The following is a 121,896-nucleotide window of genomic DNA, read 5'->3' on the forward strand; positions in this document are numbered from 1 at the left end:
GCCGGGCCGGCGCCGCGGGCCAAACACACACACACACACACACACACACCGCCACTACAGCACGGCACGGCCCGACCATCGATCCCGGCCCGTCCGCTGACGTCACCGCATGAATGGCGACGCGGCGTTTATGGACGCGGCGGCGGCGCGCTGACGTCACGCCACCGTCTGTGACGTCAGTGTGACGTCACGGCCGCCGCCCCCATGGCCGCGCGGTCGGAGGACGGGGTGGGCTCAGGGCGGGCCAGCCGCCCGGCGCGGACGGAAATGCCGCTCCTTTAGCAGCTGCGTCTTGGCAGCAGCGCCGACGGGCCGACGGGCGTCATCACATGATGCGCACCGCTCGCCAGGACAGTTGGCGGAGCGCACCGCCGACGGCCTGGGCTGGTCCGCCGCCGCGCCGGCCGGCCCAAGTCTGGCGCGGAAATAGGCCGCTTGAGACGGGCACGCGGCGCGGCCGTGAGTCAGGCACCGAGAGCTGCTTACACCGGCACCCAGAAATAGCCAGCCGAAACCGTGACGCCAGCGATACAAATAGTTACCGGGTGACTAACGCTCCGGGAAGCGTCAGCTACCGCCAGACGGCACCATACGGGACTGAAACCAAACAACTGCAGCAGAAAAACACTGCAACCACCGCGCCGAAATCGCCAAACGGCGGCAGGCCAGAAATTATAAACCTGGACCTGGACCTGCAATCACCGCTGTATGAGGCATGAAAATGTTCATTCATCACAGCCTCATTAATTCAATCGCAGATTCACTGACGAATGCTTAGTTCTGGCCTTAGCGCTCACTCCCGTGCTTACCTCCCAGCGATGCATGTTATCCATTTGGCCATTTGAGGCCTGCCCTCGGCGCCGCCTGCCCGGTGCCGGGCGACGGCTCCTGTCCTTACGTCCTCGCAGCAGCACAGTGGAAAGGCAGGTCAACCTTTTCTCGTGACATGAAACCCCTAACCATTCGCCAGCCAAAACCCTTATGCAATGCACATCAAACAGCACTGAGTTCAAAAATCTGCCGTACTTTTCCAAACCGAGAGAAGCCCACGCCTCGCCAATCGTCCCACTTAGTAATGCTTCATTTATTGATTATGTACTCCACTACGCAGTTCAGCAGTGCTCCCTTCGCAGTAGTCGACAGTCGTCCCGTAACCATGATTCGACCACCGGCGGATCTCGCATTCCAAGCAGCAGCTCTACGAGAAACCATAAATCCAATGTAAAACACGTGGCGCTCGTCGCTGACGCATCCGCCGTCCAGTAAATACCCCGCTCCTTTCTCGGCTCTGCGCGGGCCTGGTGAGCCCGGCGGTAACCGGTCTCCGCTGGGAGAGTCAGTGAGAGAGAGCGGGCCCTCCCCGGGACGTCCGGCGCCGCCACCCACCACCCCACCCATCACCGGCATTATCCAGCCGCCGCCGCCACGACGCACGCGTCGCCGTCGTCTGCGACGCTGGCGGCGTGACGTCAGCCAACGACCTCGGCATGTGGGTCAATACGTCTGAACGGGGCGCCGCCGAGTACGGCGGTCGATGCAGCGCGGCGGCGGCCGCGCGACCCATGGGCCAGACATGGGCGGCGGCGGCGGCGGCGGCACCGCCAGCCCTCGAGCCGACCCGAGAGCCGCGCGGGGACGCGTCCCAGCCGCAGTGCCGGACGGGAATGGAGGTCGGCGGCGCCCCTCCGTCAGGAGCAGCTAGCACCGCTCACGCCTCCTGTGCCACCTGACCGCCGTCAACGACATCGACACCGCCCAGTTCGGGAGTACACACACAAACACACCGGCGGGAGTCCCCGGGCGGTGCAGCGCCGCGGCCGGGCAGTTCCCCGCGGCCGGAGTTCCCCGAGCAGCAGGTGTCGGCGCTATCCCGCGGCGTGTCGTGTGTGTGTACCCCGCGGCGGCCGGTCCACGAGCGCTACCCCGCGGCGTGTGTACCCCGCGGCGGCCGGTCCACGAGCGCTACCCCGCGGCGTGTGTACCCCGCGGCGGCCGGTCCACGAGCGGTACTCCGCGGCGGCCGGTCCACGAGCCGCCCAGGCAGCCGCGCGGACCCTCAGCCGAAAGGTGCGGACTGCGGGCCGTGCTAATCGACTGAGCGGGGAATTTTCACAGCCAGTCACCGCGGCAGCTTCCAGCACGTCCCTTGCCGTCGGCTCGATAGGCGAGTACGAGCAGCCCACAAAACAGGGAGGCCGACGGGCGGGACTCCCCTGAAGCCGAGTGGATTAGACGCTGCAGGGTCCGGAACTGGTCGCTCCCCGCGACTCCAAACAACAGCCGAGTCGCAGGCGCTGACGCAGGCACTGGGAAGAACTACTAGAGCGCTGTTTCAGCTCGTGATTATTATGACCATTATTCACTTTTATCACATATTTCACGTTGTGCCAAATTAATAAATTGTGAAGAAAGCCAATTAGATCAGCCTTTCAGGTAGCTGTAACAATTGATAAAGTCAACCATGGGTGAGAGAAACCGAAAGAAACAAGTGACTTCAGAGATTAAAAACGTCTTTTGACGCCACAACTGAACACACTTCTTTGCTTCGCAAACACGCTTCGCCTGTTTGCTGCGGAGTGCACAGATGTGCAAACGCTGAAACGAGCCAAGGCCGGACTCAGATGGCATCACCCACGTCGCATTTGACGGGGCCCACGCCAAGTGTCGACTTCCGGCGGCGCCCGTCCCCGGCGACCCCACGGCTCGCCGCCGGCGCGGCGCGGCGCATGTGGCGCACAGCTGCGGCGTTTCCGGCGCGGCGCGTCTGCTCGTGTGACGGCGGCGCGGGGGTGGACGGACGGGCGGGTGGCGTGCTCCCATCTGTGCGGCGCAGGGACGCGCGCACCTGAGAGGGCGGTCGCCCGGCTGCAGGTATAGGCTGACTGAGCTGAGGGAGGGGAGCGCCGACCGCCTAGGCATCACGTCGCTGAGATTATGCAGCTTCATCACACGTACCGAAACGGGGTGGATGAAAAACAGCTGAAACTGGCAGTAGGTTGCAAGTTGCAATCACAGGGCTCGATTGTGTGCCTGTGTTTTCATCCGGAGCACTCTCCCTGTGTCTAGCGGCCCTCCTGGCTCCTATGCTCTCGCATCTGTCCCGTTCCGACGCAGTGTCACCCGTTTCCCTCTCGCTCTCCGGCGTTGCTGCAGTGTTCAGTGGCTGCTCCACTCCCAGCCTCCCGGTCCGCGCCCCGCCGGCCGTGGCGGCTCTGCTCTGCGGAACCTCATGACGCCGCCCCAGCCCATGCATTATTACGGCCGTCCGGGAGCCGCGTCTGGCTGCCCCCTCCCCCCCCCCCCCCCGCCGCGGTCGATGCCGGAATTAATGTCGGCGGCGGCGACCCGGCCACGCCTGGGTCCGAGCCGACCCCAGCGGCCCACAGCGGCGCTCGGCGCTGAGCAGGACTCAGACAAGCGGCGGTCAGATCAGAAACGGCAGCAGGAGACTCATATCTGTCGGCAGACTACAACTCGCATTCGAGATAGCTTACTTGTAAATGTAGTGCAAAGGCCATCGCGCAGCCTGTGCATGGCATGCATGCAAATAAGGCCAGACAACCGTTACGCAATCGGAGAGGAATCCGTCCAGCTCATTACAGTGATGAGCGTCCACTCGGCGGGGCCGGTTAAAGGCGCTCGGCTCAGTTGAACAAGTCTCAGCCGGCAGTGAGCGCCTCACTCCGTCCGGGGGGCACGGCAGGCCTCCCGGGCGGCAATCTGCACGCTGCCAGCGCTGCCGGCGGTGGACGTAATGTCTGAGACTGACCGCCGTCTCGCGACACACTGCTCGTGCTCGGGAGACACGGGCAGCACGCTGACAGCACGCCGTCAGGTGCTGCGGGGCGCGGACCTTCCCAGCGCGCCAGCAGCACTGTCCGCCCAGTTCGGACCACAGCCACCCGGCCGTGGTAAGACGGCCCCGACGATACAAGGTCTGAGCTACGAGCATGCCACGTTTTTGAGTCGTGACAGCAGTATATTCCGATCTATTGAAGCCTGAACCGTTCGGCCAGCTGACGCTCTCAGGCACCACCGCCCCTCGCGGTTTATGACTACACCAGCGGTATATTTCTCCGCGGATTGTTTTACTACAGTCGGGAACGAGCCTCTCCCCCGTGGTTTGAGTCAATCAGCGGTCCCTAAGCGACTCCATCTGCGCGTCGGCAGCCTGGTCTCCGGCGGCCGGGAGGTAATCACTCAGCTGCCGCGCGGCGCCGTCTGGCCACTCGGCGGGCGACAGGTGGCCCGGCGCGTGGCTCGTGTCACCGACAGCCCCTCCAGCCGGCCCGGCCCGCTGGCCCAGTTCTCTCCGGCCCGGCTCGGCGACTGTTTACCGGCGCGCGCCGCCGCCGCCCCCACTATCGCCGACCCATCTCCGCGACCCGGCCCGGCCGGCCGTCTCAGCTCAGCGGCGCCGCGGTCCCAGCAGCTCGGCTGCCCGACCGTCTGCGGTGGTGGAGCGGCGGCACCAGCTGGCGTCCACCGCCCACGTGCCGCCGCCGTGCTCTATCCATGGTCCCCCTGGGCGCCGCTGCCCACCATTAGCCCGCCCCGCCGACGGCCGGCCGGCCGTGCCGTCGGTGCCGACATTTGTCGCGCCCGCCGGCCGTCTCACGGCGCGCGCCGGCGGCAGCTGGTGAGAGCGGCTGGACGGCGGCGGCGGCGGGGGCGGCAGGTGGCCGCCGGACGGCGTGCACCACCAGCTCGCGCCTGATTGGCCGTGAAATGGCGACGTATCGCTCTTCATGGCAGCTGGTGCCCTGCACCGTTCGGCGAACAGCAAAATCGACCGATGCAAAAGTTCCTGATGGGCCGGCCACGACTGGCACATCGCAGGTTGACAGCTGCGCCGCGGCGGCAATCAGCCGCCGCTGGCACTATCTGCGGAATCTATCGGCGCCTTTGAGTGGCCGCCACATTGGTGAGCCGACCTCATTTGGTGGCCCAGGCCAGGCAAAGTGCGCGGCGCGGCGGGCCGGGCAGTGGCGCCTTGGCACGCGCCCTGAACAAATTCGTCTGCCACGGCTCGGCCGGCCGGCTGCCAGGCAGATAGATGGGGGCGGGTGTCGGCGGCGACCGCGCCGCGGCCGACTATTTCAGGAGCCGGCGGAGCTCGGCGCACTCTGACACGGCTGCCGGCGCGTCCAGTCCAGTGCCCCCGGACGGCCCAGTCCAGTGCCCCCGGCGCGTCCAGTCCAGTGCCCCCGGACGGCCGGTCACTGAGGGCACAGTGCCCCCGCACGGCCGGTCACTGAGGGCGTTGCACGGCACCGCCGGGAGGGGAGCGCCCCTGCTCCCCTCCCCTCCCTGCCGAGGGGAACAGTTCCTGCAGAGGGGCGCCCGCCGGCCGCCCTCGTGCGAGCGAGTTCCGGCTGAACTTTAACTGTCATGGATATAACGATCGCGGACATTCCAAAGTGAATTACCATGACTGCAGCCTTATACTCCCACCCTATTCCGTCGAAGTCTGAGGGAAAATGTCACGCCTTTCAGTTCCGACTCGCGGCTGCATTGCAGGGCCGCCTAAGGCCACCAGACGCTCGGTCTGCAGGTTCTCTGATCCGGTCGAAGCTCGGGGGCCGTTTCCGACTGGCGGCGGCCGGTCGAAGGCGTCTGATGGCGGCCGGGCGCGCTCACTCGAGCCGTCCTCCGCTTCCTGCCGCTCCAATCTGCGGGCCGTCGATGGCCGGTCGATGGCCCAGTTGGGCCGCCCCGCTCTGCAGCCCGCGCAGGCCGCCGCGGCTCGATGGCCCAATCCGTGTCGCCAGCCGCCCTGGGCCGGCCAGGGGAGGGGTCTGCTCGGCGCTCGGCGCCGCGGGAGCGCGGTCGTTGGACACGGCGCGGCCGGGTGCGCTGGGTGCGCCCGGTGCGTGGGGTCCGCGGCCCGGCGCCGCCACAAACTCAGCACACCGCGGCACCGTGCAGACGCGGCGGAAACGGCCGGCCGCCGGGTTCGCCAGGCGTTTACGAGGCGGTCCAAGTGGCCGTCGAACCCGGCGACCTGTTGAGGGTGCCGCGGCCCGGCCGGCGCCACCCTGTGACCCCTCTGCGCGGCGCGGCGGGGCACCGGGGACGGCAACGCAGTGGTGCTGCTACCGCGCAACGCCGTCTAATCCAAATCGTAATGATGCTCATAAATTGAAATAATGGATTGGACATTCGTAAACAAAATTACCTACTTAAAAATGAACCTATAGAAAAGAGGCACGGTTAAACGCCACCGCATAGCGAGTTTACGGCGGGCCGCGTTGGAAGCAACAGTTACACAATGGGCAGGCGTCGTTATATAATCACGGACCGAGAGCGTAGCGCGCCGTGACCGGCCCGGTCACCGCCGCCCGGACCCCGAGTGACCGGTGGCTGGCAGAGCCTGACCCCCATCGGACCTCCAGTCGGGCTCATGTAACCACCTGGCGCCGTCGCCCGCCCGGCCGGCCCTCACGACGGCAGTGTCGAAAGGGAACACCAACCATTCAGTAGGCGCATCGAACCCCGTCCAATTGTCACTGACCACTACACCTAGGTTTGCAATTGACAACATACCTTTGAAGTAAGCTATAAAATAAAAAGGCCATCGTGCCCAGACATCGGTGAGAAACAGCTGCCTTCAGCCCGCCCGCGTGCCGGCGCCGGCCGCCGTCTGTTCCGGATAGCCCAGCGGACGCGTGGGTGGGCTGGAGCGGCGCGCGCCGCGGCGGACACAGGCCAACAGTCACGCACCTGTGCAGTGTGTGCGCTCCTGACGGAGCGGGGCAGCAGGGGAGTACACGCACTAGCAGCGTGCGTGGGTCGGCGCCGCCGCCCCGCCTCCCATGACAGGCAGCCGAGACGCCCGTCAGCGGGGCCGCGGCCCTGACCCGACCCGCGCGGCCCACCTGGCTGCACTCCGGTCCGCTGACAGTAGGACATGACGCCCGACCACCACTCCCAGCCGCGAGGGGCGCTCGGAGGGCGGCGGCACCCGTCGGCAGCCGGCCGCTGCACAGTTCCCTATCGTGACTGTCCCCCGCTGCGGTCCAACCAACGGTATCGGGGATTATCAACTGCGCCGCAAAACAAACAAAACGCTACGGACACCGTGAATGACATTTCCTAGTGTTATCACGAGGACACGACTTCCTTGTTTTCGGTTTTGTGGGGGAAATGAATTGGACAGTAAGTGAAATGTCAAGGCTGATGGACAAAGCCTCCCCCGCTAAGCCATCACGACTTGTGCAGCAGCGGTAATGTCACTGCCAACGGCTACGGACTGCAGCAGTCACCGGTCCAGGTCCAGCCAGCCCGGCAGAGGCCCGAACCGGCACAGCACGACCGGCACCCCAGCCGGCTCCTGCAGCCGGTCCGAGCCCCGCCCGCCTGGGCCGGCGCTGCATTCCGGACATTCCTGGCCGGCTGCAGAGGGCCGGCGGCACTGGCGGCGGCGTGCCGTGCTCGAGGGGCGTGGCGCCGCGCCGCCGGCCGCCGCCGCCGCCGCGGAGACACCGAACGGCGCCGGCGGCCGGGAAACGCCGCCGCCGCCGCCACGCGCGCTCGTTTCACGTGAGTACGCAACACAGCGGCTGGGCGCGCCAGACGGACGCTTTCGCGAACGGCGGCGGCGGCGGCGGCGGCGGCGGCGGCGAACAGCAATCACCACCGGTGCTCGGAAACCACCGGTCCGCCATTGCCGCCGGCGCCTCCGGCGGCCGGCACGGGCGGCGGCGCCATGGGCCCGCGGGGGCGGCGAATAGAGCGCTCCTCCCACGCGTCTGCTGCAGCCTGACGTCACCGGCCAAAAGCCGGGCTAACTTTGGCCGCCGACGAGCGTGGCGGGGCGCGGCCGGCGTCTGGGGACAGACAGCCCGTGGCGGCTGCACCGGTCAGCTCCGTTGACGACGGCGGCTCAGCGGACGAGTTGAGTAGCGTGCCATGTTCAGGAGACGGAGCGGCGACTAACTTTAGCGCTGGTTCGTGAGGGGGGCGGGGGGGGGGGGGGTCGAGCTGCCGGCCGGCGGAGGGAGGTGTCGGCCGGTGTGGTTGGATTCTGAGCACGCGGTGAGCTCGGCCTCGGGGAAGTCCGCCGCTCGGCTGAACAGGGACACCGGCTGCCGATCGGCGACACGGCCAGTCCTTCTGCGAAGCCGGGCTCTCTGAGAACTGGCCGGCGCTCAGCCCTGCAGTCACACTGCTGGGCTCCGGCGCAGTGGAGAGCCCCAACATCGGTGTCAGTCGGTACTTCTACAATGCATAAATACATTCGGCATCTTCTTTTCTGAGAGCCCATGTCACATAAGCAATACGTGTAAATGATACGAAGCATGGAACAAATCAGGGCGATCTTACGAATTTCAAAAGCATCGTACATAGGCGACGGAACGGGTGGGGGGGGGGGCAACGGGGCACCGTGCCCCCCCCTTGATTTTGCCTTTTTAACATTAGCCCTATGGGCGTTGCATGGAAAGAATGGGACCAAAAGTCGCAGCCCCCCCCCCCCACCCCACCTTAATTGAAGGTGTTCCGCCGCTACTGGCATCGTATGGTTTCTGCTTTACCGTTTGCGCCATTTAAATTCCCATCATAAAGCTCTATCTACATTATTTATGTGTTCACTATTCACTTCACAATTTTACTTTGGTTCCTTTTAAATGGAAGCACAAAATCAAATAGTAGTAATAGAAAATGTTCCACGTAAACACGTTCACCTTTTCTATTACTGCATTATGCAGTTCGCAAGGCATTGTTGAAACGACGCAATGCCAAAGTTTGCGCACCCATACGGCACATGCACTATGCACTAAATATGTAGTACGGAGCCGCAGGCAGGCGGCTCGGAGCGGCCGGGGTCGCCCGAGGAATCGGGGCGGCGTGGGCGGCGTGGGCGGCGTGGGCGGCTGTTTGTGATGGATCGATCAGCGCCGTGACGGCCGGCACGCCGCGCTGTGCTGTGCTGTGCTGTGTGCTGCGTGCTGTGTGTCCGGACACAATGCAACTGCCGAGGGCGGCGGCCGGTGGCGCGGTACTTACAAACAGGCTGCTGACGCGGCCGGGGCGGCGGGCGCGGCGCCGTGTCAGCCGTCAGCCGCCCCCTGCCGACTGCGTGACCCGGGCGCCGGGACTGCCGGCCCGCGGGTCAGCGGGTCCCCCCGCCGCACCCACTCACCGGCCGAGCTGCTGACGGCGGCTCGGCGAGCGGGCTGTGTGTGCTGCCCGACCCGGGCCGCAGGAGGGGGAGGAGAGACGGCCGACCACCCGACACGGAGCCAGCCACGGCCTCCACACACACTGACCAGCTGAAACATCCGCGCAGCGCGCAGAGCGTGGTCAGGTAGTGTAGGAGTGGGGTGGAAAGAGAGGAGAGGGACAAAATGGGGGAGAGTTGAGGACAGAAAGCATTGCAAAAAAATGGCATGAATACAAATGTTCCATAAAAAAGATGAAGTGAAGAGCGCCAAAATTGTGTTCTCATAAATGACAGCCTTGTTTTAGGGCGACGTTGTGAAAGTAGGTGCTTCCGAATTCCAGAGTTTCGTTCGTGGTAGTGCCTTTCTTCCGAACAGAGAGTGGACAGCGATCGTTTCGTCTGATATAGCGAGCCGGCGGCGGCGTCCGTTCCCAGTGGTATGTAGTCAGCCGTCTGTGATGTGCGCGGCTCAGCTCTGACCCCGATAGCGTGCCACCTCTGACCCCGATACCACTCCACATAACACTGGCCACTCCATAGAACACACAGCGGACGCACCCGGGCCGCGGCGGCGACACCAGTCAACAGAGACGCGCGCCATATCGTATCATATCAACAGAGACTCGCGCCGGACGCCGGGTCCGTGGCCGTGTTTTAGAGCCCGGCGGCGGGGGGGGGGGGGACTGTGTTTGGGTCGCCGCTGCGGGCCGGTTCAGGTCACCGAGCACCGGACCGGCTGCTGACGGCAGGGTGCCGCTGTCCCCTGACGGGCCGCAGAGTCGGAGAGCCCGGCTACCGAGCCGGACAGACGCCACGGCCCCACGGCCCCAAATACCACGCCCAATCAGTGGTCTTTGGTGACGCCACCCACTGCTACAGAATGGTGAGGTGATAGGCCCCTCACCGTCATAGCTATATCACTTCAGCCAGCTCACAGTTCGCGGAGCCTGTGCAATAAAGTGACGTCACCCCGCCGCGCCGTCGCCGCCCTCTCGTCCTGCGCGATACGCGGAGCCTCCTCTGGCGCCGCGGCGTCCCGCGAAGCCGTCAGTCGGTCGGGCCCGGCTGGTTGACCGGGGACACCGCCAGGTCACCGGATCAGCCGTCTCGCCAACAGGGCGCAACGCCATGTAAACCAGGCTCCCGGAACAGACACGAGCGTGCCGCTCAGTGAAATGCCGGCGGGTGCGCACCCAAAACAACGTGATCCGTGACCTCGATGTGAATGAAATCAGCATCTACTCTGCAAGCCTATTTCATGCAGTCGGATAGCATGCAATAAGATAAACCGGGACAGAGTGGAACTATCTCCGAGAAGAGAAAGAAACAATGGCGCTCTCGGTTTGAGCGGCAGCGGCAGATGTTCCACTGCTGCCCTCGCCGAACATCTGCACATCTGCAGTCCCAGACGGCTCGTTATTGGCCAGGTGCAACCTATGTAAATCCGCGGCAAGGTGCGCGTGCCTGCAACACTGCAGCAGCTGCATGGCGAGCCGGCCGGCCGGGACCGGCGGCAGCTGGGCCGTGCGTCTGGCGCGGGAGCGTAGGACAGCCCCCCCCCCCCTCCCCGGCGGGGTTCCGGACAAAAAGTCAAATGATAAAAGGTAAAAGGATGATTAGTCAACAGACATTACGTCAAAAGCACGAAGTCAAAAATCTTCAAAGTCAACAGGTAAAAGGTCAACAAAGAGGAAAGTCAAAAGTCAAAAAGTCAAAAAGGATAAAACGTCAAAAGATAAAAAGTGAAATTGCCAAAAAGTCAATGAACAAAAAGCCAACTAGCATAGAAGTCAAAAGACAAAAAGTCAAATGGACATAAGGTCAAAAGACAAAAAGTAAAAACGGCAAAAAGTCAAATTGCCAAAAAGTAAAAAGAACAAAAGTCGAAAGACAAAAAGTGAACAGGACATAAAGTCAAAATCCAAAAAACCAAAAGGACAGAAAGTCAAAAGGACAAAAAGTCAAAAAACAACAAGTCAACCGGGCATGAAGTCAAAATAAAAAGTCAAAAGTTCAAAAAGTCAAAAAGACATAGTCAAAGTCCAAAAAGTCAAAAGGACAAAAAATCAAAGGGACAAAAAGTCAAAAGGACAAAAAGTGAAGAGGACAAAGGTCAAAAGACGAAAAGTCAACAGAACATAAAGTCAAATTACGAAAAAAATCCAAAGGACAAAAAGCCAAAATCCAAAAACTCAAAAGGACAAGTCAAAGAGACAAAGTCAATGACACCTGGATCATCAGTCATTACATACATGAGATAACATTTACAAACAGCTGTACACAATTAAGCAGGGTGCTGCACAATATAACCTGCATCATTGGACATTGAAGCGAGACTGCCTCCATTGCACGACTGATGGGGATTCCCATGGCCCGCAACCGCGACTCAGCTGGTCACACGGGCATGCTTGGCTGAAATCTGACACACATCCGTTGACACGTGCTAGGTGGGAGCTCGCTCGCATCGTAAGGTTGTCATGAGGCAGCGTTACATGATCCTTCGAGACAACTGGCTGTCCCAGGCGCAGTTTACTGGAATTATTTCAACAAATATAGTAGCCCGGAATGTTATCGATACGAAAAGTTTCGCTTGTTCAAATTTCCTATATTGTGTAGGGAGACGTTTCTCATCAATTGATTCCGTCACGGGTTCTATTAGCGATTTCACACTTTTATTATAGTTCAAGCGTATTGTATGGTACAATTGGTACAATAGTAAAGCGCGTCGTTTCTTTTAACCCTATTAGTGGCAGGCTCCTGGTATACCCCTATTAGTGGCAGGGGGGGGGGGTTGTTTACGACCCCCCCTTGATATCTCGAGATCTAACGGGCCGATTTTCAAAATTCAAACGGCATTCGATTTCGCTCAACGTGATCTACATTTCTAAAAAATAAAAATTAAAAAATGTCAACAGGGGGGGTAGAGGGGGGTAAAAACGGGCAAATTGCAGATACATTTTAGACTGTTTATCACGGCCAGGTTTCTGAACCAATCCTAACGCAACTTTTGCCGATCGATAGAGAATGAACCAGGAATTCACATGGATCCTAAAAATATGCATTTTCAAAAATCATAGGCGGATACAGATCATTGAGATTGGGGGTACACAAAAAGTATAGTAAATAAGGTTTTTGTTGGGACTGTTTCTAAAAAGGGTGGTAATGGTCTTGTTATGTTACAATTTTCTTATGAGAGAACGACTACAATTGTATTGGTCATGCATAGGCGGTGTCAGGGCACCTATGTTGGGAGGTAAAACATAACCCCCCTTTTTGGACGCCTGGATCCGCCTATTATAGCAAAAACGTGTCAAAAGAGGATGCACAATAACTGTATATGTTATCACATGATACCTTACATTCACTGTTCGTAAAACTGGTGCAGCATCGTGATCTTCGCCCAAATGACTCGCTTCACGAATATGACCCCCAATTCCCAGTGCTCTGGAGCCGCCCCTGGTAAAGTTATGAACTTGAAATTTTCAGGGAATAAGCCCAATTTAGTTTTAGGAAAAGTCAGAAAATTTCAGCATCGTAGCTTCAGCGGTTTCGGAGATATTCCCGAAAAACCTGAGGGGTGGATAAAAACAACCCCCCCTGCCACTAATAGGGTTAAATCACCGTTCCATGCTTCTATCCTCAGGATACGGAAATCCTTCTCCTCCACGCCGCAACCCCCTCCGGGCTGGACAGGCAACTTTATCTCATGCGGGCTGCTGGAGCGGCACCGCTGCTCCCGAGGGAGCGCACCCCGTAGCCGGGTGCAGTGAGTACCTTGGGGCTGATCGGCCTGTCCTTCGGGATGGGCTCAGCCCCGGTGACTCACTAGGATGCCTGCCCAGACCAATGTCTCCCCCTAATTCCTATCATCCTTCCGGCTCTGAAATGGTCTAATTGGACCGAAAGGGCCTAACCCAACAAAACAAAACAAATTTCTTTTAAATAGGTGGAAGTTGGAACGAGAGGCAATGGTGTGATTGTCGGATTGTCCTGCCTTGAAAGGAACGCTCATATCAGCATCAACAGACAACAACCTGTTAATATTCACGGACTGCATACAATTAAGGTGACCAATTTTCATCGAAAGGTACGGACTGCATACAATTAAGGTGACCAATTTTCATCGAAATGTATAGGTCAATTAAGTTATCGAGATGCGATTGCTAAAAACACAATTTTTTAGGACCTCGGAGCTGTGACGTCCAAAGAGAGGTGACAAGTATAGCGCATTGTGGCCACCAGTTACTATCCCTCTCCTTCATCTTCGCCTCCGCCCTACGTCTCCTTATCGGAACTGCCCCCCCCCCCGCCACCAGCAGGCACAGTACGCCAACTTTATATAGATAATTTCACATTCCCAATATACTTTTTAACCCTATTAGTGGCAGGGGGGGGTTGTTTTTATCCACCCCTCAGGTTTTTCGGGAATATCTCCGAAACCGCTGAAGCTACGATGCTGAAATTTTCTGACTTTTCCTAAAACTAAATTGGGCACATTCCCTGAAAATTTCAAGTTCATAACTTTACCAGGGGCGGCTCCAGAGCACTGGGAATTGGGGGTCCTATTCGTGAAGCGAGTCATTTGGGCGAAGATCACGATGCTGCACCAGTTTTACGAACAGTGAATGAAAGGTATCATGTGATAACATATACAAAGTTATTGTGCATCCTCTTTTGACACGTTTTTGCTATAATAGGCGGATCCAGGCGCCCAAAAAGGGGGGTTATCTTTTACCTCCCAACATAGGTGCCCTGACACCGCCTATGCATGACCAATACAATTTTAGTCGTTCTCTCATAAGAAAATTGTAACATAACAAGACCATTGCCACCCTTTTTAGAAACAGTACCAACAAAAACCTTATTTACTATACTTTTTGTGTACCCCCAATCTCAATGATCTGTATCCGCCTATGATTTTTGAAAATGCATATTTTTAGGATCCATGTGAATTCCTGGTTCATTCTCTATCGATCGGCAAAAGTTACGTTAAGATTGGTTCAGAAACCTGGCCGTGATAAACAGTCTAAAATGTATCTGCAATTTGCCCGTTTTTACCCCCCTCTACCCCCTATTGACATTTTTTAATTTTATTTTTTTAGAAATGTAGATCTCGTTGAGCCAAATCGAATGCCGTTTGAATTTTGAAAATCGGCCGGTTAGATCTCGAGATATCAAGGGGGGGTCGTAAACAGCCCCCCCTGCCACTAATATGGGGTAGCCAGGAGCCTGCCACTAATAGGGTTAAAGCAAAGTAAAAATAGGTAGGAGCGTTCTTATCGGTAGTGTCGGGGCACGCACGGGGACGCGCCGAGACTCTCTATGCGGTGCAGCCGGCGCCCAGCGGGCAGCGGCCGGGGATCAGGTGGCCCGGCGCGGGTCAGTCGCCGACCGGAGACGCGGGCTGCGGCGTACTTGTATACCGACTTAGTTAACGACTGCTGTTGAAGACTACTTTTTGCTGTTGACTACATTTTGCGCATCAACTTTTCGCGCACCTATAAACTATTTGCTTGTTGACTTTTTGTGTGTTGACTTTTAGCGTGTTGACTTTTAAGCATGTTGACTTTTAGCGTGTTGACTTTTAGCATGCTGACCTTTCGCGTGTTGACTTTTAGCGTGTTGACTTTTAGCGTGTTGACTTTTAGGCGTGTTGACTTTTAGCGTCTTGACTTTTTGCGTGTTGACTTTATGCGTGTTGACTTTATGCGTGTTGACTTTTAGCGTGTTGACTTTTAGCGCGTTGACTTTTTGACATGTCGGCTTTTTGTCTCTTTGACATTATGTCTTTTGACTTCTTGCGTGTTGACTTTTAGCTTGTTGACTTCTGGCGTGTTGACTTTTTGGCAGGTTGACTTTTTGTTCATTTGACATTTTGTCCTTTGACTTCTTGCGATGTTGACTTTCTGTCTGTTGACTTAATGTCCTTTGACTTTTTATCCGTTTACTTTTAACGTTTTGACTTTTCATCCGGGAATCTCCCCGGCGTCTGAGGTGCCGGGGGTGTCCGTTTTCACCCCCCCCCCCCCCCGCCCGGTGGAGCGTTTGAGATGCGGCGGCGGTCCGCCCACTCCGGGCCGGCAGCCAACTGCAGGAGCACCCGCTGCGCGCCGACCGAAACTCGGCCAAACCATGCCCCGCCAGACATAACACAGCCCGCTCTCTGTATTTGTGGAGACTTCCGATGGCCGAGTTTTCATAGTCGGTGGGCGGAGTTGTCCGCGATGTTGTGGCCCGGTGGCGGGCGCTGGGTGGCCGTCCGGCCCGGCCCGGTGGCTATCTGCCGGCGGCTGTGCGGGCGCCGGCGCGGGTGGCCGCCCGGCCCAGCCCGGCGGCTGTGCGGGCGCCGGGTGGCCGCCCGGCCCCGCCCGGCGGCTGTGCGGGCGCCGCCGCCTGATAGCCGGATTGCAGAGCCCGTTCGCGGAATGGGGCGCCGTCTGAAGAGGTTCCGGCGGGGCGGGGGCTGTGACGCACTCGGTGCTGTCCTCCCCGGTCCCCCAGAGAGTGCAGGGTCAGAGCGGCCGCCGGCCAGAGGTCAGGCGCACCCGGGCCCGGCGCGCAGTCATGGGACGGCGATAAGGGCACAGACGGACCGGCTGCCTCCCCCCCCCACCCCCTGCCCCTGTGAACAATGACCCGATCATGTTGCGACATCAGCCCACATCAGAACAGCGCAGAAAACTCGGGACCACGTCAGACCACAGATATCACAGCGGACTGCCGCGCTATCAAATTAGGTGATTCTAACATAAATGTCAACGCAAGGGAAATCGTCAATAGGCCGGATAGGAGGGTAAGCTGTTGTAATATACCTTTCACAAGATTACTGATTACCTACCCCTCAATATGTAAAATGCTTCCAATCAATGTGCCCAAAGTCTACAGTATGCCTACCTACACTACGCATAAAGATCGGGAGCCAAAAAACACTAAATGAGCGATGTGTGCCCGTAACACAGTCACAAATAACTACATCGTTCAGTCAGACGTGCCTACATAGCACAGAAAACTCAGGGCAGCCACTGGCTGTTGCAGACGGTCCGGTTTGGTTGGGAAGTACCTACAGCCTTATCTACGGTATGTATTTGTTCAGAACATATGTACACCGATATCTAGTTCTCGGATACCGTTCGGCTCGCTAAGTCACCACTCGAGCCTGCAGTGCGCGCCCAAACGCCTCCTCCGGCAGAGCACCTCATTCGTACCGATTCCCACGCAAATGGAGCGAAGTCGCTCGGAGGTTGGTCCTCTTCTGATCTCACAGGCCATCGGTTCGTGACCTGGCCTGATCTGACCCGTCAATGCAAAGAGAAGTATGTTCCAGGAATGCTGAGAGTTTCAACTAGGTACGAATTACGGGTCAGCATCTGTTATGAACTGTTCTCAACTGGCCCTCCGGTCAAGAGTTACCTAAGTTGGTTCCTGAAACGATTGTGGTCCTGACATTATTAGGTAATGCAGCATTGACATAGCCGATAGAAGCGATATTCACGCTCCGTTCGGCCGGCCAAAGTTCAGGGCTCGCTGACAGGCGCGGGGGCCGTCCCACCGAGCCGAGCTCGGCACCGGGCAGCACTCCCCTCTCCGCGCCGCGCCGCGCCGCATCAATGGGACGGACACGGCCGCGGCAAAGGGCAGTTCACGCGAACATGTCGAAACGACGTCCGGCTGCAGGTCACGGCTGTCAGTCGCCGCGCGGCCACTCCGGGAGCCAGCCGCCCGGCCGCCCCGGTACCCGCGGCCGGTAACATATACCAGCTACTGCCAGCCGACCGGCCGCCCCGGTACCCGCGGAGGGTAACATATACCAGCTACTGCCAGCCGACCGGCCGCCCCGGCACCCGCGGCTGGTAACATATACCAGCTACTGACCACATCTACCAGCCGCCCGGCCGCCCCGGTACCCGCGGAGGGTAACATATACCAGCTACTGACCACATCTACCAGCCGCCCGGCCGCCCCGGTACCCGCGGAGGGTAACATATACCAGCTACTGACCACATCTACCAGCCGCCCGGCCGCCCCGGTACCCGCGGCTGGTAACATATACCAGCTACTGATCACATCTACCCGTCCCAGCGCACATTACAGGAGCGAAGGCTATCTGGCATCTGCGATGGATTCGTCATGCCGGAGAGGCTCAACGTGCAATGTGCCAAGCGAGAAACTCTATGTTCATGGCGAGAAGCCAGGCCAACGTCACTCGATGGGGCTAAGTTGGTGGTGCAGGACCGAATACGGTCGGCGAGTTCCGGCCCGAGGACAGAGTTGGTGGACGATGTGGACGGGGCATACTGCGGCCCGGGTGAAGGTGGGCTGGTCCCTCGACAGTGGACGGGGCGGACTGCGGGTGGAGGTGGGCTGGTCCCTCGACAGTGGACGAGGCGCACTGCGGGTGGAGGTGGGCTGGTCACTCGACAGTGGACGGGGCGGACTGCGGGTGGAGGTGGGCTGGTCCCTGGACAGTGGACGGGGCGGACTGCAGGTGGAGGTGGGCTGGTCCCTCGACAGTGGACGGGGCGGACTGCGGGTGGAGGTGGGCTGGTCCCTGGACAGTGGACGAGGCGGACGAACTGCGCTGGATGTGGAGGCGGTTGGCGGCTGGCTGGAAGCTGCGCGTCTCTGCACGGGTGGCTGGCTGGAGGCGGGGGCAGCTCGTGGCTGGAGGCGGAGGCAGTTCGTGGAGGCGATCGCCGGCCGAGGAGCCGCCCTCCCAAACCGGCCCGCCCGATCCGAGCGGGAGGGTGGAGCGCGGCGCGGCGCCGTGGGACAGTGCTTGCGGGTGGACCGCGGGTATGTAGGGGTGTGGGCGGACCAACTGCGTTCTCGGCCCGCTCTGCGCGCGGGTGGAGCTGTTGGCTGGCCGTGACGCGTAGTCAGAGGGCGGGGCGGCGCGGGCCAGCGGGGCTGCCGCCATGGTGCCAAGTCCTTGGCACGGCCCACGAGCGCTGGCACGGCGCTGGCCGGGCCGGAAGGGCCGCCCATCCATCTGTCTGGGAATCCGCCGGCCGTCTGACACCGGGCGGCGGCGGGCCCACTGCCAGCGGCGGCAACTGGCCCGACCTGCCAGCGGCCAGCTGCCCCCGGCGGCGACCGCTGCCAGCGCCGCCGCCCACTCCGTCAACTCGGCGCCGCCGACTCCAGTCTGGAGCCGTCAGCCATCTGGATAATCTTCCGATAGCGCAACAACCCACGTCAATTTCACAGTTCGCTGAAGAAGACGCTTTGAAGACATTTGCTAGCACCAGTGGACATGAGATCACGAGCATCGAATGGCGTCAGCGATCACAGCCAGTACACTAAAACAGCTAGTAGGTCAGCTGCTGCTCAAAGTAAACATTGGCCGTTCCGAGACGCTGCGGCTGTGCCTAAATATTTGGCGGCTGCCGGAGATCCCCGGGCCGGGCCGGCGGACGGCCAGTCCATCTGGGACGCGGGCCGGCCGGAGAGGCCGCCAGTGACGGCGGATCAGTCGACCAGGTACCGCTGTCATGCCATGCCGCCGTCTGTTCCGGGAGCGCCCGGTGAAGGGCTTGAGCCGCCGCGAAGGTCTCGCCAAGTCACCGAGTTCATCAGATGAGCGTCGGCAGACCGCGCCGCTCACATCTGTGACGCCACAGCTGTAAGACGCCGTGACGTCACACGTGCTGGCGCTGACGTCACAGGCTCAGCTGCAGCCCGTTAGGCGCTTTTTCCTGCGGCCAATAAGCCCTTCGGGATATGACGGAAGAGTCTGGCGTCGGTGCCGCCAGGTGAACAGGGCAGGGAGGCGAATCTGACCTGCTGGCCACCCGGAGCTCCGGCAGACGCCGCCAGCCGTCCTGCTGACCATCTGACCTCTGTCCGGCCGTCCTGCTGACCATTCTGACCTCTGTCCGGCCGTCCTGCTGACCATTCTGACCTCTGTCCGGCCGTCCTGCTGACCATTCTGACCTCTGTCCGGCCGTCCTGCTGACCATTCTGACCTCTGTCCGGCCGTCCTGCTGACCATTCTGACCTCTGTCCGGCCGTCCTGCTGACCATTCTGACCTCTGTCCGGCCATCCTGCTGACCATGCTGACCTCTGTCCGGCCGTCCTGCTGACCATTCTGACCTCTGTCCGGCCGTCCTGCTGACCATGCTGACCTCTGTCCGGCCGTCCTGCTGACCATGCTGACCTCTGTCCGGCCGTCCTGCTGACCATGCTGACCTCTGTCCGGCCGTCCTGCTGACCATGCTGACCTCTGTCCGGCCGTCCTGCTGACCATGCTGACCTCTGTCCGGCCGTCCTGCTGGCCATGCTGACCTCTGTCCGGCCGTCCTGGCCGCGGCCAAAGGTCGCCGGTCTCCGCGCCGGCCCAGCCCAGTCAAGGCCCGTCGCGCGGAGCAGCCTTGTCCGGCGGCCGCGGCAGCGCCAAGCACGAGCGACAGCCCGCCGGCGACGGAGGTCGGCCGGGGGCCAGCGCGAGGTCGGCCGGGGGCCCGCCGCACGGCGACGAGGCCAGGCCGGCTGCGGACCTTGCGCTGCGGCCCGGCCCCAAACTTCTGGTCACTGGGGGTCTCCCCGGGAGAGAGCTGTGACCTGGCCGGGCCAGTCGGCGACCGCGGGTCTTCCCGCCAACCAGCTCCTGATCCAGCTCAGACATGACAGGTGGAACTGATCTCTCTTTGCACTGGCACGTCAGGCGCAGCCAGCTATTTCGACGTACATACGTTGGTGTGCTGACGTCTGACATGGTAATTCCCAATGACATTTCCAGTCCGCAGCCGGTTGCGCGATTGCTGTTATACAGAGGCAAAGCTGAGCCTGGAAAATTCCGCCGCGCAAGGTGGAACAAGAATTCCAATGGACTAACTACTCTCGAGGTCGCTGCTTGCCTCATGCGCCTCCTAGCCGTCAACGTCTTTCGTAACGTCCGAAGCGAAGCCACCGCACGTTCGAGAAGGATCTGGCGCCGACAGTGTGACATTTGGTTGTGGTGTCCGCGGCCTATAGCTTGGGTTGTTTGTTTAGGCATGCATCGTATACATGTGCCTCAAATGGCCTTTCACCCAAAGGTCAGTGTTGTTATTGAGGAAAATGTCGTATATAAAGTTGACAAATGACGCGCTTATGAAAATGACGAAGGTGCAACTAAACCACGTCCCTAGAAAATCAGACTTGATTATCTAGTTAGTTCGGATGGAACTAAAAAAAGCTATATAGCTCCAAATCGATGAAGTTTAGCTTGTTTGCAACTTCTTCAGCCATGTCGTTTTTTAGTGAGTTCGCTAAACACAGCGAGCGCAGAATGGCGCAGTAAGAAGAGTTCCTCCAATCACTCTATTCTCAGTTATAGGCTGGATGAAGGCTGTCTTTGTTTGGTCAGTTAGCCGGTCCTTGCGCGGTATTGTTTACGGGAAGAAACCTTGGCTGATTTTCCTCGCCAGTTACCGTCCGCTAACTGTACTCTGCCGGATGCAGCAGTCATCCAGCTCGGTGAGTTTCCTGTGAGCAGCTATACGGCGTACTGCAGATGCGCGTCGGCCGGCGCTCGCAGTATACTGCGCTGCGGCGCAGGTCGCGTTTACAGAACGGCCAGCCTTTTTGTCCTCACTGGATAGTGATCGCGCGCCTCAGTAACGAACCGGATCCAACGACGAACAAAGACGGACAATGCGTCCAGCAGCGCGCTGATTATTGGCTCAATCCAGTTCGATGCCGCGTCCTTGGTGTTTTTGTCCCGGAGGCGAATGGTGTCATATTGAGCACGTTCACGTTCACCGACACCTGTGCATACATACGTACGTAACTCGGATAAAAAACACCGTTTGATCAGCTCTCATTGTGAAAGAATACCTCATGCCAAAGAAACTGCAAATCAAACATCACTTCTTATGTGCATTAGTTCATACTTTCGCGTGATCTTATTGTGTTGAAGTCCAGCCACCTGCACATGGTCATTTGTCAAGTTAATAGCCAGGGGCTAGTAAAAAGATTCGGCCAGCCGCCATTTGCACTCACTCCCTCCGAACCGACCTCGGCCATCTCGCTGAGCCTGTCGCTGTCGGTATATAGGGCCTGGTCGCTGAGCCTCCCCCCATGGCGCTGATCGGGCCGTCACAGACGGAGACGCCACTCCTCCAGTCTGCGGACGGCGCGCCGGGCGCGGAAATAACCGCGCCACGGCCGCCGCGCAGCCACGGCGCCAAAACAGGAAAGCCGGCGCGCGAGTGGCGCTCGGGGATGCGCCGGTCGCTCGGCTCGGCACACCAGCGGGGAAAGTGCGGCGGCGACGGGCCCGTACCGAGAACGGGCGCGCCGCTCGCCAGCGCTGCCCAGCGGACACACGTGGCCGCCTCCCGCGCCGCAGCTCGGGGAAAACGGCGCAGCGCGCCAGCGGCCTTGGCGCCGGGGCGAGGAGCGCGCTCCGCCGCCACGTGCTGTCGGAAGGACACATGGCTCCCCAACCATGCTATTCCTGCATGTTTCCATCAATGTTCTGGTAACTCAGCTTTTAAATTGTAAACCGAAACAGAATTGCACAGAAATGTCCAATGGCATACAAGCATGCTACAGATAAGTCTGAGAGCTATTTCGATTATCTGATACTGATAATGTTTTCCGGGTGAACCCGATCATTTCCGCCAAAAGAAAAAGGGACAGTCCGGTATATTGAGCTTAAAAATTATCCGCATGCCTAGCATACCACTGAGCGTTGTTATCTAAATTGCAAAATACGCTATCGGGTAACACACTATCGGTATGCAAGCAGGGCGGCAGCGCTTATACCGCGATTAAATAATCGCGGTATAAGCGATAGAATGATAGAAGCCCAGCACAAAGGTCAAAGGGTAATTAGTGCACATTACAGCCTACAGGGATTATCGTAGACCTGCTTGCATCATGCGTGAGCCATCGCTTGCGTCATCTTTAAGCGAAACATGCGGGTGAAAAGTGCGACTGGCGGGAGCGGGCGGGGGTCGAGGATATCTCCCTTTTAGGACACAAGTTTCAGCGTAACACCTATACCTGCTTAGACAGTGACTAAATAGCTAGTACCACCTAAATGACCTAGACAGTGCATGGAATAATGGAATTATTCTCCCCCAGCTCAGCTCAGCTCCCAGCTCCCGTCCCGGCTTAGTCTGCCAGTGCGTAGAAAGGCATGCAATATGCATACCTGCACCGCCCATAACACGTCATTGTGCTGGTGTCAGGGAGTGGTGTGGTGAACCAGGCTTAGTCACGTGCCTGTCATAGGAGAGCCGTGTCATGAGATCATGACGCCGCACTGCGGAATGCCGGCGCGGAAAACGGCCCGGGCCCGGATAGCATTCCAGGCGGGCGTCACACTTCCCAGAAACGCACTCAGCAATCAGGCTGTAAGAATGACTCACCAGGCACCGCAGAATTATACTCAGGACTTGTTCCCAGACGCAGCTGTGCAAAAAGGGGAAAGCGACGCATAGCAGCCATCACTTTGAACGGTAGAGAGGATAGAGCTCCGGCTGCCAGCCTAGCCCTGTCGGTCTGCCATGGTCGCGCTGTTTGGAAATGTCCCCGAGCAGGCTGCATCATGGTGATGAGTGGCCTCCCTTCCCGGCCGTGTGTTTTTACCGCATCACCGCTGCCGTCAGCCGCCGCGGAATGCCGGAGTTTCCACGGCAGGTCTGGTAAGCATTGCACAACGGTGCGGGGTAGTGGTGTCAATCGGAACTTGAATCTTCGGAATTCCGATTTTGTCCAATGTCCAATTCGGAATTCGGTTGGACAATGGCAGCAGGCTTTGGACAACTTTGGACAATCGCTTACTACACCTCAACATTTTTTTTAAAGTAATCGTGTTTAAGATTGATTGGCTATTAGAAAGCCCAGCTTTCAATATGATTAACACTTTTGAGCTGGTAACGGTACATGAAAAGCAAATTAAATGACAGTGTTGAGTGTAAACTATTGCGTAGGTGTCGGACATCTTTGGACAAATGGCTGACTTGGACATTTTTTGACGGACAGTCGACGTAAGCATTGGACATTGGACGGACTTTGGACATACGTTTTCTGAAATTGACACCACTAGTGCGGGGACGCCGCGTCTCATGGCGGTGGCGCCGACCGCCGTGTTTGTCTGTATCGTGTATGGGATCCGTGTGTGACGACTCACCGCAGTCAGCGTTGATGGGAGGCACGGCGGCCTACCCCATCGTGGCGGCGGACCATCCGGACCGACAGACAAGAGTACAACGGACCATCACGGACAATCTGGGACAGACAGAGCACAACGGACCATCCGGACCCGACAGACGGAGCACAACGGACCATCCCGGACAATCCGGGACAGACAGACGGAGCACAACGGACCAGCGCCGACAGACAGACGGAGCACGGCGAACCATCCCGGACCCGACAGACGGAGCACGGCGGACCAACGCGGACAGACAGACGGAGCACGGCTGACCGACGCAGATAGACGGAGCACGGCGGACCATCCCGGACCAGACAGCCACCGCGCGACGGAGCACGGCGCTGCCGGGAAAACCGGGCGCGAGCCGCCGCACCCCGCGCGGGGAGCCTGTCGGCGGCAGCGCTGTCCACTGTCCAGCCATCCGCCACGCACCGGCCGTCCACGGTGTGTCGCCGCCGATCCCAGTGAGCGGCGACCCGCGCCGTGCCGGGCCGGGCTGCAGGCGGGGCGCGGACGGCGCGGCACGTGTCGCCCCGGCCCTGCAGCCTGCAGCCGCCCTCCGCCCGGCCCCGGGATCGACCCGACGTACCCCGCGCTCGGCTTTAATTGCCGCCGCCGCCGACACGGCCCTACATCAATCGCTCGGCGGAGGCCACCGATCCGTCTCCACTGGACGCATGTCGCTCGGCCGTGTCCAGCGCGGCGCGATGCAGAGTGAGCTGCAGGGCCGGCGGCGGACGCTGCGCAGCGGAGCGGCCGTCACGTGGGGGGCGTGTGGTCCGCAGCAGGTCGGCCGGCGCCGCGCCGACGGGGCCGACCGTTATGGGGGGACGGCGCCGGTCGGAATGTGACTGCACGCCCGCCGCTCAGGGACGTGCCGCCGACACTGGCCGCACCGGGGAGCAGATATGTATTCACCGTCAGCGGCTCATGCATTCGGCCATCAGAAACGCCGTGTCACCGAGCGTGGTCTGACATTGAACTGTGCCCACGATACGGTATTGGCAGTGCCGCGCGGCGCAGCAGTCGGTGCTATACGATACGCCACACGGGCCTACCTTCCTGGCACGCCGTCCACTGCACCATTCATAACCAGAAATCCCACTAAAACCACAGCCAATGCATTCGTGCTACTTTCGGGCCGATATATGGGCTGAGAAGTGTACTTTGCGTTTCGGGTAACGTGTAGCGGTTAGCGTTTCTTCCACATTTACCGGCTGAACGTTGGTTTACGGGAACGCCCAAGCTGCTGAGGTTCGTAGCAGCCAGGTGCGTGACAGCAGTCACTTTGTCACCAGTGCAGCTTTCGCTGGAAAGGCGTCTTTAATCGGCTCGACCACGCTGGTAAGGGGCGGCAAAACCACAGACTGGCGGTGCGGCGCCTCCCGCTTCAGGAACGGGCCGCGGATTATCAGCCGGATTAGCGGCTAGATTAGCGGCCGCCTCCGCTCGCCAGAACACGCCGCTCCATGTGCGACGCGCGGTGTTCGGCGGGCGCGTCCGAAAAGTGTTGTGCGCGGCGCCGATGGCGGCCGATACGGCGGCGGACAGATGCAATCGCCGTGGGAGAGCGGCGCGGCGGGCCGGCGGAGCCTCCAGTACAGCGGTGAGTCAGAGGCCGGCTAACGGGGCCGGCCGGCCGGGCCCGGCGCCGGACACGTCTGTCGCCAACTGCGGCCCGTCTCCCGGGACCGCGGCACCGGCGGGCAGCAGGAAGGAGCGCCGGTGCGGGCAGCAGGAAGGAGCGCCGGTGCACCGTTACCGACGTCCGTGTACGGCGTGTTCCGGCCGCCGCCGCCGCCGACAGCTCTCTGTCGCTGTGGGGAAAACTGGCAGAGCACGCAACGGTGCCAGTACTATCCTACAGTCTTTCCCTCCAGAGTAACAATAATAATATATCAAAATCATAACAAACGTCGCCATATACAACAGGATGTCCAAGTAGTCAAAAATACGTTTACCTCCAACTGCACTGTAAGTAGAATGTAACCAAACAATTGTGACCTTTCTGTCACGGAAACTAGCCAATAGTTGTATGATCACCCGCCTATAAAATGATGAATGGACGGATGAATGAATGTAAGACTCAATGAGTCTACTCTCCCCGACCACTGCTGCCATAGAGTCGGCTCGCCGCTGCCGTCAACACATGGTATTACGTCTCGCCGAGTACGACCGGCGTCATTGGCGTAGAAACCCGCTCATCCGGCAGCGGCCGTACACGCGCGTCTCCCGGCAGCGCGGCCACTGACATGGCGGCTGGCGCGCTCCGACTGCAGGTCTGCAGCGACGGACCGGGCCGACCCGCCGTCACAGGGCACCAATGGTGCCCTGTTGTTCTCAACCATAGCCCTCCCGTTCAGGGAGCGGCGCCGGTCACGTGGTTCCGCGCGCGTCGGCCCGGCCCGGTCACGTGTCAGGCCGCTCACCACCTCCGCCGGAAGTGCCGCCGAGAGCAGCCTGTCGGCGGATGGGCCGCGCTGCAAGTCACATGCACCAGTGCGACGCGGGCACAATGCGCACATTGAACAGGCGGGTCACGAGTCCGGCTACATCCGAGGCGCTCTGATCCGGTGCACACGCCCCCTGTCCGCGCCTGTCCCAGTGGAGTAGGTACGTACACGCCTCGTCTGGGTGCCGCCTGAATACCCGATACACCCCCTCCCCATGTTGACACGCGCTCTTCGCGTCAGCCCGGCTCATCCCGTCAATGGAGCCGTCAGGGGTCGGTCGGTGTGGCGGCTGGCGGCTGACGCGCGGCGGCCCCATTCCGGCGCCGCCCAGACGCCGCCACGCACACCGCGCATTGCTGACCTGAATCCGGCGGCCGAGCCACAGGCGCGTGCGGCGCGGCCGGCCAGGAGCGGGCACCGCCTGGCTGCCCGGCGGCCGCGCCGACAGCAGCCGCTGGGGAAAACACGAGCCACCGCCGCGAGCTGAAGGACAGTGTGGTGCGCGTCAGGATTGTTTTGATCGGAGAGAGGGAAATTCCGATGGCGAAGCACCAGCCGTGGAAAATAACCTCTGTCAGCGTCGGAAGGCCGGCGGTATTGTGCGTCAGCCGCTGCGTCGCAGATCCCGAGCTGCAGCCCGCTCGAATTCCCCGGTTTGTCGGTATGTTGGGGCCTGGCGAGCCGAGATGTGCGTCACTCTGTAATACCGCGGGACACACCAGTGTATCGGCCTGAAAGTCCGGGCCGCTGCCACGTACTCGGTACTCGGTAGGACGGAGAAGTGCCGCCATAAACACCGGCAGCGCGCTCGCCAGAAAATGGTTTTACCCGCGGCCTGTTTATCAGTGCCGTGAGGAGCTGCGGGATTAGAGCACGCGGTGACGGCTCGCCGCTGATGGAATGGTTTCGCTGCGGCCGAGTCTGGAGAGCGGCGGCGGCGACTGGCGCTCCGCCATGCTGCCGCCGTTGGGTCAGAAGCGGAGGAGCGGCCCGTCCTCTGCAGCGCCGGTTCTCCTGATCAGGCTGTGGACGGCGGTATGCCGGCCGGCCGGTATACAGGGGTAGGGTACCGGCCCGTATACAGGGGTGGCTCCGGTACCGGCCGGGGTACAGGAGTGGGTCCGGTACCGGTCGGTATACAGGGGTGGGTCCGGTACCGGCCGGGGTACAGGAGTGGGTCCGGTACCGGTCGGTATACAGGGGTGGATCCGGTACCGGCCGGTATACAGGGGTAGGTCCGGTACCGGGCTGCGCTGTCAGACAGCTGCCCGGCCGGCTGCAGCTGCTCTGCCAGCTGGCAGAGCCGGCCGGTCCGACAGCCAGACGACGGCTGCAGCGGCCTGTCAGCGTACCCTCCTCCCGCGCGGGCCTCTGACCGACATCGGCGGCTGGCCGGTCCGGGCCTGGCAACCGGCGGCGCCGCGCACCGCGCGCTGAACTCGATACCATCGCACCGCGGCGCCGCAGAGAGGCAACAGACCGGCCCGTGTCCATTGGCAGACCTCAGACCGGCCAGTATCCACCTGCAGACGCGCAGACCGGCCACCGGGAGACGCGCAGACCGGCCCAGGCCGTCCACCAGCAAACGCACTGTGCGCTGACCGGCCACCGGCAGACGCGCTGACCTCGATTCAGCCATTAAGTCACAAGATTGTATTTTTTGTCATTTTGCGTCTACTCTACGAACTGCGACTGCGTTTTGACATATCTGCAACTGCATCGAAATGTAGGTAAATCAGATCGCCGAGCAGTGTTGTGTTTGTGATTTTGTGACGGGTTTGTTCGCAGTGGCACTGCCATTCAGCAACGCCAGCCCTGGGCGTGCGCTGCCGCCGCGGTGCCCGGCCCGGTGCTGGGTGCCGCAGGGCTCGGTGCGCGGCCCTGCTGCCGACCCAGACACTCAGACGGCCGCCGGCGCGCGACTCCATTCATCCGGGCCGGCGCAGGCAACTAATGGCCGTCCGTGCACGTCCGACCGGCCGGTGCAGACGCCATCTCCGCCGGGAAGGACGCAGCCGCGCCGGGGCGTTGTCCAGACCCACACCGCCCACAGGCAGGTGCGGCTTTTACGACCAGCCATGCGAAAACCACCAGCCCATGCACCTCGTCGGAATTATACGTCGGCATAATTAATTAGTCACCTCCACGTAACGACGCCGTGGCATGTGCGGGGCGGCGGCCGGCGCTCTTCTGGGAGAAGGGCGGCGTCTGCGGCCGGTGCGACCAGCTCGGCGCCGGCGGCACCTTTAGTCGGTCCGCGCTGCAGCCACCCTCGGCCGTGCCCTGTTCATGGTACCGCCGCCGCCGAGGGCGAGTACGCCGAGCAGCCGGGCCGGCCCCCGGCCGACAGCGCGGCGGTGAGAGGAGCGGCCCACAGACGGTCGGCCGAAGCAGCGTTTTTCTGGCGCTCCTTCCGCGTTGCAGGGCCGACCGGCGTGTCGAAACGGTGCGGCCATTCTACATAGCTGAGAGCGCCTACTGCGCAGCGCGGCCGGCCGCAAGAACGGCGGCCTCGTGCCGCGAGCCGGGCGTTCAATACCAGCGCCGGGTTTTTGTGGCGGCGCCAGGTGCGGCTCCGTGCGCCGCCTCTCGCTGTCGGTGCACAGCCACGCTGCCAGCCCTGCCTCGGATACCGCGGAGGTCTGTGCCCAGCGGCTGTGGAGAGCCATACGCCGCGCCAATTAGCGTTAGGATGCCGCCGCTCCTGTTGGCCATGTCTGGTGCCTGCCTGTGAGGTCGGTCCGTTGTCCGGTGAGCTCGGTCCGCTGCGTCCGGTGAGGTCGGCCCGCCCCGTCCGCCGCCCGGCGCCGTGGGTGGCGGCGGTGAGGCGGCGCCGCCGGACACTCCCTGGGAAGGTGCCCGTGTGACGCCCCGGCATATGGCGGCGTTCCCGAGCTCTGTCTGTCGGAGGTGACGACACGTGACCGGCGACCGGCTGAGCCGATACGGTGGCCGCCGTCGACCGTAATGGCAGCCGCTCGCCGTCGGGCGCTCCCCCGCTCCGGAGCGCGCCGCCGGCCGCACCAGCACCGATCACTCTATTCCTGGCTATTTTCACAAGAAACCCATGGAGGCCGAAACCTCGCCACGTCCGGCAGGGCTCATTACATGCTGTCGTGTCGCCCAGAGCTGCCGGCGCGGTCCAGCCCGTCCAGAGCCGGCTGGCGTGACCCTCCCCCACTGCAGCGCTCCATGGCGTAGCGGCGCGCCCGCCCGCGCTCGGTGGGCGGCACGGGCGTGGTGCGCGCAGTCGACCTCTGACCTTCTCGTCCTCAAGAAACGCCTGCTTCCGGGGCGGCGCCGGCGCCGTGGCCGTCTGGTTAGGCCGCCCCCGCCCCCGCCCAGCCGGGCGACACGCAGACGGAGAGAGTGCGCCCGAGCAGCCCCCACCAGCCGGCCACCGCTCCGGTAACGAGACGCACGGCGACCGACGGACAGGCTTACTTTCCACAGCGGAGAGTGCGTCTGCGGCGACGAAAGCTCCTCTCCTTGTCTGCGGGCAGGGCAGCGCGGCTGAGCAGATCTCGGAGAAGCGCCGCGGAGAAAGGCGCGGAGGCACGCTGTCCAGAATTCGGCGCTAACGATCGCCGGGTCGGCTCCGGTCGACCGGACCTGGCGACTAATGACGGCCGGCCGTGACTAATTCCCTGAATGACAGCCGCTGTCCGACCGGCGACCTTTCGGCGCGGCGACATTCACCGAGCAGCCCCAGCTCTTTGACCAGAAAACCTCAAACCGCTGAGCCGATAAGCTGAGCCGCTCACGTTTCTGGTCAAAAGTCTCCCCTCTACCCGATCAAGCCATGACTGATGGTGTGCCGGCCGGATGCTTAGCTTACATACCGGGGTTAATTACGCAGGCCGGGGACGGGTGCGATCCCCGGCCGCCTGATGAGGTCGCAGTGGGTGTGGGATTAGCACCGGCCGTCCGGGTCCGCCAGCGAGGCTCTAATCGCTGCGCCCGGTCACCCGAGAGGGTCCCGACGCGCCCGGCCAGCGGGGGTCCGGCATCCCCAGCGCAGGCCCTGGGCAGTGCGCAAATTGACCGGGCGGCGACACCGCGCGCGCCGCCGCGCCTCCGGCCGACTGCCAGCCGATCCCCTCCGATATTGGGACACGGAAACTGGCTGAGACGGAGACAGTGTCTGCGGCGGCCCGCGGCCACGACTCGCCACGGACGGGCCGCCGCCACCGCGTGAAAGGCGGCGGCGGTACGCCCGTTACTCCGCCGCCGCCGGGAACTAGGTCAGACGGCCCGAACTGTGTCGAATGCAGCCTTATCAATCGGCCGTGCCTCTCGTCGACGGTGAAAGTACGCCGGCCGCGCTGCGCCATGAGCGCCGGCGCCGGCGACTGGCGAGGACACCGGGCCCTCGGCGAGTGCTCAGGAGTACCAGGGAGGACCGCGGAATCCGGCCACTTCCTGGGTCCTCCCCGGCCCGGCAGCGAGCCGCACCGGTAGACGTGTACGAGGAAGCCGCACGCGCCCAGGTCGGGCAGAGCGCGCGATCGAGCCGAGACGGCCTATCTCGGCCAAGGCCGGCGACTGGCCGCGGCACCAGCAGGCCGGCCGGCCGGCCCGCCTCAGCATCCTTCCCGTGCCGGCGGGGTCACGGTCACCATCGCAACACCTCTGGACACCGCCCAACACCACCGACCACCTCTGGACACTGTCCGACACCACCGACTACCTCTGGACACCGCCCGGCACCACCTCTGGGCACTGTCCGACACCACCGACCACCTCTGGACACTGTCCAACACCACCGACCACCTCTGGACACCGTCCGACACCACCTCTGGGCACTGTCCGACACCACCGACCACCTCTGGACACTGTCAGACACCACGGACCACCTCTGGACACTGTCCGACACCACGGACCACCTCTGGACACTGTCCGACACCATCGACCACCTCTGGGCACTGTCCGACACCACCGACCACCTCTGGACACCGTCCGACACCACCGACCACCTCTGGACACTGTCCGACACCATCGACCACCTCTGGGCACTGTCCGACACCACCGACCACCTCTGGACACCGTCCGACACCACCGACCACCTCTGGGCACTGTCCGACACCACCGACCACCTCTGGACACCGTCCGACACCACCGACCACCTCTGGACACCGTCCAACACCACCGACCACCTCTGGACACCGTCCGACACCACCGACCACCTCTGGACACCGTCCAACACCACCGACCACCTCTGGACACCGTCCGACACCACCGACCACCTCTGGACACTGTCCGACACCATCGACCACCTCTGGACACCGTCCAACACCACCGGCACCGACCACCTCTGGACACTGCCCGACACCACCTCTGGACACTGTCCGACACCACGGACCACCTCTGGACACTGTCCGACACCATCGACCACCTCTGGGCACTGTCCGACACCACCGACCACCTCTGGACACTGTCCGACACCATCGACCACCTCTGGGCACTGTCCGACACCACCGACCACCTCTGGACACCGTCCAACACCACCGACCACCTCTGGACACTGTCCGACACCATCGACCACCTCTGGGCACTGTCCGACACCACCGACCACCTCTGGACACCGTCCGACACCACCGACCACCTCTGGGCACTGTCCGACACCACCGACCACCTCTGGACACCGTCCGACACCACCGACCACCTCTGGACACTGTCCGACACCATCGACCACCTCTGGGCACTGACCGACACCACCGACCACCTCTGGACACCGTCCGACACCACCGACCACCTCTGGACACTGTCCGACACCATCGACCACCTCTGGACACTGTCCGACACCATCGACCACCTCTGGGCACTGTCCGACACCACCGACCACCTCTGGACACTGTCCGACACCACCGACCACATCTGGACACTGCCCGACCCACCGACCACCTCTGGACACTGTCCGACACCACCGACCACCTCTGGACACTGTCCGACACCACCGACCACATCTGGACACTGCCCGACCCACCGACCACCTCTGGACACTGCCCGACCCACCGACCACCTCTGGACACCACCGACCACCTCTGGACACTGCCCGACAGCTACGGCAGCATCACCACACCAGCGGAGCACCAGCGGAGGGATGCCACCACCCAAACCAGCCGAGGGCCCCACCACACAAACCAGCGGAGGGCCCCACCACCCAAACCAGCCGAGGGCCCCACACCCCCACCACCCAAACCAGCCGAGGCCCCGCCAGCGGAGCACCAGCGGAGGGCCCCACCACCTAAACTAGCGGAGGGACAACACCAGTGCAGCCACACCAGGACAGGGGTCGGTGCCATCGCACGTCGGCACGGTGGCAACTTTTCCTGAGATAATGCTACCCAAAGTTATGCGCAGAACATCACTCCCCAAGAGTTTCTGAGTTGGATTTCTGCCTGCTCGACTACCGGCCGACTGCGACCCGCTCTGATCGCGGCCGGTCAGCCAAAGAGGCCCCGCTTGGGGACTTCCCGAGAGCGACACGGCTCACGGCTCACAGGCACCCCATGTTAGTCCAAAATCCTTCAACAAAGTAGCCAGCCGACAATAAAAAGCAAATAAAGCTCCACCACTTTGATCGCTTATCCATCAGTGGGGAGGATGTTTGGATCGCTGGCATCATCAAACGAGAAGAAAACAGAATTTAATACGAAGGAAGATATTATGAACCGAAGCAAGTAACAGCACCTGGCGCTCAAACGCCGCTAAACACAATGGTTTTTCTAACTTATTCACAATGCTTCTTCAGGAGAGCTTTTCCAGATATTGCGTGCTTTCAGTGCAAAGAAAAAAATGCAGTAAGATGAAATAAGTTAGGGTAGGAAATAAGACCAGACGCGTTGCATGCACATCTCAGACGACGCAAGGTTAGAGAATGTGGTTTAATGAGCGCCAGCAGTCGCCCTGCCAAGCCGAGAGGCCAGCAGGACGTCCCTGGGCAACCGGCACAGGCTCCGAGGCCGCCGGACCGGCCGGTGCAGACGGTTCGCCGGACCGCCGACGCGCCCATCACTTGCAGGAACACATTCCGATCGCCGGCTGGCGCGCGGCTGCCAGGAACGGCTCGCGGCGCGCGCGGCCGCCCGGTACGGCCATCCATTATGGAGGGCTCCAGGAACGCCGGCTGCCGGCGCAGTGGGGACTGACCGGTGACGCCGCGCCGCCGCGGCCAATATCCCGACTCCAGTGATCGCCCCTGTCGAGCGGCGATTACCGGCGACTGCCCCGAACCTGTCCGGTCCGCGGCGGCCGCGCACGGCGGCGTCCACGTGCTGAGACGGCGAGCGGTGCCCTTCCAAGGACGGGGCTGGAACTCCCGGCTGGGCCGTGTTCCACATAGCCGACGCTTTATGTGCTCCGCGTAAAAGGAAGCGTCATTATGAGCGGGCTGCAGCCGGGAAACTTCATTTCACTTTGCAGGAATTCAGCAATAATAAGGCTATCGAGCTTCAAGGGAAGCACTACCGCTGAATAACCATCGGCGCTGAAAACTTGGAAACAGAGCGCTATACCGAGGTGCCGGCGGGTGGAGTTCGGGTTCGCGGACCACCCTTTACATGGCAACTTACATAGATGGTGGGCTCTTGTCCTCACCCAAAATATGGACAGAGAGCCATGTTCAAACGGAGAGCTTCAATAGCTCAATCGTCCGATTGTTTTATGTTTATTGGCAAAAAAAAACGCCCATTTTCATTAAGCACTTAGGTAATTGCACTCTTTTATAATCATTCCTGCATATTCATTTACATAAGTCACAGAACCTAAAGCCAGTCCTGGAGCAGCCACCACCTAGGCTTTTGGGTTCCTTTAGAACTGCACCATGATAAACACACCCGTTCACATTGGCATTGGATGAGGAGGGCACACGGCCATCGGAAACAGAACCACCGGCGCCAAAGGTCATGTAGGACCCATTTGCTGCGTCAGTCCGATAAACACACATATTTCCCAGCATCTTGGATTATTATCATTGGAAAAACACGCGCGTCACCACCACCGCCCACCCGGGCAGCCGATAGTCGCGGTGCGTTCGGTGAGAGGGCGTTTGTGCGCCTCATCAATGGACACCACGCGGGGGGCCGGCGGCCGATAGGGCCGGGGCGGGCCGACCGACCCGACCGACCCCCGGCCGGAGCGGACCCGCGGTGCCGGCGACATGAGAAGGAGTGCCGCCGGCCGAGTCCGCCACGTGCGGCCGTCACACGCCAGCGGCCACTCGAACAAACAGCACAGTCAACATGGACGGTCAGGGCGCCACGGAAATACCGCCGCGCCGCGTCACAGCAGCAAATCAGCGAGAGTGTGAGGGAGAGACAGAGGGGGAGAGGGAGGGATTGCGGCCACTGCCGGTTCCGCTGTCGGAAGTGTTTCGTTTCCTGCGGGAACATCCCGCTCCCGTCAGTGGCGACACGACACACAGATTGCATGTTCCGGTCGCATTGCGTAACGGACCATGGCGTCGAAAGCCGCTCTCTTTGTATTCAACCTTTCGTTCAGAACGCCATTTCATCAATGCACCAGATGACCTTATGAGGTGATGAAAACTTTAAATCAACCACTCCGTAGGCTAGACTTCAGCGTCCGACATTATTTACGTCCAATGGACGCCACAACATGCGCCCCCTGACCTGACGCGCTCCGGCGATCCCACTACTCCGCAGTACTTCAATTACTTCCCCGTTGGAAAATGATGTCTACGAGTGCAACTGGATCTCGCAATGTGATTGCCCCCATTTCTGAACCAGCATACCTACGGCCTACGTGTAGTTCGATAGAAGTGCATACGTATCGCACTGCGCACTGCATTTTCGCAAGGCGTAATCTACTCCGCAGTAGCTACGTAGGGACTACAACATTGCAATTTCGTAGCGTGAATTCTATTAGGCAGCTGTGCATCGTATACTGAAAACTTGCGTGCAGAAATCGTGCAATATTTGTGTATAGTGCAGTGTCGCAACATGATGTACTGCAGTGTCGCAGTGTGGTGTACTGCAGTGTCGCAGTGTGGTAGTGTCGCCGCGGAGGGGGCGGCGGCTGGGGGTGACTGGCGCGGTGCCTGGGGCGTCTGAGCTCCCGCTCCAGGGACCCAGCGACCCAGGCGGCCCGCGCCCGTCGGCCCCCTCTCCGAGCGGCCGTGAGGTCACGGCGCTCGGGGAGTCGGAGCTCGGCGGCGCAGATGGGACGGCGGCGGCGGGACCGGCCGGTGACTGTCCAGCGCGAGTCACCGGGAGACGCGTCAGTGGGCTGTGCCGGCCGGCCCGCCGCCCACCGGCAGACAGTGTTTATCAGCCGAGGTCGGCGGGCCCGGCCGCCCCCGCGCCACGTCCACCGGACATGCCAGTGGCCGCACGCGCCGCCCGCCTGCACCGTAAACACAGCGGCGCCATTCATTGGCGCACACCGCACAAACACGCCGCATCGGGGCAAAAACGGCGCACGGCGCGCGGCGCACCCGAGCGACCTTTGGCCGATGCGGTGCGCAGCGGGCCGGCCGGCGCCGCTCCCTGTTTGGGGCGGCCCCGGTCGCTGGCACGGGCGACGGTCCTTGTCTGGCCCGGCCGTCCGACCTCTGCGCAGTCGCCGGTGACCGCCGTGATCCCGGTACCCTCGCGGGGGCTTCGTTTTGCGACGCCAGAGCGGCGCCAAAAGAAACCGCCACAAAGCCGACAGCGACACCCAGTTCCGGCAAGAACGACGGCGTGGAGCTTCGCGTTAGCGGCGTCTGGTTCTGTCTGGACCCGTCTGGATTCGTCTGAGTTTGGCCGGGGGCCGTGAGGGTCTGACCGGGACGTGAGGGTCTGGCCGGGACAGTGAGGGTCTGACCGGGGGCCATGAGGGTCTGACCGGGGGTCGTGAGGGTCTGACCGGGGGTCGTGAGGGTCTGACCGGAGGTCGTGAGGGTCTGACCGGGACAGTGAGGGTCCGATCGCGGCGTGGCGCGCGGGTCCCGTGGCGCGCGGGGTCGTGGCCGCCGGCGGGTCGAGGCTGCTCCGAGGTCGCCCGAGTAGGTGCAGCATTACACCACTGACCCGGTCTGGCGCCGCGCCGCGCCGGCGGGGGCGGCGCCGCGCCGATTGCGTTGCAGCGGCACGTGGCGCCGCCGCATTCCGTCGGGTGGGCCGGCACGGACTGGCACCGCGCGGCAGAGCCGCTCCAGGAGCCGCCGCCGCGCCGATCCAGCATTGATCGCCGTTGGCACGCACAAAAAGGTGGGCCGCGCACCGCAGCTCGGCCGGTTCATCCGCCGGTCCACAGAGCTTTTTATCGGCAAAAAGCGCCTCGGGCGTGCCGGGATCCAGGTCAGCCGGCCGCTCACAGACGGCCCCGCGCGCGGCCCCTGTTCGCAGATCATATCGACCGAGACGGCGATGCCACAGGACCACACCCAGCGCCGGCGACCAAACGGGGCCACTGCGCAGGTCAGCGCGCAGGCCGCTGGTCGCCGCAGCCCGCAGCAAGGCAGCGCTGAGCGCGACCAGGCCTTGGTCAGCGGCTGATGTTATTCCAACGTCAGCTCCCAACAATGCAGCGCAAAAGCCGCCCTTTGGAGGCAGATTGCTATGGCGCAGTAGGTACATTTTCAGCTGGGTCAAGGGTCCGTCGTTTGCGGCACTGTCTGACTCCTGAGACTGGTCCTATATGTACTGGAGTGCATGATATACCTAGTCGTGAATCTTAGGACCACCGACGCTACTGCATTGACGTGGCTCATAGAAGAAAACAGTTGTCTTATGTAACACGGGAAAGTCAGCATGAAGCGCCCGGATCGACTGTAGTCGTTCGCGTGATGCGTGTGGAACAAAAGGTAAACAGCCGGCGACACGCTTCGAATCAAACAAATAGGACATTTCGAGACAGTTCTACACCGCACTGGGTCCACTGAACATGGACGGCTGTGGACGGACTTTGCGCAGGATTCGTCTATCAGTCACCCGCAGGTCGTGTCTGGGGTCTGGCGTCTGTCCGTCACACGCAGGTCTGTGTGTGGGTCTGAGTAAGGCGGCTGGCTCATCTGCCAGGAACAGCGCCGCCAGTTGCTCTCGTCGCCCTTCCGTTCTGAGAGATGTGTCGCATTGCCGGTCCGGAGTCCGTGGCGCGTCACTGCGCGTCCGTCGGCCGGCGCCGGACGCGGCAGGTGCAGCGTGCAGGCGGCGCCCCGCCGAGTGCCGCCGCCACCGCCCGGCCCGTTCCTCGGGCAGGAGAAAGGGAGCCGCCGGGCGGAGATGGCCGGGCTCCGACGGCCGTGTGCTGCACGGCGATTTAACCCAGCAGGTGGACACGTCTATCGCCCCGATCCGAGGCGGGGCCGCTGCGCTATCGGCGTCCGTGCCGCCGGCCCGTGATCGTACCGCCGCAAAGGAGCGCGCCGATCCGAGATTGGCCGCGGCCCGGGGACGCGCCGTGCCGCGCCGCGGCCTGATACAGCGCTGCCCCGTCTCGGTCAGGCCCGGTCAGAACGTGCGCGGGCCTCGCGCGGCGGACCTTGAGACGTGCCGAGCGGCGCCCACGCAACAACAGTGTGGTGACGTCACCGCCGCGTCGGCAAGGTCGCTGACGTCGCGCGTCATCAGCTGGAATACCGCGGCGTCACGCCGAGTCGGCCCGATGACGTCACGGGGACGCCGCCGCACGCTAATGGCCCGGACCGGTTCGCCGTACGCTGACGGAGCTCCGATGACGCCGTGACGGTCGATGGCGGGCTGATGGCGACATCCTGGCACTGCCGTCCGCGCGCTGCGTCATCGGACCGGGGGCGGCGTGTCCTACAGGACCGGCGCCGCTGGAACTGACTAACGGCGTGACTCAGAGGCGTCACCCAGTGCGGCAAAAACACGCCACAGAAAGACCCGGCGCCGGCCTGGCGGCGGGGGACGGTCCAACTGCGCAGTCCAGCCGGTCTCTGCCGGAGGTCCAATGTCCGCCGGCAGCGGGAGGGACAGAGCCGTCTGTCGGCGATTGAGTCGATCCTGAGTCGTCCCAGAGTCGGACAGAGTCGCTTATCAGCAGTGATGGATTTGTCATTGACGCTCTTGGTCCTGGAGAGCAAAATTGGATCAAACAACTGGCTTTTAAAACAACCAACCATCATGCATGATAAGTAGAAATCTTACTTTTTCATCACACAACTCATGATTCATGAGCCGTCCCCGGACCCAGAGTTGCTCCTCGTGACAGGGTGAGATGGCGACGGTTCCGCAATGGAAGCGCGCCCCTGCGTCCGACTGCCGCGTCCCGTCCCGGTGTCTGATTTTCACAGCGAGCGCCGGTCCGGTCCGCGTGGGTTTGCGGCTCTCCCACCCGTCCGGCGTCTGGCGAGTTTTGGGCCGTTTCCCGGCTGTTTGTGGCCGCTGACCAGTGCGGCGCTATATCAGCCGGAGCGGGCAGAACTGATGCCCCACCACTGCGGCCCACTGCAGCGGGCAGGGCCGCCGCGCACCGCACTCGAGATCAATCGCTGCCTCACAGGCCCACAACACAGCGACAAAATAAGGCACCAGAGCGCTTCTGATTGCGATTTCCAGCTACTCCGCGGACGACTGCAATCTTTAGGCCGCATTGCAGGCTGCTGCGCTGCACTTTGCCACTGCCTCGGCGTCGATGAGGCTCACAGCTTATTAGAAATCCCGAATGTGTTTGTTAATGTTAGGTGAATGCAGACGAGCCTGAAACCCTCGCCGCACGCGTCATTGGAGTAAACCGGCCACTGGCCAGCCCGTGCCAGTTGCATGGCATTGATGCGCAGCGCGCGGCGCAAGGAGCTGTAATCGTACTGTTGCACAATTTCCCCGGCGCCGATTCCAGATGGCCTTTCACCGTCTTGGAGTTCCCCACTGCGTCCGAGCCTCTGACCAGAAGGCTTAACGCTGTGCTTATCAAACGGCGTGCTGGAACCGAGCGTCCCGGGACGGGCCGGCTGCTGACTCATGTTCCTCGAACCAGGAGGACCAGGAACGCCACGCGGCGGCACGTGGCCGTCCCAAATAGCCGCCGCCCGTCACCGCGCCATGTACTGGAAGCTAATTCTGTCGCATGCAGCGAGTGCCCCCTCCGGTCGGCAGCCCGTGTCGGCGGGCCGGCCGGCCTCTCCTGGGAACCAGGTGGGCACGGAGGGGCGCCCCGACAGCCCGGCTCGCGGTCGATGACTGTCTGATGACGTCAGCAGGAGGGCACCGGGCGCGATGACGGCAGCGGCCCGGTCATGACGCCGGTGCCTGCACGGCGCCACGTGGAGCGACCACGCGCCGCCGGCGATCCACGTGTCCCCCGTGGCAACGCCGGCCGGCGACCTGTCCAGTGTCCACAGCACCGTGCAATCTGACAGCGAATACGACACACTCTTTTCAGAGATACCTACCCGATATCAGACCTACCCGATATCGGTCAGCATCTGTGAAAGGTCTGCGGGCCGATCTAGTGCCGGGCAGTTGGCAAGCCGGGCGCCGGGCGATAGCTGCACGGCTGCGACTGCCATGCGTCCCTATTTTTAGAATTTTGCGGTCACAATGTGACTGTGAGAGCCCGTTACCGGCTGACAATCACCGCGGAACTAGCCAGCTACAGCGACCATAATTAGTAATGCTATTTCGGGAGCTGTGAAATGAAACCGGCAAGCGCCGCTCCGATGCGCTATTTTTGGGCATACCAAATCAAAACTGGAAGCAGCTCATATAGGTTCGTTGATAGCATACTGTATCGTGCGCCGGCAGCATGTATTTAATTATTATATGGCTGCAATACCACGTAATGACTAATGGGTAAAGTAACAAGTGCTCACCGCACTTAGTACAGGTAGGTACAGGTCTCGCGGGTTTTAGCGGTAGGTTTTGCACCTAGAAAATTTAGTGTACTTTAGGCTATATCTTCGTCGTCTTAAGCTTTTAAGTGTTGAAGATACGATCGACTTGCTGGGTAACAAGCCGGCCATGATCGTGTAAAATGGCTTCATCGTAGATCGATTAGTTTCTGAGATATAACCGGAAATGTAAAAGTGCAAAACCTACCGCTTAATCTCGCAAGAGCCGCACCTTCATTTGTAGACATAGCAAGTAGCCGCGAACCCTTCGAAGCTATCAACCTACTGAGTCCAACCAAAGCAAAGCAAGCAACGGGCGGGCAGGCGCCGGCTGTCCTGCCCTGACGCCTGCTCTCTGTGCCCTCCGCCCCGGACGGTCCCCGCCACGGCTGCCCAGCGCCGCTCCTCGTGCCAACGAGGCCGTATAACCGGATCAATAGGGGCCGACGGCGCTCTCCTCCCACGGCTGGTCGTCTCAGCTCGGAGCGGCCTCCTCGGCTCCGGTCAGCGCCTGACCCGGGTCGACCAACTCGACCAACTGCACCGGCCACCTGGCCTGCCGACCTTTCCGGCCGCGGCGCCGGAGAGCACGTGGGGCGCGGCGCGGCGCACCACGCCGGCCCGCCGCCGGGGCTAATGGCCCGAGGTTGTTGCCCCCGGGCCGGCCCGGTTACGTCGGCGCCCCGTGCTGGAGGGGACGCCCGGTACGACAGACGGCACCACTGCACGCGGAGGGAGCGCCGCGCCGCGCCACCGGGATACGGCGGCGAGACGGACCGGCGGCGAGCGACGAGCGCGGCCGTGTGTGCGTGTGTGCCGTCATGGGGTGCGACTGGTAATGCGTATAACGGGACCCAGCGCGCCGCGCCGGTAACGGCGAGCGGACAGGGACCGGCTGGGGTCGTGGGAGTCGGTACCGCGGTGACTGACTCGGGCACCGTGACGGGACGCAGACAACCCCTCCCCCTCCCCAGAAAACGGGATGAATGACGACGGACGACAAAATGCAGGATGGAATACGAGACATTAGCTGGATGTTGGATAAATAAAGCTTTTCCTAGCAATAGAAGAATAAAAACATCCGCTAATTAAACGATGTTTAAATTAAACGATGCCTAACGAAAACAAACTTAACCAGATGAATGAGCGAACGTCTTACCTACACATTGTATAAGAGACCATGAATAGATCGATCGGATAGTTCGGAGTGAACTCTGGGTACATTGAAAACGTAATCGTGAAAAACAGGACACTCTAGCAGGGTAGTGCAGACTTGCTATTGGGACAATACAGCCACAACACGTTCCTGTTCAATGTATGTAAGGTTGTGATACGGCTGTTTGTTGACAACGTCAAATCGTTGGACGACCGGTTTACCTTTCAAACTTGATGCCAGTCAGGCCTATTAGTCAAATTAAAATACAATGGTAGGAGGGATAAATTAGCAACTGCATAACTGAGTATTATCCTTGTGCACGTCCATGATAGCCGAGCTCATGTCAGCGTGTTGCAGTTAATCTCTGCTCGCGGTTGACAGGTCTCGCCATACGAGAGGGACATGTGCTGGACGAGTGCCGTCAGCGGGCCACCTGCCATCGGCGTCCCAGTGACCCGCTCCGCCGGCTGACCCGCGCGGCTGGCTGACCCGCGCCGCCGGCTGACCCGCGCCGCGCCCCGGGGCCTGCCGCGGCCCTGTACCCTCAGTCATCGGTCGACTGTACGCCTAGCTCTACATCTAGAACTGGCCCTGTAGACCAGGCCCTATAGACCTGGCGGTGGGGATGGGGATGGGCGGTCGGATCGCCGGCCGCACGGCTGATCGCCGTCTGCAGGAGCGGCGTGGGCCGATCTGAGCGCGAGCCCGCTCCGGTTCGGGGAGATCACAGCGCCGGCGGCCTGTGTCGGCTTCATGGAGCGCCGCCTGACCCCTGATACGCCGCGATAAAACTGCACCAGCGCGGCGAACTGATACCCACAGGGCGCCGAAACATCAAAGGCGGTTCCAGGATCCGACGGACCTTGAGGAGCTCCGGTTAATTGGTACTATTACGAATTATCTAAATATTTTTATGGCGCTGCGGAGCCAAGTTCACCGGACTCAGGTGCATTAGTTGGGAGCAGATTGCTTCCTAAAATGGAAGAATTGCTGCCTAAGAACCAGACACTAAATGTTGCTCCGAAACTTTCCCGTTCGAAGAAACCATAAAGGGAACAATCAACTAGTGTCAATATATCTTAAACTGGCGTAAGTCTTAGCATCGTTTATTTGCACAGGCAGCAGGGTATAGGATAAAATAACGAGCTGATCAACTAGCTATACCTACAAGCTATACCTATGTAGTTCACAAGTAGGTATCCCTGAGGCCGAATACCATCAATTCGTATCTATATACAACCGGATAGCGGATGTCCGATATTCAGTTACCAGGATGTCCATTGTTCAGGTCAGGCTCAATGGCGAGCATACATACTATCTGCCCAGCGCGCTGGCGCCATGTTGCTCTTGGAGTCAGTCCGAGGTATTTGAGCACGGCTGCCCATCACCCGCGCTGAGCAGCCTCGCTCAAGGCTGAGAGATCCGTATCGCCGCCGACATCCACTGTGCGCCAATTTGGCAGCCTGCTCGCGCCGGCCAAGGCCCCGGGGGCGAGTGGGCCGCGGCGCAGCGCCAGTCACCGGGCAGACGGCGGCTGGAGGGGCGCCAGGGCCGATACTGAGCGGCCGCACGGCTGACCTCGCCCGGTGACCAGTCGGCGCGGCGGTCCCGACCGGGCTGCGGACCCGCCTCTGACTGGGTCACGGAGCCAGCTCACAGCACTGGGTCACCTGCTGACCCTCATAGCCGAGCTGCACGACCAAAACATGGCAACAATCGCAATATCGTCAGTGCCGGGCCGGCCTGGGGCAGCCACTGGGGCGGGGCGGCTGGCAGCGGGCTGCCGTGAAGCTGTTTATGGACGCCGAGCGGCCGCCGAAGGTCGCCGGCGGCCTCTCGGCGCGCCAGTGGCAGCGAGCGGCCCGGCCCGCTGAAGGCTGTGCCACATCCACCCACACCGCGCGGCGCTCCCGGGCCAGCAGCTCCCGGATTAGGCCCAAGGCTGCGGGGCCGCCGGCAGCGCCGGAGCGGGCCACCAGACGGCCGGCCCCTGCCCGCGGCCACGGGCACCCCCACCGTCACCGCCGGCGCGCGGCGCTCGTCCCGACCTGGTGAGCACAGGCCTCGGACAAACCACCGCACTGCCCGCGCTTGGCAAAACCGCTATGATTCCCTGTTCAGTCCAGTGGTAAGCTCTAAACGCTGGCGGATAACGGTTTCTCCTAGCGTGAAAGGGCATTCGCAAACGAGAACTACTTTCTAACAGCAACGTAAGCCTACGACCGTTGAAACACATATGTTTATCTAAGTTAAGAAAGAACGCAATACTACTGGAGCTTGCCGCATAATAAAACTTGGCAAAAGAAAGCGGTTGCAACAGCCGCTTCAATACAAGCCCTTCCGAGGCGCCCCTTTCTACGCTGCATCCGCGCTGGCTGCGACCTTTGGAGCTGCTCAACAAAACGGCGTCATTCTTGTGATGCGGCGTCTGCTGTTCTGGCAGTCATCACGGCGCTCGAAATGGGCTGGCCCGTGTGGTGGTGCATCCCCGGCCCTGGGTAGGTACTGCGCAGTGGTGTCAGCCGGGCCGGGCGACGTGTCGCCCTCAGTGCTCTCTGTCGAGTATGTGCACACAGGATCAGTGCAGGTGTATCCCCCGCCTCCGGTGAGGCCGCGCCGGCGCTGCGGTGAGGCCGCCGCCGGGCCGTGTACAGAGCGCGGATGGCGGGCCATCGGCCGGCCTCCGTCGGCCGCGCCGGGCGCCGGGGGTTCCCCGAGAGCCGCCCGAGTGACACCCACGAGCTATACGCACTACGCAGCATTAACGCTGGCCACGTTAGCCACGAGCGGCGGCCACGTCAGCCACGAGCGGCGGCCACGTCAGCCGCCGCCGGCAGGCCGTGCACCGTGTGCAGACACTGAACGGCACCTCACAGCCCACAGGGCTCGATCGGCGGTACGGCCCCAGGGGTGATGCGGGAGCCCCGATATCAATATCCCAGCCATGCGGTACATGGGCAACTAACCTCAACCTGGGAACGGAGAGCCAATGAGACTTGTGCTAGTCAACAAGTACGCAGAAAGGGGTACTTTAAGCTACCGCCTCTTGCATAAAAGAAAACAGATGCACAAGCGTGTGTGAAGACGTGACCAGTAAAGCGCACACACCTACTAATTGAGATTTAAGTTAAAGTACCCGCTTAAAACTCACCTGAGACAGGCCTGTGATCGCGTCCCGGGCTGGGCTGGGCCCATTGGTTCAGCTCCCGCCGACCTTGATGTTAGACTGAGTCTCCGCGGTGACCACCACAGAGTTACAGGTTTTTGCAGGTACCTGTACCTACTGGGCCTACGTGCCCACACTCCACAGCCAAATCCCAGTCCACAGGTCCGGAGCTCTCCTCGCTCCTTCCTCATTGAGTTTGATTTGAGCACTCAAGACACGGTCCCAACGTGTATGCCCACGGCCGATACCAGACCAGACCAGAGCACACGTCCTGACCCTGCACTCACGCACGCACACGCTGACCTTGACCTGCAGTCTGCACAGAGCTGGGCAGTGCGCGCCGCACCGGGACGGCGGGCCGCACTTCGTGAGACTAGGGGTGGCTCCACGACACGACACATCGAGCACGGCCAACCACGATTATTATTAAAACTTGATCCTCCATCACACTGCTTGAACACTTAAAAACAATTTGAATCCCGCAGGCCAGGCCATAACACCATTCAAGTCAACCTCCCCACACAATCGGATTTTATTGGCTACGCTAGACCACTACCAGGGGGGTACGCTCCGGCTGTTTAACATTACGAAAAGTGGTGACAGACGTTTGTGGAGGATTGTCGACGAACTCTTGTTCCGCGAGCAGCACTCACGCGCTAGCGGAAAATCCACCAATCAGCGCCCGGCAGTGCTCGACGCTGATTGGCCCGACGCTCGTGACGAAATTGCGGGGAACCGCAGTTATTCTCTATGGACTCGAATAGGCTTTTGGATTTCGGAGGGGTTTCTTTAAGATTATATGCTGTTTCGAGCTGTTTTCGAGTTGAAATATATTTCTTATGACTGTTAGCTATATAATGGCACCATAAAATCATGATTTTAATTAATATTACCGATGTAATATCGGCCGAAAAGACATGCTGTCTTGGCACGGACTGCCCTGCAGCTGATGTGGGGCCTCTAGTGCCAGCGTATGGTAATAATGGGCTGACGAAGGGTTATTGGAGACTCTTAGAGACCCACCAGGATTCAGTATAGGGTCATCAGAGGCCGGGAACATCCATCAGGGGTCTGAGTAGGCCTGCCATAGGGGCATGCATGACACATCATGGAACATGGGTCAATCTAGATCCATTAGGGGCTGTTGAAGTGCCATCATTGTTCAGCGTGGGCCCGCAATCACCTCTGATGGGCATATGCCGTGCCCCGATGGACTAACGCTGGCCCCCGATAAACCATCACCAGCCCCTGATAGGTCTACAAAGCCCCCTGCTGGGTCTAAATTGGTCACTGATATGCCCTAATGGGCCACTGAGAAACCCGTACAACATCCCCTGACTGCACCTGATGGACCAATGCCGTCCCCTCATGGGCCCACCAGGCACCACGGCTCTTGAATGGCCTCTTCAAGTCCCTGAAGCGCCTTTATTGGCCTAAATGGACCCCTGATTGGCTTATGTGGTCCCTAATGGTCCTATATGGCCCCATGAGCCCTCAACGTCCCTAGACAGCCTTACATTATATGCCACCGGTCCCTGGTAGGCCTGCACTGGACCCAATAGGCCTATACCGACCCATAAAGGGCCCATGTCGAGCCCTCATGGGCCTCCGATGACCACACGCCGGCATGTGTGGCCCCATCAGCAGTGGTCCGTCTATCCCATGTACTTACGGTCTTTTTGGCCGATGTGACACCGGTAGTATATAGAAATATCATGATTAAATGTCGTTATTATATAGTCAAAGGTCACGGAAAGAATATCCAAGCTCAAAAATGGTCTCAAACCCAACAAAAACTGATACAAATCCCCTTCAAAAGTCATAAGTCAATGAAACACCATAGGGGAATAGCTGCAGTCCCCCGCAATTTCGTCACGAGCATCGGGCCAATCAGCGTTGAGTATTGCCGAACGCCGATTGGTCGATTTCCGCTAGCTTGTAAATGCTGCTTGCGGATATAGTCTTGAACAAGTGAGGGTCGCGGCAACTAAATATTGCTTGTCACCACTTTTTCTTCGGGAGCGTTCTACCTGGTTTATATAGCCTTGACCACTACCAACCACGTGCGCGCCGCATGATCACGCCCGTATCAAGGATCAGTAAATAAATATCGGTCCTAATGGCAGTTTTGGCTCAGCTGATTATTATTTTCTTCTTTTTTAGTATAGGGACAAGGGAGACCAAAAGAGGGAGACGAGCAAGGCTATGTAAAAATGTAAACCAGCACAAGCAAGGGGGACAAGCAAGGGGATAAAACTTGGTTTACATGGCCTTGGGGACAAGCATTGTAGAGTTCAGTGGACAAGCGGGAAACGATTGTGAAATAAGCCCCCCAAAACAGTGGCGGCGGAAGGTATTTTGGGATGGGGGGGCACACCTGATCCTTCCCGGAACCTAGGGTACCCCCAGATCTAGTTTTCTCACCGGTTTTAGGCCACTTATTTTTCACCCCTTGGCCTTTACAACAAAAATTAAAAAAAATAAAACATTTGCAAATAAGTGAGATATTTAGTCTCATCTGAGTCAAGAAACTACCTTTTTGGTAACCTGGAATAAACGTTTAAAGCTTCCACACATGAGCTGTCAAGTCAGGTACGGGGACCCGCAGTTGCTACTGTACAGCGACCCTGAGTAAATTGTCCCAGCACCCTCACAGGGAACAACGATAAGCCGTCAGAGGGCACGCACAGAAAACCTCAGCTGCTCTTGTGCAGGGACCGGCAGTCGATATCAATGATATCGGTTGTTACTGGACAGGACAGACGGCTAGAGTTGGGGTTCGTGTACAATAGCAACTGCGGGTCCCCGTACAGAGGGGGATTTTTTTACTTAAATAGGTATTGTCTTCCATTCAGCTTTTCTTTGAGGCCCACGGCCGCTAATATGGGGAGGACAAGCTGCCCCGACGGTTCCTGGCCCTTTGAAACTTTGTGGGGGCAGCGACCCCCACGGCCCCAGAGTTGTGGGGGCAGGCTGCCCCCATGCTGCCCCCCGGCTCACGCGCCTATGCCGGCTGGCGTCTGGCAGAGTCGCGGGGAAAGGCATGTGGCACGCTCAGACGCGCTTTCGTGACGTCCGTGCCGGGCCACTCGCGTTCCGTCCTACTCTTCCAGACTTCGGTTACCGGTAGCTCGTAGATAGCTCTGCTTGATTTCTGAGCATTATGTGTGGAGGGCGTTTGGTGGAAATAGTCCGTCACGGACTAGCTCGCCGGATAGCCCGTCATGAAAACGGCTATTATCAATCCAAATTACTCGCTATATCAACTTAATAAAAAGGTACTCAGCCAAACTGGCATATGTTCCTGACGTAGTATGGAAGTATTGTGGTACTTCGTCGTTAGGTTAGGTTAGGTTAGGTTAGGTTAGGTTAGGTTAGGTTAGGTTAGGTTAGGTTAGGTTAGGTTAGGTTAGGTTAGGTTAGGCTAGGTTAGGTTAGGTTAGGTTAGGTTAGGTTAGGTTAGGTTAGGTTAGGTTAGGCAATTTTGGGGGGGGCAAAAAGATATGTTTGCCCCCCACCCTGGAAGATGGGGGGCGCCGTGCCCCCGCTGCCCCCCCGCTTCCGCCGCCACTGCCCCAAAAAATAATTGAGAAAATAGATTTAATGAAAAAACGTCAGAAATAGAAAGTCAGATTAATATGTTCAGAAGTTTCATTAAAAATGAGCATTTATGAATAATGAATATGTTATAAGCGAGTGATTACTGCCTAGGTGTAAGGTGTAACCAAGGTTATAGACCTGTAACATTTTATGTGGTCACCGAAGGAGCACCGCAGCTGATATTGTTGATGTGGACGTGGTAACACCTAATTTTAGTGGTTAACCCTTGCACATGATATCAACATTTGGTTATTGAAAGTTGGCAGATACCTTCAGTTGATTGCTACACTCCAATTTTTCGACGCCAAAATTAAGGCAGGTACTACAGAATACAGATGTATGAGCGTGGTATCAGCGGTGTAAGGAGTGGACTACGCCGCGCGGCGCGCCGTGCAGCTAAGCAGTGTAAGCACACATGGCACACCAGCCATGAGTCAATTGACGATTGCCGTTTGCCTATGACAATGTGCCTGCCGCCCGACATCATCATACTAATGATGGATCATTCTCGCAAGTCGCAATTACGTAACCCACAACTTTGAGCAATGTGTGGCGTGTGCTATTTGTGCTAATATTAGATCGACCGTCGCTACTGCAGCCCAAAGTGAGCGGTGTCGTTAGCTCTCGTCGGCTGACAGCCGTCGCCTGACTCCCCGTCCGTTACCTCGCGGCTTACCTAACCAGGGACAGGCCACCCGGACCTCTGTATTTGTCAGGGCCGCGCCGCCTCCCGTCGGAGCCCCCGACCGCGGCTGGGACGCCCGCGCCAGCTCCGGTCCGACGGCGACCGTTACCTGCCTCTGCGGCCAGCTATGGCGCAGTGGCGACAGCCAGCCGCGCAGCACACCGGACACCCAACAGACGCCGTCAACGCGTTTGGTGCGCCTACCTTGCAACATACAAAATCCATACAGTAGTTCCCAATGAATGGTTCACATGTGGTCGGAGAAAGTCAGTGTGCGAATGGCAGGCCGCGGTGTCGGCCCAATCGGTCCAGTTCGGCGGAACTGGTTCATGGTCAGAGGTCCGTTAGTGGCGTCCGCGCGCCGTGCAGCCGAGTAGCGGGTCGGCTCCACCCGCCGCTCGATGTTGACGGCGCGGCTAAGAGATCGGCACCGGTGCCATTGTGCTGGCCGATACGTGCAGAAACGGACCCACTCCGTCGAACGCATTGACTGTTGACGGGACCCGATTCCGCCCTTGGCCGCCTCCAACGAGGCGCTGTGCTGTGGTCAGTTTCCCGGTCCCACCAAGGCGCTGTGCTATGGTCAGTTCCCGGCTTTCGTTCGTGATCAGCCCGTCCGTCCATCCACGAAAACATTTGATAATACACGTACATTTATTTTTCACCGTTACTATATAAAAATAGGTCTTCTGGTAGCTGTCCGTATGTACATCACAAACACACGCACAAATTCGGCTATTGGTCACAGGCCCGGGCCATGACTTGGCCGGGCTTTATGCCCTTGAAAATTATGAAGACGCGAATTGACTGGGCAGCCGTCGATCGCGATGTCAGACGAGGCGGCGGCGCCGGGCCGACCGGCGCCGCCGCCGCAGGCCGGCTGCGAATTCCGCCGCAGGCCACGCGCGGCCTGACTTTGGGGGACATCTTTGGCATGCTAAAATCGGGCGACGCCCGCGGTCACGATTTAGAGGCGCGAATGGGCACCGGGTGCTCTGTCATGGCACAGGTTAGGAATCCGCGCTGCTTCGTCAGTGGTCGCAAACCGGCGGGCCTCGCAGAGCCCTGAGTCGCCAGCTGATATGTACAATACACAACAACGGCACTCTTCGCACATACCACACCACCTCGCACAATAATATAGAAATAAATATACACACGCACACACGAGATGACACTCTCTCGACGACCGGGTGAGCTGCGGCGACGGCCTGGGCGCCGCCTCTAGGAACATAATAAAACGATGGGGATGAGAGCGGCGCGGCCGGCGGCCGGCGATGGTATGTACACTGAGACATGGCGGCGCGGCCGCCGGCCGGAGGCCGTTAAAGCATTGGCAGGGCGGCCCACTGGACGGCCCGATGCGAGGATGATGCACGTTTAACGTCCGCGCGACGGCGGCGTGCCGCGCTGGGCCGACGCGGGCGCCGGACCGGCGGCGCCGCTACTGAGCTAGTTCACCGTCGGCTACCGACGCACGGCCGTCAAACGCTCTCCTGGCTCGAGGTGCTCTTGTCGGAGAAGCTGAGCGAGCCGGAGAGGCGGCGCGTGGGGATGTCGGTGGGCGGCGAGCTGGACAGCTGCGCCTCCATCCACGGGTGGCGCATCACCTCCTCGAGCGAGGGCCGGTCCTGCGGCCGGATGCAGAGGCAGCGCCGGATCAGGTCGCGCACCTCGGCCGATACGCCGCCGCGGAACGCCAGCTCGGCGCGGATGATCTGGTGGTCCTCCTCGAACGGGATGTTGCCGCACACCATGTCGTAGAGCAGGATGCCCAGCGACCAGGTGGTGGCGGGAACGCCGTGGTAGCAGCGCCGCTGCACCCACTCGGGCGGAGAGTAGACGCGGGTGCCTGCAAAGGCGGAGAGGGGACGTCAAACCACTGCCCAGTTGGTGCGTACCGACATGTGCTGGCCACATGCACTGGCCCCTCCCTCCCTCCCTGTCCTACCCTAACAGGCCGGCGGTCAGCCCAGTCACCGGAGCCGACACCGCTCCCCCCCTCCCCCCAACCGTCCCGTCGGGCCGGCCAGGCTCGGTCCCACGCCGGCGCTCAGACAGCTACTGGCGAAAGAAAAACGCCGCCTTGGCACACTTAGTTTTTGCCCCGGGCGCTGCAGCGCCAATGCGGAAACCACTAGCACGAAACTCGGCCAGCTCCGTGGCCGCTGTGCGGACGCCGCTCAGCCCAACTCACCGTCAAAGTCTGTGTAGAGATCCTCCTTGAGTCGCGCGCCCGAGCCGAAGTCGATCACCTTCAGCTCGCCGGTGCGCTGGTCGACCAGAATGTTCTCGTCCTTGATGTCGCGGTGCACCACGCCGGCCGCGTGGCAGGCCATCACGGTGCGCACCACCTGCTTGAAGAAGCTGCGCGCCACGTGCTCGTCCAGGGCGCCGCGGTCCGAGATGTAGTCGAACAGGTCGATGCAGTTGTCTGGGCGCTCCAGGATCAGGATGAAGCTGTCGTGGCGCTCGTAGTAGTCGAGGCAGCGCACCACGCCGGTGACGTTCTGCACCTCCTTCAGCAGCACCAGCTCCATGGGCACGCGCTGGTAGTTGAGCTGCCGGAGAAGGAGCGCGGCGGTCAGGCACGGCGGCACACGGAGCGGACATGGCAGACGGCGGACCGTTACTCGCCGGCAATCCCAGGCGGCTTTCACCACCGGCCGGCCGACGGCCGGCCCAACAGACTCAATCCAGGCAGACTTTCCCGGACCTAGCGCGCTTCATGGCGGCGGAGAGGGAGGGACAGACACCAGAACTCGCTACTCACCGTGCCCCAGTTGGTGACGGTCCGCTTCAGCACGTGCTTGATGGCGACCGGCAGCCGGTCGCGGTTGCGGATGCCGCTGTACACTGTGCCGAAGCCGCCCTTGCCCAGCACCTTGCCGACGGTGTAGGCCGTCTGGAAAGGCACCTGGTGGCGCTGGACTTGCTCTGCAAAGGACAGAGAAGATGGTCAGTTGACGGCAGCAGCACAGCCACAAGGCTTAGGCCCTGTGCGTTAGACGGCACAACTTGGTGGCCAAGGATCTGGCGGGGTAAAAGCAAGGAAGGGATCACATCCCAAACAAAACGGAAAATGGAATGCTATAGGCATGACAAAAGAGGATTGTTACCAAAAGTCTTGGGATAGGATGAGTGAGATAAATGTTCGAGCATTGAAAGTAAAATAATATGCAAGTCCGAAATTAATAAGTATAATGGCAAACAGCTTCTCGAATGCAAGACCGAATGCTGCTGTGAGCCACTGATGCCAGATGAGCTAACAGGCAATGCCAAAAGGCACCAGGGCAAAGTTCCAATGCCGTGAGCTGAGGTCGGCTCCGGATACGCCAAGTGCCGCGGCACTGGATAGAGCAGCGCGCCGCCAGCTGCGGGCCAAGTCCACTCCACTGACCTTTGGCCTGCATGGGCATCTTGCCGCACACTCCGGTCTGCACCTCCGTGTATATGTCCCACATATCTGTCGCACTGCACCGACTCGCTGTCTGGCTATGGCTCGCTGGCTCACGTCGGGGAGCTCGCGGCTGCACGTCCGCACCGACTCGCTGCTGGCTGACGACTGGCGCTCCGGCGGCGCCGGCCGCCGTACTAGCCGCGCCGCGTGACGTCAGCCGGGAATTCTGCGAGCGGCCGCTGACTGGGCACATCCGGCGCGGCGCGGCGGCCCCCGCCAAGACGCCGCGCCACCGGCCGCCAGAGGGCCGCGCCCGGCCGGCCAGCACGCGACACCAAGGCCGTCCCCGTCCCGGCTGCCCCGCGCTTACGTAAGGCGGCCAGCCCGCCGCCGGATTCCGGGAGCTGCGGCCTCTCCGGAGACGGGAACGGGCGACCCTGAGGCGGGTCACCGGGAGGCGGCCGGCGCGGGCTCTCCCACCCCCGCGCCGGCGCCGGCGACCCAGTGCCGGCCGACGGGCCGACCTCGTTTCCCAACCGGGCCGGCGCCGCAGCCCATGACGGCGGGCGGCCCGGCCCGGCCCGGCCCGGCCCGTGCCTGACACGGCGGCCCTTCCCTTCCTGGTCTCCGGTCCGGGGCCGCGGCCCCCGCAAGGTCGGAAATTCCGAGATACGGCCGACGGAGACTTGCATAACCGTCACCCGGCGGGGCGGGCCCTTACGTAAAACGCGCTCCGAGTGCGCACCCCGTCTAGGCGCCCTGCGTCTCGGGCCGCTCCGTCATAGTTCTCCGGCTGGGAGGGCACGCTCTGGTTGGATTATATTAGCACCATCTCCAGACTTGGCTGCGAGACTATGGCTGAACTACTGGCTGAACTCAGTAGGGATATCGCCCCTGCTCCCAAGACCACATTCGCCTTTAGAAACCGTTTGCGAAAACACCCAGATCCAGCACGGCATCCCGTCCGGCTAGGCAGCATACGGCACAGACAGAACCTTTACCTACAGCGAACGCTCATAAACCCATAGGCAAGGGATTTTCGTTCAAAACAGCCTCCTGAATTATCAGAGCGACCCAGCCTGGCTAACGTCAAAATTCGGAGATTATCGCGAGGAAATAGGAATCGGTATCCTAGAGGACAAACGCTCTTTGGCAGCGAGCAAAATGCTGTTCCATGCGTTCGCAATTCGGATTGTTTACGGTAGCGCTGTGAATATCTATAGGAATCTTGGAAATAGCCAGGATAACATTCTGATTATTCTTTACCTAATTGGAAAAATAAAGTCAGGCGGTATAAAAAGAGTTGCTCCGAGGTCTGGGTACTTTCAACTATGGAAAGGGAAATGCTACTGAAACACAATTAACTACATTTTTTATTGCGGGAGGAAACGGGAGACTGGGGAGATGCCATGCATTGGGTCACAGGTGACAGAAAACGCATACCTAAGAATGTACAAACGCACAAGGTGCAAACCAGGGAAGCTCCACTTACCGGCAGGCTTATCCAGACCCATCTTCCCGCAGTTCGGTAACGGTGGCATGCTGAACGGAATCTTATACGCCTTAGAGCTCAGCATACTCGAAACGCACTAAACTGGGTCGGATGGGAGCTTCGCTCAGCAGCTCGACCACGTGCGACCGGCGCCCACCAACTTCGAACGCCAACTGTCGTTCCCGGCCGGCTGCCCCGGTCGGCCGGCGCGGCGGGCGCGCGCGCCGAGCGACCTCGCCGGCTCGGCGGGCCGGCGCTACACAGCACGTTACACACTGTCTGCGCACGATTGGTCACATTCTGCCATCCTGAGGAGCCCAGTTAGTGCGAACCCATGTCGGATTTCGAGGTTGCGAAGTTAATTGCATCAGACTTGCACCAGTTTTTCGTATATTCAAGTTGAAACTGGCACTACTTTTTTTCCCACGGGAGCGTCAGGGGAGCTCACTGAGGCTGGGTGGCCATATTCGCCTAGGCTGGGCATTAATCCGCCAAACTGGAGGGCAGACGGAAACGGGCGCCAAAATAGAGATCAGTGATGAGGTGTTTCCAGTCTGTGCATCATTGTTCGTCCATATCCGATGTCATATTGAATAATGAATTAAGAGTTCGGAAACGGGGCGAGCTTGAGCACGGTGGAATGGATATGGATGGGGTCAGGAATATGGAATGGATACGGAAAAGTATGTAGGGTAGGTACTTACCTATCATGCAGAGTACCTATATACAGTTAAATCGAGCCTCAATGTGGTCGAAACATGACTAAGTGGGCTCGAGGTCATAAAAGTCGAAAACAAACTTTATGCGAGACCAAGTGATATTACCTCAGTCCGGTAACAACTTCGAAAATAAAAAAGCGTGCCACTGGTTCGATAGGCTTGGTTTTCAAACGGCAACTCCCACCAGCTTTTGCTAGACACCATTGTTATTGACCTCGTTATTTGTCAGATTATGCATATGTAAGACCGCCTACATGTCATATCCGCATTGCATTTGCATGTGAATTATGAAATGTGCAATTGGTAGGTCATGTACCTAAGGTACGTACCTAATCGTGATGTCGGAAACAACTACAACAAGGATGTTGGTGTCACTGCCGTCTATGTACTGCACACAATAATAATCACATTTTCAACCCACTGTTCCGTGACTTCTGCATTCTCAGAAGCCTGAACATCAAAATGAAAAATCCTGCCAGATGCCTAGTTGAGAAGTGGACAGTCGATAATATGATGTGCGTCTTTTCAGTGGCTACCGTGTGCTATAAAGGGATGACTGGGTTTGTTGTGGAGATGTATAGGGGAAAGTGGGGTAAGACGGGCACCTTAAAGGGACCCTCCCACCTTCAAAAAAGTTAATGAATTGGCATGAAGGTGATGTCGCTCGGTTCAGAAAGAGCAAAAACGAATATCTACCAAATTTCATCGAAAAATATTCACCGGTTTTCAAGATATTAGACTTTTACTTTTGTTTACTTTTTGGGATCTCCGCTGTTCCTAGCGACTTTATTTGAAAGTGCGGCATTTGTTGCGCGCAAAGCAGCATATACCACCACGTGCTACAAAACGTTTTAGTCAAACATTTAACGGACGTTCGAAAGCCTGATGACGTCATCAGACTCCCGTAATGGTTAAGAGATAGGGACCACGCTGGTCCCACCCTGCAAGTAAAAGGAAGAAATTTCTTGAACACCTTAAAGCTGCGGGGGTTGCGACCAGGATAAATGGTGGTTTCTGAGCCTGGCCGCAAACTTGGCTATCTCAACTCAAAACTAATGTTAAGGTGGGAGGGTCCCTTTAACTTTGGAGCCATTTTTCGGCCGGTTAGAAACATCATAGAAACGGGAAACTGAGTGAAAACCTTTTTTTAGACATTTTACTTCCATTTGCTCGAAGATGAGACTTAGACCTGCTTCAACAAATAAACTGCAGCTACTTTTGCAAAACCTTGCAAAACCCCGTCTTACCCCACCCCAGGGGGTAAGACGGTCACCTGGGTAGGGCAAGACGGCCAGCTTCTTTCACCGACCAGCACAGTTCGCAACAAATGCCCGAGATTAGCCGCATTGATACAGTCGCTCGTTGGTCTCAAGTGCTTCGGAAATGGCAGCATATTACGAGTTTCGTGCAGAAGGCGTATGCTCGTATATATAGGCCCTAGTTCAGAAGCCATGTAGAATCGTTTTTCACATTCCTTATTCGAGAATAAACTGTGCCGAAGGAATATTGCTAACATGTCTGTGAGTATGGGAATCGAACATATTCTTATTAGAAATGCTTCTTTTTCCCTACAGCAACAACAATATTTTCACCATTACGGACCCATTGGATTCATAGTTGCCCGTCTTACCCCAAGGCCCAAACTCAATGTCAGAAGTTCAGCACGATTTTTCTCTGTGGACAATTTGATGCAGACAAAGCAAATCCGTGGTAAATGAGCACTGGTGGCATATGAGTGTACTACAAGTGATTACGAGTTTTTAATAACTGTAGTGTTGCACACTAAAGATTGCACAATACATTATGTATGTTTTCAATGAAATGAGTGTTTTAAAGAAATCAAAATAAAAGATTATCGACTGAACACAAATTAATCAGACTTCAATGGTGGTGTGTAGACGTGGGAAAGGCAATTCTGGTCTTAATTTTTCTCGCTCGTAGCGCTATTGGTTTGGTCTGCAGAAGGGGTGCCCGTCTTACCTACCCTGCGGGCCTGACCGTCTTACCCCACTTTCCCCTACGCATTCCGCGGCGATTGGTCCACAAAGTGTCGTGTTGCAGACAAAGTTGCAGACGCCTACCGTGACAGCGCGGGCCACGGCAGGCGGCCGCGTGACGCCGGATGCTGTGGCGCTGCCGTGTGCGTAAACACTTCACTCCGTGTGGAAACACATCAGTCACTCAGCCCACGCGCCGGGTACGCGGCGGCGGCTCTGACCGGTCACAGGCCGAAAACACGCCCACCCGACGGCCGGCCGCCACCCGGAACTGCCCATCACCGCGGCCCGAGCCGCCACCGCCGCCACGCAGCCAACGTCAGCCGGCCCCGAGCGCAAACGCCCCGAAAAAGTGTCAACATCGAACGCAATAAAGTACGGGGCAAGCGTACCTACTTATCTTGGTGTTAAAAAAGTAGCTCTTTAACCCTATTAGTGGCAGGCTCCTGGCTACCCCATATTAGTGGCAGGGGGGGGGGGGCTGTTTACGACCCCCCCCCCTTGATATCTCGAGATCTAACCGGCCGATTTTCAAAATTCAAACGGCATTCGATTTGGCTCAACGAGATCTACATTTCTAAAAAAAAATGTCAATAGGGGGGTAGAGGGGGGTAAAAATGGGCAAATTGCAGATACATTTTAGACTGTTTATCACGGCCAGGTTTCTGAACCAATCTTAACGCAACTTTTGCCGATCGATAGAGAATGAACCAGGAATTCACATGGATCCTAAAAATATGCATTTTCAAAAATCATAGGCGGATACAGATCATTGAGATTGGGGGTACACAAAAAGTATAGTAAATAAGGTTTTTGTTGGTACTGTTTCTAAAAAGGGTGGCAATGGTCTTGTTATGTTACAATTTTCGTATGAGAGAACGACTAAAATTGTATTGGTCATGCATAGGCGGTGTCAGGGCACCTATGTTGGGAGGTAAAAAATAACCCCCCTTTTTGGACGCCTGGATCCCCCTATTATAGCAAAAACGTGTCAAAAGAGGATGCACAATAACTTTGTATATGTTATCACATGATACCTTTCATTCACTGTTCGTAAAACTGGTGCAGCATCGTGATCTTCGCCCAAATGACTCGCTTCACGAATAGGACCCCCCAATTCCCAGTGCTCTGGAGCCGCCCCTGGTAAAGTTATGAACTTGAAATTTTCAGGGAATGTGCCCAATTTAGTTTTAGGAAAAGTCAGAAAATTTCAGCATCGTAGCTTCAGCGGTTTCGGAGATATTCCCGAAAATCCTGAGGGGTGGATAAAAACAACCCCCCCCCCCTGCCACTAATAGGGTTAAAATGTATTAAGTACTTTCGACCTTGACGATGGCCATCATCAAATATTAATAACGGTGAAGCGCCGCCGTTTTTGGTACACCTGTTTACGGATCTTTTCTGAACATGTGATAATTTCAGACCAAGGTTACTCAAGTTCAGCTCATCGGGTCACTTCAAGAAGCCTCACCTCAGAAAAAGTTCTACTGCCCGCTATACCGACTGCAACGATCGCTACACCGACTGAGCGATCCCTTTGAAGCTTTCAGCGATTGATAATCAGATTATCAGAAACAGGATAGGTATGTAATTTATATGTACCTATCCGCCCCCAGGGAAAACAGCTGCTTGTGAATTGGGATTTGCGATCGTATTCGAATTCGTACCTACATTTAACACATCACATGTCACATGGGTCATGTGTCACATGCAGGGCTGCGGAGTCGGAGTCGGAGTCGGAGTTAGAGTCGGTCGGAGTCGACAGTTCTACCCGGAGTCGGAGTTTGAGTCAGAGTCGCCAAAATGTTACCGACTCCGACTCCGGAGTCAAAGTTAACGCTGAATGGCTCACCGTCATGCACTGCACGTTTTGATTCACGATACTGCGCTCGAAATTAGATCTATAGTCGAAAAAAGGTCATTTTGCTGTTTTAGACAAACGTTTTCAGCGAAAGAAGCAAAAGACGGTGAATTCCCCAGAACCTGCTTTTTAATCATGCGTGTTATTTTTAATGCCCTATTTAAGCCTTGGAACGCATAAGGGATCATTTCAGACAAGATAAAACATCTCCAATATGAAATTCAATATTATGATATGGATTTTAATAGTATCGTCCGGAGTCGGAGTTGGAGTCGGAGTCGGAGTCGATTTTTTAAGCCGGAGTCGGAGTCGGAGTCGGAGTCACCCTAAAATCCATCGACTCCGCAGCCCTGCGTCACATGCGTCATGACAATACGTTCTATACGTATTGTCATGCGTCATGACAATACATTCTGAAGTTTGAAACACCCGAATGATTAGGTACAGTAGTGCGTGTAATTTTCATACGACTTGATACCATGCCAACGCCCAACGGACGTCATGCACTATTTGATGTCGCTGAAATAGCTATTTGCCATCAAAAACAAATCTATGAACATTGCGTTTTGAACACGGCGGATGATGGGGCGGAGGTGGATGCGCGCACGACCGGTCGCCACCAAGACCGGTCACTTTTTTAAATTTTGCTCCCGACCGACAGGCTAAGGCCCTGGTCGGGGTATAGGGGAAGTTACTAGCTGGCAATTTGCCAGATCTTTTGTTTTACTTTACTTGAAAAGGGCCTCGAGCCGCTCCTCTCGTCCAGACGAGCTCGCGACCTGTGACGTCACGCGTTCCAGGGTGAGGGCCAGTCCATAAATGGGTTGTCGGGGAGGCCATACGGCTCCCCCGAAACCGGCATATTGTAAAAAAAAAATCTCGGAATTTTGATATCGGCGACCTGAGGTCATATTTTGAGACCTCTTCATTATAGTTAAGTATGTCAATGGGAAATAATTGAATTAGTGCGCCTCTTTTGGACGAACGTCATAATAGCCGTTTTCACGACTAAAGCATTAAAATAATTTCATGATATGAAGATATTTGTTATAAAAGAGATTAGGTGCAGATTTGTTCAAATTCGGTGCATTCGCCAGCTTATAGCCCGTCGTGAAAACGGCTTATAAACACTCTCAAACATCAGGTAGGTAATAGTTAAACAGGACACACTGAATCGGAAACGGTTAGCACTTAGCAGTTAACACCTTTATATGTCCCTGATGTCACCTTAGGTCAGGAAAGGTCTTCAGCAGTTTTTTTTTTTTCAAAATAACTTGATACAGACATGCTTGAGCGACGGAAGCACATTGCATGTGTCAACTGCCAGTTTGACAATACCGATCGACTGATAGGTATGCATTATGCAACATGACTTTTTCCATTCGAGTCATGACCTTAACCTTAGGCAAATATTCAAAATGACCTTTAAAGTAAAAAGAGCTAATTCGACGCGTCTCGTCCAGAACAAATGACTCAAAACTAAAAAAGTCAATTTTACACTAGCTGATAGCTACAAAGAGACACACTGAACCTAATTTGACCAAATCTGCACCTAATCTGCACCAGATGTGCACCAAATGTGTACCAGATGGCCGTCGTGAAAACGGCAATTATGTACCTAATGCTAGCAAATTGTACCTATTGATTTAATGTTAATTCGGTACCTTGGGGAAAGATGCCCCCTGACCTGAGAAAGACGCCCCCTAAATCCGTGGGCTGCCATTCAAGGAACTCGTCGAATCATTTAGTACATACTTGTGAAGAGAGACGAAAACCGATTTGGGACTATTGAAAGTCCAATACGGCCAGGTGCTCGCCATGTCGGTCTCTTCCCCATATACGCCGACTTTTTGGGCGGCATCTGACTGAGTCCTGAGGGCCCTCACGACGGCCTCTGTGGGCCCCGTTATTGGCTCCGAGGCCCTCCATGACACTCTTTGAGAGCTTCCACGCTAGCTCCATGGGCCGTGCTGGCATCTGATGTCCCCACGATGGTCTTGAGGGCCATCGAGTCTCATGGAGACCTATAAGGGCCCCACAACGGTCTCCGAACGTCACCACGGAGGCTTGCTTGGCCGCGCTGGACTATGATGGCCCCCTCACGATGACCTCTGAAATCCCTCATGACTTCTTAGGGCCTTTATGATCTCGTAGGATATGATCTCTAGGAAATAGTTCACTTTTATCATGGGGTTTTGGACTGGAATAGCAGTTTTGTAGCTTGAGCTAAGTCTAGCACAAATTAGAAGCTTTTACGGCCCAACGATCACCCTAGACGAAGATATTCCATTTCTCATTCCGAAAAGAGTGCCTTGCTGAGGAAAGCAGCCAAGTCATCGTCAGCCAATCAGCATGCTGCTTAGTGCTTACAGCCAATGGGTTTGTGCTACGCAATACGATTGGTCAACGCGTAATAATGCTTCCGCGTCAAACAATATTTTATATAGAATAGGTATAGTTCTTCCTATATAGGTAGAAGATAATCTCTTTTATAAAAAGGTTTTATTTTCTTTGCTGATAATTTTGAGCATAATTAATTATAAATCCATTGAAAAAAAACTTATCTTGGGAATGTGAACTTTAAGTGTCTATACCGCAGGCTCGAATGGAACAGATTCGTTCAGGCAATTCACGTGCCCATTTACCATCCATTAACTATGTTTGCGTTTGCGCGTTTGCCCTTGTGCCGTCGAAGGACTCAAAATGGCCTGTGCCGGCGAGGGTTAAAGGGACCCTCCCACCTTCAAAAAAGTTAATGAATTGGCATGAAAGTGATGTCCCTTGGTTCAGAAAGAGCGAAAACGAATATCTACCAAATTTCACCGAAAAATATTCACTGGTTTTCAAGATATTAGGCTTTTACTTTTGTTTACTTTTTGGGATCTCCCCTGTTACTAGCGACTTTATTTGGAAGCAATAATTTGGCAGCCTTAAAGTGCGGCAGACGTTGCGCGCAAAGCAGCGTATACCACCGATACCACCACGTGTTAACGATGGTTTTAGTCTAAGATTTAAAAATCGTTAGATCTCCGCTGACGTCATAAATTCTAAGGGGGCATTCCAATGCATTAGCCCCTTAGAATCCGAAAACTGCAAGTTTGAAATTCCATATCTTCGAATTAAAGCATTTTTCGATGTTGTGAGTGCCCAAACCGGTATTTGCAGGCCATGGCCACCAATTTGGCTATCTCAACTCAAAACTTATGTTAAGGTGGGAGTGTCCCTTTAAAAAGTGTGGAGGGGCATCTTACCCAACCCCAGGGGGTGTCTTTCCCACCCTCTGGGGTTGAAGATGCCCCGCTTGCACTTCTTCAGGAAATGATTACCTAATAGCAAGAAAGCTATCATATTTCAACCTTTCAAGCACAAAAGTGAGGCATTTTGTGGAGAAAATTGATGTCGGCTTCCGTTGAAACTCCAATTTTTTGCTTCCCAGTTCCCGATTGTCATTTCCCAATAATTTATGACATTACAAGCCCCTGGGCGTCTTTCCCCACCCTCCCCTAACCGCCAAGCCCAGTTCCGAGCTTGGCGCACTTTGGCACTTTATGCGTCCGCCAAAGTTGGCAGCAGCGAGCGGTCAAACACCGCGGGGAAACCGACCAATCAGCGCTTACTACGACCAGGCTGCGTACTGGAGGGCCAATGGCCGCGATTACTACCGCACCTGCCGCCGCCGGCGCATGTTTACGCGCACGGAAAGCGCGCGAACTCTGGGAAGGAGGGCGGCCGGCGGCGTGCGGGGCGTGGGACTGCCCTCCCCCGGCCCGGGTCATATTACCATAACAACCGGGCCGACCGCCGGCGGCGGACCAATGGGATAAACTGCGGAAGGCCCACTTTGAGAAAAACAGCGGCGGCGAAGGGCCGGGCTCTCTCACGCGGCCGGGTTCATGAGCCGGCGCTGCGGACGACCGGAGGCGCGCCGCGCTGTTATGACGGGATGGATGCTGGCTATCCATTGTGCATTATCGGCCGGCCGGACTGCCGATCGACCAGCCGCCAATCAGAGGCGGTCGGCGGCCCGGACACTGATACTGCGACACGGGCGGGACGGCCGCTCCCACCCGCGAGCCGAGCCGCGCGCACGTGAGCCGTCCGCACGGCAAGAGCACAGCGCCCGCCCATCCCGACCCGCGAAGGGCATACGCACGTAGGTAGTTAAGCCGCTTTACCGGATGGGTACCTATATCGCCGCACAGATGATATATGATATCAATAACTGCCAGTGATATAACGTGCGGTGAGAGAAGCCGCGGGAATGGCCGGCCATTATTGGGTCGTATCGAGACAGAGGCGGATCCAGCTCAGAGGTTTGGGGGGGGGGGGGCAAACCATAAAAATATATCGATTCTTTCCATGCATCGTCCATAGGCGTAATGTTAAAATCATGCCGTTTGGGGGGGGGGGCAAATGCCCATTTTGCCCCCCCCTGGATCCGCCACTGTATCGAGACATCCGAATAGCCAGACAGCAGCCGGCCTATAGAAACAACGCAGGCCTTCTCACATCAGCGATTCCTGCCGGGGCAAAGGGAGGAATTTGCTTAGTTCGCTGCAATGTTCATTTGTTTCCAAGCCCCGCGGCTGTGTCGTGACCGCCGTGCCGTCGACTGGTCGGGGCGCGGCCGCGGCCGGTGCCGCGCGGTCCTCCGCGGCACGCCAGAGACCGCGCCGTGGCCACGATCGATGCTGGAGTCGACGACCTCTGAGCGGCCGCACCCGGCCGGATACACTTCAATCGGGGGAGGACGCACCCATGGCTGCCGGTCGCGGGCCGCGGCGCCCCTGGCCGGCCAGGGGGCCAGGTGAGACGCCGGCCGCGACCTGCCGGCCACCTGCCGACCCCATGTCACCCGCTCCACTGTCGCTTGGCCCGTCACCTGTCGTCCGTACGGTCGGAGACCAGACGAGTGAGCTCGCTGTTTGCAGGGGAACAGCTTGAGCTGGACCGGGTCCGGCGCGCCGCTCGCTCACCGCCAGTCCGCCGTCAGCGGGCGGGGGTGGGGGGGGGGGGGGGTGAAAGGAGGGCCAGTCCGCCGTGCGATACCGTGAGATAAGGTGATGGAGAGCGGACGCGATGTGCCAGGCAATTGGCCTGAAGGACGCGTGAGAGCTCAATATCTGATGGAAAGGGCGCAGAGTAGGCAGGTAGGCCTACTTGGCATGATTATCGAAAGCTACAGGAATATTGTAAGCACGCACACACTTGCACTTTTACTGGACAGGCACAAGCGAAAGTCAGTACGTCAGGGGTGGAGTTTTATATCTCTTTGTGGGTGCCCAGCACGTCACCCCAGTGTAGCTGTCTTGAGCGCGGGTGCGGACATACGGTGGATGCGAGCCCACTTATACCGCCCGGCGCCCAGCCCGGCCGGCCCCGGTAACCGCTCACACAGCGGCCGCTCGGAGACAGAGGAGCCGCAGCATTCTCCGCCCGCAGCGGCGGCGGCGGCTCCTTCCCGGTAACCGAGACAAGGCCGTGCTCGTTCGCCCCCTCACCAGTCACGGGGGGGGGGGGGGGCAGCCGGCGACCGTCCGGCCCGGACCGCCGGATACCTGTGCGGGCCACGCACCGGCCGTGGCTCGGGGCCCGTTTTTTTCCCGGGTGTCGTGGGACCGTCCGCGACCGCAGACGGAGCTGTGGCTGTATCCGGGCGGGCAGAGGGACGCGCCGCGCCGCCGCGACGGCCGGCCGTTTACGGACAGGGACTGGGGTGGCAGTGGTGGCGGCGGCCGGCCTTGGCGACCCCGCTACCGCATCGGCGCGGCGCGGCGGCCTGTCGCGGCGGTGACACCGCTGGTTGTGACCTTCCGATGGTACCGGGGACCGGGGTGTGACCTTCCGATGGTACGGGGTGTCTGATGGTACCGGGGTGTGACGCTCCCGCGATAGTTCATAGTCTAGAGATGTCAATCGAATACCAACTTTTTGGTATACCGATACCAAACCGATACCAAACTCTCTCTCTCTCTCTCTCTCTCTCTCTCTCTCTCTCTCTCTCTCTCTCTCTCTCTCTCTCTCTCTCTCTCTCTCTCTCTCTCTCTCTCTCTCTCTCTCTCTCTCTCTCTCTCTCTCTCTCGCCGAGCAGGGCCGGCCGGCCGTTAGTCGGCCGCTGGCGTGTGTCGCTCAGTGGCTGGGCACGGACGCGCCGGTCCCGGACAGCACTGGACGGGTCTGCTCCTAACCGATCCGTGGCCGCTGTCGGCGTGCACCGGGACTAACGGAGCATTCCTGACGCCAGAAAACCCCAGTGCAGCGCCGTTCGCCGAACACAGCGCACGGACATATACAAGTGTCAGGAATGCTTTCACCCCGTCAAGGATGGCCAGGCGCACGCGAAGGTCGTATACCGCTGTCGGTCGCGATGGCAGATAATGCACGGGACAGCCGTGAAGCACCTTCGCGTCCGTGCCGTGCGGGCGAAAGTCGCCGGGCCGCACCCAGCGCCCATATGGACAGACGCCGCCCGAACGGCGCGCCAGCCACGGCTCATGAGCGCGGGCCGGACTGGCATCAGCAGCCCGGACCGGCCGCCGCTGACGGAGCCGGTCACAGCTCGAACTGGACCGGTCACTGTACGAGCCCGGCCGGTCACTGTGCGAGCCCGGCCGGTCACAGCTCGAACTGGACCGTTCACCGTACGAGCCCGGCCGGTCACCGTGCGAGCCTGGCCGGTCACCGTGCGAGCCCGGCCGACCGCCAGTCTGCTCCGAGCCGCTAACCAAACGATCGAAGCCAGCTCTGGCGGCGTCGTATTGTGTGTCGCGGCGCCGTACGCCGATTTGTCCGTCGCCGACAGTGCGACGGCCGGGGGACCCGTAGGTATACACCACACGAACCGGCCTGCACCGCGCCCAGAGTTCAGATGCAGTCCGACCTGGTAACTGGGCCGTACCTATAAACGTGCTCCGCTCAGTTTTGCAGCTTGTTTTCCGTGTTAGGTACGAGTGCTTCCATCTTATTGTTCAAAAGACTCACAACTACCGTTCACAAACCATCCCTCGTATAGTGCCACAATTGGATTGACGCAAATGCTTCAAAAGCATACGTAGTTACTCATACACCTACATATAGGTACTAGGTAGGCCCATCTCGCCGGGGCCGTCTGGCCCAGTGCGGGCAGGCTCGGCTGTTCCGTGTTGCCACGGCCGCCCAGTGGATTCATTGTCGGCGGGTCGGTACATTCACCACACCTCGGCTAATTCACTGGGCACGATACGGCGACGGGAGCGGCGCCGATGACCCCACCCTGCGACACGGCCAAACCGGGCCCGGCGGGGAGGGCCGGCCCCGGCCAGACGGACAGCTAATCACTGCTCCATCCGCGGCTGGTCACGACTCGGCGCCAGTTCCTGGATTGCGGGCCGGCGTTACAGGCGTTTTGTCTAGACGGCGGCGGCACACCTCGGCTTATGAACCTGTCGCGCGACGGCCGCCCAGCCGGGGCACCTGCGAATGAGCCGGCCGCGGGCGGTGCAGCACGACCGAGCGCACGGACCATCCCCCACAGAGGAGCATCTGTGTATTTTTACTCCAGAACCGCCACGACGGCCGTGTCCCAAAAGGCTCGGTTCAGACTTGAAATCCGGATGCCATTTGATACGAAAATAATTAATTTCTATTTCCGTCGTCCCGGCAGTGCGACGTATCACCGTTCGTAGCTGGCTCATATCGCGTAAACAGATTACGTTGCGATATTAGGGCTCAAGGGCGGCCGCTCCCGAACATGGCGGATGAGAAATAACAACACACCCGGGCATAGATACCCGCGGGGCCTGGACAAGTGCCTATGTCATTACAGAATGGCTGATGACTCCACCGACAGCTCGGGGGCGGTCTCGCACCGTGCACCCACGGGGGAGACTCGGGTGCGGGACGACCCACACACGGCATCAGCGGCGTGCGACAAACAGACCCAGTGACCTCGCCGTGCTGTTTGTTCCAGGTGTCCCCGCTGACCCGCTCACCGCGTTACCCGCGCCATGTCGCAGAGTCGATATCAAAAGTCACCGATAGGCTGTATACGGCGCGGCGCGCAGAAGCCGGTTCCGTGAGCGGCTGCGCACTGTTCCGGGTACTCCCCGGCGGCCGGCCGTCGGTCGCAGGACGGTCCTATCGCCGAGCCCGGCCGACGTCAGCGCCCAGCGCCGCTCCGGCCGCGGCCGCCCGAACCCGGTCCGCCGCGGCCCACGCGACAATCGGGAGCTTTCCGAACAGCTGCACGCGGGCCGTCAGCGGCCGGTGACGCGGGCCGTCTCCGGGTGACGCGTCCCGCCTCCGGGTGACGCGGGCCGCCTCCCGGTGACGCGTCCCGCCTCCGGGTGACGCGGGCCGTCTCCCGGTGACGCGTCCCGTCTCCGGGTGACGCGGGCCGTCTCCGGGTGACGCGGGCCGTCTCCCGGTGACGCGGGCCGTCTCCGGGTGACGCGGGCCGTCAGCGGCCGGTGACGCGGGCCGCCTCCGGGTGACGCGTCCCGCGCCGGAGATCGATATACGCGCCGGCGTCATCGACCACCGGTGTCGCGGGCACGGTCACAAACGGTGCAATCTACCAGTGAGTGTCGGATATAGCGGCAGGAGCCCATACTCTTCGGGCGGAAGGACCACCCGTCTGTGGTGGTAGGAGCCTCCCCTCTCCCAGCCGCTGTGGTAGGAGCCTCCCCTCTGCCAGCCGCTGCGGTAGGAGCCCCTCTCCGGGCTGCGGTAGGAGCCCCTCTCCCAGCCGCTGTGGTAGGAGCCCCTCTCCGGGCTGTGGTAGGAGCCCCTCTCCGGGCTGCGGTAGGAGCCCCTCTCCGGGCTGCGGTAGGAGCCCCTCTCCCAGCCGCTGTGGTAGGAGCCTCCCCTCTGCCAGCCGCTGTGGTAGGAGCCCCTCTCCGGGCTGCGGTAAGAGCCCCTCTCCCAGCCGCTGTGGTAGGAGCCTCCCCTCTGCCAGCCGCTGTGGTAGGAGCCCCTCTCCGGGCTGCGGTAGGAGCCCCTCTCCGGGCTGCGGTAGGAGCCCCTCTGCCAGCCGCTGTGGTAGGAGCCCCTCTCCGGGCTGCGGTAGGAGCCCCCTTCCCTGGCAGTACGAGATCATCCCCGGGCTGTAGGTCTGCTGCGAGGGTCCCTTCCCCGGGCTATAGGGTCCCTTCCCGGGCTGTAGGAGCCTCTCTCCGGGCTGTGGTGAGAGCCCGGAGAGGGGCTGTGGTGGTAGCTCCTGTCCGGGCTGTGGTGGGAGCTCGTCTCCGGGCTCCAGGAGCCTCCTTTCCCTACTGTAGGAGCCTCTCCCGGCTCCCCGCGCTGTAAGAGCCCCCTTTCTGGGCTGTAGGAGCCCCTTCTCCGGGCTGTAGGGGTCCCCTCTCCGCGCTGTGGGAGCCCCTCTCCGGGCTGTGGTGGTAGCTCCTCTTCGGGCTCCAAGAGCCCCCTCTCCGGGCTCCAGGAGTCCCCTCTCCGGGCTCTAGGAGCCCCCTCTCCGGGCTGACAGACTGCGCTAACCGGTGGGAGATGGGAGAGGCGCGCTGACGATTGACATTGTATTTCAACAGGGACGTAAAAATGCAGCGGCCGGACTAGCCACCTCTGGCCGGCCCTCACCGATTGGCCGACGGCACCGGCCGCCGCCACTGGACTCGAACACAGACGCGATCGGAGCCACACAATCTCTACAATTACACCAGGTACACAACCGAACAGCGCCATCGGCGTCACTCAACAAAACGGTGCTTCTGGGCCTCACAACCAAACACCGGAGCCGGCCAGTGCGTCACATTATCTATTGCAGTCCCCGAGCGATCCTGACATTGGCGATTTGGCGGCCGTTCACTGGCTGTCACAGAGAGCACTGCTGAGCGCCGCAGAGACAGGTACTGACGCGGCGGGCCGGAGCCGGGCCACCGAGTTCCGCCCGCATCCACACAGCACAGCCCGGCCACCGGGCACCGCTGTCAGTACAGTGCCGAACAGGGCAGGGCGGACACCAGAGAACAACTGACCGAACCCGTTCTGAGGAAACACGCATATACCGAGATACACAACAACGAACATCATACACTCATGGCGACTGACAACCGCGCCGGCACATGGGCAGCAGGCAGCATGCGAGCTCTATTATGGAATTCCGTGTCGGTTTGCGGGTCGACTATCCCGGTGGAGTGACAGTCCATCACAGGTTGCCGGAGCGGGGGAGGGCGGGCAGACGGTCCTTGAGCTCCCGACGACGGCCTGTCCGGTCCGGTCCTGTCCACAGGGTGTCACAGACAGACCAGACAGACAGCGGTCCGTCCCATCCAGTCCACTCGGTGTGGCAGTGTCACAGACAGACACCGGCCGGCTTGTTCGTCCACCCGGTGTCACAGACAGACACCGGCTGGCGTGTCTCCTTCCACCCGGTGCGGCAGTGTCACAGACAGACACCGGCCGGTCTGTCCGTCCACCCGGTGTGGCAGACAGACAGACACCGGCCGGCTTCTCCGTCCACCCGGTGTCACAGACAGACACCGGCTGGCGTGTCTCCCTCCACCCGGTGCGGCAGTGTCACAGACAGACACCGGCCGGTCTGTCCGTCCACCCGGTGTGGCAGACAGACAGACACCGGCCGGCTTCTCCGTCCACCCGGTGTGGCAGTGTCACAGACAGACACCGGCCGGCCTGTCCGTCCACCCGGTGTGGCAGTGTCTCACAGACAGACAGCGGTCTGTCCCATCCAGTCCACCCGGTGTGGCAGTGTCACAGACAGACAGCGGTCTGTCCCATCCCGTCCACCCGGTGTGGCAGTGTCACAGACAGACACCGGCCGGTCTGTTCGTCCACTCGGTGTGGCAGTGTCACAGACAGACACCGGCCGGTCTGTCCGTCCACCCGGTGTCACAGACAGACACCGGCCGGTCTGTCCGTCCACCCGGTGTGGCAGACAGACAGACAGCAGCGTCTCCGTCCACCCGGTGTCACGGACAGACACCGGCCGGCGCCTGACCGCAGCGCGCGCCGCTACTGAACGTGCAGCAGAGGCGCGTCCTGATACTGACCGGGCACCTCGCTACCGGAGCCTCCTAACGACGCGTCACCGACTTCCCTGCAAGAGGAGGGAGGGTACAGGTCAGAACGGCTATCTAGGACTCAGCTACGGCGCGACTATACACGCCCAGTCTTGAGTGCAAGTACGCGGCGTGTGGGTGGGTGTATGGAGGTGGGTACTGCCGAGCGTTAGTTTTCACCCACCCCCGAACTGGGGCTCCTCTCTTCAGCTGGGATGGACAGGCTGGGTCCTATCAGCGCCACGACAGGCCGGCCGGCCCACACACCCATACATCGGCAGCGGGGTGCGATCGGCCGTCACCCGGCAGACTGACCCCTTCCTCCACCCGCCGGCCCGACCCCGGCCCGCCGGCCTGACCCACAGGCCACAGCCCTTGGCCCAGCCCCGGCCCGCCGGACTGGCCCCCAGCAGTCCGCCCGCCCGGCTGAACCCCTTCCTGCGCTCGCCGCCCACATGGCACAATGAATGAATGAATGAATGAACGAAGGAATGAATGGTGCGCTTCCTGCTGGTTGCATCATGTCACCGATGGCCGGGGAGGGCCGGGGGGGGGGGGGCTGGTCCTGCCCCGTGTGGCGCACCAGCTGACGGCCCACCGCCGGTGTCTGTCGGTGCCGGCGGCCGCCGGCTCGCCCACGGGCCGAGGGCGTCCCTCAGCGGCCGCCGATCGGAGACGCTGCCGACCTCACCCCCACGGGGCGGCGCGCAGTTGGCGCCCACAGACACACAGGACGCGCCGGAGCGGACACGACCGGCTCACGGGCGGGGCGCGGCGCACGGCGTGACGCCGCAGCGCCAAACGAGACCGTCCGCGTGGTACAGCTGAGTGTGATCCTGCGATTAGTTTACACCGGAATTGTGGGCGCGGCGTGCACAATACCGTTTGCTATGCCGAGTCCTCCTGTTGGGTATTTGTTCTGCACGGAGTGATGTGTGGTATGTGGTTCACACGGCCGCGGGCTGCCCGGCTCGGCCGCGGCGCCGTCTGCGCGAACACACACGCACCTGGTGTCGGGGAGGTCGACGGTCATGGCGCGTCCGGCCGGCAGCAGGCTCTCCTCACTGTCCGAGTCGAGGCCGTCAGCGCCCCTCCAGCGGGCCTGCCGAGCGGGCACACAGCGGACACGAGTCACATAACGGACACAGCGGACAAGAGTCACACACAGCGGACACAACGGACACACAGCAGACACCCGTCACATAACGGACACACACCGGACACCCGCCACATAACGGACACAGCGGACACGAGTCACATAACGGACACAGCGGATACCCGTCACATAACGGACACAGCGGACACGAGTCACACACAGAGAACACACAGCGGACACTGAAGGACACACGTCACACACATGGTCAGCCTCTCCGGAGCGGACACACGTCGCGTCAGCGGCGGAGGCGTCACCGGCGGCCCTGGCCGCACTTAGCCTCAGTCCGATAGGTAGGGGAGAGTGGGGTAATTTGGCCGGTGGTGTAAATTGGCCGCCCCCACCTGTACGCTGTCTAATAAAAGTGAGTGAAATAGCTCTAGTCTCTATTCATTTGTTATGGGTAGAAATAACTGGAGGACAAATGTCAAAACTTTGCCCCTCGTAGTTTTATTCAAAATTAATAAAACCTCAATTTCATTAGAAAATGGTAACTTTTACTTCTGTTTACAAAGTTGTATAACATGTAGTATTTGGGCTAGAAACGAATTCAAACATTATAGCGCCATTCTTGGGGGTGTTCAGCGGTTCCAACAGCAATTTTATATAGTTCCATATAGCCGCGATGACTTTATAGACAAAATTTTTCAGAATGACAATATGGGGTAATTTGGCCGGGACTAGCGGGGCAACTTGGCCGGTGCGCTCATGGTCTATATGCTGGGACGGCCGAGTTTTCATGGTCAATTGTACCATAAATGACATGATTCATGACCAACTTTGACTACTTTGATGCCTTACTTCCGATTGGTCAACTGTAAGAGCATGTGACGTCATCAAAGGTTACCAAACGTTTTTTGCTAATAAATCCTTACAAAAAAATGGTACAGCCGCACAAATGGTCTCATTCTGTTCAGCTCGCCAAGGCGCATCGAATGATATGCATGATGACCTTGAAATCACGTGACCTTGAGGTCAAGCGACCATATGCAACGTGACCTGAGGTCAACCTTTGACCTTGACTTCTCAAGGTCAACACATATATCTTTCGATGCGGACTGACGAGAGAATTACGATGGTACTCAAAGTTTTGGCCTAGCTTGATTACTTCAAAAGTTATTCGTAAAAAACTGTCTTCGCATCTAGAGCCGCTAATTTGGCTATTTTGACCCCTGTGACCCCTGAGTCAACCTCCAAAATGCGGCAAATGCGTCATAGGACACACGTCATTGCTGAATTTGAAGCTGACTCGCAATATAACAGAAAATCCCGACCGCAAACTAACACCAGCCAAATTGCCCCACACCCCCGGCCAAATAACCCTGCTAGTGGGGCAATTTGGCCGCCTTGCAGACCTTTGTAATAGTCACAATTTCAATATAAGTAATTACTCTATCATTTCAAGTTCACTGTCCAGTAAAGTAAAATGAATACGACACCTGCCAGCGTTGAGAAAATGCAGAAATGTGTCGTCAATTTTAAGTTATATCGTTTTCTAAAAAAAAAAGCGGCCAAATTACCCCACTCTCCCCTACCCAAATACCCCACCCATAGGGCACACTGCGCACCTGAGCCCCTGGAGGGGCACGTCAGGGCCATCTCATGCCTGCTGCTCCGGTCACCCACCTGCTGCTTTTTGCCGCTGGGCGCGTACGGCCGCCGCGAGGGCGCCTTGGGCAGGCTGGAGCGGCCGTACACCTCTCGGTGGTGGTGCATCCCGGCCGGCAGGAGGCCGCCGCCGCCGACGCCGCCCCGGCCGCCCCGTCCCGACGGCGTGGCCGCCCACGAGCCCACCACCACGCCGCCCACCTCGAGACGGCCGCCGCGCCGGTCCAGCGGCGGGTCGGTGGCGGCGGCGGCGGCAGCGGCCGAGAGCGCCGCGCCGCGCCCCCGACCGCGGCCGGCGGGGGCGGGGGCGGCGGCGGCGGGCGCGCCGAGCAGCGGCGGCCGGCCGTACTGCACCGGCAGGCCCTCCAGCACCGCCTGGCGCGTCATCTCCAGCTGCGCCACCATCTCCACGCGGTCGTCGCAGAGCTGCGTCACGTTCCGACTCTGCGCGGCCTTCAGCAGGTAGCTGCCGGAGAGGGACGGCGTCAGGGAAAACTGCGGGCCGCGGCGGGCGGCAGCTCACGGCAGCTCAAAGAGCAGACACACATACTGACCCCCACATGAACCGGTGCCAACCGACACCGGGGCGCAAAACACAATACGAACCACCGTTGGTCATTTGATAAATATGCATTTGCAAGGTAAATAAAAAGCTCCGAAAAATAATCAAACAAAATACACATTATGGATAGACTGACCAGGACCGGGCGAAAACTTTGGTTCACCGTCAAACGACATGCATACCTCGCCATCAGTAGCTAACTCAATTCGGTGTCCTATAAACCTAAAGCACAACGCTTAAAACATACTGAATGAAACAACCCAGGCAGCTGGCACGTGTCCTGTCGTGTTTGGCCTATTGGCGTCAAATGCACGGCGCCGATGAAGTGCGCGGCTGGGGACGGGCCGCCGCGCCGATGAAGTGCGCGGCTGGGGACGGGCCGCCGCGCCGATGAAGTGCGCGGCTGGGGACGGGCCGCCGCGCCGGTCAGACGGTCAGACGGTCCGACGGACGCGCCTGACGCGCAGTAGTGGACCGCCCGACCCTGATCCCCTCTTGATGGCCGCTTTTTGGAACTGAACTGGACTCGGCGGACCAGAGTCCGACCGACCCGGAGCACGGCACGGGAAGGTGCGCACACGGAATGTACGAGACCCGGAGCACGGCACGGGAAGGTGCGAACACGGAATGTACGAGACCCGGAGCACGGCACGGGAAGGAGCGCACACGGAATGTACGAGACCCGGAGCACGGCACGGGTGCGGGCGGTCGGACCTGCACCGCCGCACACCGCAGGGCATCACCGGCCGGAGGGAAGGGGAGGGAAGGGAAGGGAAGGGAGGACAGTGGGCGGCAGGGAGGACGGACAGTGGGCGGCAGGGAGGACGGACAGTGGACGGAGAGAGGGCGGCGGCCTAAATCGCGCCAGGACCGCGCCTGCCCGGCCGGCCGTAACGACGGCGGCGGGTCCCCCGGTCTCTGCAGGCGGCTCCCAGAGGGGCAGATGTCCCAGAGGACCGGAGACGCTCCTCCTCCCTCCGTTCCCCCCCGCGACAGTCGGCTGGCTCAGAGACACGGACCCCCTCAGTGTCAGTGACACTCCCGGTGTGACCGGACACAGCCAGCCCTCGGAGCCCGACCCGCGCTCGGCTTCCGTCTGCGCATGGCGTGGCCCAGGGGTCCATCCTCGGCCCAATCCTCTTCCTCATCCTCATCAACGACCTTCCCTGTTTCCTCACCCATGGCCGACTCCTCTCCTACGCAGACGACACCCAACTCCTCGACCACTCACTTCCAACAACCCCAGACCTCTCTCAGCTCAGATGTCGTGTCGAGCAGTCAATCTTCGATCTCCAGCTGTGGTTCCAGGCCAACAGTCTAAAAATGAACCAAAACAAAACCTTTATCACTCTCATCGGAACCCAGCAAACTCTAAAAAAGACCGAGTCATTCTACGTCTCACTCTCCGGTAACGACATCCGGCCAAGTCAGACCGTCAAAATTTTGGGTGTGCTGCTCGACCGACACCTGACGTGGGATCCCCACATAACCATGGTCGTGCGTCGCTGCAACTCCATCCTCGCATCCCTCCACAAAATCCGGCACCACCTCACACCTGACGTCCTTAAACTCCTAGTCCAAGCCCACGTGTTCCCACACATTCAGTATTGCCTGTCCGTCTGGGGAGGAGCCGCCAAGTGTCAAATGCAGCGCGTCCAAAAGACGATGAACTTCGCCGCCAGACTTGTGACCGGGACGCGACGGTCCGAGCATATATCGCCGGCGTTGGAGTCGCTTGGTTGGGAGAGGGTGGATGTGATGCTGCGCCGCCATGATCATGTTCACGTCCAGAGGGCCCTGTATAATGACCAATGTCCTCCCGCGATGTCGGCCATGTTCACCCGCCGGGCCGAAGTGTCGTCACGTGACACTCGCGCGGTAGCAGCCGGGAAGTTGCAGCTCCCGAAGTGGCGGCTCGCAAGAACTCAGCGGGAGTTTGCATATAGAGCGGCAGCATCGTGGAATGCGAAGGACACCGCCACAGGCACCTGATTTTAGAATGTCAACCTGCTGATGTCAACTTCCTACATGCGGATGATGCGTTCGCGAGTGTTTTAATGTAATCGTCGATGTGTTTTAACGTAGCTTTTGCCATTGTATCAGTATCATATATTTTTAACTGGATCTCATTTAGCTCTTATGTCACCATGTCACATTCCTGACCGGATTCTTAATACCCACCCCGTGGTAGAATTCTAATAAATGACTTTGACTTTGACTTTGAGGCTGGCGACACGGGCCCTCCCGCCTATCGGAGTCAAACACGGGCCAGCCGGCCCCCGCCAGCTCACCGGCCGGGTCTGACAGCTCTGACCGGAGACCTCCGCGACGGCGCCGCGCCGCGGGTACTGCCCAAGTAAATACATATTGGAACACATCAACGCCACGAAATGTGAAAATCCAGTTTTAACCCGTTCCTATGTGCTCAAAAGATCTTTAGACGAATATCGAGAGTAAGTTATGAAGAAAAACGCCAACTCATAAGGCTGAGCAGACAGACTAGATCACAATCTACTAAGCCTAAAATGAAAACAGGAATAAATATAGCCTGTAGGTAACCGGACGCAGTCGACCAGTTACTTGACGGTCGGAAAACGGCGACACCCACAGTGCCCGGGGCGACACCCAGGCAGTGCCCGGGATCGGCACTGCCTGGGGCATAACGTACGCATGGTAACCGACCATGAGGCCGAGCGACAGCCGGACAGATGGACGGACGACGCCACGACGGGCCGATACAAATAAATAAAGAAAAGGCCGGAAAAAGGAAAGGGGTCTGAATAAGAAAATAATAGTAGAGGAGAACCTAACGTTCCGTGCTGATCGCTTTACGTCCGTAACCCGGTCAGTAGGCCGTGGCCGGTCGGCACGGAGACGGTCCCTGCGGCCGCGGCCAAGGGGGGGGGGGGGGGGCACGGGCGCCGCGGCAGAAGGAGCGAAGACGCCGCCCTGTGGCGCAGCCGCCTTACGTCAGAAAGGCTCACCTGGGAGCGGCTTCTGCGCGTCGGCCGTTTGACGGCGCACCTGGGACGGGCGGTCGGGGCGGACACTGGCCGCTGATGTGGCCGCTCTCGGCCCGACAGACGCGGCGGGGCTGGGTGGGCGGAGGGTGAGCGCTGACCGCGCGCTGTCCGCCCCCTCCGCCCGGGGACGGGACACAGAGCCGCCGCCGCCGCTCCTTCCCGGTAACCGGGTCAGTGCTCCCGCCAACAGCGCCCAGTTGACGTTGGAAGCGTTCACCCGATCCATACGCCGGTAAACATATAAACTAAGTATAGTCTGCGGCGCAGGGCTTTCGTCAGAGCGCCGGCGGGACGTTTCCCGGCCGCTGCGCAGTGCCGCATCATTGGAGTTGTTATCGATCGCCTACTGACCGGCGAGGGCACAGGGGCCGCGCGGCGGCGGGCAGCCGTCAGCGGGCAGCCCAGTGCAGACCGGCGCCGGACAGCACCCAGCCCCGGGCCCTGACCGGGATCCGATACACGGCTAGACATCTGTACCGGACACAGGATACCCGCAGCGGACACCGGGCAGACGGGCCGGGTGCACGGCTGTCTGGGGATCCCCGGTGGGTCGTCCCCCCGGGCGGAACCCCCGGGCGGGAGGGAAGGAGGGCCGCCCCCGGAGGGGAGCCACGGGCACACAGCTGAGCAGCCAGCCCCGGCGGCGGGCGGCGCTTTGAACAGCAGAGCGGCGCACCAGCAGAGGGTCTCCGGGAACCGACCCGGTATCGCTATCAGCACGGACGGCAGACGTCCATCCGCCGGCCGGGAGATACCGCGACAGATACGGAACAGCGGCCGCCGGGCCGCCGGCGCGGGGGCGCTGTATACACAGGGCGACGGGGCGCGACCCGCAGCGTAACGGTGAGCTTCCCCGCCAGCTTCAATCGGGCGCCGAACTGGTGCTCGGCGCCAGGGCTGTCGTGATGAACGGCGACAGACGGCAGACGGACGATCAACAAACATAACGGCAGACTGCCGACAGGGACGACCGAAACACAGCGGCACACTGCAGAGGATGACCAAAACACAGCGGCAGACTGCAGAGGATGACCAAAACACAGCGGCACACTGCAGGGGATGACCAAAACACAGCGGCAGACTGCAGGGGATGACCAAAACACAGCGACAGACTGCAGAGGGTGACCACAACACAGCGACACACTGCAGGGGATGACCAAAACACAGCGGCACACTGCAGGGGATGACCAAAACACAGCGGCAGACTGCAGACAAGGAAGACCGATGACACTGGTGTTCAGCTGAAAGCGCATTACTAACAAAAGGGTTGGGAAATGACTTCTTAGTAGGAGATTCAGGCCAACAGGCCTGCCGTTTGGGGTGGGAGCAGCATACACATTTACCCAACTACGTCGTGGTGCACCACGAACTAGACACCAGCTGCGAAATAATGCAATAATCCGTGCTTTGATTGCTACCGTCATTCTCACTCGGCCGACTCCAGTGAAACACTTCTTACCGAGATATACCGAGACGCAGGTGGCCAAAGCGGTACAACTGGGGGCAACGTTATGATGAGCTTTCTTAGCCAAGTCCACACTAAGTACCTACGCCACGCCTGTCACACGCTTGTCAACATTCAGAGACTGCCCGGCGCAGACTCTCCGACCGCGTGGGAGTCAGTAACTGCAGTCTGAAACGGTCTATTCCAGTGTCAGAGGCACCGACTCGCACGCAGCGGCCGATGGTCAATACGGCCTCGGCGACATTACAGCAAACAGTTCCCGGGAGCCGCCGCCGCGGCGGGAGCGAGCCGCTCTGGGAACCACGCCGGTCGGTGACGGACGGACGCGGCTGACCCGAGCTGACGGCCGCTCTCCGACCGACCCCGGGGAGGCACGGCGCCGCGAGCCAGCCCCGTGTCGGCAGCAGCGGTCGGCGACAGTCGGCTGCTCCTTCCAGGAACGGGAGACACAGACCGCTCAGTGAGCTCACCTCAGAGGTGACCGGCGAGGACGGGGCGCCACCAGTGACCAGGTCAATAGCGAGAACGGGGCGCCGCCAGGTCAATAGCGAGGACGGGGCGCCGCCAGGTCACTAGCGAGGACGGGGCGCCGCCAGGTCACTAGCGAGGACGGGGCGCCACCAGGTCACTAGCGAGGACGGGGCGCCGCCAGGTCAATAGCGAGGACAGGGCGCCACCAGGTCACTAGCGAGGACGGGGCGCCGCCAGTGACCAGAAACGAAACAGGACGCCGCCAGTGACCAGGTCACTGGGTCGATAGTGAGGACAGGGCCAGCCGAAGGGCGGGGCGCCGCCAGTGACCAGGTCACTGGGTCAATAGTGAGGACAGGACGCCGCCAGTGACCAGGTCACTGGGTCGATAGTGAGGACAGGGCCAGCCGAAGGGCGGGGCGCCGCCAGTGACCAGGTCACTGGGTCAATAGTGAGGACAGGACGCCGCCAGTGACCAGGTCACTGGGTCGATAGTGAGGACAGGGCCAGCCGAAGGGCGGGGCGCCGCCAGTGACCAGGTCACTGGGTCAATAGTGAGGACAGGACGCCGCCAGTGACCAGGTCACTGGGTCGATAGTGAGGACAGGGCCAGCCGAAGGGCGGGGCGCCGCCAGTGACCAGGTCACTGGGTCAATAGTGAGGACAGGACGCCGCCAGTGACCAGGTCACTGGGTCAATAGTGAGGACAGGGCCAGCCGAAGGGCGGGGCGCCGCCAGTGACCAGGTCACTGGGTCAATAGTGAGGACAGGACGCCGCCAGTGACCAGGTCACTGGGTCAATAGTGAGGACAGGGCCAGCCGAAGGGCGCCACGGCGCGTCCGACCCAGTGCCCGGACTGGCCACCGCCGCCGCCGCGCTGCTCAGGTCTCCACCCAGCCCGCCCGCGGTGAGAGGCTGGCTGCCGCGCGCTGGCGGCACCGGCGACCGGCCGTCACCCCAGCAGGCGCCGGACAACCACGATCGGTATCAACACCAAGCGATCCAATGGCCTCCTCCCTGCCAGCTGCCGGCCTATGTAAAGTATGTAAAGCCCCTCTGACCCTCTCTGAGCCCACTGTCGGCCCCGCTGCCCCCCCCCCGTCTCCGTGCACTCACCTGTGGAACAGTTTTCCGTCGAAGAAGAGCCACGGGCAGCAGACGGCCCACGGGACGGGCGCGCCGCACGCGTCATTGGCGAACAGCGCCGTCTCGACGCCCTGCATGAACAGGTTGCCCAGCTGGACGCCGCGCGGGGTCACGGCCGGCAGCTGCGGACGGCAAGCCACAGTCAGGTCACAGGTCAGGTCACAGGTCAGGTCACAGGTCAGGTCACATACAAAGCTGGGGACAGCAGGTCACAGGTCAGGTCACAGGTCAGGTCACAGGTCAGGTCACATACAACAGCTGGGGACAGCAGGTCACGGACGGCAGCTGAGGACGGCAGGTCACAGGTCAGGTCACAGGTCAGGTCACATACAACAGCTGCGGATGGCAGGTCACAGGTCAGGTCACAGGTCAGGCCACAGGTCAGGTCACATACAACAGCTGCGGACGGCAGGTCACAGGTCAGGTCACAGACAACAACTGGAAACGGCAGGTCACAGGTCAGGTCACCGCCGGCAGCTGGTGAGGTGATGGTCACAGGCCACAGCTCACCAGTCACCGCCCACCGATTGGATGGAGCTCCGCCTTCAACGGGGTGAATCCGCGATCCACGGTCAGGGATCAGGCTGCGGTCACGGCGAACAGGGGCAGTCGGTACCGGGGGTAGTGCGGGGCTCGGGTGCCGTCATCCGATAGGGCTGATGCCGTGTGTCTGAACGGATGCCCGCGATTCGGTGAGGCAGCCTGGTGCGCCGGCCTGCGGACTGGTAACGGAGGGCCGAGCACTGGACGCTGCGCACCGGAACTGACACCCCGCTCCCACAGAGAGGCGCCGGATGGCAGGGGAGCCGGTCGGCACTGTCCACAACGGCGGGCCCCCGAGGGAGCCCGTATCTTACAGCGGTGAGTCGCGGGGAGCTGCTCAGACAGCACCAGTCGGCGATTTCACCGCATGAGTCGGTGTCACTGAGTCGGGGAGCTCAGACAGTGTGAGTCGGTGTCACTGAGTCGGGGAACTCAGACAGTGTGAGCCGGTGTCACTGAGTCGGCGAGTACACAGCGCGAGTCGGTGTCACTGAGTCGGGGAGTACACATCGTGAGCCGGTGTCACTGAGTCGGGTCGGGGAGCTCAGACAGTGTGAGCCGGTGTCACTGAGTCGGGTCGGGGAGCTCAGACAGTGTGAGTCGGTGTCACTGAGTCGGGGAGCTCAGACAGTGTGAGTCGGTGTCACTGAGTCGGGGAGCTCACTCGCAGTGTCAGTCGGTGTCACTGAGTCAGGGAGCTCAGACAGTGTGAGCCGGACGTGTCACTGAGTTGGGGAGCTCAGACAGTGTGAGTCGGTGTCACTGAGTCGGGGAGTACACAGTGTGAGTCGGGGAACTCAGGCAGTATGAGTCGGCGTCACTGAGTCGGGGAGCTCAGACAGTGTGAGTCGGTGTCAGTGAGTCGCGGAGCTGAGACAGTGTGAGTCGGTGTCACTGAGTCGGCGAGTACATAGTGTGAGTCGGGGAACTCAGACAGTGTGAGTCGGTGTCACTGAGTCAGGGAGCTCAGACAGTGTGAGTCGGTGTCACTGAGTCGGCGAGTACACAGTGTGAGTCGGGGAACTCAGACAGTGTGAGTCGGTGTCACTGAGTCGGGGAGCTCAGACAGTGTGAGTCAGTGTCACTGAGTCGGGGAGCTCAGACAGTGTGAGTCGGTGTCACTGAGTCGGCGAGCTCAGACAGTGTGAGTCGGTGTCACTGAGTCGGGGAACTCAGACAGTGTGAGTCGGTGTCACTGAGTCGGGGAACTCAGACAGTGTGAGTCGGTGTCACTGAGTCGGCGAGCTCAGACAGTGTGAGTCGGTGTCACTGAGTCGGGGAGCTCAGACAGTGTGAGTCGGCGTCACTGAGTCGGGGAACTCAGACAGTGTGAGTCGGTGTCACTGAGTCGGCGAGCTCAGACAGTGTGAGTCGGTGTCACTGAGTCGGGGAGCTCAGACAGTGTGAGTCGGCGTCACTGAGTCGGGGAACTCAGACAGTGTGAGTCGGTGTCACTGAGTCGGGGAACTCAGACAGTGTGAGTCGGTGTCACTGAGTCGGGGAGCTCAGACAGTGTGAGTCGGTGTCACTGAGTCGGGGAGCTCAGACAGTGTGAGTCGGTGTCACTGAGTCGGGGAGCTCAGACAGTGTGAGTCGGTGTCACTGAGTCGGCGAGTACACAGTGTGAGTCGGGGAACTCAGACAGTGTGAGTCGGTGTCACTGAGTCGGGGAGCTCAGACAGTGTGAGTCGGTGACACTGAGTCGGGGAGTTTGTCACCGAGCTCAGTCAACGAGTGCCACTTAGTTTGTGAGTTCGTCACTGAGTCGGTTGAGTTTTGCCACTGAGTCGCTGCCACCGACTCAGTGAGCTTGCCACTGAGTCGGTGTCAGTGAATCGGTGAGTTTGCCGCTGAGTCGCTGAGGTGTCTGGCTCACCTGCAGCTCCTGCAGGTACTGCGTGTCGGTGAGTGGTCTGGCTCACCTGCAGCTCCGTGTCGGTGAGTTGTCTGGCTCACCTGCAGCTCCGTGTCGGTGAGTTGTCTGGCTCACCTGCAGCTCCTGCAGGTACTGCGTGTCGGCGAGTTTGGGACAGAGCGCCTGCGCGATGAACGCGTCCAGTTCCGGTTTGTAGATGGACGGCTGCTGGCTGCCGGACGTCTGGCTCAAGATGAACCTGAGGACGACACGGAACCGTCGGACCCACGGCCGTCGCCACCCACCGGCTCACAAAACCGCCGGACAGGACGGCAGGGCCAACGCCGGCTCTCAGACGTCCGTGCTCAAAGCTCGGCGTTCACAGCCGGACGGTTCGGGTGTAATGGTGGCTCGTACAGGCCGGCTGGTACCTGGGTAGCGGTGTGTGGCCCGGTCCCTGCCCCTTGCTGCCGATCAGCAGTGTGTGGCCCGGCCTGCCGGCACCTTTGAGCCCGGCCGCGGTGACAGCACACAGTCGGGCTACCTGCACCGAACGCTCCGACGGCGGCCGGTGTCTCCCAGGGGCCCAGTCTGCTACAAACACACACGGGGCAGCCCGCCCGCCCGCCTTCACACGGCGCCGACAGCGGGCGCGGCGCGGACACAGCAGCGGACACCCGGCGCGGACACAGCAGCGGACACAGCAGCGGACACAGCAGCGGACACCCGGCGCGGACACAGCAGCGGACACCCGGCGCGGACACAGCAGCGGACACATCAGCGGACACATCAGCGGACACATCAGCGAGCGCGGCGCGGACACCCGGCGCGGACACAGCAGACACCCGGCGCCGACAGCACCACGTGACGCGTGACACCGGAAAGGGAGTGCAGTGAATACCCGTCCGGCCACAGCGACTGGCCGCAGCCTCAGGCCAGGGAGAGCCCCCTCCCGTGGTACCCCCGTGGCTCCCGCGGTACCCGGCCCGGCCCGCCGCTGTGGTGCCGGCCCCCTCCCGTGGTACCCCCGGCCCGGCCCGCCGCTATGATACCGGCCCGCTCCCGTGGTACCCGGCCCGGCCCGGCGACTGACCGCAGCACGCAGGCGAGCACGAGCAGGTGCTCGGGCACGTAGACGGTGTTGCGGATGGTGGGCGTGTCCGACTGGAGGCAGCTGAGGAACGCCCGCAGTCGCCGCTTCTTGTCGTCCTCAGACGTCCTGCCGGAGGCGCCGGGCCACGTCAGGCACGGGGTGCGCAGCGCGAGACACACACACGCCCACAGGGGACAGCACCGGGAAACATAGCGGGAGACAGCGCCAGAACACACGGACCGGCAACATACAGCGGGGGACGGAAACACAACAGGGGACCCAGGACAGCACCAGAACACACCGGCAGGGAGCGCACGGACAGGGCACGTTACAGTCACTGGGACAGTACCAGAACACACCGGCAGGGAGCGTACGGACACGGCACGTTACATATACTGGGACAGTACCAGAACACACGGACAGGCACCCGATAACAGCGCACACGGACAAGAACTCGAGACCAAAACACACGGCTGGGATAGTACCAGAAGGTGACGGAATCCCGCTGATACGGCCGCTGCCTGTTTCAACAGAAGGCTTTATCATTATCAAACTACAAGGATTCGCTGTTCTGCGCCACAATCTCGTGTTTGACGTCCGCGGGCAGAAATTTACGACACATGCATTGTCAAGTCCAGCGGTGGCTGGCCTGGTCCGACGCAGTTCGCCGGCCGCTGCGCCGTAATCCCCCTACCCCTACCCGCCTCCGAAGCCTTACATCCCAAACGGGCGGCCGATTATGTAACTTCAGACAACACATAACAGCGCGAACATTCGAGTGCAGCTTATTACATAACAGGCGAAACAAAACCATCACGGGAAGCTCCCTCACTATCAGCATCCGCGTAACGCGGGCTGCCTCCACTACCGGCCGGCCGCCGCGTCCCAGTGCGTTTCCGGTCCGGAAGGCGCCCATATCCTGACCACATGCGCCTCCGCTGCCAGTGGCCCGCATCGGTCAGCTACGATACGATGGTCAGTTGCGGTGTTGCGATGTCAGTCGGTCAGTTGCGGTGTTGCGATGTCAGTCGGTCAGTTGCGGTGTTGCGATGTCAGTCGGTCAGTTGCGGTGTTGCGATGTCAGTCACTCAGCTGCGGTGGTGCGATGTCCTCGGTGGTCGGTGGGCTGGTAGGGTAGGACCGGTCACGTCACGATACCCCGTAAGTCAGATGGTAGCAGCACCATCAGAGTCTGACATAGGCGCCGTCACGGGCCGGGACACGGCGCCGAATGGATGCCGGACCGGGCCGATCCGGAGCGATCCGGACCGGACCGGACCGATCCGGATGGTGACCTGATGGCGCCCCTCGCTCGGCCAGGGCCTCGGGCCAACTCGGGCCGGGCCGGGGGAAGGGTGGGCAGCGCTCCACCCGGCGCCAGAGCCCGGAGAACTGCGCAGAGCGGCGGGCACCAGCCAAATGACACGCCACAGCACGTGACCACGTCTGTTGGGGACATCCGGCAGTCTCCCCGGCGAGAAGGCAATGACTAATGAGGTAACCTGAGAGCAGCAAACTTCCCATTCACAGATATGTTCACAATTGATTCCTTATGTGTTGGCAACCTTGACTGATAAAGCAATTAGGTCCATTTGAATGGCGGGTACGCACTTTGAAGTTAGAAACACGTCTACGGCAAAGAACCAAAGGTTTCAGAGGTCCCAGTTTTAAGTATGAAGGCCCTCCATGCCATGGCTGATACGGCGTTTACGTCATTACAAAAGCAATGCCTAAAACTCACCAACACGTATTTTAGGTATCATGTGGTAATATGTCCCGAATAAGGCTCTTCCTGGGATAAGACACCTACTTCCTGGACAGGTAATAAATGAATCAAGAACGTCCACAAAATAAACTATTGCATAATCTCCGCGAACTCCAGCTGTATCCGGCGTCACAGCATTGGAAGATTTGGCCGATCGGCGGAGAAGCTACCGAGAGAGCTGTGACGGCCCGTGTGAGGAGCCTGCGCGGCCCAGTTGTGTCCGTCTACCGGTACCGGTGGGCGCCGCGCGGTGCGTGGGCGCCCTGTTTCATCAGACGCCGAGCCGGCAGGTGGGTAGTGGAAGCGGCGCACTGCGATCGACCCGCCGTGGCCAGCCGCTCCCAGCACGCAGTTACGGACAGCAGCCTGCTCAGAGGAGGAGGCGCAGCCAGCGTGCCGCGCAGTTGTTCAGACCGACGCAGCGGCGGCAAACGATCCGCCGGGGTTATTAATGCCATTATCGACGCATGATTAGAGCAGAGGCGTCAGATGCGCGTCTGCCGACTGCGCCACGGCCGGTGAACATCCGGGGAGCCGCAGCCGCAGCCGCAGCGCGCAGCGGCAGGTCAGCGCGGAGACTGAGCTGCTGCTCACGGACACCGGCTCCCAGACAGGGGGCCGCTCTCCTCTGCCGGAGCTCCGACACGTGCCGGGACATACGGCCCGGCCGGCCCGGCAACAGGAGACAATGAGAGCCCCCAGTCCACAGCAGGACACGCGGGGGTCACGGGGCGACCCGGTCAGCGGGCCACCGGGGTCCGCCCGGCCCGGCAACAGGACACACCACGAGCGGCGGCGCCCGCCGCGGGACAGTCCCGCGGGTCGGCGGGCCACCCCGAGGGCCACGGGACGCCAATGTGGTTAAACCAGATGCAAGTCTGTGGTGTTCAGCCATGAGCAGGAAGGTGTCACCAATCACAGTAACATAAAACAACTTTGTCAACTAAATTCACAAAAAAAACAAATTTGGTAACAGCATCAAATAAAACTAAAATCGTATAAAGACGCACAATGGGAGAGGGGAAATAAACGAAGCTCAAACAGCAGATTTCCTACATTCATCTACAAAGATAGGGGCTAATTTCACACATCATGACGAAAACACGCACAACTGATGTCTTTAAGATGAACTAGATTGAAGCTGTGATAGAAAATGTACAGCGAAACGAGCGAGGTGGCCGATCTTGCGCAAACTGGGCGAATAAAGAGCGCACATGTGACCCAGTCTCATCGTTAGGTGCCAGTGCCGCCGCTGCCAGACCTCGTCATATCGTCTGCCCGGCTTACCGAGCCAAGTTCAATACCTACAGATGAACGCAGCCGCTACCAGTCGGAGTCACACTGAACGCCACTGTCGCAATGGGCAGCTACGCAGGACTATTCCGGAGCCTTCCTTACATTCTTACTTCCTTTCTTTCTTAACTTTATTGCTTTCTTTTTCTAACTTCCTGAATATTCATAACTTCCTGATATAATAACTTAATAACTAATAACTATTCATTCATAACTTCCTGAATATTCATGTCACGGTACCGCTTCGCGGCATGGGCGACACAGACTTATTTTACCCGAATAAAACTACAATTCTGATCAAAGGCGACTGTCGCAAAACTGCGAAGGTAATGCCTCCAGTACTGCGTTCCTTACTCAGGCAAAACCCTACAGAAGCGTTCCTCTCTCAGGCAAAACCCTACACGGTGATAGTGATTCCTATTCGCAGGGGAGGCAGGACTAAAAAACAACAGAAAAACAAACATCCAAACGTTAGGGCAGCTTTTGAGACGTTATCCACTATCACGCGGGCAGTACATGGACTCTGCTGTAGCCTACATAGTAAATATGTCGTTCGATTTAGGTAAGTCTACTTGGATCGATTTAGGTTTGCCTACATGGCTCGCACGCGAACGGCCACTGGCTGGCAACGAGCCCGAAAGAGCCCGATTGCGTCTGATTGGGCAATATGCTGCAAGGCCCATAGGAACGAAACGCCAGCCTCCTGAGAAGAGGCAAATGCACTATATCGCGAACGGTTGGACGGCTATACGACGGCGGTTAATGTCTTATATAAGGCAGCAGGCCATGCCTATCGTTTCCAGTGCCCGGGTCCGGTTGCCCGACAGATATCCGATATTCCAGATATTCGAAGAAGCGGCGGTCACTGTTTCAACTCGGCCCCGAGCGGGCGACAGAAGACAGGACACACGCGCATGTAATCAGAGCAGCGCATTACATAACCGGCAAACGAGATATGTGGGACGAGCGGACCCAGGCCACTGGCTGGTCGGACCAGGACGTCCGCCCGCACCCCCGCTGCCCGGCCGCAGTCACCGATACCGCAGTCACACCCCCGCTGCCCGGCCGCGAGTTACCTAAGTGTGGAACTACCCAGCGCCGAGCCGGCCGGATGACGTCACACCACGGCCAGTGCCGGCGCGGCGGCAGACTGGCCGAGATTGGCATGGTCTTAACTTGGCGAAGAGACATCGGACGCCAAACTTCTGCTGCAGCTATAAATCACATTTCATGTGTTTCTTCCACGTGTATGAGCTATTAAGTCCTTCGAATACCTAATGTGTAGGTGAGCGTACCTGCATTTAGCAGTGTGTGCTATGCTATGTGGATTGAAAACTGGGGGCACATCCGACACACTGCGCAATGGATTCCGATATTGCTTGGCTGATTCTGGCTTTGTGTCTTCGCACGAACCATTGAAAGGGAGGACGTCATTTTTAAAGGTTGTCAGGTGCACTCAAACGTTTTAATAAGCAACTGCTGATTGAGTTTCTGGCGAGGGGTGGGGGAACGTTCTGTTCACAAATGAGTATCTACCTACCTAGTGCCTACCTGCATTGACAAATAACTTGGTCGCGGTCAATTAGGCATGATTCACGAAGTCCTCTTATCTTTTATTAGACTTATTAACCCACGAGCCGCTGGGGGGGGGGGGGGCATAAAGTTGCCCCCCCTTTACGTTTTGTGAAATATCTCCGAAACCTGATGAGCTACGAACGTGAAACTTGGCATAGCTTCAAATGAATACCTAGGCAATGTTTGAGGAAAGTTTGGTGGTTGTAGCACCTAAGATGACGTCACAGTGACGTCATAAAGTTTTGTCGTTTTCCGCTATGGACCGTTTCTGATGACGCTGAGCATGAAACTCGACTGTAAATGAACTAGACAGCACCTGCTGTCATCCTAAAACATCTTACTACACTTCCATCTAGTTTCTGACCAATAATCGGCCCTTTATATTCGGTCCCATATATGTGATGTATCGTGAGGAATATGAGAGTCGCAAATCTATAATTTCACTTATGACGTCACTGTGACGTCATTTCAAATGGGATCGACACCAAATTTGGACACAACCTCGGCTAGGTATTCAGGAAGATGTGTGCAAAGTTTCGCTTCTCTATCTCTTCGCGTTGCGACGATATCGTCGCAGAAGTAAAGGGGGGGGCAACTTTATGCCCCCCCCCCCCCCAGCGGCCGGCGGGTGGCGCGGAGGCCCAGCGGCCGCCGGGTTAAGCCCAATGTGCAACATTTGCGTCTTTTCGCGTTGTATCGGGTAGCAAATGAGAAAATCTGCCTCTTCTCCACAGCCCTCAATTCAAGAAACCGTCCTTTTCCTTATCACCTCATTCCATAACATAATTTTCAAACATGGGTATCCTCCCCACAAAAAAAAACTGAAGCAGTTTCCTTCGGCTCCAATGCGCCGCTCGCCCAGGGAGACGGAATTGTTATATTCTCGGCGGTCCAGTCTGCATTCTGCAGCACACTTAAACTTAGCGGACCCCCAGCGCACGACTGAACGATTCGTATTGTTGTGAGTGACTGTGACGACAGCAAATGAATTCACTGGTGGTTTCGGAATAATTAACAGGCGGCGCAGCCCAGTGCCTCTTACAATGAATTACAGTGGCGAATGCACTATTGCAGAGAAGAAATGGATTGAGCAGATGCCCAACCTCGCTGTATTATCAACTAGACATGAGATACGCTTTACATTTTAATCAGGCAATCATGGAAACAAACGACTTGCGAGTTGCGACCCTTCCGCCTTACATAACTCGGCAGAATGCCCCTGAGTATTTTACAATTTACCACTCATGACTCAGCTATGCAACAGGCTTATAATTCACTGCTCAAGTCTCAACTCCTTTTCCCCTATCATCTTTTTGGCACCGTCAATCGCCATCTGCGCTTCCCACTGCCCAGCAAATAATCCGGCCGTCTCCAGTTCTCTGGCAGGGGCTTCCAAACTCAAGCGACCTCGCCGAAGTTTCGCCATTCAATGCGCAGGATCTGTACAATTGAGTTTGAGAGCCTCTGGGTTGGCTCGGCGCGCCTGCGCTGCGCCGTTGGTCCGGCCAAGTACGCGAGTGACGTCATGCTATAAGCGTCATCCCCTGACCAAAGTCACCAATCAGAGCCCTAGAATCGACTTGTAGTTCCACACTTAGGTAACTCGCTGCCCGGCCGCAGTCACCCCCCCCCCCCCGCCCGGCCGTCACCGGGACCGCAGGGGCTACTTCTCCAGACAATCAGCGCATTTCACATAACTCACAAATCGGTGCAGTTACCAGTCTGTCCGCCAAAAGCAGACGCGGGAAGCTGCAGAGCCCCGTTAGACTGCCGCGTCATACGAGCGAGCAGAGGCTGCGGCCGACCGCCCTCGGGCCGGGGTGCGGCTCCTTACCCCTGTGAGGGCGGCACTCGGCACTCGGTACTCACCCGAACCAGAGCCGCTGCACGGTGGGCACGCCCCAGCCCAGCGGCTGGGCCGGCACCAGCTCCGGACGCCTGTACGGGTTACTGCGGCTGTACACCCACTCACGGATCTGGCGGCAGCGCAGCGCAGGTCAGGTCAGGTCGACCACACGACCGGACGGCACCGCTCGGTCACAGGTCGGGTCGGGTTAGGTCAGGTCAGGTCAGCCACGCGGCCGCCCGGCGCCCTCCGCCGCCCCCGGCTGTGTATACCTATACTCTATGGGTCCCGGGGTTCGTTAACAGACGTCCTTCAGGCCTGCCCCGAGATCTGCAACAACTCGAGACAGGGTGACGACAAAGGCGTACTTTCATCAGCCGGTCCCCGGTTTGCACATAAGGACACGGCTTCACACTACCCTCAGGGGGATTTCCTCGATCATACATGGGCTGAATGGCAAACAGCGCGGCGAGCTCCCAGCCACTAGAAAAGCGTGGTCTGCTAACTAACAAAGTCGGTAGCTAGCCGCAGTGGGTAGCTGTGCTGCACAAATAATCACCAACCGTGAGCCGCGCTGGTGAGTGGGAGATGAAGGGGGCCCCTTCGCCGACGAATGAGCCCGGACCAATGGTCAGAGAACAACAAACAGTCCGGCAACACGTCGGCTGCACACGACTTCATCGAACTCGTGTGCAGATACAACCCCGAAACTAACTGTGTAACTATCCCCCGGGACACGAGTGTCGTCTTGGAACGGCGGTTTGCTCAGGCAGCTGTTCGACTCCGAGCAGCTGCTTCCCACTTCAGCAGGGGTTTGTATGAAGTTTAGCTATGTTTCCTTCGTAATGCCTGAGGGGACTACCAGGCATTCTACCCCTTACTGCGGACGGGCGCTGTATACTGCAGCCCCTAATTAAGTCGCCTGGATGCAGTCCCCCCACGTCTGCCTATACATAAACGCCCCGTGATGTTCTTTTGATGTCATGTTGTCCTTAGCCGTCCATGACACTGTTCGTTTACTCGAAAGACGGCCGTATAGAGCCTGGCAAGAGCTGGTATGAACAGTAAAATATTACCTGCCTGCATACTGTAAAACTGAGGGAATACCACGCAGAGCACCTTTCGAGAAAATAAATTAGATGAAAGTACACGCGTAAAGAGTAAACAAACTACCGTTGCGCGCAACAATGCACGGTACATTCTGTGATATCTGTTTTCCGATGGGTGGCTGGCGCCATGCCCCCCCCCCCCCCCGCTCTGCCCTAGTCCAGCCTGAGCGGCTCTTTGCTCAGTAAACGCACGCACAAATGGCACGCAGTATAGGACGCCGATGGGATGGCCCCGGCGGCGGGTCCAGCCGACCCCAGGAGTTGCGTGCCCCCGGCTGGCGCGGCGGACGGCACACTGTCCACTCAGGACGCGGGTGTGACTCTGACGTGGCGGACGGAGGACGGCACACTCTGTCCGCTCAGGACGCGGGTGTGACTCTGGCGCGGCGCGCCGCTCACACCGCTCACTGAGTAGTGAGTACCCACGCCCGGACCGCACCCAGCCACGGCGCGGCCCTCGGCGACGCCAGCCACCGACTACATAATGAAAGGCCGCATTTGTCGGAAACATAGCAATCCTATCAGAGGCAGCGACGGCCAACGGCGGCTGATACATCCCCGCCGCAGTGTGCCGCGGGGCGCGGCACGCGTCATTCTGACCGCTGGCCCACGGGGCGTTTTCCAGCGGCCACTGGTGCGCCGCAGAAGCTGCTCGAGGCGCAGAGGGCGCCGGCTGACGTCAGACTGCCGAATGCTGACCGGCCGGATCGGACCGGCCGCCGCCGCCGATGATGGGGCGCCGCCCCCCCCCCCCCCCACCGCCGACGGGCCACGTGACCCGCCGGCGTCGTCACGGCGCGGAGAGGCGGTGGTCGCGGCGCCGCCGGCAGCTCGCGCCGGCCGACCGGCGCCGTCACGCGCAAGGCAGTCAGTGTCAACAGCGCGCGTCGGCGCCCCGTCGCCGGCCGGGGCAGCACGTGCAGCCGGACTGGCCGGCGCCGTCCGCCCCGCCCTGCCGGACCGTGCAGTCCATGACCAAACAAGGAGGTGGGCCGGCCGCCGACTGACCTGGACGCGCGGCACCGCGTGCCGCTCGTGCTCCGGTTTGTCGCGGTCGCGGTGGCTCAGGTAGCTGTGGTGGTACAGGTTGAACAGCACGCCGTAGATTCGCTCACGGGCCGGCCGGTAAAAGAGCACCGCGTTGGGCAGCTCCCGGTTCAGTTCGTCCTCGACGCAGACCGGCACCTTGAGCTCACCCTGAGGGAGGGGGGGGGGGGGGGCGTCAAACAGACCGGCACCTTGAGCTCACCCTGTGGGAGGGGGAGGGGGGGGGGGGGGTACGTCACACACAGCCCTGCCCGGCACCTTGAGCTCACCCTGAGGGAGGGGGGGGAGGGGGGCGTCAAACAGACCGGCACCTTGAGCTCACCCTGAGGGAGGGGGGTGGAGGGGGGCGTCACACTGACTGGCACTTTCAGTTCGGGGAGGGGGCACATAGACCCCGGCATATTTAGTCCACCCTGAGAGGGAGAGGGGGGGGGGGGGGGGGTCTAACGCTTACGCACAGTAAATGTCAGTCACACATAAACAGGAAGTGATAGTCATACGCAGACAACGGATGACAATCGCAAAGCAAATCAATAATAAAATCGTCCAATCAATCCTGCTTTTGCAAAGTAGTGATGTGATCATAACATGAAAAGTAACTTGTTGTGATGCTCTTAATCAAAGACCTTTGACGTTCAGTACATCAGAAGGAAGTAGTGGTCGCGTCGCCTGCCGGCTCGGCAGTACCGCGGGTGTGACCGCGGGTGTGTTTACTTTTGTGAGGACCTGGTACACCCAGGGTGTCATCAGACCGCGCCGGTGCCGCTCGCCGGCCGTTCGCAGCACCTCGGCAGTGACGGGCGGCAGCGGCGGCGGCGTCAGCGTCACCGCCGGACCCTCGGCGCCCTGAGGGGGGTGGGGGTGGGGGTGTCAGCAGCACCGCCGGACCCTCGGCGCCCTGAGGGAGGGGGGGGGGGGGGGTCAGTCACCACCGGACCCTCGGTGCTCTGGGGGAGGGGGGGGGAGTTAGCGTCACCACCGGACCCTCGGCGCCCTGAGGGGGCGGGGGGGGGGGGCAGCGGTAGGCAGAATAGGCAGACACGTCGTATTACCGACCCCTCTATTGAGCCTCAGACATCTGCGGCACAACTCGGTTTCTCGAAGTTCAGAGGAGAACCGTTTCTACGTAGGCAGACGTACGACGCTGCCTTGTTCCAGAACGCTGTGCAGAGGGAGCGAGCACAATACGGTTCCAGGGAAGCCGGGTAAGGCCGAGATGCAGGCAGCCCCGGTCGCTGACTCCGACTCCAGGCCGGGCGGATCATTGCTGGTATATGAATACGCGCTTGGCTGAAGCATAGAGCTTTCAGGACCTCATTGACTACCGCGGTTCTACGGGACCGCAGCTGCTATCAGAGTAATGCTGTTCACATCCAAAGTTATTTTATAGTCCCACAATGCCCAAAGTATTTCATAAAAATTATCATGTTAAAATTTGGCAGTGTTCGAATTAACTTACGCAATGGCCCTCGACAATAAAATGGTCAATCCACATTACACTGTAACCACGCCTTGGGAAAATAAAGGTCACTTGAAGTAAGCTGAACGAAAGATATCCGTCCCTTTGCTTACAGCGCGGGCATGCTAGCCACAACAGCAGCGCGGCGTGGCGGAACGTCGGTCCCTCTTGGCGAGATACAGGCTTCAGCGCCCAGACACACCCCGCTGTGGACATGGAGGCTGAGTGAGCGCCAGCCCTCGCAGGGCCCTGGACAGGTGAGCTAGCCCGCTACTGGGCAGAGATTTAACGGCACCAGTCACACGGGTGATCCAGCAACGAAACTCTGCCTTCCTGGCTTCTGACCCTTCCCTTCTGAAAACAACCTGAATGTTGCACCAGGCTCACCGACATGTGCCAACAACTGAAACCAGTGACAACACTGAGCTGCTGCCCAAACGCTGATCAGGTGACCAGCCGGGCCCGTCGGCGCCGGCTCTGCCCCCCTCCCCGCAGTTGGCTCGCCACCCCCCCCCACGCCCGCCGGACGGGACACGCAGTGTGTGTGTGTGTGTGTGTGTGTGTGTGTGTGTGTGTGTGTGTGTGTGTGTGTGTGTGTGTGTGTGTGTGTGTGTGTGTGTGCGTGTGTGTGTGTGTGTGTGCGTGGTCCGCCCCGTCACCGGACTCGGGCCGCCCGGGCACTGCGCAGTGACGCGCACCCGGCCCGGCCCGGTCGGGATGAGTGGGCCGGCTGACTCAGACCAGCGTGCGGTCAGCCCGGCCACTGACGACGCCCGCCCGCCCGCCCTCGGCCGACTGTTTACTAACAGCGCGGCGCCGACACCGCGCGCGGAACTCGGCCTCTGAGCTGGCACTAACAGCCGGGGGCGGGGACGGCCTCTGAGCTGGCCGGCCGATCACTCAGCCTGAGGGCGAACGGTTACTCACAGCTCGGGGGGGGGGGGGGGGCGGGGGGGGGGGGCACCGGATAGCGGTGTTACAGGCCGTTTCCAGAGGAAGCTGAGTAAGAGCGGAAAGCTACACCGCCACAGAGAGGGAGAGCAGGCGACGCAGCCTCACGTGCTACTGTTTTCATAACATTAGTTCAGCGCCGACATAATGTCTCTGTCGAGTTGGGCTTGGCAGCATCCCGCTCCGATTCACTTTCTTACAACAGCAAATGTATTTATGGAAATTAATCAGCTCTCGCTGCCAGTAGTCAGCACCTGTTCCGATTAGTTATGGGCAATTCCATGACAGATCACCTAGGCATGTTCACCATGACCTCTCCGATTTTGCTCAAATTTGGCATGCAAGTTGACCTATGGGCACTACTACGTCCCAGTGAATTTTTAGTCTCTAGGTCACAGGGGTCATGAGATATGGATCATGCAAATTTTAAGGTTTCCCGGAATATTGAAATATAAAGTATTTTTTATCTCTGCAACGGTTCACCGTATCAAAAAAAGTTATATATGAAATAATAAGCGCACAGGCTGGTGCGTCTAGCAAAAATGTGACCGAAACCTCAGGGTCATTTTTTGACCTTGTGACCTTGTGACCTTTTCTTGACCCCGTGACCTTTCAAATTTGTCCTATTTTAAAAATTCTGATTTTTTCTATCAGAGATGTCTTATCCATGCTCTTAATAGTGGTATGTGATTTGGTTGGTATATCGGACCTGTTGACCTCAAACTGAGGTCAACAATGTGGTCATGACCTGACATGACAATGACATCTGCCGAGAACGTCATGAATCATAGGCAATATGAGTGTCATATGAAAGCTAACTTCACGGAGAATACATTGGTGGTGTTTTTGAGTAGGTATGGGCCGGGTCAAGGTCACATTAGGTCAGTGACCTAACGCAGCATTGTGTTCTTTGAAGGTGGCGTATTTTATTTGTTTGGTAAGTCCAGTGATCAGCATACAATAAAAAGGAAACAAAACGTCATAAAACGTCTTTTTTATTCAAAAAGCAGAGATAAAATGCACACATACCCATATAAACACACTCGCAAAAACACACACATTCATACACCTTGTTCGAGGAAGTTCTTTCAAACAAACCCCAGTGACACACGGGCTGTGAAGAACGAGTCTCAGAAGACTCGGACAGCTTGAAGGCTGCTATGGTATTGGAGTCGAGCAGTACAAAGCGGTGAAACGTCATGGTACCCTTCACCATGCGGGCACTTGTGAAGCGTTCTTTCATTTTTGTCTTCGTTTCTGCTATTTGCGTTGCGGGAGCTGACGCGGGAGCTGAAGCGGCATTTCAGGCAGTGGTTATTCCCCACATTTGAAATGAATGCCCAAGACTAAAAAATACACTACTTCTCTGACGGAGCAGCGTCCCAGTACAAGAACAAATACAATTTTGCAAATATATGTCATCATGCCGAGGATTTCGGTGTTCAATGTGAGTGGATTTTTTGCCACCTCGCATGGCAAAAGCGCATGCTATGGTATTGGTAATACTGTGAGGACCACCTTACCGATAAAATGCATTTCTTCTTCGTTTCGGCAACGCAAATAGCAGGAACGAAGACGAAAATGAAAGAGAACGGTTCACAAGTGCCCGCACGGTGAAGGGTAGGTAGTAGGTACAGTAGTAGGTGTACCAGGACGTTTCACCGCTTTGTACCGCTCGACTCCCACACCATAGCAGCCTTCAAGCTCTCCTAGTCTTCTGAGACTCGTTCTTCACACCGCGTGTGTTACTGAGGTTTGTTTGAAAGATCTTCCTCGAACAAGGTGTATGTATGTGTGTGTGTGTTTGTGCGAGTGTGTGTATATGGGTGAATGCATTTTATCTGTGCTTTTTGAATAAAGACAGATGGTGTTTTATGACGTTTTGTTTCCTTTTTATTGTGTGCTGATCACTGGGCTTACCAAACAAATAAAATACGCCACCTTCAAAGAACACAATGCTGTGTTAGGTCACTGACCTAATGTGACCTTGACCCGGCCCATACCTACTCAAAAACACCACCAATGTATTCTCCGTGAAGTAAGCTTTCATATGACACCCATATTGCCTATGATTCTCGACGTTCTCGGCAGATGTCATTTTCATGTCAGGTCATGACCACATTGTTGACCTCAGTTTGAGGTCAACGGGTCCGATATACCAACCAAATCACATGCCACTATTCAGAGCATGGATAAGACATCTCTGATAGAAAAAATCAGAATTTTTAAAATAGGACAAATTTGAAAGGTCACGGGGTCAAGAAAAGGTCACGAGGTCAAAGGGTCAAAAATGACCCTGGGGTTTCGTTCACATTTTTGCTAGACGCACCAGCCTTTGCGCTTCTTATTTCATATATAACTTTTTTTGATCCGGTGAACCGTTGCAGAGATAAAAAATACTTTATTTTTCAATGTTCCGGAAAACCTAAAAATTTGCATGACCCATATCTCATGACCCCTGTGACCTAGAGACTAAAAATTTACTGGGACGAAGTAGTGCCCATAGGTCAACTTACATGCCAAATTTGAGCAAAATCGGAGAGGTCATGGTGAACAATTGGAAAAAAATTAGGTGATTTGTCGTGGAATTGCCCTTATTCCAGAGCACATCCAGAATAGTCTCGCACCCACACCCGCCGCCCTGATTCGCTTCCATCTCCGGAAATAGGCGCGCTAGAACGGACGGCGCCTCCGCCGGGCTCTCCGTGACAGGTGGCCCTCCAAGGCGATAAGTACAGGGACCCTCGTCCTGTGAACCACTCCGCCGCACCGTTCCCGAACCACCGGCGCCCCCGGGTATAAAACACCGCACCGTCCCCGAACCACCGGCGCCCCCGGGTATAAAACACCGCACCGTCCCCGAACCACCGGCGCCCCCGGGTATAAAACACCGCACCGTCCCCGAACCAGTGGCGCCCTCGGGTATAAAACATCTGTCTCCGCCTGTCTGACCGCCAATCTGTCGGCCCGTCCATGCCTCTCTGCCCCTCCGTCCGCCGGATGTACTGCTCCTCCGTCCGTCTAGTGTCCGCCGGTCCGTTTGCCCGTGTCCGTCTGTGTCAGTCTGTCCGACCGATGAACTGCTCTGTCGGTCCATCTGTTTCTCTGTCCACCCGAGCGACAGTGTCTGTCTGAACGTCTGTCTATCCGTCTTCCCATCGGCCCTTCCCTCCGTCCGTCCGTCCGTCCGTCCGTCCGTCCGTCCGTTCGTTCGTTCGTTCGTTCGTTCGTTCGTTCGTTCGTTCGTTCGTTCGTTCATCCGTCCGTCCGTCCGTCCGTCCGTCCGTCCGTCCGTCCGTCCGTCCGTCCGTCCGTTCCGTTCCGTTCCGTTCCGTTCGTCTGCCTATCTGTCTTTGTATCTGTCTGTCAGTCTGTTTCTGTCTGTCTCTGCCCACCCGGTCCCCAGTCCCGGTACGAGTGTCGGTGACCCCTCCCCCGGTCCAGTGGCCGGCGCACGCGGCGCCGACCTCTGTCTCGGGCCGCGCTGCCCAGCGCCCAGTCGCTCCACTCACCGCGCTGGAGTGTCCGTTGGCGGGCCGGTCGTCGCTGTACGAACCGGGCGCCGTGCCCGGTACGTAGGCGTCCACTGGCGGCCACCAGAAGACTGTCAGAGCGGCGGCGGGGGCGCCACCGTACGGACCACGGGGGACGGGAGGGTACGGACCACGGGAGGCGGGAGGGTACAGGGCACAGGAGACGGGACCGTACGGACCACGGGGGACGGGAGGGTACGGACCACAGGAGACGGGAGGGTGCGGACCACGGGGGACGGGAGGGTACGAACCACAGGTCCAGACGGGACCGTACAGAACACAGGAGACGGGAGGGTGCGGACTACAGGAGACGATAGAGTAGGAAGGGATCACAGGGATCGGGCCACAGGGGAAAGGAGGGTATGGACCATAGCGGACGGACAACAGGGGACGGACCAAAGGGGACGATAGGGTAGGGACCACAGGGGACCGAATGGGCCACGGCTGCAGGGACGGAATGGACCACAGACCACAGCTCCCAGGTCACAGGCACGTGAAGGATCGACCCCAGGTCAGCTCCAGAACAGGGGAAGGGTATCTCACAGGTCTGCAGAGATCACCGGTGAACAAATCGGAACGCCGTGAGACCACTCTTACCACAGCGACAGACAGACCTCAATATCAAAGAAACCGTTGTCAAAATATTCAATTAATGTTACGTTAAACAAGTAAATTAACTGCAAACAAAACCAGATGGGCCGGAGTGAAACAAATACACGCCGTCGTACACTGCACATTGCTCCAGGTCGGAAAGATACCGCAGAGTCTGAGGAATAAGACCCTGGGACTCAGACCCGCCCCGACACCCCACCGGTCCGTCCCAGTCCCAGACCTGCTTCCCATCGGCCCTGTCCCAGACCGGCCCCGGCACCCCACCAGCCCTGTCCAACTCCCCACCAGCCCTGTCCAACTCCCCACCAGCCCCGACCCCCCACCAACCCTGCCCGACACCCCACCGGCCCTGTCCCAGACCCGGCCCAACTCCCCACCGGCCCTGTCCCAGACTCACTGTCCAATCCCAGCAGTCCGAACCTCCTGGCCAGACAGTCGGCCTGCTCGTCGGTCCGGCCGCCCGCTCGTGTCTGCGCGGCCGGCGCCACGTCGAGCACCGACCCCGGGTCCGAGGGCACCGACGGCGGCCCCGAGAGCGAGCCGCCGCCGGCGTCCGAGCTGCGCTCCGCGGCCAGCACCGAGCAGCTGCCGTTCAGGGCGCCTGCGGGCGGGCGGACGGCCTGAGACAGCGGCTTACCGACAGTGTCACAGGGAGAGACAGCGGTCACAGACAGTGTAACAGGGAGAGACAGCGGCTTACCGACAGTGTGACAGGGAGAGACAGCGGTCACAGAGTGTCACAGGGAGAGACAGCGGTCACCTACAGTGTCACAGGGAGAGACAGCGGTCACCGACAGTGTCACAGGGAGAGACAGCGGTCACCGACAGCGTCACAGGGAGAGACAGCGGTCACCGACAGTGTCACAGGGAGAGACAACGGTCACCGACAGTGTCACAGGGAGAGACAGCGGTCACCGACAGTGTCACAGGGAGAGACAGCGGCCACCGACAGTGTCACAGGGAGAGACAGCGGCTTACCGACAGTGTCACAGGGAGAGACAGTCAGGAGACAGGAGAGACACAAGGAGAGACAGCGGTCACAGAGTGTCACAGGGAGAGACAGCGGCCACAGACAGTGTCACAGGGAGAGACAGCGGTCACCGACAGTGTCACAGGCAGAGACAGCGGTCACCGACAGTGTCACAGGGAGAGACAGCGGTCACCGACAGTGTCACAGGGAGAGACAGCGGTCACCGACAGTGTCACAGGGAGAGACAGCGGCTTACCGACAGTGTCACAGGGAGAGACAGCGGTCACCGACAGTGTCACAGGGAGAGACAGCGCCACAGACAGTGTCACAGGGAGAGACAGCGGCTTACCGACAGTGTCACAGGGAGAGACAGCGGCCACAGACAGTGTCACAGGGTGAGACAGCCCGGTCACCGACAGTGTCACAGGGAGAGACAGCGGTCACCGACAGTGTCACAGGGAGAGACAGCGGTCACCGACAGTGTCACAGGGAGAGACAGCGGCTTACCGACAGTGTCACAGGGAGAGACAGCGGTCACCGACAGTGTCACAGGGAGAGACAGCGGCTTACCGACAGTGTCACAAGGAGAGACAGCGGTCACAGACAGTGTCACAGGCCGGAGAGACAGCGGTCACTGACAGTATCACAGGGAGAGACAGCGGCCACAGACAGTGTCACAGGGTGAGACAGCCCGGTCACCGACAGTGTCACAGGGAGAGACAGCGGTCACCGACAGTGTCACAGGGAGAGACAGCGGTCACCGACAGTGTCACAGGGAGAGACAGCGGCTTACCGACAGTGTCACAGGGAGAGACAGCGGTCACCGACAGTGTCACAGGGAGAGACAGCGGTCACCGACAGTGTGACAGGGAGAGAGCGGTCACCGACAGTGTGACAGGGAGAGACAGCGGTCACCGACAGTGTGACAGGGAGAGACAGCGGTCACCGACAGTGTCACAGGCAGAGACAGCGGTCACCGACAGTGTCACAGGGAGAGACAGCGGTCACCGACAGTGTGACAGGGAGAGAGCGGTCACCGACAGTGTGACAGGGAGAGACAGCGGTCACCGACAGTGTGACAGGGAGAGACAGCGGTCACCGACAGTGTCACAGGGAGAGACAGCGGCTTACCGACAGTGTCACAGGGAGAGACAGCGGTCACACACAGTGTCACAGGCCGGAGAGACAGCGGTCACCGACAGTATCACAGGGAGAGACAGCGGCCACAGACAGTGTCACAGGGAGAGACAGCGGTCACCGACAGTGTCACAGGGAGAGACAGCGGTCACCGACAGTGTGACAGGGAGAGAGCGGTCACCGACAGTGTGACAGGGAGAGACAGCGGTCACCGACAGTGTGACAGGGAGAGACAGCGGTCACCGACAGTGTCACAGGCAGAGACAGCGGTCACCGACAGTGTCACAGGGAGAGACAGCGGTCACCGACAGTGTGACAGGGAGAGAGCGGTCACCGACAGTGTGACAGGGAGAGACAGCGGTCACCGACAGTGTGACAGGGAGAGACAGCGGTCACCGACAGTGTCACAGGCAGAGACAGCGGTCACCGACAGTGTCACAGGGAGAGACAGCGGTCACCGACAGTGTGACAGGGAGAGAGCGGTCACCGACAGTGTGACAGGGAGAGACAGCGGTCACCGACAGTGTGACAGGGAGAGACAGCGGTCACCGACAGTGTCACAGGGAGAGACAGCGGCTTACCGACAGTGTCACAGGGAGAGACAGCGGTCACACACAGTGTCACAGGCCGGAGAGACAGCGGTCACCGACAGTATCACAGGGAGAGACAGCGGCCACAGACAGTGTCACAGGGTGAGACAGCCCGGTCACCGACAGTGTCACAGGGAGAGACAGCGGTCACCGACAGTGTCACAGGGAGAGACAGCGGTCACCGACAGTGTCACAGGGAGAGACAGCGGCTTACCGACAGTGTCACAGGGAGAGACAGCGGTCACCGACAGTGTCACAGGGAGAGACAGCGGTCACCGACAGTGTGACAGGGAGAGACAGCGGTCACCGACAGTGTGACAGGGAGAGACAGCGGTCACCGACAGTGTCACAGGCAGAGACAGCGGTCACCGACAGTGTCACAGGGAGAGGAGACAGCGGTCACCGACAGTGTGACAGGGAGAGAGCGGTCACCGACAGTGTGACAGGGAGAGACAGCGGTCACCGACAGTGTGACAGGGAGAGACAGCGGTCACCGACAGTGTCACAGGGAGAGACAGCGGCTTACCGACAGTGTCACAGGGAGAGACAGCGGTCACACACAGTGTCACAGGCCGGAGAGACAGCGGTCACCGACAGTATCACAGGGAGAGACAGCGGCCACAGACAGTGTCACAGGGTGAGACAGCCGCCAGCGACATTATCACCGCTTGAGACAGCGACTTACGACTTACGACAGTAGCACCGTGAGAGATGAACTTTGTACAACTTCACTGCGTTGTCATATTAATTTCATAAGTTTAACAACTGGGTGGGGTGCACTGACAATTAATGGCGACAAACTGTCCCACATAAACCACCACTGAGCGGCGGCCACCCCCAGGCACCGCGGGGCGCGGCGCCCCACCCACCGCTGAGCGATTTGTGCCGGAAGTAGCCGTCGCGCGACCCGTCGCCGAAGTAGGCCACACTCTCCTTAAGCCTGGCCACGCGCGGGTCGGACGCGTCGCCGAAGACGCGCTCTCCGACGGCGTCGAGCCGGTCGACGGAGGGCAGCGAGCGGACGAACTGGAGGACGGCGCCGACCAGCTGCAGCTGCAGCGCGGCGTCGGCGTCCGGCGCGGCCGGGGTGCCGGGCGGCTCTGCCTGCCGACCGAGGGGCGCGGTCACTGCCGACACCTCTGCAGAGCTCCCTCCGACCCACAGTCCAACAGCGGCAGGCAGTGGCCCTGGCCCGGTCCCGTCTGCCGCCCCGCTGGCTCGCCCGGTCCGCACTGACCCTGTCTGACCCTGCCTGCCTGTCTGTCTCACCCACTCTGACCCCGTCTGTCTGACCCGCTCTGACCCTATCTGACCCGGTCCGCTGACCTGTTCCGACCCTGCCTGCCTGTCTGACCCCGTCTGACCCCCTCTGATCCCGTCTGTCTGACCCGCTCTGACCCTGTCTGACCCGGTCCGTTGACCTGTTCCGACCCTACCTATCTGTCTGACCCGCTCTGACCCTGTCTGACCCGTCCCGCTGCCTCACCCTGGCCTGGCTGGCCTGCAGCAGCGACTCGTGGAAGTCTGCCAGGTCCTGGTCCGTAAGCAGGAAGTTGCCCAGCAGGGCGGCCAGCAGACTGAACCGGTTCGGCTGCAGGTCCAGGCCGCGCGCCACCTGCTGCAGGATGAACTCCTTCGTCTCCAGCGTGCCCTGAAGAGGAGCGGCACACCCACCCAGTGTCAGGCGGCATCGGTGTCAGGCCAGTTCAGCTCTGGCGTCCCAGCACCCCCGCGTCTCACTCGGGATAACAGACCGCTGTCGCAGTTCATCCATTTACCTCGTAGTGACCAGTGACCACACCCAATCTATGACCAGAGGCAGAGAGGCAATTCTTGGTACTGAGTCAGTAAATGCTGGCTATAAAGTGGGTATAAGTGCAAAGAAAAAGATAAAAGGTATAATAGAACTAAATAAAAAATAATATGATAAAGGCTCACAAGGCATTTACCTATCATAGTACGTCCACATCACGGTGATCTACGTTAGCTGCGGTAGCTGTGGTAAGTAGCAACGGAGGAGGTCCCGGAGACCAGCGTGGCGGCGGCCGCCAGAGGCGCCCAGAGCCGACAGGCTCTGGACAGATCCGACAGGCTCTGGGCGCCTCTGAGACACTTCACTAAGAAGCGGAGGCAAAGACAACAACAACAACGCTTTAGCTGTGTTTGAACGCCGTGCCAGTCAGTGACAGTGAGCTCCACGGGTGCAGTGTGCACTGGTACGCGGCACGGTACGTATGGTATCCCCGCAGAGCCGCCGGCCGCTGCCGCCGTCTCACCTTGTATGTGAGTTTGAGCTGCCGGGCCGAGAAGAGGCGCGGCGGGTTGAGCATGATGAACTCGGCGTCCTCGGCCACCAGGCCGTGGTAGCTGTTCTCGTGGCAGAACGCCATCACCTCCTGGCGGTGCTCGTCTGTCGAGCAGAGCACCTGGACGTCCAGACTGCGCAGCGCCAGCCGCAGCGCGCTGCGCAGACACGCCGGAGCCGTCCACCACACCTTGGGCGGCGGCGTGGCCTTCACAGCCAGGTGCTTGAGCGTCTGGTTGATGTGTCTCCGCTGGGCGTGTTGGCGGCCGACCCACTCGCGCATGCGCGGCAGCTCGAGCGCGCCCGAAAAGAAGACGGCCAGCTCCATGTTGTTGGTGCGGATGGTCTGGATGAGCACGGTGAGGAAGTGCATCATGCGGCCCCACTCGCCGCCACACACCCAGTCTGCCGGCAGCGGACCGGCGGCGCGGCCGTCAGAGCGGAGCGCAGGGCCCGCAGACGGGGACAGCCACAAACACAGCTCAGCTCATACCAGCTCCGGCTTTAACACGACCTTATCAAAATACAATTCCATAATCACACTGGGGTCCTCTAGCAAAGTACAAATATCGGAATATGAGGATATCATAGACCAATCAACAACTGCATTCTCTTTGCCAACTATCGAAAAGGGACTATCGATCCAAAGCGAGCTGCCTGCCACCCCGAGGAGTGGCCGCTGCCGCTGAGCTCACCGGAGAAGAAGCCGCCGTAGAGCCGGTCCAGGCACGACTCGGCGTCCAGCACCAGGCACAGCTGGACGGCCGGCGGCGGCCGGCGGCGCGCGCTGGGCGTGCGCGGCTGGCCCAGCGTCACACCGCGCGCCAGCTTCAGCAGATCGACCGGCACGCAGGCCGACGGCGCGTGCACCTCAATGTACCTCTGCAGCTCCTGGATACCCATCCTGACAGTGGGGCGCCGTGAGCGGCCACAGAGCGCCTGAGGGGTGGCGAGAGGGGAGAGAGTGAGGGTGTCGGGGGGGGGGGTGCCCGATGGATGTCTGAAGAGGCGACGAAGAAGACGATAGATGAGGCAGATCTGCTACTGACAGAGGCTGACTAGGAAATGCTGGGTGGTGCCTGGCACAGATGGGAGCTCATTGCTGCAGCTAAATCTCGACTGTGGCTTGAAGTGCAGCTTATCTGGAACAGGAGTGAAGACAAATCAGGTTCAATACAAAGGTGTTTCCATGATAACTGAATAAACACAAACTGGATAGTCATTAGAGGCAGATTTGACTCAAATACATTTTTGTGAAACCCACAAATGAAAATTGATGCATTTAAACATGCATTCTACAAAAAGGTTGCCAATTTGTTGGACATTTCTATAAGTATATTTTCATATGCATGTGTTTGTCGGCAATCATGTTGTTAATCATTATATTCACCATATCCAGTTGTTCAGGCTCACCCTGGTGGGAGCCTCAGCCCCCCCCCCAGGAACCATTTATCTCTAAAACAAAATAAGAAAGATCCGGAAAATGAAATAAGATAGCTAGCTATAAGATCTTTAATCCGCGCCCCAGTGGCGGTCTCAGCCAACTTCGCCCTAGTGGGGGGGGAGGGGGGGCATATGTTTCCACCCACCTCTAACTCAAAAACTAAGAGGGCTAGAAAGACGCGGTAAAAAGCAGTCGATAACTCTCAATGCGTACGATTGAAAATATTTCGGTCATTTTTCACCTTAGAGCAATATGGGGGTCACCAGAGGTCATCAAAGGTCAAAATTTGCTAATTGTCATTATATTTTTCAGAAAACATGCCGCTATCTAAGGAACTATGATAGCTAGAAAAACGCATGGAAAAGCAATCGATAGCTTTTGAACTCTTCTTTTGATAAGGCCGTTATCAATATTGACCTTAGGTCAACGGTTTAGCCTCCAGAGGGCAGAAACTCCAAAAATAGCTGCTTTTATGAAAAGTGTTTTTCGACAATAACTTTAGCCTACAAAAAGCCATGACATTTATATTGCCAGAATCGTGTTTCCCTCGCCGAGACGCGTCGAATGAACTATAATTTGACCTTGAAAGGTCAACTTGAAAATTTGACCTCAGGTCAAGGTCATGACCTGACCGGAAAAGGTCATGTTGCATATCAGTCGATGCGTCTCAACAAGACAAACACAATGAGACCATCCCCAGCGTTCTATCTCTTTCCAATCGCGAGTTATTGGCAAAAGACTGTTTGTAGCCTCAAATGATCTCGGATGACCTTTCTAGAGGCTATCAGCAAAAATGACAACTTGGTCATCACGAGTGGTCTAAATCATTGTGATAGTCTAAATCATTGTGATTCTGAAATATTTGGACTGTTCCTATGCATACGCCATACACACGGATCAAGAGGCATTAGCATTTTTCTCCATGGACTTGTAATGGAAAGGTCACACCACTGACCTGACCTTAGGCCACGGATAATAGGATATACAAAATCTGAGATATACAAATTGTAGGTGCCCATAACAGCATGCAATCCACCAAGTCTAAAACCTTTCTGACAAACACTGCAGGCTGGACATGATTGCAAACTTTTTTTAAGCTTGGTCAGTTAACTTGACCTGGTGACCTGACCTGACATGACCTGGGGTCAAAAATTTCACACATTGTCCAAAATTGATGTACAAAAAGCGGTATGATAACTTGGTCATCACGAGTGGTCTAAATCATTGTGATAGTCTAAATCATTGTGATTCTGAAATATTTGGACTGTTCCTATGCGTACGCCATACACACGGATCAAGTATATATTAGGTCCGAGTGGACAATTGTGACGCTGTTGATACAAATATGCAACAGCAAAAAAATTATGGTTTTAGGTTAGGTTAGGTTGTAGGTTTGTAGGTTTTAGGTTGGTAGGTTTGTAGGTTTTAGGTTGTTAGGTTGTAGGTTTGTAGGTTGTAGGTTGGTAGGTTGTAGGTAAATAGGTAAGGTTAGGTCAGGTTTGATTATGTTTTTTCTTTTATTTCCAGGACATATAAGTATCATGTTTTGATTCAGGATGTCAAATAATGTAAGAATATGAAAACTTTATCTTTAAAGTCACTCGGACTCAATGTATACTTTTACCCAAAAAGCTACCCCAAGCGGCACGGCGCTACGCGCCACGGTTTTTTATTCACACGCAAAAAACGTGACAGGGTGGTAACATATGCCCCCCCCCCCACTGGGGCGAAGGTTAACAAGGATAAGGGCAGGCCATTTTCGATCAGGTCACTGCTGAGGACCTCAGCAGTGACCTGAAGCCTGAAGGCCACCAAAGGTAAAATGGAGGCCAGTATTCGTCCAAGGAGACTGCGAATTCGGGGTTAGTCTCCACGCAAGAGGGGCCTCCTATCTTCTTCCAGACGATAGATTGAGCCTTGATTGAGTCCATATAATTCCCACAATCCACTACCTCTCTCCTCCATCACTCACCCACCACCCACGGCCTTGCCGGCGCGCAACCACGCGCAACAACAACGCGCAAATCGCAATGCGCTTTTGAGCCAAGGCAAGAGCCAAGGCAACCTTTTTTTTTTTTTTTTTTTTTGTGGCCCTAACTTACGTTACCGGCCTCGCGAGGAGGGCGGCGACCTAACTACGCCGCGCAAAACAAACCGGCCGTCCTAACTAAGACCGGTGGCCACTTTTACAGCAAGACAACATGGGAAAACCCATATCCATGTACTATGCCATGAATATGGGAAAAAACCCATGAATTTACGTTAAGACACATAAATGACAGTGAAACTTACCGGTAAATTGATGTTTGTGAAGGGAGGGAAGGAGGAAGTTTGTGAATGGTAAGGTTACGAGAGTTTGATGACAGGAATGGTTTGAAGAGTGGGGGATATGTCGCTGGGAGGGATGGGGTTTGTGAATGTTTAAGCGTCACGATGAAAGGAATGGTTTGGAGGATGGGGAATCTGTCGCTGCTGCAGTTGGCGGCCGACGGTTGTCTGTGGTCGTTCAACCCGGCCGCCGCCGCTGTTCAGCGGCCGGGGTCCGCTGGTGTAGCTCGCTGGGCCGCTGAGCCTCTAAGCCTGCTCCAGCGGCAGGAGAAAACCCGTCTGCCACCGAAGCTCTGTGTTTCGGCACCAGCGAAAAACCCGACCCATCCCGTATCACAAGTCAGCCTGGTGGTAGCGAAACGGGCGCCTGCTAACAGTCAAGGCCGTTAAAGTAGCTCTGAGTAGGGTGATGTTAGGACGAAATCAAGTACCAGGTTTGTCAATGTTGTGTCGGTTGTGTCGTCCCCGAGAAGCGTCGGGAGGTCGTTTTTAAGGTGTTGTACCGCAACCGATTGAGCATTTGTTGTGAAAAATGCTATGTGTTCAACACAAGCCAGTATAAACGTCAACACGTGCAAAGAAAGAGGGAAATGACGTAAGTACGGTAAATATCCCTTTTCTTACCCATTAAAGGGACCCTCCCACCTTCAAAAAAGTTAATGAATTGGCATGAAAGTGATGTCGCTCGGTTCAGAAAGAGCGAAAACGAATATCTACCAAATTTCATCGAAAAATATTCACTGGTTTTCAAGATATTAGACTTTTACAGTTGTTTACTTTTTGGGATCTCCGCTGTTCCTAGCGACTTTATTTGAAAGTGCGGCGTTTGTTGCGCGCAAAGCGGCATATACCACCGCGTGCTACAAAACGTTTTAGTCAAACATTTAAAAATCGTTAGATATCTGCGCTGACGTCACACATTCAGAGGGGTATTCCTTTGCATTAGCCCCTCTGAATCAAAATGCTGCAATTTTGAAATTCAATATTTCCGATTTAAGGCATTTCTCGATGTTGTGAGTGCCGAAACCGGTAATTGTGAGACAGGGACCCCATTTTGGCTATCTCAACTCAAATCTAATGTTAAGGTGGGAGGGTCCGAAAGATTACGAAAGATAGTAACAGAAAATGATTTTTTTTAAACAAATGGAATTATTAATATGATAATGATGCAATGCAGAGCTGAAGCGTAATATAATCTATGTATCTTTCTATTTTCGACTTGTCTTGCAGTAATGGGGTTTTTCGACAGCCTAATATTACGTCACATTTTGAAAAATGTGTTTTCTTATGAAAGTTGCCTGATATTTTGCTTGAAACTAGTTAATAAAACAAAAATATGAATCAACTCTTTCCTGACATTAAAAAAGTATTTATAGTCACCGTGAAAAAAAAGTTTTAACGCTTGGGTAGGTTAGCAAAACGGACGCCGGTGAAAACAGGGCGCCGGAGGGCATATTAGTCACGTGACATTTGGAGCTTCTCCCCCTCCGTGCGGCCTTCTACATGCAAAACATCACGTGTGAATTTCACGAACCTTGATCAAATCGCCCCAGGCGCCCTGTTTTCACCGTCGTCCAGCAAAACACTAGCCATTTCCTAGAAGATAACATCGAGCGTGGGAAAGAACACCGACGAAACCGGCGCACATGAGTTCTCCGTGCATGGCGCGTTTCTGCGCATGAAGCGTTTTTGCGTCAGCTTGCTTGTGTTTGGGAAGCCTGTTGCGCCTGTTGAGTATTGTGACACTATTTAAGTGAGCATTTAAGTCAAGCCAAGCGCTGAAATGGGTCGAAGAAAAAGCAACAGGAAACCACCACCAAAGCGCAAGAATATTGAGCCATTGGATCTCCTCTTTAACTGCCCGTTCTGCAACCACGAAAAAAGCTGTGAAGTGAAAATGTGAGTCATAATTATATCAATTATACATCTTTGTAGCATCATTTGCTTTAAATTCATTAGGTACTTGTTCATGAGGTACAATCGCTATAATGGTTCCTTATAGCAGGTCCTCATTGCATCCTATCCCAAAAAAGGTTGCCGACCTCTGGGCGGTGTTTCACGGGATGCTGCTACCACGCTGCTATTAAATTGCGCAAGCTGACGTCACACTTGTGGTAGTGTTGGAGCAATGGGCCTGTTGATGTTTCCATGGAAACCCAATTTGACACGTGTAAAAGCAGCGTGCTGCTATCACCGGTGAAACAGGGCCTTGCGCTTAAGGATGCTATTATGCTAGCCTAGATCCTGGACATAAGTCTGACCATTCTTTCAAATTTGTGCAGGTGTAACGGTCTCAAATCAATGCTGCAAGAACACAGCTGTTAACGATTGGTACCGTAAAATGGGGTGTTAAGGGTCGGGACAGTGGGGTGTTAAGGGACAGTTGCATGGGAAAAACTTTGAGTCATATTAACTTCCTAATTTGAGAAGGTTCAATAAAAACTTTAGTGTGGTAGTGGACACTGTTTTGCTCTTGACCATAGGACAAAATGGTATGGGTTTTCATGCAGGTGATTTGGTTCAAAAATGGATTTGAAAATCATGCTACATTTTCTCAAAATTGAAACATCTCCAAAACTCTGTGTGCACCACATAAACTAGTGGGTGTACAGGGAAAATGAATGCATAGGTGTATTGTCACATGTATTGCACATGTTTCCTGAAAAACTTGTGCATATCCACCCATTCATTCATCATCCTCTTCCTCTTTTCCGGATACATGCATATTTTGAGGTGGATGTGTGGTGCTAAGGGACAGGGAATAAAAAATAAAAAATAATATCTAAATATAATTTCATTAAGTTTTCTTTCAGTAGGCATGGAAAACATCAAATTCCACATAAAATGCTGGCAAGTTCATGCTTTTATCTCTAACACATCTTAAGTTATGTAAAAAAACATCTCAGCACTCTCTTTTACAATGATGGGTCAATGGAGACTGATTTTTTTTATTTTTTTTTTATATAAATTTAGTCCGAACCTTTTGATTGGAAGGATTCACAAGGACAGAGCCACCGCTAAGCGAAGCTTGTTGCGATGACCCTGCCCTCTACCCTCCGATCGCGCAATTCCGATTCTATGGCAGAATTTAGAGTCCAAAGTTTAACGTGCGCACAAAGCCGCGCACGGCCGGTCCCCTCGCTGACTTCGCCTGGCTACGGCCTGCCACCAACCGCAGCCATACCTGTCAGGAGGCCCATAAATGTCGAGCGCCCTTCGCGCTTCGAACCCGGACTGTCATAACCGGGAACGCGTGCTCTCACCACGCGGAGTCCAACGCTCTAACCAACTGAGCTACGGGACCGGCAACTGATGACCTACGGGACCGGCAACTACATTCACTGATGTAGGTGAATGTGATGTCATCATAAAAAGGCTAAAACAAAGAGGGCAACAGTATGACAAGTGACTAGCTTCAACATGGGTTTTTATTGATGACAGAAGATTACTTTTTAGTTCTGTTTACCTTATAATTAGCACATTTTCCACAAGCGTAAACTGCATTACATGTAATTGGTTAGAAAGGTCATTAGTGGTGAATGAACCTGACTTGTTTTGTGACAGAATATGCAAAACATTTCAATAAATAAATATTTTGCCCTTTCACACCCCAATTGTGGGCATTTGATGACCATTTCTTGGAATAATATAGGTGTCCCTTAACACCCCACATTGGGGTGCTAAGGGACAGTGGTGAAAAATAATAAAAATTAACATGCAGGTATACATCTTAAAAACTTTAATGTGGCAGGCATGTAAAGCACCAAATTCCACATAAAATGCTGACAATTTGATGCTTCTATCTCCAACCCTTCTTGAGTTATATAACAAAACACCTCAAAACTGTCCCTTAACACCCCGTTTTACGGTACCCATAAAGTGATTTGTAGTCTTCCCCCGATCAGCATTGACTTGGCGGGCTGAACCAAGCGAGGCCATGCATACATATCATGTAGAATGTTCAGGTTATAAACTGGTGATACTGATGAGTGATGACACATTTGGGGATCAAACCCAAGACCCTGAAACTGAACCCTTGCAAGGCAAGGCCTCTTCTATACTGTGAACAGATGGGGAGGGGGGGATAAGACTCTAAAATTAAAAGCATGAGCTCACCACATCACTGTGCATCATACACTACCTATGCTACTTTACCAGCTTGAGTGTTTTTTTTTTTTAAAGTTCACTTACAGTTCAGTCAGCTGCAGTGTCCCCAAAATTGCCAGTGTGGGTGGGAAGTGACATCCAAATAAAAATGATTTTCACTCACCTCCAATTTTTTTTCAGAACAATTTTTACTCCCAATTTTACTGGCAGGTTTTTAACTACCTCCATATTTCCTTCAGTTATCTTTAAAAAGCCCACACAACCTCGAACATTCATATATAAAACAATCAGAACATTCCCATCATCTAAAAAATTGTAGTTTTCATAGATGATGAAGAGAGAAAGCAGACAACCCGCGCCGTGACTGATGGTTTGAGTGGGTTGTCACCATTGGTCGCTGCGTTGCAGGGACAAGGCGCGGAATTCGGGCCGTGTGACGTGCCGGGTGTGCTTGGAGGACTTCCAGACCAACACCAACATCCTCTCGGAGCCGATCGACGTCTACAACGACTGGATCGACGCCTGCGAGTCGGCCAACTGACCGGCGCCGCCGCCTGCCGGCTGACGAACGCCGGACCGGGTCCTTCCTGCGGCTGACGGACGCCGGGCCGACGCCGCGACCTGTGGCTGACGGTTGCCGGACCGACGCCGCGACCTGTGGCTGACAGGCGCCGGACCGACGACGCGACATGCTGCTGACGGACACTGGACCGGGTCCTTCCTGCTACTGACCTGCGGCTGATGGACACCGGGCCGACGCCCGACCTGCGGCTGACGGACACCGGACCGGGTCCTTCCTGCCGGCTGACGGACGCCGGACCGACGCCCGAGTCGGCTGCGTCGGCCGCCGGCCTGTGAGCCGCGGAGCGTCGTCAGCGAGCAGCCCGCGGCGACGGAGGTCGGCGCCGCGGTGAGGACGGTGTGGGGACAGCCAGCCGGTCACTGCTCGTGTTGGTAACGCTGGCCGCGGACGTCGTCCGATCCGCGCCGAACAGGGGGCGCGGGGGGGGGGGGGGGGCGCCGCCCTGGGGCCCATTCCCTTGTCTGTGGGCAGTGGCGGGTGCATCTGTTGACCGATTGTACTGAGTTTCTATTGCGCATATCACGACCATTGTAGAGAGCAGTGAGTATTCATTCGGTAAAAATTTACGGCCGGACTTATCCGGAGAGGGGCCGATAACGGTGACCAGATTTTCAACCCTTTCGGTGGTACTATTCGTCATATGGCAGTCGCAGTCATGTCAATGCATTGATCATCATCATGTGTCACGTAAATCAATAAAGTTATTGATAATATCTATTTGGACGGCGTGTTATGTCATCGCCCGTGCGGCCAGTCCGTGTCGGCGTTCAGCCACCACAGGCTGGTCGGCGGACTGCACCCCTCACTGAGGAGTCGCGCCTGCTCGGCGGCGTGCAGCGACTGTGCCGTGACTGCTGGCTGGGCGCGGCGCGGGGCGCGGGACGGCTGTGTGCCCACCACTACCATCGTACACCGTCCGTGCAGGCCGGTGGGTCTCGGCGTCACGGCCGGGCGACTGGGGACGGGCCGGGTCAGGGTGACCCAGCTTCCGTGCTCCCTAAACCACTCAGTAACAGAGGAAACGTCTAGCTTTAATTCGGCTGCTGGAGGAGCCAGTGTCGGCTACTCCGCTGTTACAGCGTTGGCGCAGCGTTGGTCATTCCACTAAGGTCATTTCGTCATTTCGTTGGTGATTCCAGCGCTGGTTATCATCGGTTATTTCCGCAAAATGTGACAGTGCCGGCTACTCCACTGTCAGATGTGTCAGCTACTCCACTGCCAGTTGTGTTAGCTACTCTACTGTCAGATGTGACAGTGTCAGCTACTACACTGTCTGATGCGGCGGTATCGGTTACTCCACTGTCACATATCGGCTAATACGAAAGCGTTTTATTTAACCTCGAGTTCTCGGCGGGTCCGAGGGTCTCAATAAAACAGTATTGTACGCCAGCGGTGCTTACGAAAAACCGTCAATAAATATCCGACAGTGGACAGTACTCTGTCCTGAAGCGTCCTCGGTCCTTCCAGCGCACCGTCCTCTCCGGATCGCCACAACAGACTCCACATAACAAATATAAATAGACGAAAGCACAAACCGTGCCGACCCTCCGCTGGTCTCCAGTGTAAATCAATGCCCCACGATCAATGTCTCTTTACGAACGCCTCAGCGGCCGCGCACAGCTCAGAACAAACGAACAGCAGTCAGCACACACACAGACACACACAGACGCACACACACACACACAGACGCAGACGCTCGGCGGCCGGCTACCAGCCCAGCCACTCCGCCACCATGGCCGAGAACTTCTGAATGGTGGTACCCAGGCTCATGGCCTCGCGCAGCTTGGGCCCCTCGCACTCTGGCACGAGCCTCTCGCAGTCGACCACCTCGTTCTCGAGCGACTGCAGCTTGTCGACCATGGAGAGCGAGCCGCTGGCGCCCATCATGTAGGCCACGCCGCCGCTGCGGGGAAGAGGGGGTGGGGAGAGTCAGACGACCGGCCGGCGGCGGCGGCAGGGTGCACAGACAGCGCCGCAACGCAGACCGGCGCTATAAAACGGAAACCCGATACGGTACTCTTTACTGGGATGGCATTACTGGCGTTCGGTGAACATTTGTAACTGGACATTCAGATGAAATGCCACTGGGTACATACATACACTACGGGTGTACACTGATGATTACCACCAGGCTAAGTGGCTAACGCCCTCAGTCTGGGAGACTGGTGCTCTGTGGGCCTGTCCCCGAGGGCCGTCGGCTGCCCCCGTCGGCCTGCCCCGGGCCCGTCCCGCTGCGCACTCACATGGCGAAGTCGAAGAAGGGGTCGGGCGTTCCGGCGGTGACGTGGTCGCAGACGAGCCGGCGCGCGCAGGCCTGCTGGTGCGGCTGGTGGCGCATCTGCCACAGCGCCAGCAGGTGGATGGGGAAGTGCCACCACTCGTCCTCCTCCTCGACGCGCGACTTCCTGTGGCGGCGGCACGGACATACCGGGGTCAGCGCCGACCACTGCGGCCCACACGCCGCCGCGGCGGCACGGACATACACAGCACTACCTCTGGGGAACCCCTCGGATCTACATAAACCCGCTCGTGTTCGAGAAAATCGCAGCCCTCGCGTCTTTAACACAAATTAAGTGAAGGTATTTTGAATTTATGGGCCATGAATAGTTATGTGGCTTATAAATAGTTCTGACAGTACTGAACACATTGTAGGACCATCGTGATTCCCGGACGGCACTGTCACCTTCCGAGGGGGTAGTTACATTCCAATCCGGGTGAGGGGCGGCGGGGCGGGCGTCACTCACTGTGCAGTCGTGCTGTTGGGCGTGGTGAGACCGGCCATCGCCAGCAGCCGCTCGTCCAGCAGCGACTTGAAGAAGTTGGGGAACGTCGCCCGGGCCATGTAGGCCACTGAAACACGGGCACGGGGCGGCACCGGTCAGCCGGGACCTGTTCAGCCTGGGTCACAGGGACGACGACTGGATTTGGAGCGGCACGCAGCTGCCCAGCCGATTAGCGTGTAGGTACTCGTGAGATTCTTTGTCTCATCGCCAACACGTCACTAATCCTCCTAACAATGCTCATAACCCATTTATCGAGGTGAAATCATAAATGTGTGTCTGCAAAAAGGTCAGTGGGAGGCGTGACGGTGAAGGTGACCGGCGGCGGCGCGGTGGACTGTCAGTGCTGACCCGCACTGCATGAACGCGGGCGGTGGAACCGGATGTGTGTGTGTGTGTGGGGGGGGGGGGGGGGAGCTGGGGAGGACTCTGGACTACCGAGGTCACAGTGGGGCTCAGCCGGCCCAGAACAGCGCCGGTCAATTGGGCCGACAAAGCCGGTCAAACCGGCCGACCTGACGCACGTAAGGCCCAGAGTTCCTTCCGGTGCGCCTTAAATCGGCTTTGGTGAGGCTACCGGCCACTGCCCGGTCCGAACGCGGCCAGGCCACTGAGAGGGCTGGTTTTCCGGTGTGACTGGTGCTGGCAGTGACGCCGGAGCGCAGCCGGTGCCTGCTGTGCTGGTCCGGACGGCCCGTCGGAGCGCCGGCCGGTCGTGCCCGGTCACTGACCGGCGCTGCACAGTCCGCCCGACCCACTAACGGGCCGGCCGGCCGGCCGCCCGGCCGCGGCGCCGCGCCCGGTCACACCTGTGTCCGCGGCGCACACAGCGCCTGCTGGCGGTAAACAGCGGCGCCCAGCCACCCGCCACCCTGCGGTGCATCCCCGGCACTTCGCGGGTCAACGGGTGACACAAATATCCCGATGGAATGGCCGAGTAGACCTCAATATCGTCCCGGTGCCACGGAGGCGCAGACCGTATTCCACCCGGACCCGATGGCGCTGTGTCTGGCGATAGGCGGACAGTGGGTTCAGGCAGAGAAGCGGCCGAGCGGGCACCGGTCACGGTCGACCACCGTGCCGCCGGCGGGCGCCGGCTGAGTGTTTTCCCGGCGATTGGCACCGCTCGGCAGCCGGCGGCTGGCGGCACCACCGTTAGAGGAGCGCTAACGGTGCGCCGCCCCCGCCCGGCGGCGCTAACGAGCCGGAGACGGGTGGCGGCGCGGCCCACTGGCCCGGCCACACCGGGCCCGACCCGCTCCGCCGCGCCGCCGCCGGCTCAGCCTCCAAAAACGCCGTGCGCGCGCCGGAAGAACGGGCCCGCTCGCGCGCGCGCGGCGGCAGATAGGTGAGGCGCGCACTGCGCTGACCTACATAGCGAGCATTACCTCCACCGACCGTGGCATCAAGAGAGGCAGGGAGACAAAGAACCAGAGACTTACGGCGCATCACGAGCGACTTACATAAAACGGCCCATCCACGCATGGTCCAACGCGTGAAGCGAGCCGCGTTATTGAAACTTTGACTGCCATGAGTTCACACCAAATTGTCAAACAAAGCGAGCGTAGAAATCTACGAAATGCTAATCGTCCTAGACGAGTATCGTTCATTTCGCTGTTGTAACAGATTAGTGAGAAAACAAGCCAAGATCCAAGGTCCTCGCCACACTGTAAATTAAACCATACACTTCTCATCAGCGATCAACACATGGTGTGAAGGTATGCGTCAGGTACATCTGCAGGGTAAATGATAACAGTACATACGGCATATTCACCGAAACCGCAACGGCATTCAATGATGGTAGCTAATGGGAGAGAATCGTCAACTTGAGAATAGTAAAGGCATTCCCGCCTATTCTGCTATTGTGGCGTGACATGAGCGATTGCAATTGTGTGAAACGGTACGCTTTTCGTCGACCACCAAACTTATGCCAACAGAACGGTCCCCGCACGCACAAGGGGAGTAGAGCAGTCACTGTCACCCCCTCCCCCGGTGAAACTGAGGTCACTAGTCCCCGGCCGCTGACCCCCCCCCCCCCTCCCCCCCTCCCCCGGTGAGACTGAGGTCACTAGTCCCTGGCCGCTGACCCCCCTCCCCTCCCCCGGTAAGGTAAGACTGAGGTCACTCACTCATCAGCAGCACGGAGAGCGTAGTGACAGAATCCACGGACGGCTCCACCGCCGCCAGGCCAGAGGCCGTCGTCGCCGCCGCCGCCGTCGCCGCGGCGGAACCCACTTCAAACGCAGGCAGGCCTGCCATACTTGTGCGATTCACTGCAAACACAGACGGAATGGGTAAAGAAAACACGTACTTACAGGGTGACTCCTAAAATGTTACGGTAAAAGTGAATCCGCGGCGAGGGACGCTGGCCCTGTGTAGTGTCCTGGGATCAAGCTTCGGCTGCCCAAGGGCAGGCTTACCTATCGGTCATTATGTTAAAGGATCGGGCCTTTCAGGACCGGCATATGAAATCAACGAAAGTTTAGTCATATTGACGAGAAAATGAAAGCAAATTTTTAATACTGAGTGAATTGCGATCGTCTTACACACTGATATTTTCATTTCATCGGAAATTATTTCTAATCGGGACAATAACAGCCAAAGCGAAAGCAATAATAAATCAGCACACGGCCTATCGGCACATTGGCCGAGAACAGCCATTAGAGAACAGTGAGTTTGAGCGGCAGGTGGCGGGGACGGGGGAGCGGCGGCCGACCGAGTGCAGACGCCGGTCTCGGCGCCCACAGGCCCTCCTCTCCTCACCTGTGCTCCGTTCTGGCGTCGGTCGTCGACTGACTGCGCACCGTCGCCGCCGCCGACTCGTCGACCCGCTCGGCCGGCCGGCTGTAACGGGCCGCTGCGGCCGGTCACGTGGCGCGGGTCGGCGGCCGGTGCACTGTGCCGGCTGGGAAGTGGCCGCCCGCCCGGTCAGCCGCCAGTAGCCGGCAGCTCCGCGCCGCGCGGTCAGTGAATCACCGGACATACCGGCAGAACTGCGCCGCCCAGCTGACCTGGACCGACCACTCAGATAACCTGGACCGACCACTCAGATGACCTGGACCGACCACCCAGCTGACCTGGACCGACCACTCAGCTGACCTGGACCGGCCGCCCAGATGACCTGGGGTGACGACCACCCAGTTGACCTGGGGTGACGACCGCTCAGTTGACCTGGGGTGACGACCGCTCAGTTGACCTGGGGTGACGACCGCACAGTTGACCTGGGGTGACGACCGCTCTGTTGACCTGGGGTGACGACCGCTCAGTTGACCTGGGGTGACGACCGCTCTGTTGACCTGGGGTGAAGACCGCTCAGTTGACCTGGGGTGACGACCGCTCAGTTGACCGGGGGTGACGACCGCTCAGTTGACCTGTGCTGGTAGGGTCTGACGGTGACCTGGCGTCCCGGGATGAGCCCCCATCCAGCGCGCTCCGGTACCGCTCAGCGCCAGCAGCCAGTTACGAGCGGTGGTCGCTCGACGTTCCCGCGTGACCGGAACACGCCAAACTAGGTCCGCCCTGACCTGCTGGCGGGCAGGTACCGGCAGCACCTGTCACCTGTGACCTGAGCCGACCCAGCCGACCAGGCGTGTTCCCCGGTGGGACCGACAGTCCCGCTGGCGCCGCGGTCCGCGGTGGCGACTACCAGGCGCTGTCACTCCGGCGTGACCTCTGACCCCGTGTGTACGAGAGCTGACCTGCCGCACGCACTGACCCCGCCACCTCTGACCCCGTGTGTAGAGCCGACCTGCCGCACGCGCTGACCATGCCACCCTCTGACCCCGTGTGACGTGTGTAGAGCTGACCTGCCGCACGCGCTTACCATGCCACCCTCTGACCTCTGACCCCGTGTGTAGAGCTGACCTGCTGCACGCGCTGACCATGCCACCCTCTGGCCTCTGACCCCGTGCGTAGAGCTGACCTGCCGCATACCTACTGACCACGTCGCCCAGCTGGACTGCGGTCTCCCACACATGATAGTGACAAAAGCCTGCAAAATTAGATCACACTGTTCCGTTATGGTTATTGTAAACATAGGCATACCTATACCGTCATTCTAGGATACAGAACGCTTAGGTCAAAAGGCGCCTAAGCCGCTGTGAGGCGGTTTGAAACGGAGCTATTTACTTAGTAGCTACAGCCTGTTCACCTGAGAGACCCGGAGACTGGAGGTAAACCTAAGAGACCGGGACTCGGGAGACTGGACTCTGGAGATACACCCGATAGACCCGGAGACTGGAGATACACCCGAGAGACCCGGAGACTGAAGGTACACCCGAGAGACCGGGAGACTGACCAGAGACCAGCAGTCGTGTCTCAGACCGCGGCCTGACCAATGGAGACCTCGACCGAATTCAGACACAAAACACCGGAAAACCGGTCGGTTCACCTCGACGGTCAGCTCCGGTCAGCTCCGGGCGGGGCTCCGGTCAGCTCCGGTCAGCTCCGGGCGGCTCCGGGCGGGGCTCCGGGCAGCTCCGGTCAGCTCCGGTCAGTTCCGGGCGCGGGTGGGCCGCCGCTGACTCAGACGGTCCGTTGTGCTCCTCCGTGAGCAGCGGGCAGTGACTCCGATGTTTTCTATGTATACTCTGGTGACTTCGGCCGCCGGGGGCTGTTCCCAAACGGTGTCAGCCAGTCGGCCTCCGGGACCGGCGGCGGCCGGGCCTCCCGGGTAGGCCGCTACCATCTCCAGCAGGCCGGAGACGCCGCCCGGCACACGGCTGCCCGCCGCGCCGCGGAGAGGAGGGCCGCCATCCGACAGGTGCGGCCCCGGCCGGCCCGTTACTCGGCGCCAACACACGGCCCGAGCGCGGGCTGCTCACTGCACCGACCGGACGCCGACCGGGCGGGGGTAGCAGAGAAGACCCTCCATGATGACCCTCGACCCATGACGACCCTCCATGTGTCGCATGAAACGGTCCCACGGGGGTGGCACGGACGACCATAGGGGGGTAGCGGGACGCCCGGGCGACCGCACGTGTCTCATAACAGACGTCACACATCAAAATAGGCTAAGGAAAACACCTAACATTGCCCTCGATATAACAGGCAAATGTGTCTCCAATATCGCAGTGCCCGGTGCGCCAAAACACGCTAAGCTTTTCAGATATAGTTACGCTAGCACCGAGGTGGCCGTTAGGGCGCTGTTGGGAGCTGCAGTCCCGCCAGATGTTGGCCGACACGGAGTTGCAGTCGCCGCGGCCGTCCCGCCGGGTGTTGGCCGACACGGAGTTGCAGTCGCCGCGGCCGTCCCGCCGGGTGTTGGCCGACACGGAGTTGCAGTCGCCGCGGCCGTCCCGCCGGGTGTTGGCCGACACGGAGTTGCAGTCGCCGCGGCCGGCCCGCCGGGTGTTGGCCGACACGGAGTTGCAGTCGCCGCGGCCGGCCCGCCGGATGACACGGAGTTGCAGTCGCCGCGGCCGGCCCGCCGGATGTCACAGAGTTGCAGTCGCCGCGGCCGGCCCGCCGCGAGGAGACGGACTCCCGTGCTGCGAGCAGGGGTGCGGAACTGGCCCGGCCCGAGCGGCGCCGCCCGGCCGTGCCCACAGACAGAGCCACAGCACGCTCATAAACCGGAGAACCGCTCGACGGGACGGCGCCAGCGGACGGCGCACGCGCACATAACGGCACAGCCGGTACCGCGAGCTGTCATTTGGGATCCCTGTATTCTCCCAGAGCCTGAGCTTCTCTTTTGAACAGTTAAGCCTTTTCGCACACACGGGTTGAATCCCATCCGTAATTCACTCGCTGTAACCAAAATACAGGCATCAGGTAAGTACCTATTTGCCTACACAGACGCCATACACTATGGTGGGGTGTTTTTCATCAGACATCAGCACTGGACAACACCAGCCCCTAGTTGCAGAGCGCCGGGACGTTATTGCACCGACCAGCGCTGGGTGGGGTGACTGGTGAGTGGTGACTGGCTGGGTGGGGTGACTGGTGAGTGGTGACTGGCTGGGTGGGGTGACTGGTGAGTGGTGACTGGCTGGGTGGGGTGACTGGTGAGTGGTGACTGGCTGGGTGGGGTGACTGGTGAGTGGTGACTGGCTGGGTGGGGTGACTGGTGAGTGGTGACTGGCTGGGTTGTTGTTTGTTTTTGTTTGTTGTTTCGTTGGGTTAGACCCTTTCGGTCCAATGAGACCATTTCAGAGCCGGGAGGATGATAGGATATAGGGGGGAGACATTGGTCTGGGCAGACACCCTAGTGAGTCGCCGGGGCTGAGCCCGTCCAAAGGACAGGCCACCCAGCCCCAAGGCACTCACTGCACCCGGCTACGGGGTGCGCTCCCTCGGGAGCAGCGGTGCCGCTCCAAGGGAGCAGCCCGCATGAGATAAAGTTGCCTGTCCAGCCCGGAGGGTGGGTTGCGGCGTGGAGGAGAAGGATTTCAGTATCCTGAGGATAGAAGCACGGAACGGTGACTGGCTGGGTGGGGTGACTGGTGAGTGGTGACTGGCTGGGTGGGGTGGCTGGTGAGTGGTGACTGGCGAGTGGTGACTGGTGAGTGGTGACTGGTGAGTGGTGACTGATCGATGGGTAGTGCCGTACTGGATCCGCCCGGTTCAGAGTCCACTGAACTAGTCTGGCGGCGGAGGTGCTGCCATCTACCGCCTGATCGTGAAACTAGGAGTACAAGCTGAGTTCAGAGTGGCCGCCCAAGCAGGTGGTCGCAGCCCGTGCCGCCAGGCTAGCAGCGCCATCTGTCTCGTACGGGACGGCTGCCACTGACCGCTAGGCGACCGCCCGTCTTCCCAGTCAACAGGAACTACTATAACAGCGACCGGCCCGCCGACCGCAGTTCAGCGACAGCTGACCTCAGTGACCTGCCGACCTCAGTTCAGTGACAGCTGACCTCAGTGACCTGCCGACCTCAGTTCAGTGACAGCTGACCTCAGTGACCTGCCGACCTCAGTTCAGTGACAGCTGACCTCAGTGACCTGCCGACCTCAGTTCAGTGACATCTGACCTCAGTGACCTGCCTACCTCAGTTCAGTGACAGCTGACCTCAGTGACCTGCCGACCTCAGTTCAGTGACAGCTGACCTCAGTTAGTTCACTGAGCTGACCTGGTGACCAGCTGACCTCAGTTCGGTGACCAGGTGACCTAAGTGGCCAACTGACCTCGGTAAGCAGCTGACGCCAGTGACCAGCTGACCTCAGTTCGGCCTTGCGACTTCCGAACCAGTAGTATAAGTCGGTCAATAGACGAACTTGCAACAGACGAATAACAGAATGAAGTGCATAGAGGTATAATCTAAAAATGCAACGATAGCTTCGATTTCGCTGCGAGTGGAAAGATAGAACTAAAAAAGATCAAACGAAATGCTGTCAAGGATTAAGCAATTGCTTTTCAAAATCGCGAGCATAACACAAAATTGACAACCGAGCCGGCAGATGCATTTCCCGTGACAGACGCAGACGATGGCAGTCCGTAAAATTACACAGAAGTAGGCACACCAACATAGCCATCCGTATTCAACAATAGATAGACAGGCAGCATCGAAATCGTTCAACAGCGCGCGTCGTACGTACACTTTTCAGTGTAAGCACGACCAGCTATGATGTAGTTTAATGGACGGGGAACTCCAACAACGCTGCGGGGGAGCTCATGTATAGACTACGCAACGAGTTGCGAGTAGGCACGGCGTACGCAAAACAACCTAGTGCATGGCCCCCATACATTAACAGTTTTATTGTTCGAGGGAGTGGATTCTTAACCCGCGCGGGGCTGGGGTCTCCAGCCGAACGCGCGGGGCTGGGGGGGGGGGGGTAAATTTTACCCCCCCCCCCCTGTTATCTCCCGAACTAACGGTCCGATTTGGAAAATTCAAACGCCAATCGAAAGCTCTCATCACGAACAACTAAAAACATGTACTTAATTTAAAGTTTGAGGTCAAGGTCAAGGTCAGGTCAAGGGTACAAATTGCAAGTTTCTACAGTATCGGCCTTGCACCGTAGTTGCCGAAGAATGGAGTCATGGACTGAGACTGATCGCCCAAAACGTGTTCTTAGGCTACCAAGACAATATTCGTTGCATACAATATCATTCAGAGGTCAAGGTCAAGGTCAGGTCAGGTCAGGTCAGGTCACCAAAAAACAAAATATAGAAAAGGGCATGTGCGACACATGTTTTATGGGTCATTTTACTCATAGAATTCAATAGGCACACTCAATAAGTGATATGGACCACCTCTGGATGAATTTTAGGTCGAGGTCAGATCAAGGTCAGGTCAAGTGAGGCAGTGTGTCCAAAATTGTAATGATGCGGGGAAATCCGCCCATAATGAAAATAATGACATCCTAAAAATACAAATAAAAACATCCACACAGCAGTCACGACTCATAATAACAACCTCGAACCCAAACATCTAAGAGCAAGAGAAACACAAACCTCGCAAACTCTTACAACACGCCAAGACAACCATTCGAATACCCCAAATGTTCAAATATATGACCCAACTTAAACCTCATTTAACATATCCCGAATACCAGAATGCCTTCAAAGTTTTATCAGTATTTAATATTTCTACATCATTTTCTCGTGGCATAAAAAGGGTCGAAGTCAAGTTTTATTAGAATAACGACATCCTTTCAGCCCTTTTTTCTACATCCTCCCCTAACGTAAAATGAATTTAGCCACACTGAAGTGAGGTCAAATTTTGAAGTTGGTTGTTAAGGCCTAAAAAGGTGTCTATCTGATGCAGTTTTTCACGGCGAATCGAATGGTGCTATTTTTGTTTCCGTACGAGGTCTAGAACTTCCCAAAAAGTCATTTTTCAAAAATTTTGTGTGTCGTGACGTCATAAAATTTTGAATAACTCCCACATTTTTGAACCGATTCTTCTAAAATTTGGTATGTAGGTGCACATAGACCACTTCTCTGACATATATTCCG

At 58.4% G+C, this 121,896-nt stretch overlaps 4 protein-coding genes across 9 annotated transcripts; 1 reads left to right on the top strand and 3 right to left on the bottom strand.

Moving 5' to 3' along the window:
• Positions 1–48,805: 48,805 nt before the first annotated feature.
• LOC122385077 (serine/threonine-protein kinase pim-3-like) lies at positions 48,806–53,460 on the bottom strand. Of its 6 annotated transcripts, none has more exons than XM_043373076.1 (5): positions 53,058–53,237; positions 50,939–51,102; positions 50,363–50,726; positions 49,051–50,017; positions 48,806–49,013 (listed from the first exon to the last, which is right to left on the bottom strand). In XM_043373076.1, the coding sequence occupies exons 1-4, from the start codon at positions 53,140–53,142 to the stop codon at positions 49,650–49,652; spliced, it is 981 nt and encodes a 326-aa protein (XP_043229011.1). In that variant the 5' UTR covers positions 53,143–53,237; the 3' UTR covers positions 48,806–49,013; positions 49,051–49,649. The 6 variants fall into 6 exon arrangements, with proteins under 6 accessions (XP_043229011.1, XP_043229010.1, XP_043229008.1 ...); XM_043373075.1 differs by having other exon boundaries at positions 48,806–49,012; positions 49,047–50,017; XM_043373073.1 differs by lacking the exon at positions 53,058–53,237 and adding an exon at positions 51,566–51,743.
• Positions 53,461–67,132: 13,672 nt separating this feature from the next.
• LOC122385078 (constitutive coactivator of PPAR-gamma-like protein 1) lies at positions 67,133–102,894 on the bottom strand. Its single transcript, XM_043373079.1, has 15 exons — positions 102,454–102,894; positions 101,730–102,163; positions 100,940–101,104; positions 100,323–100,557; positions 97,154–97,357; positions 96,124–96,197; positions 90,916–91,047; positions 90,163–90,351; positions 88,069–88,175; positions 81,567–81,692; positions 80,609–80,732; positions 78,046–78,197; positions 71,426–71,873; positions 69,654–69,748; positions 67,133–68,684 (listed from the first exon to the last, which is right to left on the bottom strand). The coding sequence occupies exons 1-15, from the start codon at positions 102,659–102,661 to the stop codon at positions 68,600–68,602; spliced, it is 2,778 nt and encodes a 925-aa protein (XP_043229014.1). The 5' UTR covers positions 102,662–102,894; the 3' UTR covers positions 67,133–68,599.
• A 4,252-nt stretch (positions 102,895–107,146) lies between these two features.
• On the top strand, positions 107,147–110,937 carry LOC122385070 (transcription elongation factor 1 homolog). The gene is made up of 2 exons (XM_043373059.1): positions 107,147–107,429; positions 110,046–110,937. Exons 1-2 carry the CDS (start codon positions 107,314–107,316, stop codon positions 110,176–110,178), a joined length of 249 nt encoding a protein of 82 aa, XP_043228994.1. The 5' UTR covers positions 107,147–107,313; the 3' UTR covers positions 110,179–110,937.
• Positions 110,938–111,534: 597 nt separating this feature from the next.
• LOC122385071 lies at positions 111,535–115,998 on the bottom strand. The gene is made up of 5 exons (XM_043373061.1): positions 115,764–115,998; positions 115,130–115,273; positions 112,965–113,070; positions 112,464–112,625; positions 111,535–112,123 (listed from the first exon to the last, which is right to left on the bottom strand). Exons 1-5 carry the CDS (start codon positions 115,981–115,983, stop codon positions 111,928–111,930), a joined length of 828 nt encoding a protein of 275 aa, XP_043228996.1. The 5' UTR covers positions 115,984–115,998; the 3' UTR covers positions 111,535–111,927.
• Positions 115,999–121,896: the final 5,898 nt, after the last annotated feature.

The sequence above is a fragment of the Amphibalanus amphitrite genome, unplaced genomic scaffold, assembly GCF_019059575.1.
Source record: "Amphibalanus amphitrite isolate SeventyFive unplaced genomic scaffold, NRLGWU_Aamphi_draft 000207F_arrow, whole genome shotgun sequence".
Lineage (NCBI taxonomy): Eukaryota > Metazoa > Arthropoda > Thecostraca > Balanomorpha > Balanidae > Amphibalanus > Amphibalanus amphitrite.

What these genes read in the sequence shown, in the direction of transcription:
- LOC122385077 (XM_043373074.1), bottom strand. Translation starts at nt 51,818, where the DNA reads ATGTGCCCAGTCAGCGGCCGCTCGCAGAATTCCCGGCTGACGTCACGC. An exon ending in CCGTCACCAACTGGGGCACG is followed by an intron (nt 50,727 to 50,938) that starts GTGAGTAGCGAG and finishes CTTCTCCGGCAG; the next exon opens with CTCAACTACCAGCGCGTGCC. An exon ending in TCTCTACACAGACTTTGACG is followed by an intron (nt 50,018 to 50,362) that starts GTGAGTTGGGCT and finishes CCGCCTTTGCAG; the next exon opens with GCACCCGCGTCTACTCTCCG.
- LOC122385078 (XM_043373079.1), bottom strand. Translation starts at nt 102,661, where the DNA reads ATGGGTATCCAGGAGCTGCAGAGGTACATTGAGGTGCACGCGCCGTCG. An exon ending in CTACGGCGGCTTCTTCTCCG is followed by an intron (nt 102,164 to 102,453) that starts GTGAGCTCAGCG and finishes CGCTGCCGGCAG; the next exon opens with ACTGGGTGTGTGGCGGCGAG. An exon ending in AGTACCTGCAGGAGCTGCAG is followed by an intron (nt 78,198 to 80,608) that starts GTGAGCCAGACA and finishes TGCCGTCCGCAG; the next exon opens with CTGCCGGCCGTGACCCCGCG.
- LOC122385070 (XM_043373059.1), top strand. Translation starts at nt 107,314, where the DNA reads ATGGGTCGAAGAAAAAGCAACAGGAAACCACCACCAAAGCGCAAGAAT. An exon ending in AAAAGCTGTGAAGTGAAAAT is followed by an intron (nt 107,430 to 110,045) that starts GTGAGTCATAAT and finishes GCTGCGTTGCAG; the next exon opens with GGACAAGGCGCGGAATTCGG.
- LOC122385071 (XM_043373061.1), bottom strand. Translation starts at nt 115,983, where the DNA reads ATGTCCGGTGATTCACTGACCGCGCGGCGCGGAGCTGCCGGCTACTGG. An exon ending in GACGCCAGAACGGAGCACAG is followed by an intron (nt 115,274 to 115,763) that starts GTGAGGAGAGGA and finishes CTGTGTTTGCAG; the next exon opens with TGAATCGCACAAGTATGGCA. An exon ending in CCCTTCTTCGACTTCGCCAT is followed by an intron (nt 112,124 to 112,463) that starts GTGAGTGCGCAG and finishes TCTTCCCCGCAG; the next exon opens with CGGCGGCGTGGCCTACATGA.